The sequence below is a fragment of the Lepus europaeus genome, chromosome 19, assembly GCF_033115175.1.
Source record: "Lepus europaeus isolate LE1 chromosome 19, mLepTim1.pri, whole genome shotgun sequence".
Taxonomy (NCBI): domain Eukaryota; kingdom Metazoa; phylum Chordata; class Mammalia; order Lagomorpha; family Leporidae; genus Lepus; species Lepus europaeus.
This window is the reverse complement of record NC_084845.1, coordinates 54,785,470-54,907,365: the sequence shown is the minus strand read 5'-3', so window position 1 is coordinate 54,907,365 and position 121,896 is coordinate 54,785,470. Positions and strand designations below refer to the sequence as shown.

Here is a 121,896-nt window from a genome sequence, read left to right as displayed (position 1 = left end):
TAAAAAATGGGTTTCTATTTAACCATAACAGCACCAACTTGTGCTTGAAAAGAAGAGTCTGCTGGCCGGCGCCGCGACTCACTAGGCTAATCCTCCGCCTTGCGGCGCCGGCACACCGGGTTCTAGTCCTGGTAGGGGCACCGATCCTGTCCCGGTTGCCTCTCTTCCAGGCCAGCTCTCTGCTGTGGCCAGGGAGTGCAGTGGAGGATGGCCCAAGTCCTTGGGCCCTGCACCCCATGGGAGACCAGGAGAAGCACCTGGCTCCTGCCATCGGATCAGCGCGGTGCGCCGGCCGCAGCGCGCCTACCGCGGCGGCCATTGGAGGGTGAACCAACGGCAAAAGGAAGACCTTTCTCTCTGTCTCTCTCTCACTGTCCACTCAGCCTGTCAAAAAAAAAAAAAGAAGAGTCTGCTGAGTTTTATTGGGGGGGTGGGGCGGGTGTTCCACTATGTATCTCTGCCACATGTTCCACATCCATGCTTCTCTCCAGTCAGAGGTTATTTGAGATGACGGCCGCCTGCTCTGGCCCTCAGGAGAATGGGATCATCTTTCTCACCCATTCTGTGAATGGTCCTGCAGTTAGCGCAGGTTTTAACTCAGTCGTTACCTTGCCAACACTAGACATGTTCACCTGATGGACACGTGTCCTTGGTGCCAATGATGTGGCTGCTGCTGGAACAGTCCACGAGCTCGTGGGCGTCCTGTTTGTCGAGGCCGCACCTGCGTCTTCCACGCACGGGGGCAGAGGAGTCTGTTTTCAAGAGGAGAACATACAGTGTGAGGGCAAAGCTTCCCCACCCAGCATTTCTCTTTGTGGTTACAAGTTCTAGCAGCCAGAGAGCACACAGCAACCAGATGGGCCCGGCAGCATTAGGGGTGGGCTCCCTGATCACCACCCCTCAAAGTGTTTGTGGTGGAAAATGAATACAAAGTGGAAAAGGATCAAAATTGTCCCTCCCAACAGCAAGTATGGCCTCGCTGGAGGTGGGGGTGGGTGACCACGAGTTCCTCTCGTGTCTCCAGAGGCCTCCTTAACTGAGCACCCCTCCTCTCAGGAGGGATACCGAGCGCCGTTTCTTTTAGCTCCCACCTCTACCTTTCTGTCCCTTGACTTCCTCGCCCTGTCCCTCTCCACACTGTCCTCTTGGTCCATCATCCTCTCTGTCCCTTTCCCACCAATCCCAGCGCTTTACTTCCCACTCCTGGAATCCCAATCTCTGGGATTCGGAGGCGTTAGCTGCTGGTAAGGAACTTGGGACATGCAGGTCCCCACTGAGTTCCTACCAACTCCTGCAAGGTGGAGGGGAGCCCGTGGAGTCCTGCAGCCCCCGCTTAGCCAGGCTGCCCAAGCAAAGGCCGTTCTTGTCCCAGAGAAAGTTCCCTGCACTGCAGTCTTCTCAGCAGGCTCACCACCATCCCGCTGGGTCCTTGAATCAATGGAGCCCCACCTCCAACCCCTCTCCAGAGTCTGATCCCTGGATCTCCACCCTTCTATTCCCTAGGGTTGTCCATTGTTGCTACTGTTCATTTATGTCTGAACTAATTCTGTGAAGTCTGTATTTTTTGTCATGAGGCCACTGGAATCTCTGTTCACTTAGCCGGTGGCAGCTAACGATTAGACAGAGATTTTCTTAAATGCCTAGGACCACTGAGTCTCCCGGTCTTTGCCAAAGGGCAAGGGACTCCAGTGTAGGTGGAGGGCACACCTTTACTACCCAGCAAAGTAGTTTATAACTCTGCCTTGGGCCTGCCTCACTTCCTAATTGCACAGAGTCTCACGTTCAGCCAGTAGTAAGATCTTGGGGCCTTTCTGGATCTTTCCTGAGTACATGCACAGCCCTGGGCATGCCACACAGCCCAACAAATGTGAATAGCTTTCTGGGTTCCCAGGGATATGTTGGAGTTTTTCACTGCATCTTATGGGCATCTTATGCACAGACGTACCCAGTGCCTTAGATAGCCATGATGTTAAACAATTGTCCTGATCAATTTCAACAGGCACCACTGGGGGAAAGGGTGTTTGCACCGGGCAAGCACCAAGACAAGCCAAATAAAGACAAATTTTGTGAGTAGAGTCTCACAGGAAACCACCATATGATCAAATACTCATTAATGACAATTCTCTGGGAATGGGACTTTGAAGTGCCAACTCTCTTCTGCCCTTTCTCGTGGTTGCCAGGCTGTGGGTTCCCAAGGCTACAGAGGCACTGAGAAGGAAATGTGAACAGGGCCATGTTCAAATGCCATAAAGATCATTGTCGTTACTGAAACGCAGTTTAGAAATGTTCCTGAGATTGCTGCAAGACTGACTGAATTCCAGAATTCTAAAGGTGATTCTTGGGGCCAGCGCTGTGGCACAGTAGGTTAATACTCCGCCTGCAGCGCCGGCATCCCATATGGGCGCCGGTTCTAGTTCCGGCTGCTCCACTTCCGATCCAGCTCTCTACTACAGCCTGGGAAAGCAGTAGAAGATGGCCCAAGCCCTTGGGCCCCTGCACCCACGTGGGAGACCCAGAAGAAGCTCCTGGCTCCTGGCTTTGGATCAGCGTGGCTCCGGCCATTGCGGCCATTTGGGGAGTGAACCAATGGAAGAAAGACCTCTCTCTGTCTCTCCCTCTCACTGTCTGTAACTCTACCTCTCAAATAAATAAATAAAATATTTTTTTTAAAAAAGGTGATTCTGAGAGTTTCTACCAATATTTTTGTTGCTTTTTATGAAGCAGATAATTGTGGAGGTCCTTACTCTGCCATCCTCACTGATGTCACTCACATTTCTCTCTTCCTAAGGTTCTGTCTTCTGGTTCACCCCTACTCCCAGGCTGAGCCCTTCAAAGTGTCCTAGTTGACAGCCTGGGGTGTACCTGGGGTGTTCCTCTTAGGAATGGATGGGAAGGAGGGGAGGGGGTGTCTTAAACTCCCCATGTCCTTGAGAATGCTGAAAACGTCTCGCATCTGATTCTTCTCTGCTGATCTGTCAGGCCTCAGCTTACCCCGTAGGCCAGAATCATCAGCTACTCCTTTAAAAGGAGGCACTCATAACATTAGATTCACCTAAATGAGCTCCCCCTCTCTTGCATCCTGGCTCCTCAGTTCCTAGCTGCCTTGGCAGTTCTCCAACGCCTTCTCTCTCTCTCAGGATTTTTTTTTTTTTTTTCATCTCTTCTAGTTATTTCTAGTAGGAAACATCATTTACTAAAGCTATTCTGTCTTTGCCAGAAATGAAAGTGTCATATCTATGGCAGGGATCATTTTTCTCTAGTTCAACATCTTCCTGAGGGTGTCTTGAATCCTAACTCTGTATTTGCATTTATTTCTATTTCTATTTATTTAATTTTATTTGAAAGGCCAAGAGATAGGGACAGAGAAATCTTCTATGCTCTGGTTCATTCCCTAAATGCCTGCAACAGTCAGGGTTGTACCAGGCTGAAGTCAAGAGCCTGGAACTTAACTTGGGTCTCCCATGTGAGTGGCAGAGATTGAAGTATTTTAGCCATAGCAAGCTGCCTCCCAGGGTGTACATTAGCAGGAAGTGGAAATGGAGGAACCAGAACTCAAACCAAGCACTCTGACATGGGATGCAGGTGTCCTAAGAGGAATCAGCCATTTCGCCAAACTCTGACTCCTAATTCTGTACTTTTAAAGACTAACATAAATAACATTGTTGCTTTATAATCACTTAGATTTATCCATATTTGCTACTTCCTTTGGGCTCTATCCTTGCTTATGTTTTTGGCCATTTGGGATAATTTTCCTTTTATATGAAACACAGTCTTTAGTTGTAAGGTCTGCTCATGATGAAATTCATTTGTACTTGCATAAAAGGGACTTACTATGTGCTTACTCCTCAAAGACTTCTTTTATGTCTAGCTGGGCAGATATTTTCTTTGGTGGAATGAATTCATTCCTCATTCACATGGCTTCCACTGTTGCTAGTGAGAGGTCAGCCTTTATTTCTTTGAAGGCATTTTTGTTTTACAATGGCTTTTAAAATTTTTATCTGCCTTTTTCTATTATTTTATCCTGATGTATCTAGTTATAGATTTTTTTGTTTGGCTCCTTGAATATGTATATTGGCATGTCTTCCATCAATTCTGGAACACTCCCAGCCATTAACTTTTTAAGAATTTCACATAGCTTTTTATTTTCCTTTTGGAAATTATTAAATTTATGTTGGACTTCTTACCTAGGGGTTTTAACGTGTTTTGGCCTGTCATCTATATTTTCCAACAAACTAGTGTCTGTTCACTAGCTTCTAGATAATTTCTTCTCATCCATATTCTAATTTATTAACTCTCTTCTTTCATGTCTAGTTTGCTGTTAAACACATAATTGGGGTTTTTTAAAAGCTACTTTAAAAATATTGTATTTGGTTATCTTTTCAAATATGCAATCTTTTTTATGATTCCCGGTTTTTGTAGATATTTTTGTGCTTGTCTTTAACTTTTAAATATACTACAAATTGCTATTTTATACTTTCTCTAATGATTCCACTATCTGAAGTGAGCACTTTTTTGTCTGTTATTTCTGCATCATATTGTTTCCTTGTATTTCTGGTTATGTCTGAGAGTGTGCTTGGAGTTTTCTCAAAAAAATAAAACATGGGGCCAGCGCTGTGGCATACTGGGCTAAGCCTCCATCTGCAGTGCTGGCATCCCATATGGATACTGGTCCAAATTCTGGCTGCTCCTCTTCGATCTAGCTCTCTGCTATGGTCTGGGAGAGCAGTATAATAAGCTGGCTCAAGTCCTTGGGCCCCTGAACCCATGTGCGAAGAAGCTCCTGGCTTCAGATCAGCCCAGCTCCGGCTGTTGCAGCCATTTGCGGAGTGAGCCAGTGGATGGAAGACCTTTCTGTCTCTCCCTCTCTCTCTGTAACTCTGCCTTACAAATAAATAAAATCTTAGGAAAAACAACACTTTACTATGTGATTTTTTTTCCTAAGGATAGTTTTGTCTCTGTGGAGCAGGGGGGCACACCACCACTAGGACAATGTTAACAGCGCTCTCTACACCTCCTGGTGACCTCCGTTTGGAAGCCATATCTAAGCCAGGGATCATTTTTCTAGTTCAACATTTTCCCGAGGGCGTCTTATCCCGGACCTCATTTCAAACATGAGGTTATCAAGTCCACCACCGTCACGGCCAGGCTGGACAGGTGTTGCTCTCATCAGCAAAATGCAGCTTCAAGTGCTGGGATTGGGAAGTGTCCCCTGCTTCTCTGAGGTGGATCCCTAATTCTTCACGCTCGTTAGCTCTTTGATGCCTTTAGAATGCTTCTCTTAACATTTCACTCCGCCGGTGTCATTTTCTGTGGAAAACTCGGTCCCCGTGACCTAGCCCGCCATTATTCCTTCCCGCCAGCCTGCACAGAACCCTGCCCGTCCCCAGGAAAGGAGAAAGAGGACCCACCACTATTTCAGGGGCCTAGAAACTTAGACTTCCTCAGGAAAAGCCACTTTTTCAAAGCGGAAGCCTGGCCACCTAGAGTTTCTCCGCTTACCTAGCCAATTTCATACGGTTCAATGTATCCGCATTTTTCCCGGGAGGTCACGTGTTAACATAACAGAGGGCAAAGCGCGGGAGAAGCAGGGAAGTATCTGGCCCGGGTGTCCTAGCCCCGACCGCGAGCGGCCACGGGAGCAGGGTGACAGGGTCCCGAGGACAAGGAATTCGGCAGAGGCCACGGGACCACATTCGCTCCCACCGCGCCCAGCGAACACACTCCGCAACGCACAAGCCGTCTCTACCGGAGCCGAGTGCGAGGCGGAAGACGCCGTACACGGAAGCGGAAGTGCGCCGACGCCGCCGCCGCCGCCGCCGCCGCCGCCGAGGCTTTCGGGTAGTGTAGTCTGCAGCCACGCCACGTGTCCAGGCGCTGCGGAGACTCTTCCCCGCGCTGTGGGATCGCACCTGGCGGAAATACGCGTCCTACCCACCACTCACAGATGTCAGGGGACGCCAGTGGTGCTCCTTTGGACAGCTTTTTTTTTTTTTTTTTTAATATATATATATTTTGACAGGCAGAGTGGACAGTGAGAGAGTGAGAGAGAGAGAAAGGTCTTCCTTTTGCCATTGGTTCACCCTCCAATGGCCGCTGAGGCCGGCGCATCTCGCTGATCCGAAGCCAGGAGCCAGGTGCTTCTCCTGGTCTCCCATGCGGGTGCAGGGCCCAAGGACTTGGGCCATCCTCCACTGCCTTCCCGGGCCACAGCAGAGAGCTGGCCTGGAAGAGGGCAACCGGGATAGAATCTGGTGCCCCAACCGGGACTAGAACCCAGTATGCCGGCGCCGCAAGGCGGAAGATTAGCCTGTTAAGCCACGGCGCCGGCCCTTGTTTTCTTTTTTCTTTTCTTTTTTTTTGGACAGGCAGAGTGGACAGTGAGAGAGAGAGAGACAGAAAGGTCTTCCTTTTGCCATTGGTTCACCCTCCAATGGCCGCTGCTGATGCGAAGCCAGGAGCTTCTTCTGGTCTCCCATGCGGGTGCAGGGCCCAAGCACCTGGGCCATCCTCCACTGCCCTCCCGGGCCATAGCAGAGAGCTGGCCTGGAAAAGGGTCAACCGGGACAGAATCTGGCGCCCTAACAGGGACTAGAACCCAGTGTGTCGGCGCCACAGGCAGAGGATTAGCCTATTGAGCCGCGGTGCCTGTGGCCCCACGGCTTCGTATGGTTAGCCCTAAATCGGTGGTGTCACCATTGGAAGCCCTTCTCACTCCACTATGCCATCAAATCTTCCTTTAGGACACCTTAAGCCGGGCAGAAATGATTTTGAATATTTTCAGTTATTAAAACCTAGCCCAGGGGCCAGCGATGTGGCATAGTGGGTAAAGCCGCCGCCTGCAGTGCCGGCATCCCATATGGGCACGAGTTCGAGACCCGGCTGCTCCACTTCCGATCCAGCTCTCTGCTATGGCCTGGGAAAGCAGTGGAAGATGGCCCAAATCCTTGGGCCCCTGCACCCACGTGGGAGACCTGGAAGAAGCTCCTGGTTCCTGGCTTCAATTGGCACAGCTCCAGCTGTTGGGGCTACTTGGAGAGTGAACCATCGGACAGAAGACCTCTCTCTCTCTGCCTCTCCTCTCTCCATGTAACTTCAAATAAAATAAATAATTCTTTAAAAAAAAAAAAGAAAAAAAACCTAGCCCAGCCATTTAAAAATGCCTAATTCCTACCATATTCTTAGATCCACAATTGCCTGCCTATGCCCTCCTACACCCTCTACTCCCTGCCCTTGCCATGTTTTGGGTGAGGTTGAAAACCGAAAGTCGGTATTGAAGGTGAGGCCAGGAGAAACACCTGGCTTCTGGCTTCAGATCAGTGCGGTGCGCCAGCCGCAGCGGCCATTGGGGGGTGAACCAACGAAAGGAAGACCTTTCTCTCTGTCTCTCTCTCTCTCACTGTCCACTCTGCCTGTCAAAAAAAAGAAGGCTCTGGTGCCCATCTGGCTGCCTTAGTCCTGTCAGCTTGAGAGCGTGGCCTCCCCCACGGTACCCCTGCATTCAGCTTGACCCCTGCCCCGTGATTCCCAGCAGGGCAGCCGGCCTTTTCCTGAGGACCCACACAGTCCTCGCCTTTAACTCCTCTCCTGGCGTTAGCCCTTAGTTTGGTGGACAACCAGTGGGACACAGCCCCGATGGCTCTTGACCGCCTGACTTCCTCCCTCCCAGGCCCAGGGTAGACGTACACCAGCCCAGTTTTCCAGCACAGATTGAGCTTCCAATCTAGTTAGCTCCTTCATCCCTAGAGGTCCCACTTGGACAATCAATTATATGGATACTCTGTGCAGGAGCCACTGAAATTCTGTATTATGCTCTCTGGCAACAAAGAGAGCAGAGGGAGCGGACCTGTCCTCCCTCTCCCCACCCCGGCACAACACAAATGCCAGCCCTTAAGAGAGCTTCACACTCTGCCTCCAGGGACTTCTCACCACCTTCCACACGCACATGCACACACTTCTGGGTCGCAGTCACGTTTTCCTGGAACTCCAGGTGGCAGCCCTAGAAGTGGGCCTCCGCGTGTGCTGGAGATGAAGATGCCAAGCTCCTGTGTTTTCAGATGCCCCAGCCTCTCCAGTCGCTCTCAATCTCCCTGATCTGTCAGGGGAGGGGTAGAGGCCTTGCAGCACGAGGTCCCCCTCCTCTGGATAAAACCTTATTCTACAGGGCTATAGGATGAAGTGGTGGTGCACATGTGTTATAGTGAGTCCTGTGGCACAATGTACCAGTCCTTTGTGACTCCCTTTAGAATGCAGAACATGCAATTTTGTTTTCATTTTTAGGGTTTTATCAGCAACTCCAAACCAATAGAAATGCCTCTGTCAAAATCCTGGGACAACTCTTAACTTTGGAAATTGAACATTAAAATCCAAAGGCAATCACTACAAATCCTGATGATACTTGTTCACAGCACACTAAACTATCATTTATATTTCATGTTCTAATTTCTTGGTTCCTTTATCCATTAAAATATGTTAAAACAAAATTAAAAAGTGGGGCAGGCGTTTGGCCTAGCAGTTAAAACACTGGGTGTATCAGTTCCCAGACTGGGCTCTCCTCTTGATTCCAACCTCCTGCTAATGTGCACCTTGGGAGGCAGTGGTGATGGCAGGCCTGGATTGAATTCCTGGCTTCTGGCTTCAGCCCTAAACCAGGTCATTTGCAGGCATTTGGGGAGTGAACCAGTGCATGGGAGCTCTCTCTCTGTCTCTTGCTTTCTGTCTCTTGAATAAATAAGTAAGTAAATCAATAAAAATTTTAAAGTGTTTTTTCCAAAATTATAGGAGTTTCACTAAAATTTGTTAGCAAAAATTAGTAATCTCCTTCCACCAACTCCTGCAAATAGTCGCTTATATTCTTTATCTACAGGAGGCCCTCTCCATCTTTGTATTTATTGTTGAAATTTATTTGAGAGGCAGAGAGTCAGAGAGAGCACTCCCATCTGCTGGTTCACTCTCCAAATGCCTGCAGTGACCGGGACAGGGGGAACAAAGTCGGGAGCCAGGAACTCACTCCAGATTTCCACGTGGGTTGCAGGAACTCAACTACTTGAACCATCACCACTGCCTCCCAGGGTTTGCATTAGCAGGAAGCTGAAAGCAGGAGTTAGAGCTGAGAGTGGAGCCCAGGCACTCCAACAGAGGATACATTTGCATCTTAACAGTTGGGTCAAATGCTTGCCCCCCCCTCCTGCTCCCCACATATTAACTGGTCCTTCAAAAGCACTTCTGAGGAGTGGGAATGCGTTACTTGATCCTAACAGTGCCAAGACCCTCCCTTCCTTCTTGAGCATGGATCATCTTCTTTAAAAAACAGGAATAACCATTATTCCTTCTCCTAATCATTCAGGTATGCTGGCTACACAGCTCAGCTGGCCTTAGGCCCAGAAGGAAACCAAACAGGTGACTTTGTGAGAAAAGGGGTCAGACAAGAGCAAGAAGAATGATTTTAATTGTTAAGAGTAAACATTCAGGGCCAGCACCGCAGCTCACTTGGCTAATCCTCCGCCTGCGGCGCTGGCACACCGGGTTCTAGTCCCGGTTGGGGCGCCAGATTCTGTCCCGGTTGCTCCTCTTCCAATCCAGCTCTCTGCTGTGGCCCAGGAAGGCAGTGGAGGATGGCCCAAGTGCTTGGGCCCTGCACCCACATGGGAGACCAGGAGGAATCACCTGGCTCCTGGCTTCGGATTGTCGCAGTGCACCAGCCATAGCAGCCGTTTGAGGGGTGAACCAAGAAGGAAGACCTTTCTCTCTGTCTCTCTCTCTCTCTCACTGTCTAACTGCCTGGCAAAAAAATAAATAAATAAAAATAAATTTTAAAAAAAAAGAGTAAACAGAGAGGCCAACACCTATGTGACACCTTCTTTTAGCTAATGTTAATGTTTTGCCATATTTACTTTTTTATCTTTATTCATTTTTAAACACAGACCTGTGTGGGAAGAGATGTGGGTGATTGGAAGAGCTCTCCAGACTCCACCTTTTGTCAACCATGGGGGCAGGGATGGGATCCCTTAGGCTGTTTTGCAGAATTGGCAGAACTTTGTGCTTTTACTTTTTAAAATATTTATTTATTTATTTATTTGAAAGGCAGAGCAACAGAGACCTTCCATCTGCTGGTTCACTTCCCAGATGGCTATAACAGCCGGGGCTGGGCCAGGCTGAGGTCAGGAGCCAGGAACCCCATTTGGGTCTCCCGCTTGGGCAGGTACTCACTTGCTGCCTTTCTGAGTCTCCATTGACAGGGAACTGGAATCAGTAGCAGAGCCAAGACCCCAACAAAGGCACTCCGAAATGGGATACAGGCATCCCACGTGGTAACCTATGCCAAATACCACTATGCCAAACGCCTGCCCTCAAATTTTTTTACTCCATTTTCCGAGAACTTTGAGAAGCTCCCTCTGTCTCCTTGTATGCCTTCTTCTATAACTTTATCTTCCACTGTTTTCAATATATTAGCCTTCTGAACACTTGTAAATCCAGCACCATCATTCATTAAATATTTGAGTATTTCCTGTGTGGAGAACACAGCACTGAGCAAAAGATACAAAGTCAGGGCCCTCAGTTGTCAATCATGTGTGCTTTTCTGTATGTTATTCTCAAAAGTAATCCCTCCCCAAATCCCTACCCCGGAGCTCACATCCTAGAGAAGGTAAAATATCCAGAATGTCAGATATCTGTAGGTGTTAAGGACAAAATACAGCTGGGAAGGGAGCTGGGGCACACAGTGAAGGGGTCTGCTGCTTTGATTGGGTAGTAAGGAAGGGCTCTTTGGTAAGAAATAGTTGGGCAAAGATCTGAAGGGGAAGGGGTTAGGGCCAATGTAGAGGTGCTGACGTGGGGCTGGCTGTGTGTGTTTAGTTAACTGCAGGAGCCGGTGGGCCTGGAGCAGAATGGTAAAAAGGGAAGTGGTGAGTCACACAGGCAATACCAGGAGGCAAGTGGTGCCGCTCTGTTGGAGGCTCTTACTTTAGCTTTTGTTAGGTGAAATGGAGAGCCATTACAGGGCTTAGAACAGATGCACGACATCACCTTATGCTTTTACAGTGTCACGCTGGCTGCTGAACTGTGACCACAGAGAGGGAAGATTGGAAGCAAGGAAATCAGTTAGGAAGCTACTGCAAAAATCTGGGCCAGAGGTGTGGTGATGTGGACTAGGATGGTACCAGCAGAGGCCAAATGGAATGGTCACCCTCTTCCATGCTGGAAGTTAGCAGACAGGACTGACTGCAGCTTGGATTCAGTGTGCGAAAGAAAGCAATCACCAGTGGTTGCCCATTTTGGAGCCACTGGAAGCACGGGGTCCCTTTTATCACAGAGAAGACCTAGGGAAGAACATGTTTATGATGGATCTGGGAGGTCCATGAGTTACCTTAGGACACAGTAAACCTGAGACATGCTAGATTTCCAAGTGGAGACTTCAAGTAGGCATTTGTTTATATGATTATGGTATCCTGAACTAGAGACAAAAATGTTGAAGTTGTCAACAAATCGAGCCACGAGATAGGATGAGAGCCCAAACAGGATGACTATTTGCAAAGGAGAGAGCAGCCGGTGCCACGGCTCAATAGGCTAATCCTCTGCGGCGCCGGCACCCCTGGTTCTAGTCCTGGTCGGGGCACCAGATTCTGTCCTGATTGCTCCTCTTCCAGTCCAGCTCTCTGCTGTGGCCTGGGAAGGCAGTGGAGGATGGCCCAAGTGCTTGGGCCCTGCACCCGTATGGGAGATATGGGAGACCAGGAGAAGCACCTGGCTCCTGACTTCGGATCAGCGCAGTGTGTCGGCCACAGTGGCCACTGGGGGGGTGAACCAATGGAAAAGGAAGACCTTTCTCTCTGTCTCTCTCTCTCTCACTCTCCACTCTGCCTGTCAAAAAAAGAGAGAGAGAGAGAGAGCAAGGGATTCAATCACTGCTCTCGGGGAACTTCCATGTCTGGAGTAAGGGAACACTATTTGGGAGAAGTAGCTGTCCAGTGTTGTGGCACAGTGGTTAAGCCACAGCTTGAAATGCCAGCGTCCTGGGGCTGGCGCCATGGCTCACTACGTAAATCCTCCACCTGCGGTGCCGGCATCCCATATGGGTGCTGGGTTCTAGTCCTGGTTGCTCCTCTTCCAGTCCAGCTCTCTGCTGTGGCCCGGGAGGGCAGTGGAGGATGACCCAAGTGCTTGGGTCCCTGCACCCACATGGAAGACCAGGAAGAAGCACCTGGCTCCTGGCTTCAGATCAGCACAGCACTGGCTGTGGTGGCCATTTGGGGAGTGAATGAATGAATGAATAGAAATGCCAGCTTCCTGTATCCGAGAAGTCTCAGCTTCCTAATAGATATGCCTGTGAAGGCAGCAGATGATGGCCCAAGTACTTGGGTCCCTGTCACCCATGCGGGAGACCCAGATGGAGTTCCAGGCTCCTGGCTTCTGCCTGTCAACTCCAGTTTCTGCAGCCATTTGGGAAGTGAACCAGCAGATGGAAGATTTCGCGCGCTCTCTCTCTCTCTCTCTGTGTGTGTGTGTATGTGTATCTAACTCTTCCTTTCAAATAAATTTTAAAAATAAAGTGTTCAGAAATCTAGATCAGTGTAGCCTAGAAGCCAAGTGAAAAATATGTGTCGAGGGCGAGTAAGTGATCAGCTGTATCAGACAATGTTGAAAAGATCAGGGTCAGGGGCTAAAAATGGGTCACTGGGTTAAGCTGCATGGAGTCAATCACTGGTCTTTGATAAGCAGAAACAAAGACTTGAGTGGAGTGATCGTAAAGCGATGGAAGAAGAGAGTTAAAGACCTCTACCAAAGAACCCTGCTTTATTAAGGACATCAGAATAGGGAGTGGTGGGTAGCCGGAGGGGATGTAGGATATGTCCATGTAAGATGAGAAAAATCACTTGCTATTATGCCAGTGGGAAAGAGTCAATAGATAAAAGAAGATTCAGTAACTAGGACAACTGTAGGATATGGTTTAAGGTTGGGATCTACTCCACCAGAGGAAGGGTTGATGTTAGGTAAGAGAACAGTGTCAACCAGAACAAGAAGAGTGCAAGGACCAGATGCACACAGAGGAATTCTTTTCTTCTTGCTTTTCTTTTTCTCAGTTAACTAGGGAACAAGGTCATCGACTGAGGGAGGAATAAGACTTCTTATTACTTCTGAGAAGTAAGATTTAAAATAGCATCCCAGGAGAGTGGGGCAAGGATGAGGAAAACAAATGCTGGAGAGAGCAGACAGGAAATTCAAGGACTAACCAACTTGGTTCTGTTCTTCTCTAGCTGTATTTAGCTGCATGGGTACAGGAGTGGAATTGGTAGAGCTCTTTTAAATGCCCCCCTCCCCCATACTTTAGTTTCTTCATTTAAATAAGACTACTCCACAACTTACTAGCCTATTCACTTTACTGACATTTCTATTGTGTCTGCAATTTTACTTTTTTGTTGTTGTTGTTGTTCTTTTGGACAGTGAGAGTTAGACAGTTAGACAGTGAGAGAGAGAGAGAGAGAGAGAGATCTTCCTTTCGTTGGTTCACCCCCCAAGTGGCCGCCACGGCCGGTGCGCCGCGCCGCGCCGATCTGAAGCCAGGAGCCAGGTGCTTCTCCTGGTCTCCCATACAGGTGCAGGGCCCAAAGACTTGGGCTATCCTCCACTGCCTTCCCAGGCCACATCAGAGAGCTGGACTGGAAGAGAGCAACCGGGACAGAATCCGGTGCCCCAACTGGGACTAGAACCTGGGGTACTGGCACCGCAGGCGGAGGATTAGCCTAATGAGCCTCGGTGCTGGCTGCAATTTTACTCTTTCAAACACTGTTCCAATGAACATCTTCGTGCATGTCTCTGTGCTTACACAGAATTCCTTGTCTAGGATATTTATCTACAAGTGGAATGAATGAGAGTCATATCTCATTCATATGGGTCATGAGATATGCTTATCTTCAATTTTAGTGGGTATTACCAAGTTACTCTCAAAAATGATTCTACCAACTTACCTTCTCAACAGTAGTATATAGAAGTTCTCATTTTCTTCCTTACAGATTTCTAAATTTTATAAGATTCTGATTTCAAGACTGACCAACACTTTATGAGCCAGTTTGTCTCTCAACAAAACTCCACTTGGGGTCAGCGTTGTGGCACAGCAGGTTAAGCTGCCACCTGGGATGCCCACATCTAATACTGGAGTGCCTGGGATGAAGCCCCACCTCTGCTTCCTACCCAGTGTCCTATTCATGCACACCCTGTGAGGTAATGGCTCAAGCACTTGGGTCCCTGCCAAGATGGAATTCTGCGCTCTTGGTGTTGGCCTGGTCCAGCTCCAGCTGTTGCAGACACTTGAGGGGTAAACCAGCAGATGAAGAGCTCTCTTTCTCTGCTGCTGTGCCCTTCAAATTAATAAAAATAAAATAAACTTTCAAGAACTCCACTCCATTATTCACTTAATAAGACTATATTATATGTGCCTAGTATGCTGATAAGCTGGGAAATCAAAAGAGGTAAAACCATAGAAGTGGATTCTGAGTCCCTGGCACTCTAGTGTAGGATCAAGTCAAATAATCACAATCAGAAACTGTGGTAACATGAAGGGTATTAGCAATAATCTATGAAAACTTACAAGAGGGAGACAAACTTGAAGTAGGAGTCATCAAGACCTTTCCTTACGTGACATTTGCACTTGAACAGATGAGTAGGAATTAACCAGATTAGTATGTGTAACAGTCCGCTGCAGCTGTAAAGAACCAAGCATTACTACCACTGATGTACCTAACAAGCAAAAAGTATCTGCTTCGCATCTAGTGCTGGATGCTCTGGCAGATGGAATGCCTGTCCTCGAGTCCTTTCCCAGACTGGATTCCCCTGGATCCCTTCTGCAATTCTGAGACCATCACTGCTGCCCTATTGTATCAGGCTTATTCTTATTCTTGTATGGTCCTCACACCACTATACTACCCCAAACATGCTTGTCTCATAATCCCATATTGGACATTTTATCTCATTCTGGACACCTTAAGAAAAAATTCAATAGAAACAAATAATGGGGTGCAGAAAAAGATAAAGATGCTCAATGTCATTATAAGTTAAAAACCAAAACTAAACCAAATAGTATCTCAATAAGAGAACTTGTTAAAGAGAGAAAGAGACCATCTAATAACATGGAAAACATGATAGGATGGGTTGTTAAAAAAGTATAATGTTAGATTTAATCTGTAGTGTGGCCAAATGTTAACTGATACATTAAGGTAGGAGATTGTGAGTTCAGGAGATTTCTGGAAATTGTCAGAAAAAAATGTCATGGTTTTTCACCTTCTCTATTCAGACTCCAACTTAATCTGTCATCCACACACCCTCAAATGACACTGAGTTACTTGCAGCTCCTTGGAGATAACAGAGCTCTGGAGACATCAGCTAAAATATTAAGAGCTATGCCTTTAAAGTCAGACAACCCCAGGTTCAAAACCTGAATCTGCCTTGGGCAAGTAAAAGTTACATCTTTAGGTCCCTCCCCTGCACTATCAAACAAGGATATAATACAAACATTATGTTTCTATAATCCAAGCAACAGAAACACAAAAAAAATCAGCTTAAGCAAAAAGGATGAATCACTGGGCTGGTAATGACTGATACGTGCTTCAGAAACTGAGCCAGGTTCCAGGACCACAGGGAATAGAAACGAGAACACTACATCAGCCTTATCCTCTCCTACTACAGGAAGCCACTGATTTCTGGCAAGAAATCCAGCTCCTGGAAGCTCTAGGCCTTTATTTCTCTAGTCAAGTTAGCCTTAAATAAGGCCAAGTTTCACTGCCATTTCTACTTTGAAAAAATTCTGGCAAAGGACCCTAACTGGCCTAACGAGGTCACATGCCTGCCCTTAAAACTGTCCCTGGGTCTCAGGGTTAGCCTGACTCACATTCCTGTGGTCAGGACAGTAGGGATTATTACAAGAGGTGGAAAAGCTCGGCAAGGACAAGAACCAGTGCACCACCTTAATCAGCTATAAAGAGTAAATCGAATGCCAGATGTGAAACATGTAGGACAACGTCTTTCGAGCAATAAGCACTCAGTAAATGGTAGCTATTAACTCAGACCTGTGAAAAATAGAATTTAGCAGCTAATTCACCCTTTTAAAAATATGCACCTATTTACTTACTTAGAGGGAAGTGGAGAGAGAGAATCTTTCATTTGCTGGTCACCCCTAAAATGGCCACAACAGCCAGATCTGGGTTAGGCCAAAGACAGGAAGTCCATCCTGGTCTCCTACATGGTTGGCAGGGGTCCAAGTCCTTGGGCCATCTTCCACTGTCTTCACAGGTGCATTAGCAGGAAGCTGGATGGGAAGCAGAGCAGTGGGGCTCTAACTGGCACTCTGATACGGGATGCCAGCATTGCAAGCAGTGGCTTAATCTGCTGCACCACAATGCCAGCTCCAGTCCCTCCTTCCTGATGCACCATTCTCTAATCTTTACCATGTTCTAAAAATTGAAAAAGACAAACTGATTACCACTGGACAGAGATGCCTTTATTGGAAGAATACAATGCTACAAGGATGCATTTCACTTTGCCCTGAAAGGCTGGGTATTCCTAAGTGCATGGTGTGAGGCGCTGGGCTTAGGAGAGTCCTGTTCAATTAGCCACATACATCCTAGGCTTCCTCCTTGTCAATGAAGGTGCGCTGAGATTCACAGTGGTGCTGGACCTAGGCCAGGCACCACAAACAAACCACTGGTATTCTTCAGGTGTTCTGGAACTAAGTTTTTTATAAATTTCCGTAACAAGGTCACCACTTGGTTACAATTCATGCCATTCCTGCAAATAGTCCACATTAGAGGTCCCCAATCAGCAGCACTGTCAGGATTCCTAGGGGAGGGTCTGAGTAGACTCACCCACTGGTAAACCACGTATCAGCCAACACAAGCATGGTCCTGGCATTGTACGTGCTAAGCACTGAGCATCATCAAGGTTTTTTTGGATAATTTCTTGAAAGAACATCTTGGCTTGCAAGTGATAGAATACAGGGCTACACAGCATATTTCAGCCCCCATGCACATTTTCCTCTGCAAAGAATGAAAATACTTGGGAGCCACTTTATGCTATACAGGACAAGAGAAGGGTGATGGATCCTGCCACCTGGCACACCACCCATGTCACTCTTCACTGAGAATCATAATTAGGTCTAAGGAATTTTGCCTCTGAGAGGGGTAAACACCTCTTTAGTGAACAGGTTAACACTCACAGTTGTTTCCAAGTCTGCCTGTAATGTTGGTGTCAATGAACCAACAAAGTTTCTAGAAATTCATTTAGACTATCTATGCGATGGGAGGCATTAGGAGACATTGAGAATTGGAGTGGTGGGGCCGGTGTTACGGCATAGTGTGTAAAGTCACTGCCAGCGACAGACATTCCATATGGGCTCTGGGTCAAGTTGAGTCCCAGCTGCTTCACTTCTGATACAGCTCCCTGCTAATGTGCCTAGGTGCCTAGGAAAGCAATGAAAGACGACCCAAGTGGGAGACCCAGGTGGAGTTCCAGGTGCCTGGCTTCAGCTTGGCCCAGCCCTGAACGTTGCAGCCATTAGGGAGTGAACCAGAGGATGGAACATCTGTCTCCATCTCTCTAATTGTGCTTTTCAAGCAAAATAAAAAGAACTGGAGTGGGCCACTGAAGCTTACCTAGATCATGCTTTAATCATAGGAAAGAATCATAGAAATAAAATAAGCTGGTTTTTTTTTTTTAAAGATTTATTTGAAAGGTGGAGTTACAGAAACAGAGAGAGGCAGTCTTTGATCTGCTGATTCACTCCCCAAATGGCTGCAATGCCAGGACTGGGCCAGGATGAAGCCAGGAGCCAGGAGCTTGGATGCAGGGGCCCAAGCACTTGGGCCATCTTCTGCTACTTTCCCAGGCACATTAGCATGGTGCTGGATCAGAAGTGGAGCAGCTGGTACTGGAACCAGCACCCACATGGGATGCCGGTCCTGCAGGCAGTGGCTTAACCCACCACATCACAGTGCTGCCAACAAGCTAGTATTTTTATGGTGAAATATTTGCGCACAAAATGAGTCAATACATGTTGTTTCTCTAAATGGAGTCAGATAATATATGGCAAAAAGTAGCTGGATTTTTATGTCTGTGTAACAAAACTGATTTGGGGAACATTCTCCTCTTAGTTTTTTCCTACTGATCTGATATATAAAGCTTAGGTCAGTGCGTTTTCAGAGGAGTGCCCTAAAAAGCACAAGAGGACTTAGTAGTTCTATGAAACTGACATGTTAGCTCTATGTAAACTTCTAACTGGGAAAAGGAAAAATAGTCACCAGAAGCTCAACTATCAAAAGCTGCCATTGATGTTCTGGTTTGTAATCTTCCAACAAGTTGATTTAAATAGGCCTGTGGCAAAGCTGCATACATCTTGCTTCTTATGCTTTTAGGAATTTCTAAGTGCTCAACTCAAGGGTGCTTATTAAATGCTTGGGTATCTGATTCATTTAAAAATTTATTTTAAAGACTTCTAAATTCCAAAAAACCCTTCTGTCACAATGCCATGGGGACAAAGATCCAGGAGACCTGCATTCTCCAATCCACTTAGCTCTTATGGGCTGTCCCATACTGTGCAAACCACTTCAAATCTTTGGCTTTGTCTCTTTATCTGTACAATGAAGTGGTTATGCTACTTAAACTAATTCTTTGAATGGCAAATTTCTGCAGGTGGAGTTGGTTTCCACAGTGGATTTACTTTAAGAGTTGTAGTTGTCAAGCAATTTTTAAAAATGACTTTTGGTCATTACTGGAGGAGTTTTATTTTTTAAAAAAGACTGTAAACAGGGTTACACATCAAGTGGTTGAAACTTGGTGATCTCATATATATATATATATATACATACATATATATATGTATGTATATATATATACATTCAAAAGCTTTATAAAATCCAATATATAGGCATATCATCTTCAACTGGCTATAATGCTGTCTGTAGTCAGTGTTACAGCTGCTTGTAATCAAATATGCATGTGGCTTTTATTAAAAAGACATCTGTCTAGTGGCACACAGTTTTCTCCACACACAATATACAAGTTTTCATCACACACAAGTCATTAGATTCTCAAACCCTCTCCAGTAAGAATGCTGTGGCCCTGAACCAGAACAGCATTTTAGCTAAAGCTTTCTACACATTCCTTAGTTTCAGGGTTCCTAGAGTTTATTTCGTGCATGAATTCTCTGGTGTTTGGTGAGAGCTGAGCTTCGACTGAAATTCTTCCCACATTCCTTACAAGCATAGGGTTTTTCTCCAGTATGAATTCGCTGATGATCATGCAGGTTGGTTTTCTTTCGAAAGGCGCGCCCACATTCGTTACATTCATAGGGTTTCTCTCCAGTATGAGTTCTCTCGTGCTGAATAAGGGATGAACTTTGACTGAAAGCTTTCCCGCAGTCAATACATTCATAGGGTTTCTCGCCAGTATGGGTTCTCTCATGCTGAGTAAGCGATGAGCGTCGACTGAAGGCTTCTCCACACTCATTACATTCATACGGTTTTTCTCCAGTATGAATTCTGTGATGCTCTATGAAACTGGTACTCCTTTTGAACGCCTTCCCACATACATTACACTGATAGGGTTTCTCTCCGGGATGAGAAATAGTTTGACTAAAGGCCTGCTCACAGTCATAGGGGTTCTCTCCAGTATGGATCCTCTGATGGTCAGTGAAGTCTGTAATGTGACTGAAGTCTTCCCCACAGTCGTTACAATGGTAGGATTTCACTTCAGTCACAGTACTTTCCTCCTGAGTAAGAGAGGAGGTGTGCTTGAAATCTATGCTGTAGCTATTGCTTTGGTAAGGTTTGCCTCTCTTATGAATCCTCATATGCTTATAAAGGGATGGGCTCTGACCAAAAGCCCGCCCACATATGCTACATTCAAAAGGTTTCTCTCCAGTATGAGTCCTCTCGTGTTGGACTAGGGAAGAACACCGACTAAAGGCTTTCCCACATTCCTTACACTGGAAGGGTTTCTCTCCACTGTGTGTGACCTCGTGTTGAGTGAGGGATGTGCCATGCCTGAAGGACCTCCCACACAGATTACATCGATAGGGCTTCTCACCGGTGTGAATTCTCTGGTGTTGAACAAGGGACGAACTGCGCTGGAAGGCTTTGCCGCAGAGACTACACTGGTAGGGTTTCTCTCCAGTATGAGCATTCTCATGCTGCCCAAGGGATGAGCTGTGCCTGAAGGCCTTTCCACACACATTGCATTCAAAGGGTTTCTCCCCAGTGTGAATTCTCTGATGCTCCGTCAGTTGTGTCTTCCACAGGAAGGTTTTCCCACAGTCAGTACACTCATGATGTTTCTTTCCAGGATAAATTCCCTGATCTGTACCAGTAGGGTAAGCACCCTCTCCTTTATGTGTTTTCTCATGTTTGGTAAGTGATGATCGATGAATAAAGGCTTTCCTACATTTATTACACTTATATGGTTTCTTCTTTGCAAGGGCATTGTTTTGATTAAGTAAGTCTGAATTATGTCCCAAATTGTTTCCAAGCGTCTCACATTCACTAGGCCTTATTCTTGAAGGAATGTTTAGTTGTGTAAGCAGGTCTTTATTCAACCTAGAATCTTCACTGAATTTATTTTGCTCAAAACTTTTCTCTGGTGTGATTATTTTCTTCTGGGCAGATGCCTCTGGCCCCAGATGTCTCTTCCAGTTTTCCTGGTGCCTTTCTAACTGGCTACTAACATCACAGGTGTCTTCTAAAGTGGCACCGGAGAGACCTTCTGTGCTACGGGACACTTCAGCTATGCCCTTATGAAGACTTGATGATTTGGCTTCACTCCTGGTCTTCCAGTCTGAAAGAAATTCAAAGTGAAAAGATCTCCTGTTCCCTCCTGTTGAGACAAACTGCTAGAGAAGGATGATGAAATGAAAAAGATATAAATTACCCATGACTGTTTTGAAATTAGTCCCATAGCATGGGGAGAAGAGCTAAAATGGAGGAAAGGAAAGCAATGAAGATTGCCAACCCAGAGTGTGTGCTAAGTCCAGAGAATGAAGGAAGTCCACCCAGGAGGGCTAATTTGCGTATAAAGACATATGTGAGCATGAGGGTGTTAGCAATGCAAATGGAATAGCATTATAGTCCATCTTGTAATATTTCATCTGCTTTCCATGCCTCTGGTCCATTTCATAACCCACCACAAAATCTACCTTCCTAATAAACCCATTTCATAATTTCTATTTCATTTGTATTTATTTGAAGTGCAGAGAGACAGAGAAACATCTTCTATCTGCTGGCTTATTCCCCAAATGCCTGTGATGCTTGGGCTGGACCAACACAATGTTAGGAGCCCAGAACTCAATCCAGGTCTTCTACCTGGGTGGCAGGAATGCAAGTACTTGAGGAACCATCCGCTGCCTCCCAAGGCATGCCACCAGCAGGAAGCTGAAATCAGAAATAGGAAGCCAGGACTTGAATGCAGGCACTCTAATACAGTGATGTGGGTGTCCCAAGCAGCATCTTAACCACTATACCAAACACCCATCCCAAGGCAGATCATCTTTCCCCTTAGCATTTGGCTGTGATTTTAGTCTATCTGAACTCTGATTCTATTTTAATCACCTTTACATACTGACCCAAAGGATTTATTTCAATCTGCCTAATAAATGGATCGCTAAGTCCCTGTTTTTATCTCAGAATATATCAATAACATAGAATTAATTAACTTATAGGTTTTAAGAAGGGTAACATTTAAATACTAAGGACAGAGAACTTCTTGGAGTGATGGAAATGTTCCATATCAATAGGAATTTGGGTTACAAATTGGGCTTCAAAGTGAATACACTTCTTAAAACCCAACTGTATCGGCCGGCGCCGTGGCTTAACAGGCTAATCCTCCGCCTTGCGGTGCCGGCACACCGGGTTCTAGTCCCGGTTGGGGTGCCGGATACTATCCCGGTTGCCCCTCTTCCAGGCCAGCTCTCTGCTATGGCCCGGGAAGGCAGTGGAGGATGGCCCAAGTGCTTGGGCCCTGCACCCGCATGGGAGACCAGGAGAAGCACCTGGCTCCTGGCTTCGGATCAGCGAGATGCACCGGCCGCAGCGGCCATTGGAGGGTGAACCAACGGCAAAAAGGAAGACCTTTCTCTCTGTCTCTCTCTCACTATCCACTCTGCCTGTCAAAATAAAAAAAAAATTAAAAAAAAAAAACCCAACTGTATCGTACAATTAAGAGTTGTACATTTTACTATGACATTTTCTCTTTTTTTGCTTTTTCAATTCATTTATTCAGAAGGTAACAAAATCAATTCTGAAAATAGTTCGCTTAACAAATAGCATGTATACTGTGCAAACAGAACCGATGAGCTCAATAAAAGCAGGAAATCTATAAATTGCTACAAACCACAGCTTGTTATGGATGTTACAGAAAATTTCTTTAGAAAATTCAAGTTACTTTTTTTTTGACATTTTCTTAAAAAGAATCATAAATAAATATTGAACACCAATGAATGACATGCATGCCGAGTATGAAAAGTATTCACACTTGCAACTTACTTGGAAATGCATCAAAAAGTGTCAGAAGGTGGGCATTTCATTAAGCCACTAAGCTGCTTGTTAGGATACCCATGTCCCATATTTCATGCCCACCTCCAGCTTCCTGCTAGTGTAGATCCTAGGAGGCAGCAGCAATGGCTCAAGTAGCCAGATTCCTGCAACCCACATGGAAGACCAGGATTTAGTTCCCAGCTCCCACTAGCCTTCCCCAAACCCCTGCCACTGTGAACATATGGGGAGTAAAGCAGTGGTCAGCAGCGTTCTCTTTCAAATGAATAAATAAATAAAAAGACAGATATCTTACTTTTTTACTTAAAGCAACATAGATGTATAGATATGTGATAAAGCAAATATAATGAAATCTGAATAAATGTGGTAATCTTAATAGTGGATATGTGGCATTCACTGTGTAAGCTTTTCAATTTTTCTATATATTTGAAAATTTTCAAAATAACATGTTGGGAAAGGAAAAGAAAACAACTAAGGGGCCCTAAACCCCAAATTCCTTACCTTGCAACAAAAATCAGTTCTAATCTAAAGGCAGAGAATGCTTTGTATTTTTTTTAGAATCCTTCCCAGTGGGACATTCAAGAAATATTTGTTGAATGAATGAGGAAATTCTCTCCCCAGCCACATTCCCTAACAATCAATCAAGGTATTTCTGTCTGCCTTCTATATTCTCTGCAACACACAAAGAATGTATAGGAAGATAATAACAGGCTCTTCCTCTAGGAGCTTGAAATCTAGGAATAGAATCCAATATTTTGACAAGCAAAAAAAATGAAGAACTACTGGATGGCACAATATTAAATCTGAGTTTGTATAGTGGAGATGATATAAAATGCTATTTGAAATCAGGGAAGGACCCAATAAAAGCACATTTGTATTAGTTTCACAAGTTAATAGACCTTGACCTAAACAAAGCGATGCTCTGGATGGGCAGAACATACTTCTATTACCAATTAAGGGAAAGTATATGTTACTTACAGGGAATGTTAGAAGAAGTTCAGCCTAAAGGGAATTTGTTTCAGCAGGAATAGAAAGATAACAGTGGAAGGTGTGAGAGGAAACCTTTCAATAAGGGGAGTTTCTATTTTCCATAATGAGGTTCAGGGAGTATTAGCAAGGTCTTGTTAAGAGGTAGGTAGGTGACTTACGAAGTTACAGCATTAAAATACAACATGGCCCATCAAAATATTATACAATGGAATATCATTCTACAATGAAAAGGAATAAGATACTAACACAGGCTACAATAGGAATGAACCTTGAAAAGGTAATGCAATTGAAAGAAAACAGTCATGTTATATGGTTTTTTTCATACATAATGTGCAGAACACACATCCATAGTGACAGACAGCTGACTGAAGGTTGACAGCTGGCAGAGGCTGACAGGCATGGGGTTTAAGAAGTGCCTGTTAATGGGCACGGCCTTTTCTTGTACAGATTAAAATGTTCTTAAATTAAATAGTGGTGGTGTTTCCACGATTCTGTGAATACAGGAAAAACCAGACTTGGACACTTTCATAGGGTAAATCTTATGGTACATGATTTATAAAACAAAAATGGTGTAACTTTAAAAATCCAATATGTATTATAAAAAGACATAAGGAGTACTTCCAGCTGGGAATCACAGCCTCGGGCCTCATCTAGGATGTCCCCAGCAGAAGTTAAAAGGCAAAAAACATCAGACACTCCTTAAGGAGGAAAAGAACCTGGGTTGAAAGAAAAAAAGATTAAACTGATTATGGACTCTGGCCTGAGGGGTTAGAAACTCAATGCTTTTTAATAGGTCCAGGTAGTAATGGGAGACCAGTAAGGTGGCTCAATGTGCTGGCTGAGAATTAGAGCGAGTGTTTCTAATTTTATGTGCCCTTGGCACCCATTTTTAAACATAAGCTTAACTTCTCATTGCAGATGCACGGCTCAGTCTCCTCAAATAGCTGCAGCTGGTGGCCAGAGATGACAACCTTAGAGGGCTCTCTCCAGCCTACGAGACTGGGCTTCCTGCTTTCCCACAGCTCCCATCTAACGGGCCATTCCAACATTTGCCCTTAAGATGACCATTTCTCAGTCACAGCAGGACCTCCTGGAACTACTGCTTTAAACCCACCAATTAAAACCCCCTGCATAAAATATGTTCAGATAATGCTCTGGACCCAATAAAAGCACTGGCCCATGGGTCTCCCCACAACCCCACCACCTCTGTCTGCACTTACTCCCTGACCTCCACGTGTGTCTTCTAGGCATGTAATACACCTAGAGTCTGGAAGTACTAAAATATCTCCTGAACTGTCCCACTGTGGTACTGTCATTGAAGTCCTGTCTACAATATGACCTCTGGCAGGGAGGTGCATACCAAGGGATCCCTTGTTGATGCTATTGTGCCTGGGCCTCTGCTGGCTACCAGAAACAGCAGGTACCAGCTGAGCTGATACTGAAGCTCAAGGAGTTACATTCGAAACAAGAATTTAAAAATGATGAATTCAGAGTTTACATATTCTATATGAACTTCATGAGACTTCTAAGTGGAGAGATCTTATGAGAAGAAAAAAAAAAAAAAAAAAAAAGTGACCAGGGTACAAATAAGGGAGATGGGAGATTCCTGAGTCTACAACACAGACCAACAGGCTGCATCTATCAGAAGGCAGGCATCCTTGTAGGGGGGGAACAGAGAGAAGGGGGAGGAGGCTGGAGGGCAGGTTCCTTCAGGAAGATTCACTTACTGGAGAAAGCAAGAAAAGCCAAAGACCTAAAGCCAGGAAGCACTCAACAAGTCAGAACACCAGGCGAGGATGAGCCTATAGGAGGTGGAGGCAGTGAGTCAAACCTGCACAGGGGGCAGGTGTTGGCTCAGTGGTTAAAGAGCCATGGGGGACGTGTGCCTCTCATACTGGAGTTTGAGTCCCGGCTCCATTTCTGATTCCAGCTTCCTGGAATGTACATTCTGGGAAGCAGCAGATGAGGCTCAAGTCCTTGGCTCCCAGCCCCTGACGTGGGAGATGGGTTGAATTCCCACTTTCCTGGCTTGGAGCTGGGTGCCCTGGCTGTGTGAGCATTTGGAGACTAAACCAGTGGATCAAAGATTCTCTCTCTCTCTCTCTCTCTGCCTTTCATATAACATGAAAAATTTGTTAAAAACCTAACAGACATAAGCTGGAAGGAGGATGGTGCTGCTCCCTAGACAGAGGTTTAAAGAGTGTGGTCAGGGAAAGGAAATTCAAGGCAGGTTATAAAGGGAGGAAGACTCAAGGCTGTGGGTATTTCCTGTACGTCTAGGGCACAAGACAGTGAAAGAAACTATACACAACAAGGAGGAGACACAGAGTTTAACTCCTATCTGAATGAGTGAGAAAAGGGCCTTTAAATAATGAAGAGTCTAAGGATACCAGAGGAGAAAATAACCCAGCAAGGAGGGCTACAGAATAGGCAGAGATGGTATTCTAAATGCAGGACAAGGGCTACTTTCAGAAAAGAAAAAGAGGTACCCTCTTCTCTAAGACCTGCTGACAGCAAGAGCACTCTACTGAAGAACAGACACACAGAGGTGTCCCCAGGAACATGGCTTCAGCTCTCCATGCAGGTCTAAGAGCTCTCAAGTCAGGGACTCCAAGGTACTTCCCCCTCCCTCAGCTGTGCCATTACCTGCATTGATTCCTCCCTGCCTGATTCTCACTCATTTACCTGCACAGAAGGTTCTCTGGATTTCTCCCTCTGATATCCACGGCTCTTCTCCTTGTTCCAACTTGAAGATCACCTCTGGCTTGGAAACTTGATATCCTGCTCATGGGTGAACACACAAGATGTGGTTGTTTGTGCAGGTAGACAGAGTACCCTCCTATAAGTCACTACTAGCCATTGATCCTCAGGAACTCCGAAGGAAAGGGTGCAGCTTGAGGTATCATGGAACCAGCTCCCTTTCTCCAGTTCTGCAATTGCACAGGCTCAATTCCTATAAAGCTAGATCCCAAAGAGATGACCAAACTCTGACTCCTGAACCCACTTAGTTACCCAAGCTATGAGCGTAACTGTAGCAGCAGAGAAAGGAGGGACCCGCCAACAGACACGACTCTGAAAGAAGTGGTGCTTACCAAGAGCTACCAGGTGGCTATAGTTCTCCAGCATCACATCCTTGTACAACGTTCTCTGCGCAGAGTCCACGTGGTGCCATTCCTCCCTGGTGAAGTCCACGGCCACATCTCTGAATGTTACTGATTCCTGTGGACCACATTCCTGCTCAACAAGGGATCGACCCCATCAATGTTCCCAGGGCAATACTATGAACATACTGTGAGATGTATCAGAAGTGGTGACCACACATGTGCTGTCCTGTGGTGGGGCGGGACACACATGGGGTTTTATGCACTAGCCACTTACCTAATGTTGTAGAGGATCTGGTGTGGCCAGCAGGAAAGTCATGAGGGGGTAATCTGTCCCGCAAACATGCATACCCACTTAGATATCCTCCCGACGCCGTGCAAAGCCAAGCCTTTTATATAATCAGCAACCAGTTCCTTGCTGCCCTTCCACTTCCTTTGTATGAAGTACAGTGTGGAGTAAAAAGGGAGGGCTCATCTTCACCCTCATAACTAATTCCACTTTACTCCCCAGAAGAAATCACTCTTCATAGTTTAGTGTACACACTTGGAGTCCCTTGTCTATGTTTTACACACACACAAATTGTTTTATAAAACACCATACATATTGCTTTACAACTTGTTTCTACATTTAACTAAGTATCTTAGAGATCTTTCCATAAAGACTTATATAATTTTATTTCTTCTTGGTTTGAACTGCTTTACAGTACTCCATAGTACAGTTGTATTATGAGGGACCCACTCCATAAAACCAAGAGAACCCTTCTGGACTAAGAATAAAATTCAGGAGCCGGCGTTGTGGCACAGTGGGTTAAGCCTCTGCTTGAGATGTTGACACCCATATCAGAGTGCTAATTCAAGTCCCAGCTGCTTTGCTTCTGATCCAGCTCCCTGCTAATGCAACTTGGGAAGGCAGCAGAAGATGGTCCAAGTACTTGGGCCCCTGCCACCCAAGTAGCAGACTGGGAGGGAATTCCTGGCTCCAGGCTTCAGCCTGGCCCAGACCTGGCTGTTGTGGCCATTTGGGGAGTGAACTAGAGGACAGAAGATCTCTCTCTCTCTCTCATGCTCACTCTCCCTGTTTATCTGCCTTTCAAATCAATGAGTAAATAAATCCTTAAAAAAATAAAATTCCAACTCCCTCATCACTCACTAGGCTGTAGCCACACTGATTTTGCTGTTTCTTGACTATATCAAGCTATGTGATATGTATAAAATATAAAGCAATTTTGGAATATTAGTATCAAAAAGAATTAAAACACATCATTAGCAATTTAAAAAGTGATTACATGTAGAAATAATACCCTAGATATGGCAGGTTAAATTATATATTATTAAACTTAATTTCCCTTGTTTCTTTTTAGATAGTGGCTACTGGAACACTTAATATTACAATGTAGCTATATTTCTTTTGGGCAGCACTATTCCAGATTATTATAGATCCCTACTTCAGGCCATTCTCCTTGGGCTACTGAATCACCTTTCTATCAAATTTGTCTCCTGCCACACATACCATGTCTCTGCCACGAGGACTCTTTGCCCCAACAACATTATTCTATTTTGTGTCTTCCTCCCTTCATGCAACCTATTGAGTACGATCTTTCTTTCTTTTAAGATTTATTTATTTGAAAGGCAGAGTAACAGACAGGAGAGACAGAGAGAGAGAAAGGCTCCTCCATCCACAGGTTCCCTCCACAAATGGCTACCAACAGTTGGGGCTGAGCCAGACCAAATCAGAACCCAGGACCCCATCTGGGTAGCAGGAGCACAAGTACTTGGGTCATCACCTGTTTTTTTTTTTTTTTTTTTTTTTTTTTGACAGAGTGGACAGTGAGAGAGAGACAGAGAGAAAGGTCTTCCTTTTTGCCGTTGGTTCACCCTACAATGGCCACCGCGGCCGGCGCATCGCGCTGATCCAAAGTCAGGAGCCAGGTGCTTCTCCTGGTCTCCCATGGGGTGCAGGGCCCAAGCACTTGGGCCATCCTCCACTGCCTTCCCGGGCCATAGCAGAGAGCTGGCCTGGAAGAGGCACAACCGGGACAGAATCCGGTGCCCCAACTGGGACTAGAACCCGGTGTGCCGGCGCCGCAAGGTGGAGGATTAGCCTGTTGAGCCACGGCACCGGCCCCACCTGTTGTTTTCTCAGGTATATTAGCAGGGAGCTGGATTGGAAATGGAACAGCTAAAACTCGAAACAGCACCCCGTTTTGGGATGCCAGCATTGCCAGATGTGGCTTACTCTGATGCACCTCCACACCAGCACCATGACTCAATGTTTTCCCTCAGCTCTATGTGAAAAAAAGCCTCACTGTCATTCTAGAACAAGCAAAGCGGTCCTTTCCCCATCCTCCCTTGGCATTTCATCCACATCTCTACTGCAGAACTGCAGCCATCTGTCCACAAATAAGTGTGCAGAGATGGTCAAGAATGACCTGGGCAACTGTTCTCACCTGCCCATGCACAGAGGGCTGTCAGGCATCTTTTAAAAGCTCTTCAGGTAGTTCACAATGAAAGAACAACAGCAAAGATTTATTTAAAATTTTTATTTACTTATTCTTTATTTATTGAGATGCAGAGAGAGGGAGAGAGAGAAATCTCCTATCCACTGGTTCACTCTCCAAATGCCCATAGCTGTCGGGCCTGGGCCAGGCTGAAGCCAAAGCTGAAACTGGGAACTCAATCCAGGTTTCTACTATGGGTGGCAGGAACCCAAGTACTTGAACCTCGCTTGCTGTCCCCCTCTTCAGGATGCACATTAGCAGGATCCACATTAGTGGAACTGGGAGCAGAGACAGGATCAAACCCAGGTTCCGATATGGGAAGCGAGCATCCCAAGCAGTGTCTTAACCACGGCACTAAACGCCTGCCTCCAACAGAGAAGACTTACAAAACACGCAGCACAGACCAGGCACGGGGCTTAGTTGTTCATGTGCTCCCTCTTCCTGATCGCCTCACTGCCGCTTTAGCACTGCCCCACAGGAAGCGGGTACCACGTGCAGCTGGCCCTGGCGGGGGGCCCTAGATGAGAGCCACTCCTGGCAAGGAGCAGGGGCTCAGAGATGTCTCCCGAGTGAGGCAGTGGAACAGTTCTGACTGGGGGAAAGTGAGGAGCTGCCTTGAGGCTAAAAAATCATGGGGGTTAGTGAATGAACTTCCTAGACCATAAAAAGCAGGGGCAAGCAGAAAAATGATGATACTGTCGCCAAACCGAAAAGTTGGTTCCTCTCAAATGTCAGCCACATGGAAAAACCTCTGATATATATAGTTAAAGAAAAATTTTTAAAATGAATTTAAAGATGGAAGGAGAAACAAAATAGTAAAATGACACTAACAGTACATTAGGGAGTCGGAAAATCTTAATGAAGAATGGGTGTTCTAAATTATCAATGTTGACATAAAAACCTTAATAATTGAGGTGTACACAGAGAAAATTGTTCCCAAATCATCCTCTCTATAAAAATCCTAGGCCAAAGTGTTTTATGTGTAAATCCTTTCAAAAGACTGAGAAAGATGAAAAGTAACCTGAATGTTTCCGTAAGTTAAGGAGATGCTTGATACCAAAGCCTGTCAAAGAGATCTCGTTCTCTGCTGGCTACTTCAGTTAAGAAGAGAGATGCAGGGGCAGGTGTTTGGCCTAATGGTTAAGACACCGGTTAGGATGCTCTGTCCCATAATGGAGTACCTGGGTTCAATCCTCAACTCCAGCTCTTGACTACAGCTTCCTGGGAGGCAGTGGTGAAGGCTCAAGTAGTTGGTTTCCAACTTTGGCATCCTTCCTCTCTGGGTATTTGGGGACAGATAAGTGAATACGTTCTCTGTGTGTCTCTCTGCCTTTCAAAAAAAAAAAAAAAAAATTACAGATGTAAAGTCTCTTCAATTGCACAAGTATTCTTAAAATAATTACCTGGGATAACCAAGTGGGACTTTATCCCAATATTATTCATAATAGTAAAACAAAATTTGGGGACAGCATGGCAGCACAGTGGGTAAAGTCCCCGCCTACAACACCAGTATCAATATGGGCACCAGTTTGAGTGCTGGCTGCTCCACTCCCAATCCAGCTCTCTGCTAATATACCTGGGAAAGCAGCAGATGACCAAATGCTTGGGCCCCTGCACTCACTTGGGATACCAGGATGAAGCTCCTGGCTTTGGACTGGTTCAGCCCTGGCTGTTGTAGCCATTTGGGGGAATGAACTAACGTTTTTCTTTCTTTTTTTTTTTTTTAAAGATTTATTTTATTTATTTGAAAGACAGAATTACAGAGAAAGGTAGAGACAGAGAGAGAGGTCTTCCATCCGATGGTTCACCTCCCAGAGGCGCCCAAGGACTCAGGCCATCTTCCACTACTATCCCAGGCCATCGCAGAGAGCTGGATCGGAAGAGAAGCAGCCGGAACTAGATCGGCACTCACATGGGATGCTGGGGCTTCAGGCCAGAGCATTAACCCGCTGTGCCACGGCGCAGGCCCCCAACTTTTTTTCTTAAAATATTGGGATGTCCCATATCAAAGTGCCTGGGTTGAATCCCAGTTACTCGGCTTCCAACCCAGCTTCCTGCCAATGTGCACCCTGGGAGGCAGCAGGTGATGGATCCCTGCCGCCCACACAGGAGACCCAGCTGAAGTTCTGGGCTCCTGGCTTCGGCCTGGCCCAGACCTGGTGTAGCAGACATTAGGGAATGAACCAGTGGATGGAAGATCTCTCTTTTTGTCTGTCACTCTGCCTTTAAATAAATAAAAATAAATACGTTAAAAAATTCATAAGAAAGAAAAACCCTCATAAAAATCATATGCAATTTAAAATAGGTTATAACTGAAAATGTTTGAGGGGAAAACATGCATAGGGAGAAAAGAAGGAAATTCATCAAACCACATACAGAAATGCTAAAGAAGAGGCATCCTAAATATCTTTTTTTCTATTAAAAGGTCTATAATATTAAGATTTATATGCATACTATAAATATCTATATTTATATAATATATAAATCTCAACAACAAAAAATCAAACCCAATCCAAAAATGGGCATAACATTTCTCCAAAGAAGATACATATCCAAATGGCTTATAAGCATATGAAAGAACTATCACACCACTGACCACTAAAGAAATACAAATCAAAACTACAAGGAGACACCACTTCACACCTACCAGGTTGGCTACTATAGAACAACAGGGGCAGGTGTTGTGGCTCAGTGGGTTAAGCGCCACCTGGATGTCCACATTTCCTGTAAGAGTACCCTTTGGAGTCCCAGCACCTCCACTTCTGTCTCCAGCTTCCTGCTAAATGCAGGCTCTGTGGGCAGCAAGGATGGCTGGTGGTTGGGTCCCTGCTACCTACACGGGAGGACTGTACTGAGTTGCCAGCTCCTGTCTTCATCCTCCATCAGCCCACTGTGAGAGTGAACCCGAGGATGGCAGCTGTCTCGCCAAAAAAAACCAAAAAACAAAAAACAAAGAATACCTGTGGCCTATGTTGTGGCGTAGTGGCAGGTTAAGCCGCTGCTGTGATGCAGGCATCCCGTATGAGTGCCAACTGGAGTCCTGGCTGCTCTACTTCTAATCCAGCTCCCTGTGAAAACGCCTAGGAAGGCATTGGAAGATGGTTCAAATACCTGGGCCCCAGCCACCTCCGTGGGAGACCCTCAGTGGAGTTCCAGGCTCCTGGCTTCAGCCTGATCCAGCCCTAGCCATTGTGTCCATTTGGGAGTGAACCAGTGGATGGATCTTTCTGTATCTGTCTCTCCCTCTCTCCTTGTAACTCTGCCTCTCAAATAAGTAAATATATTTTTTAATGGTTACCTTCTTAGGTATGGACGTCTGGCCCACAGAGACTTAAAAATGAAACCAAAAACTACACCCCTACTACAAAATGTCTCCTCCTTACTCAAGCCCCTTACCTGTCCCTCCCCCCTTTTTCTCCCTCTTGAGGTAGTTACCTTCCAGGATACTACATAATTTACTGATCACTGTGCCTCCCCTCCCTAGAATGGAAGCTCCAGGAGGGCAGAGTCCTGGACAGATTTTTGTTCACTGAAGTATCACAACTGCCTAGACAAGCGCCCGACACACCACAGGCTGAATAAGGGAACGAAAGAACGAACGAGTTACAAGGCCAAAAAGGAGTCCAAACTCCTTTTTGTTCTCGCCTACTCATTTCCCGTAGCCCACAGGTGTCTCCCAGGGCAATGCTCCATGAGCAAGGCCCTCATCTTGCTTCCCAACTCCTCTGACCCACGGTCGATCAGCTCTGCTCCCAGCCACCGCGTCCTCACTCTGCTCAGCCTCTGCCCTGTTCAAAGGGGACATCTCTGACTCCACCCTGCAGGGAGAACTCCTCTCCCTTCTTCGAACTCAAGCAGCCCAGGATATCCCTTCTGCAGGGAGCAGAGCTCACTGTCCAGACGAGCAGTCACATGACTCACTCACTCACCCTTGCATTTCCAGAGGTCCGTGCTCAGAGCAGGGGAATTACTGACAAAGAGGGATTTCTGCCTAAGATGTCCGATTGCGGGGTTATTGCGAGTTAGATAATCCAAGAGCGCCATCAGGTCATTCCATTAGACTAAATCAGACTGCCTAGGGCACATAGCCTTAAGAGTGAAGTTTAAGGTAGCCTCTAAAACTCTCCACTCAGAATACATACTTTCTGCACTCACAAGGCAACTCCCCCTTCAGAGAGGCCCTGGTCACCCTAATTCTCCCTCCCGAGGAGGAAACTCTTTGCAAAGGTGAAAACGACTTGCTCTGGCTCTCCTCAGACCAAGTAACTCTCTTGGCCTAGTAGTGTGACTTGTCTTACTCCTCAGGGCTCTCCCCACAGAAAAGAAACCAGAAGTAAAAATATACCTAAAGGCACTATATATTGTGTTTTTTATTTACTGTAAAGTGTTGTAGTTTTGCTTGAGAGACAGGGACAGAGATCTCCTGCACACTGGATCACTCTCCAAATTTCCACATCAGCAGGGGCAGGACCAGGAGCTGGGAACTTAACTCTAGGTCTTTCCCATGGGCGGTAGGGACTCAACTACTTGAGCCATTACCTGCTGCCTTCTGGAGTACCCATCAGTAGGAAGCCAGAGTCAGAAGAGGAGCTGAGACTCAAACCCAGGCAGGCACTCCACCACGGGACACAGGGGTCCCAGGCCATAAAACTCTTGTAAAGGACATTACTAGTTGTTTTTAATAAACATTTTTATTTACGTATTGTATTTGAAAGGCAAAGGGACAAGAAACAGAGAGAGAGATCTCCTATTTGCTGCTGCAAAGACCTACAAAGGCCTGGGCTGGGCCAGGCGGAAACCAGGACCCTGGGACTGACTGTCAGGGGCTCCCACGTGGTGGCAGGGACTCAAGTTCTTAAGCCACCACCTGCTGCCTTCTAGCATCTGCAAGAGCAGCAGCTGGATCCCAGACATGGGACGCCGGCATTTCCAGGGGCCTCCTAACAGCGGGGCCAGGCAGCCACCCTAAAAGCTGCTTTTCAAGGACATTGCTAGTCGGTATCTTTATCTGGACGGATCTGACTGTCTCACACATTGCCATCTGGATCCTTACATGTTCACCGACAGACTCCGTAAATCCACGGATAACCCCGAGTGAGGATGCTCCTAGAAAATGCGCCCTGTGCCACAAGAATAAATGAGCTCCCAAATCAGTTTCATTCACATTAATTAAGGTGAAGGCCGAACTTCCGGGGGCTGCGCAAGAGCATACCTTCATCAAGGCAGAAAAAGACAAGAAAAATTCGGGGCAAGTCAGTCTGATTTTGTCTTTTGCTTTCTTTCTGACACACACAAAAAAAGCCCATTTCCACCAGCCTCTTCCTAGGCGGATTCCGACGGGCCTTCTTTGGCTAAAGTTTCTCTGTGGCCCCTGGGTCAGCCGCTGGGTTCCTCTCCCCTCACTTTGCCCTCCCCAGCTGTCTGTCCGTCACCTCACCCTCTCCACGGATGGACAAGAGTTCCAAGAACTGGCGTGGCACTCAGCACTCTCAACACTGCCGGACATTCCCCAACATCACCAGACCGCACGGCCCTGGCCCCTCTAGCCCACAGGGCGGCCCCCGCGTTGGGAATCCCGCTCTCTCCAGCCCTGGGCGCCCCGGGGTTTCCCGTGGCTTCGAGGCTCCAAGTCGCCAGGCGGAGAACACTAACAGTGCCCAGCCATGCCCGGGGGGCCTCGCTGGAGGGGACGCCCCCGGAGGTCGGGGACGCGCTGCTCACCTGGGGCGCGGCCGTCGGCGGCCTCGGGGCCATTCCTGCCTCGCTAGGGCCCGCTGCCCGACCGGAGCTGGGGAGAGAGAACGGGGGGTGCTCACCGGCTGCGGCCGCCGCCCGGTGCCACCCCGCCCCGCCGCCGGCCCTCAGCCGCTTCAGCCCGAGCGCGGCCGGCGGCGGAGCGTGGGCCCCGCCCGGGCCCGCCGCGCCTCCCTCCCCAGCTGCAAGGCCCGGCCGCCTCCAGGACACCTCACAGCAGCCACGCCCAGCCTCACCCGCTACACGGTGGCCGATGGCCTGCGGGCACCCCCCCACCTCCCGAACCCGTGAGAAGTGCCGCCCCCACCCGCGCACTCGGAATCACCGCCTCCGGGGGCCTCCGAGTCGTGCAACCTCAGGCCACCCTGAGCCGCTGGCCGGTTCCTCCCGAGGCCTGCAGCAGGCTCGGTTCTCTCCAATTCTGTTCTGCGGATGGGCTTGCCCAGAGCGGCCTCAGCCGCACCAGGGCCGGACAATGGCTGCAGCGGCGGGACAGAGCCGGAAGTGCGCCTGCGCACGCGGAGGCTCGCGCCCGCAACCCCGGGACGGTGGCGGACGCGCGAACTACACTTCCCAGACGCCCCCGCGCGCGGGTCCCCACCGAGGCGGCCCCGAGGGGCTCTGCGGTGGGGCCCGCGGTGAGGGCGTAGCTGGCGAGCGGCGCGGCTGTCAATCACTGGGCTCGGTCCGTGAGCCACCGCCATCTTGCTAGTGGGGGTCAGACCGCTGTGGCTTGGGCGGGAGGGGTCTCGGCGTAGGCGCCTGTGGACGAAGTAGACAGAGCGTAAACGCAGCCACCAGATGACTTCAGGTTCTGCCGTCAGCTGTTAAGAATGGGACAGGATGGGGAGTGAGGCAGCGTCAGGGCTTGGGCATTCCCGCATCCTTGTGAGAGGCGATTCTCAGGGCCTGTCTGCACACCGGCTCCCCATACTACACCTACTACGATTAAGAAACTTGACGAACTATTTAATGATACCGCAGAAGAGAAAAAAATTTCCGGGAGGTCCCGCACGAGTGCCGCCCAGACTGTGCCGCAACCATGTTGGACCATGACTTAGTATCGCATTGCTTAGGGTGTTGTGCGTGGAGTAAGCCACAGATGATGGCAAATTTCAGCACAAAGGTGGTGACCTTTAAGGGGTCGTGGTGCAGTGGGTTAAGCCACTGTTCGAGATAACCGCATCCCAAGTCAGTTCCTGGGTTTGAGTCCCAGCTCCTTAGCTCCTGATTCCAGCTTTCATTGCTGCCGCAATAAGTGGCTGCATGGAAAGTGCTCGCAGTTTACCCCCGGGGGGGAGGGTTGTGCAGTTCACAACAGATAAGACGCTGTGGCATTAACCAGTGAGAGGAGCTGAGGAGACTGAGAGGGGCTCAAATGGCCCCAGAACTCCGAAGTCGGGCACCCCTGAGTCTCCTCTAAGGAATTCACACGTGCACTTCCGTGTTGTTTAGAATATTTAAAAAATCATTTAAAATGCATTCATGAGCTGGAAAATTGGTAAGGACTACGGAAGTAGCACCTTGACAGTAGGGACTCCATTTTGGAGAACCTGAGACTCCATTCTGGGACGGTGCCCCCCCACACCGTGAGACTCTGGTCTGAAACTATGATCTAAAACAGTTAAACAATAGCAGTCCACTACATCACACTTGGCAGAGCATAGAAACCCCAGCATGATCGCTCAAGCTTGGAAGTGGATAGGCTACACCTGGATTAATGATAAAAATGTAATTTGTCTATGTCCTACGTATGATTAAAACCAATACCTGGATTAATGTCAAGATAATAATTGGAATTGTTAAGATTGTAACTGGTATTGTCAACATTATAATTGATACTAGTTTCGCATAGGTTTTAGGTCAGCTTGACCCCAGTAACCATGTATTCCCCCTGATCCTAGCAACCATGTATTCCCCTCCCGATATTGTGGTTTTTGCCTTTATAAACCCTGTTGCTTTGGGCTTCAGGGCCGAGAGTTCTTTAGGGCATGTGCCCACTCTCCACCGCCGACAATAAAGGACCATCACATTTTATAGATGTGTGGAGCTCCTTTGTTTGCACTCGCTCAGGTACAACACTACACAGAGGGCAAAAAACGAAACAAAACTGATGACAGAGTAATAGGCAGAACGTTGAAAGCCTGCCTTCCCCTGGAAGTTACCTGCCAAGGGACACTGCCCTGAGCTTTGTTTCTGGTGCTCCTTAAGCACCAGACAGGTAACAAAGCCCACATCCCATCTGAAGTAGGGTATCTTTTTTTTTTTTTTTGACAGGCAGAGTGGACAGTAGAGGGAGACAGAGAGAAAGGTCTTCCTTTTTGCCGTTGTTTCACCCTCCAATGGCCCCCGCGGTAGGCGCGCTGCGGCCGGCGCACCGCGCCATTCCGATGGCAGGAGCCAGGTGCTTAACCTGGTCTCCCATGGGGTGCAGGGCCCAAGAACTTGGGCCATCCTCCACTGCACTCCCTGGCCACAGCAGAGAGCTGGCCTGGAAGAGGGGCAACCGGCCCCGACCGGGACTAGAACCCGGTGTGCCGGCGCCGCAAGGCGGATGATTAGCCTGTTAAGCCACGGCCGCGCCGGCCTGAAGTAGGGTATCTAATGGAGAAAATCCCCAAGCTCCAGTAAAAATCGGGACTCCAAGGGTGAAACCCTCCACTGGAGACTGCCGTCTTAAACCTTGGCTATGGGAGTCAGCGCTGTGGTGTAGCAGGTAAAGCCGCTGCCTGCAGTGCCAGCATCCCATACGGGCGCCAGTTCGAGTTCTGGCTGCTCCACTTCTGATCCAGCTCTCTGCTATGGCCTGGGGAAGCAATAGAGGATGGCCTAAGCTCTTGGGCCCCTGCACTTGCATGGGAGACCCAGAAGAAGCTCCTGGCTCCTGGCTTCAGATCGGCACAGCTCCAGCCATTGCAGCCATCTGGGGAGTGAACCAGCGGATGGAAGACCTCTCTCTCTCTCTCTCTCTCTAACTCTTTTTTTTCCTGACTTTCAAATAAGTAAATAAATCTTTTAAAAAAGTAATAAAATACACAGAATTAACAGTAGATTAGACATACCTGAAAAGAAAATCAGTGACCAGAATGTAGATCTGAGGAAATAATCCACAAACAAATGATGGGAGGAAAAAAATGAAGGAGAAAGTGTCCAGATGGGGCTGGCATTGTGGCATAGCACGGAAAGTCGCTGCCAATGATGCCGGAATCCCATATGGGTGCTGGTTCATGTCCCACCTGCTCTGCTTCCGATCCAGCTCCCAGCTAACGGCCTGGGAAAGCAGTGGAGGATGGCCCAGGTGTTTGGGCCCCTGCCACCTACATGGAAGGACCCAGATCAAGCAAATGGTTTCCAGCTTTGACCTGGCCTGGCCCCTGCTGTTGTGGCCATTTGGAAAGTGAACCCAGTGGATAGATCTCTCTGTGTGTGTCTCTTTCTCTCTGTAACTCTTTCAAATAAGTAAATAGATCTTAAACAAAAAATAAAAGTATGGGACTGATATTGTGGCCTAGCAAGTAAAGCCAGCACCTGTGACACCAGCGTCCCATGTGGGCACGGGTTCGTGTCCTGGCTGTTCCACTTCCAATCCAGCTCCCTGCTAATGTGCCTGGGAAAAGCAGTGGAAGATGGCCTGAGTGCTTGGGCCCCTGTCACCCTCATGGGAGACCCGGAAGAAGCTCCTGGCTTTAGTCGAACCTAGCCCCAGCCGTTGCAGCCATCTGGAGAGTAAACCAGCAGATGGAAGATCTCACTTCTCCCTCTCTCTCGGTCTCTGTGTAACTCTGACTTTCAAATAAAAAAAATAAAAAATAAAATAAATAAAAAAAACCAGTCTCAGCCATAACATACCTAATCTGGGTTCTAGAAGAAGAAATAGAGAAAATTGAGACAATATTTGAAAAGATAAAGGCTGAGAATTTCTAGAATTGATGAAAGATACGAATGTACAGATTCTGGAATGCCAGCAGTCCAAACATGATGAATGAAAATAAATTTACACTGACACACAGCACAGGGACCCTGAAGAACACTAACGATCTTTTTTTAAAAAGTGTTTATTTATTTGAAAGAAAGAGTGACAGAGAAAAAGAGGGCTGGGCCAGGCTGAAGCGAGGAGCCTGGAATTTCACCCCAGTCTCCCATGTGAGTGACAGGGGTCCAGGTACTTGGGCCATCCTCTGCTGCTTTCCCAGGTGTGTTAGCATGGAGCAGGTTCAGAAGTGCAGCAGCTGGGACTCGAACTGGTGCTTCAATACGGGATGCCAGCGAAACAGGTGGTGGCTTACCCAGCTGTGCCACAATGCCAGCCCCTCAAAGATCTTAAAAAGTAACTAGAGAGAAAAGACAGATTAGCTTTGGAGGAGTGGAAATTAGAAGATAGCAACAATGGAAGCCAGAGACACTCAGAAGAATATCTTCAAGAAAGAATTGGGGGCCGCTGCCTGCCAGGTAGGTATCCTATCTCCGGGTGCCTGTTCAGGTCTTGGCTACTCTGCTTCCTGCCTGCCAGACTTAATCGTCTTCTGTCCCAGCTGAGAGTGATCTCCCTGGAGCCTGTTCCTCCCTTGGCTCTCAGTGCTGCCCTTTCTGCAGCTCCTAGCATTTTCTACATTCCACCCTTGCCCCCACACACCAGCTCTTTCTTTTTTTCTTTTTAACAGCTCTTTTGGGATATCATTTATCTATCATGGGGCTCACAATTGAAAGCGTACAATTCAGCAAAAAAAAAAAAAAATCACTATAACATTTTCATCATCCCAAGAAAACTGTGCCCCATAATAGCCACTCTCTAATCTCACCCCTGCCACCCCTCAGTCCTAGGCAACTTGCTGTGTTTTCTGTGCATCCAGATTAGCCTATTCTGGACATTCCTCTAAATGGGATCACGCAATATAGGATCTCTTTTTGTAACTCACTTCTTTCATGCACCATAGTGCTTTTGAGGTTCGTCCATGTTGTAGCACATGTAAGTGTTCCATTTTTATTGCTGGTAAATATGGATAGACTGTTCATTCATCAGTTGGTGGGCATTTGGGATATGTACACTTTGGCTTTTAATGCATTCATAATAACAACACTGCTAGGAATAGTTGTGTGAGCACTTTTATGGGAACATGTTTTCATCTCCCTTGGGGCGATACTGAGACGTGGGATCACTGGACATTTGGTAGCCTCATGTTTGACATTTTAAGGAATTGCAAGTCTGTTTTCCAAGGGGGCTGCATTATTTCGCATTCCCAGCAGCAATGTGTGAGGATTCCGATTTACATCCTTGCCAGCATTTCTTCTTGTCTAACCATTCTAGTTGTATGTGGCTAATTTTACATTATATGGATTTTACTTTAAAAAAAAAAAAGCCTAAATGTTGACAAAATTTTGACGCCAGGAAAGCATTTTTCACATTGAAGACAATGAACAACAGTAGCAGAAATCCACAGGGCACAGGAGGTGTTGGATAAGGACTAACCGATGCCTAACAGTTTTTAGAGAGTGGCAGGAAGCAGGCTCTGAGCCATGCGGAAGCTGATGTGGGCCTGGGCCCCCTTTTCCTACCTCTCAGCAGACATGTCTTCTTGAACACTCCTCTCGGGCACCCCCTCCCACTCCTGCTCCACCTGCTCTGTCCTTTATTTTGATGAATGACATCTCTATACACAATAGCAGTTTGGATATAATAACTATTTCGTAAAATTCTTTATTTATTTGGGAGCCAGAGTGACAGAAAGAAGGAGAAACAGAGAGATCTTCCATCTGCTGGTTTACCCCCCAAATGCCTACAGCCCCTGGGGCTGGGTCCAGACAAAGCCGGGAGGCAGGAGCTCCACCTGGGTCTCCACGTGGGAGGCAGGAGCTCCACCTGGGTCTCCACATGGGAGGCAGGAGCTCAGGTACTTTGGCCAGCATCTGCTGCCTCCCAGGTACATTAGCAGAAAGGGGGACTGGGGGCATAGGCAGAACTCAATCCATGCACTGATATAGGATGCAGGTACCCCAAGTGGTGGCTTAACCCATTGCACAACTCCTGCCCCAGTAATCCTGTTTACACACCCTGAAGAATATTGCCTGGCAATGTTTTCAATGCCTCCACCCAGAGGGCATCTCAACCATAAACTCTCAGACCTGGGCTATGCTTTGTTTTGATGGGTCAGCAGGAATGATGGCTTCCCAAAGAGGTCCATGTCCAAATTCCCAGGACCTGTGAATATATTTCCTTACACGGGAAAAGGAACTATGGGTGTGATTAAATTAATGATTTTAAGATGGGGAGGTTAAGTTTGGATTATCCAGGTGGATAAATCTAATCCCGAAGATACACAAAGGTGGAGAACCTTCTCAGCCGTGACTAAGGAGCCGTGACCACGGAGAGGCAGCATTGATGGCTCTGAAGACAGAGGAAGGGGGCCGGAGCCAAGGAATGCTGGTGGTTTCCAGAAGTTGAAAAAAGCGAAGAAACAGATTCTCCCCTAGAGCTTCCAGAAAGAGCCTTGTCCATATCTGGATATTAGCCTCTGAGTTTACCCAGAAACACTTGCGTATCTGTTTGAATTATAGTCACTGTGAGCCAAAAACATGATATAGTCTTAATAAACAGCTGCAAGTCCACTCCGGAGCCTTCGGGCAAACCCCAGGCCATCGCTTTGTCTGGGTCTTCCAGGGCCCAGCTCTCCGGACCGCTGGCCTCGAGCGCCACCTTCCGGCCGCTGAGACCCACTACTGCTCTAAAGTCCCACAAAGCAAGAGTGCGTTTCTTTCTATCTGACGGTTGCTACCTGCTGGAGCCAGGCTCGGCATTTTTACATATATTATTACATCAATCGAATTTAGCGATCTATGAAGTCCATCTTCTCCTCTCCATTTCAGAGAATTTCAGAAACTTCGCAAGGCCATTCAGCTACCCGGTGCCAGAGGAGTGATCCAAGTGGTGTGTGTCAGGCATGTCGCTGTTGGGTCCTGAGGGCTCTCACCCTCTCCAGGGCCCCTTCCGTTTGGCCTTGATCCTGTAGACTCTCATGTCCCTCTGTAGACCTTCCCCCCATCTCCCCAACCCCCAGGCTTCAGGAGAGGACGCGGCAGGCGCTGACACCAGTATGATGCCCAGCAGACACGCTGGGGCCTTGAGCGGTGCCAGCAAACTATTCCCTTATTTCCGGTTTTCACTGTTACCCATCATCTATACCGTAATGGGCAGCTTTCTTTTTTTGCCCCTTCTGCACAGTAACAGCACCTCCTTCCTTTGAGGGAAGGTCGGCTCTCTCCTCTCTGAGGTTTCGGTGAAGCAACCAATCACTGCCTTCCGTATGACCCAAAGCAGGCCAATCAGATCCTTCTCTGGGTGTTTTATGTGCATGCTGGCAGAAGGAAACTTTCCCCCTGGATTGTAGCAACCCATGCAGCAGGCAGGACCCCAGACTGCAGATTGGGAGCCGGAGGAGAGGTAGAGATGGAGGGTGGAAGAGGGACAGGACGGGGGGGAGGGAAGGGAACGGTGGGGTGAGAGGAAGTAGGGGAGAGAATCTTGCCTGAGCCAGCCCTGAGTTAGCTGCCATATGTGCCGCTCTAGCCCTGCTGTTTCTTTGTTTAAATGCATCCGCCGGTAATTTCCTCCTTTTTTTTTTTTTTTAATACCAGTTTAAAATGAGTTTTCTGACTCTTGCAACCACATTCCTGGATAATTACACGGGATTTACACTACCTACTCCCATACTCAAAAGCTCCAAGACAGAATAAAGCTGACTCATGGGTATACATTTAATGTAAGTTTTTTTTAGTTAATTATAGATTTACAGTAAATACTACAAGGCGGCCGGTGCTGTGGCATAGCAGGTAAAGCCGCTGCCTATGGCACCAGCATCCTATATGAGCACTGGTTCGAGGCCCGGCTGCTCCTCTTCTGATCCAACACTCTGCTACGGCCCGGGAAAGCAGTAGAAAGATGGCTCAAGTCCTTGGGCTCCTGCACCCACATGGAAGACCCAGAAGAAGCTCCTGGCTCCTGGCTTCAGATCAGCCCAGCTTTGGCCATTGCAGCCATTTGGAGAGTGAACCAGCGGATGAAAGACATTCTTTCTCTCTCTCACACTCTCTGCCTTTCAAATAAATAAATATTTTTTTAAAATAATAAATACTACAAGTAGTACAGAAACGTCTCATGTACTCATCACCCAGTTTCCCCCGGTGGGGGGGGGTGCTATCCTACCTAACTCTAGTGCAATATCAAAACCTAGAAACTGTTGTTGCTAAAACATACTCCACTCTTCTACAGACCTCACACATACTCTTTTTTGGGTATGTCTTTATGTATATTCCTCTGGCCTCTTATCACACGTACACATTCATGCAACCCCATTACACTGAAGATGCAGACGTCCTAATCCCACAAAGAAGCGGCCTTGTGCTTCCCTTGTGTGGTGAGACCCGCCCTGCCTCCCTCTCCAGCCCACAGCAATCACTGATCTAGTCCCCATCTCCACACTTCTGCCACTTCTAGACTGTTCCATAAATGAAATCACACAATATGTGAGTTTTTCAGATTGGATTTTTTTTTTCATCAAGAAAAAGTCCATCTAATACAGTCCACCTAGTCACCGTGTGTATTGAGTCGATTCCTTTGTATCATTCTGCTGTGTGGATGGAAAACCGTTCCACAGCTTGGCATTAGTTCAGTCTAGTGAAAATTCCTCACTCAGATATACTGGGGGGACGGATAACGGAAAAGACCAGAGCCTCGGTCTCCTAGACACACACAGAGATCCGTGAGCACTTGGGTCTTGTCACAGATCCTGATGAGGTCTGCCCTCGGTTGGTCTCCGGACCCTCTCTGCCCATGCCAGCCACTCCGTCTCCACCGGCCCCCATCAACAAGCACCTACACAGCCCGAGACTTCTGCGCCCCTCGTTGCCTTACGAAGCCTCCTGGGCCATGCAGAAGGGTCCCCTCAACTCTTGCTCCATCTCGGTCAGGAGCCGGGTGCCGTCACCTCAGAGGTAATGGAGTCCCTGCAGGCAACAGGCTCGGGGGGCAGAGCCCCCACTCGGTTCTAGCTCAGCCCCCTGGCTCTGCCAGAGAGGCCCTACTTGTGTCAGTCTCTCACCTCCTTGCTTCTCAGCTCTCCTCGTTGTCAGCCGCAGGCATGGGCTGGTCTGATTTAGCCAGGCATCTCCATGAGGGCCTGGAGTCAGGAAAAATGTCTGCCAAGGAAGGCTTTCCCCAGGTACCTCTGTGCGTCCGGGGTCGAGGATGCTCAGTAGCCCGGGGGTGTGGCTGGTCGTCTGGGGGACTGATGTCTCCAGGCCCTCCAAAACACAAACGTCCAAACAAAGGGCTTTGATTAGAAACCAGAAAGTGGACAAAGCAAGTCAGGGACAGGGTGGAAAAGGAGGGTAGATAAAAACTGAGGAAGCCCAAATAAGGATGTTCTTGCATGTTGTTAAAATTTTAAATTTATTGGCCGGCGCCGCAGCTCACTAGGCTAATCATCCGCCTTGCGGCGCCGGCACACCGGGTTCTAGTCCCGGTCGGGGCACCGATCCTGTCCCGGTTGCCCCTCTTCCAGGCCAGCTCTCTGCTGTGGCCAGGGAGTGCAGTGGAGGATGGCCCAAGTCCTTGGGCCCTGCACCCCATGGGAGACCAGGATAAGTACCTGGGTCCTGCCATCGGATCAGCGCGGTGCGCCGGCCGCAGCGTGCCTACTGCGGCGGCCATTGGAGGGTGAACCAACGGCAAAAGGAAGACCTTTCTCTCTGTCTCTCTCTCACTGTCCACTCCGCCTGTCAAAAAAAAAATTTTTTTTTTAAATTTATTTTCATTTTATTAGAAAGGCAGAGAGATCTGCCATCCACTGGTTCATTCCCCAGATGTCTGCTACAACCAGGGCTGGGCCAGGCTGAAGCCAGGAGCCTGGAACCCCAGCTGTGTCTCCCATGTGGATGGTAGGGACCCAAGTACTTGAGCCGTCGCCTGCTGCCTTTCAGGGTTCATCAGCAGGCAAGTGGGTTTAAAGCGAAAGAGCCTGCACTGTAACCAGGCCCTGCGACACAGGACGCAGGTGTCCCAGGTGAAGTCTATCTGAACTGCACACCATACACCTGCCATGCTTGTGTCTGAGTTTTAAAATAAACGTACGAGATAAATGATTTGCAAATATTCCAGTCGAGGTTGTTTTGTTCATGACTAACATCATTGAACATTCCCACCAGACACATGAACCCAAGGGCCCCGGGCTAGTCTGTCCTGAGGCTGAGTGTGCCGGGGGGCCAGTTACAGAGACTTCCGATCTCAACCCCAGAAGTCTTAGCACTGGTGTGCCCTTCAGATGTGTGCTGAGTTCCCTGGGCTGAGTTTATGAAATGAAGGCTTTGCTTTCTTATAAGGAGCAATGACTTTTGAGATCCACTTCATTGTACAGATGAAATGGAAGCCCAGGGAAGGCAGACCCTAGCTGGAGGAGAAAGGCACGGAAGAAGTCTGCATGTGATCAGCCGAAAGACATGCCTCAGTTACACCACGGCAGGTGGAAGCTGGTGCTTCAACAATGGTAATTTAAATGTGGAACCCACTGCTAGATTGGGCTTTCATAATTGGCATCGCTGCTTTCTCTTCAGTTCCATTTCTAGGTCTGCTCTTTGGCCTTCAATAAGTGTGTTTCTCTCTCTGGGTTTCTTTTCTTTTCTTGTTTTTTTAAAGCTATTGGGGGGGGGGGCAGCGGCACTGTGGTGTAGTGGGTAAAGGCTCTGCTTGCAGCACCGGCATCCCATTTGAGTGCCAGTTCGAGTCCCGGTTGCTCCACTTCTGAACCAGCTCCCTGCTAATACTCCTGGGAGAGCAGTGGAGGATGGCCCAAGTCTTTGGGGACCTGCATCCACATGGGAGACCTGGAAGAAGCTCTTGGCTCTTGGCTCCTGGCTTCAGATTGGCACAGCTCCTGCCCTTTTGCAACCATTTGGGGAGTGAACCAGCAGATGGAAGACCTCTCTCTCTCTCTCTCTGCCTCTGCCTCTCTGTAACTCTGCCTTTCAAGTAAATAAACAAATCTTTAAAACAAAGTTTTTTTTTTTAAATTTAAAATGCAGAGTTACATTGGGAGTTAGAGAGAGAGAGAGAGAGAGAGAGAGAGAGAGAGAGAATCTTCTATCCACTGGTTCACTGCTCAAATGGTGGCAACAGCTGGGCAGGGCCAGGCTGAAGCCAGAAACCAGGAGCTTCTTCCAGGTCATCCATTTGAGTGCAGGGGCCCAAGCACTTGGGCTACCTTCTGCTGCTTTCCCAGGCCATTAGCAGGGAGCTGGATCAGAAGTGGAGCAGCTGGGACTTGAACTGGCACCCCTATGGGATGCCAGCATCTCAGGTGGCAGCTTTACCTGCTATGCTACAAGGCTGGCCTCCTCTCTGGGTTTCTTCCTTCCCTGTATAATGAAGGAGCTGGTTTGGTTGATTCAAAACCCATTAAAAAAAAAATTTGAGAGGGACCGGCACTGTGGCATAATGGGTAAAGCCACTGCCTGCAGTACCAGCATCCCATATGGGCGCCGGTTCGAGTCCTGGCTGCTCCACTTCCAATCCAGCTCTCTGCTATGGCCTGGGAAAGTAGTAGTAGCTTGGGCCCCTGCATCCACGTGGGAGACCCAGAAGAAGCTCCTGGCTCCTGGCTCCTGGCTTCGGATCAGCACAGCTCTGGCCGTATGGCCAACTAGGGAGTAAACCAGTGGATGGAAGACCTTTCTCTCTCTGCCTCTCCTTTCTCTGTGTAACTCTGACTTTCAAATAAATAATATTTTAAAAAAACAAATAAATAAAACATTTGCAAGGCGGAGAGACAGAATTCCTACGGACTGGTTCACTCATCAGATACCCACGATAGTACCAGGAGCCGGGATCTCACAGAGGTCTCCCATATGGGTGTCAGGGACCCAAGTTCTTGAGCCATTACGTATTGCCTGCCACCTTGCTCATCAGAGAGAAGCTGAATCAGAAGCCGAGGAGCTGGGATTCAAACCAGGCACTGGCATACGGGATGCGATGGTCCCAGCAGGTGGCTTAACCACTACTAGGCCTAACGTTCGTCCTCCAAACCCCGTTTGATTTTCCTCCCACAACTGCTAAACCGGAGAAAACCATCTGTACCTGGGCCTTTATCTGGACTCGCTGCCTGTGTGGAGCTGAGCCGGGACCTTGCAGCCTCGGGGACACCTGCTGGGCGGGGCTAAGGAAAACGCAGCGTCAGCTTCGTGGTTACCATAGCGACCTGCGGCTGCTCTAGCCTCTGTTTCCCCCTAGCGGACATCTAGGGAACTTGCAGCTTTGTCTTTCCCAGCTCCGTCCAGAGAGGCGACTTGCTTACTGGGCACGGCCCGTGTACTGCCGGTCCCTGTCATGAACCCCGGCTTCTCCCTCCTCCCTCTTTCCCCGCCCAACCTCTCCAGCATCCCAGCTTCTCCGCCTGGGCCAGGCTTCTCTGGCTTTGTTGCTCAGACCCAATAGCCCTGACTACCCCACTCCTTCCAGCCAGGGTTCTGGGGACCAAAGAGGAGCTGTCATCCAGGTCACCTCGAGTCCCTCTAGAGAGTTCAAAGATCCGATGTGACGTTAGCGGAAGCACCCTTCCCTCAGCCGGATCTCCCCGCCCCGTTCTCTCCTTCCCCATCCACAACCCGGAGGGTCCTTGTTCCTGCTTGTCTAGTGGACAGGACAGCCTGACTCCAGGGAACCCCCGCTGTGTGCCGGGGGAGGAGCATGGCAGCCTGGGGTGGGGGGAGCAGGCATGTGAGGAGCCGGCCCACCCGGAGCTCGGAGCTCGGGCGGGCGGGGAAGTTCGGTGCCATGGAGTTTGCAGGGAGCACCGCCCACGGGAAGGAGGGCCCATCCCAGCCTGAGCTGGGCAGGAAGTCTTCCTGGAGGAAGTGAGGTCTGACTTGGCCTTGAAGGACGAGTAGGCCACCGGGCTGGAGTAGAGCTTCCAGGGCTGGTTGACCTTAGGTGGCTTGGGGAGGTCTTCTCCTAGGTCCCCCTTCCTGGACACTGTCCACTGACCTTTGCGTCACCTCCTGACCTTTGCCCCTTCTCACCCTGTGCCTATGGCAGCCCCGTGAGCGAAGCCAGCATCTGCTTGTCTCGTGTGGTTTCTTACCTTGCCACACGCAGTTCCTTCTGCTTGGCCCGTTCTTCACTCTCCTGTCCACCTGCTAAACTTAGCCATCCATCAAGACCCAGCTTGATGTTCACCCATTTATGGCGCCTTCCTAGATCCACTCTTCTGTTTTAGGATTTTATTTATTTGAAAGGCAGAGTGACAGAGATAGAAAGAGTCTTCTATCCACTGTTTAACTCCCCAAATGGCCGTGACGGTCAGAGCTAGGCCCGACCAAAGCCAAGAGTCTGGAACTCTATCTGGGTATCCACGTGGGTAGCAGGTCTCCAGTTACTTAGATCATCTTCCGCTGCCTTCCCAGGCGCATCAGCAGGGAGCTGGATCAGAAGCAGAGCAGGCGGCCCAGAACCACCCTTTCAATCATGCATTCATTCCGCGAACTCCTGTTAGGCCAACCAGTGTTAAGCCCAAGAGGCGGCCCCTACCCTGCAACTTCCTGTTCACCTGCCTGCCTCCCTAGCTGGCAGGCACCACCGTGGGCTGGGGCAGTTGAGCTGTGTCTTCTCTTAATCCCCAGGCTTGGACATTCACACTGTGAATGAATGGATGCAGGAAGAAAGGAGGAGAAGCCCAGGGTCTTTTTGTAAAGCAACAAACAAGAACCGTCCCAGTCAACGGGGCTGGCACTGTCCAGCTCCCAGCTCCATCCCTGACCCTGTCCCAAAAGTATTAGGCCATGTGTTATTAAACTAAAGTGAATTGAAACTGGCTTGAAATAACCACAGACTCCCCACCCTCCTGAGCCTGCAATGACCAGATTACATCTCCTGCAGGCACAGAAGTCTGACATTTCACTGCAAAGTCATTTTCTTCTCATTTCCTTATGTTGCTAAAATATTCTATTTCTCTTCGCTTCCCTTTTGTGTCCCCATTAGTCACGTTTAGTTAAATTTATCTGCTGCCATTTAATCATCTGACATGGGCTCGCTGGTGTGGACGTTCCTAGCGTCTGCCTGGCTTTCTCAGACCATCTGTCTCTTCCTGGGTGGCTCTAGAGCAGGATCCAGGCCCCTCCCCCGGTGACGGGGGTTCTGGGCTTTCTCCCCAAGACAACGCTGGCTGCAGGGCCTGCCCTCCTCCCCTACACCCATTCTGCATCCTTCCAGCCTCCTCTCTCCTACTTCCTGGGGCGTGGTTTTTGTTCTGCCTCCAGACCTGGCCCTTGTGGGGTCACCCTGGGCATGGGGATCCCAGGATTCTTCCTACTGGGGATTCAAGGAGTAACGGTCAAGATCTCCAACGGGGCAGCCAAGGTGGGAGTTGCTGGCCTGCTTGGGCCATTGCCATGCGTACTACGTGCCCAGAGCTGGCTGGCCTCTCCTGGCCTCCCAACCTCATATCATCATGATGGGGAGCATTCTTCTCCCTGGAGACCTTGGCAAAGTCTAGCAAGGTGTACTGTGGTAGGGGGTGGAGCCCTAACTCTGCCTCTCATGAACTCTCATGAGGGACTTGAGTCTGCACTCGGGACTGTTCAGAGCTGGGATGCTCGTCCCTCACCTGAGGCCTAGGGAATGGAGCTGCTGGCAGAACTCTTGGAAAGCTCAGGGACACAGTGAACCCGGATGACTCATGCCAGAGGAATCTCAGTGGCAGGAGACAGGCTGCAATGGCAGAAGCAGGTACAGCAGGGAGGGGCACTGCGTTGGGATCGGCCTGCCTGCCCAGAGGTGGTGAGGACAAAGCAGGAGTGAAGGTTTCCAGGGAACGAGAGGTGGCCACTGATGTGACAGAGCCGGCCTGGAGTCGTCTTAGAACCTGTCGGAGAAAACCTACTAGAGGAGTGGAAAAACTCAGCGGAAGAAACTGTAAGTCCCTGGGTAAAGAAGGGATCATAAAAGGATTCAGCTTATATTTCAACAAGGTGCAAGGCTTCAGTAGCTGCTAGGGACTGAATGGTTAGGACACCCCAAATGTATCTGTTGAAACCTAATTGCCAATGTGACAGTCTAGGAGGCAGGTGCTCAAGTACTTGAGCCATCTGCTGCCTTCCCAGGGGCATTAGCAGGGAGCTGGACATGGAGCAGAGCCGGGACTCGAACCAGCCCTCTGATACAGAACGCTGATGATGCGAGCAGTGGCTTAACCTGCTCTGCCACATCACAGGCTCTCAGTCTCCCATGCTCAATGCCAGTTACTCCAAGAGGGCAACGTGCCCCAAGCGACCCAGCCTCCTCCCTACCTTGTTTCCTTGCCACAGACTGCGGGCTGCGGCCTTGTGGCTGTGGCAGCAGCTGGGAGGGAATGAAGCCCCCCCCCGGGGGGGGTCCAGCCCAGGCACATGCACCTGGCAGCTGGGGGGAGGGGATGTCACTGGGAACTCAGGGTAGCTGATGTCGGGCTGGTTCTGAAGGCGGGCCCTTGTGTTTCACCTTTTACTGAGACTTCACAGGTACTTTTTAAATATTTGTGTGAAAGACAGAGGCAGACAGATCTCCCTTCTCCTGGTTCACTCCCCAAAAGCCAGCAACAGTCAGGTCTGGACCATGCGGAAGCCAGGAGTCTAGAACTCAATCCTGGTCTTCCATGTGGGTGGCCAAGTCCTTGAGCCATCACCAGCTGCCCTCCAGGGTGTGCATTAGCAGGAAGCTGGGTCAGATGTGGAGCCAAAACTGGAACCCAGGCACTCCAAGCTAACCTCTGTGCCACCTGTCTGCCCCTACAGGTGGAGGAGGCCACGCTGGGGGTGGCAGAAGCTCCTCTTTCTTTTTTGACAGAGAAGGGATTTCAGCAGGTGATGGGAGAGTCCAGGGCTGTGGAGGGAGAGCCTCCGTGAGACAGCATGTGCCTGGCATCTAATTCTGTTGGACTTGTTTTCATGGCGAGGAATAAAGAGCCCAGGCTGTGGAGGTGACAGCTCGCTCGCTGCCTCCTGTGCCGGCTCTTTCCTCCCCAGCCCCGGAGAGACGGGAGGAGGTACACGTCCAAGAACTCACATCAGGCACATACAGCGTGGGAGATCGCTTTTGATTATTTTTGAAAAGCTCCAGGAAAATCTCTTCCCCAAAGTTGCCACCATCAGGCAAGAGGGTGATTTATTAAGCATGAGTTGGACTGGGCCAGCTCTCCTGGTTGGCTAAAATTGGCCTGAAAAATAAAGTAATTTGTGGTTGTCAGATCCTAAATGAAATGATTCAAATACTACTGTGGCTGATTAAAGGACTTGATTCAATTTCCTCTTGACCACACGCTCTTGCTCTTCGTGGAGGGCAGGAGAGCTACTGCTTCTGGAAGGAACGCAATGCTCGGAGATCACTAATCTAATCTAGTGGTTGGTGTTGATTAAATACGGCTTCCCCTCCCCCTTCCAAAAGAAAGGCGAGACTACAGAGGCAGGAGGAAGCGGCTTACCATTTAGCTAACGGAATGGTCGGTATGGTGCTCTCTGGCTGGGCTTTGAGTAGCAGCCTCCCCAGGGAACCGGGCTGGGTGCCTGAGAAAATTTTTAGGACCTTGAAAGATCTCTGGTGACAATAATGAAGGTCCACAGTGAAAGGTAAGCAGAGCAGACAGCCTGACCGAGTGCCTGCATCACCATGGCACCTGCTGAAGAAGGAACAGCCACGTTCTGGCCTCATTAGTGTCGTCTCTTCTTGGCCCGGCTGATTAGACCACGCGGGCACCAGGACCCACGGCAGCCAATCCAGACAGAGCTGATGTGTCCTGGCGAAAAAGAGATGCACGGGCTTGGGAACACGAATGCAGAACCCCGGCAACGAGGCGGTCGGCAGGAGGTCGGCAGCTGGTGTGGGTGCGGCAAAGAGGAAAGGAGAGGCTGGGAGATGCAGGTCAGCAGATGTTCAGCGGAAACAGGAGCCGGGAGACGGGGAAGGCTATTGAGAGAGGAGGGGGGTGAAGGGGCTGCTGGGAGGAAGATGAGAGCAAGCTCAGAGAGAGACCTTGTGCCTCTGGGAGGGCAGTGGAGTGACCTGCTGGCCCCTGGATGGCCCTCTCAGCTGCCTTCTGTTCCAACTTCCCCCCAGTCTGTGCTCAGGTTGAAAACAAGTTCACCCCTGCTTAAGGTGGTCTAAGCAGGACTCAGAGGGAGCCTAGGGGGAAACAAATCTCAACAGAAGTTTGTCAGTATTAAACCACCGGAGCTGGAGGTTGCTTCCAGAGAGTGATGTACCTACATTCAAAGGGAAGTGGTGGACAGGAATGGACAGGTGGACAGGTGTGGACAGCCTGGACACGAATGGCCTTGTGGCCAAAGAGGAGGGCAGCAGACAATAAAAAGAATGGGTTCACCTCTCTGCAGGAAAGGAGGCCACGAGGCTCCAGCCCAAGCCTGGCCCTGCCACCCCAGGCCAGCCCACCAGGATCTGAAGGGAAGCTTGCTTCAAATTCTGGGTGCCTGCAAGATCTAGTGACATAGCACCATCCTGGGCCTGGGAAGGGTGCACCTGTGAGGGCTCCACGATCCTGCCTGGCCCACGGGTGTGTGCAGAAGACACTCCTCCGGCGGGTGCCGTGGCTCAATAGGCTAATCCTCCACCTGCGGCGCCAGCACCCCGGGTTCTAGTCCCGGTCGGGGCGTCAGTCCTGTTCCGGTTGCTCCTCTTCCAGTCTAGCTCTCTGCTGTGGCCTGGGAGTGCAGTGGAGGATGGCCCAAGTCCTTGGGCCCTGCACCCCATGGGAGACCAGGAGAAGCACCTGGCTCCTGCCTTCGGATCAGCGCGGTGTGCCGGCCGTAGCCCGCCGGCCGCAGCCCACCAGCCGCAGTAGCCATTGGAGGGTGAACCAACGGCAAAGGAAGACCTTTCTCCCTGTCTCTCTCTCTCACTGTCCACTCTGCCTGTCAAAAAAAAAAAAAAAAAAAAAAAAAAAAAAAAAAAAAAAAAAAAAGAAGGCACTCCTCCAGGAGCCCCTCCATTTCTTGAATGAGTGTTGACACTGGGTCTCCAGGAGTGAGGAAGGCCATTGACTCTGGTGCCAAACAGCTGAGTCAGATCTTGCCCCTGTCACTTACTGTGTGGTCTTGAGCAAGGCGCCAGTCGCACTGTGCCACGGCTTCCTCCTCCGTAGCATGGGAAACCTGCCCCTCCCTAGTGGCTTTGCAGAGACATCTAAAGGAGCTGATGCATGTACGAGCTTGGAATGCACCCTGTCTGTGTAAACGTCAGCTTGAGGCTTAATTAGGCATTTGTGTTTGGTTTCAAACGTTTCTGCTCCTGTGCGCGCGCACGTGCACGGAGGATATTTCTCCAGCTGACCCGCAGGAAGTTCAAAGGAGCGCCCTCCTCCGCCAGCGCGGCGCGTCCGCGGCCCGCACGGCCTCCAGGGGGCGCCCGAGGCCCGCGCTGCCCCACAAGGCGACCGCGGGTGCAGGCACCAAGGAACTCGGGATCCACCGGGTCCAGCTGGGTTTGTCTCCCTAGTCCTGAATCCTCCGTGTCCCCTACCCAAGGACGGTGATCTGGAGAGGGTCCTGGCTGGGGGCGGCTGGACGTGTACACGGAGCGCAGCGCCCCCGGGGTTCCCCACTCTGGCCCACCTTTGTAGGAGACCTCTGACTTCCAAAGAGATGTTGGATCGTTTGTCACTGAAACACGCCGCCCACCGCGCCCGCCACACACCTGCGGGCAGCCAGTGGGCTGCTTCCCCCAGGGTCCCGGGGGACGCCCCCTGACAGCTGCCCGCACCTGGGGTGAGAAACGAAGTTCTCATTTTGCACTTTAACTGGTCTTCATGGTGTCTCACCGGGGACCGAGGCTGTGTCCAGGGATCGGGGAGCAGGAAGCGACCGGGCCGGGACTTCCACCGGGCAGCAGCTCCTGCTGGGCAGAGAGGCCCTCGAAGGCAGCACCATAGGGGAGAGATGGAGGCAGTGGGGCCGTAGGGTGCCCGGCAGAAGTGAAGGGACAGCAAGTCCGCTGGGCTGCCTGCCAGAGGCCTCCATGGGGGCAGAGGGTACAGGAGACACGGGGAGCTGCCCAGTGTGGCAGAGGTGTCACTCCAGGGGCCTAGACTACACAGGGTCAGGCCTGGACACGGGGGCCTGGCTGTGGCAGGAAATGGAGAGGCAGGAAGCTTGTGATGGGGACAATGAGATGGGTTCTTCGGGCCATCAAAGAAGGAGGTACCTTTCTCTGAAGGGAGGAAAGAACTTCCACTTTGACTATGGCCTTGTCTAAATAAGGTCGGAGTTTGTGAACTCAAGAGGCTTCTATAGCCTTGGCCGCTCGTGACAAGAGCCTCTGGTGATTACTGACGTCATAAATAAGAGTGCCAATTGTTAAATCAACAACAGGAGTTACTGTGCACTTACTCCCCATGTAGGACCTCCATCCTTAATGTATTGTACTATGCGAATTAATGGTAAAATTCTTCTTCAAACAGTACTTTATACTTTGTGTCTGTGTGGGTGCAAACTGTTGAAATCTTTACTTAGTATATACTAAGTTGATCTTCTGTATATAAACATAATTAAAAATGAATCTAATGAAGAATGGGATGGGAGAGGGAGTAGGAGATGGGATGGTTTGCGGGTGGGAGGGTGGCTATGGGGGGAAAATCTGCTATAATCCAAAAGTTGTACTTTTGAAGTTTATATTTATTAAATAAGAGTTTTTGAGAGAGAGAGAGAGAGAGAAAGAGAGAGAGAGAGAGAGAGAGAGAGAGAGATGGGTTCTTCACCCCAGAGTCACAGTTACACAAGGCAAAGGCAGGTCTTGGATACCAGAAAGGCCAATGGCTGGTGAGGGGGGATCAGTACATAGAAGCCTTTAAAAGTGGTAGTGGGGGGTGGGGGTCGAGGTGGGGGTGTTCAAAGACCCAGGAGCAGTAGTCTCCAGGGATGGGAGGAGGGGGACCGGAGGCTGTGGCCAGCAGGAGCCAGCTTCAGGACAGGGGATGGGAGAGAGGTGGAGGACCTGTCTATGGCAGATTTCCCAGGACAAGAGGGTGGCAAATGAGGAGACAAGGTGTGACCCAGGGTGGGAGGCTGGCCAGGCCCCAGGGCATCCCATGGGCCACTGGGCAGGGCCAGAGCAGCAGTGCCTCCCCAGGTGCCCTAGACCCCAGCCTCTGCATGGGAGGACTCATGATCCCTGGAGCCCCCACACCAAGACAGTGCTCAGGGGGAGCCACTCACTGGCTCTCACTGCCCACAGAGTATCTGCACGTGAGAACACATCCAGAGGAGCGAGTGTGGCAGGACCCACCGTGTGGCATGTCAGCCCCCTTCAAGAGCATTTTATCACCACGGAGGCACAGGTGGGCTGTTGGGTGGTAACTGCTTTCCTAACCCATCGAGAAAAGGCGTCACCACCCCACCACAATGAACTGAAGTGGTCACGTTCCCCTTTTCTGATGGAAAGCTATTTAGAAATATTAGCAACTGACATTGCTTCCAGGTGGTGATTGTTTTTTTTTTTCTCTCCACTGAAACTTTTTTCTTTTGAATCCCACAAAGATATTCTGAATGCACCAGGAGGGAAGAATGAAAAGATGTTTGTGTTTCCAGATCTGCAGCCAACCACTGCTCAAATAACACCCTCCATGCGGAACCTGGGAGTTTAATATCCTCAAGTATTTATAATTACGCAGAAATAGTCCCCAGAAATGTTCAGCTTATGCACAGCTGGAGAATTATCAGAATCTAACGTTCACAACCTACTTGGAGACGCCCCTATGCCACTTGGGGCAGACGGGATATGGGTATCTGAGGGCAGATTCCATAGGGGACAAAAATGGCACAAAGAGCTCCCAGCTTGCTGTGTCTCTGGCACATTGCAGCCCCCTCCCCTGTGAGGAACAAGTTCCCTTCCTCTTCCCCAGAGCATGGAAAGTCCAGATGCCCCAGATACCCAGCCCCATGGTCAGCGGGCAGGAAGAATCAGTGTGTAGTACAGACACACACAAGAGGAGGGCTCAGTCACTCCCAACAAATCCTTGAGTGACCCATGCATGATGTTCCATATTAAAGAGTCCCTCCAGGGTGTCCCATGGGTCCCAGATGCTTCTCCCAAAAGGCCAGTGTGGTCAGACGTGCTGTGCTCTCCACCCCTGGCCGCCTTTAGGAGGCTCTGGGCGCGCCCCCTGCTAAAACACTCTCCCTTCCTGTCGCCTCTCTCACTGCTCCCTCCGCTCCGCGCATATTTCCAAAAGAATATCAAGAAAACGATTTTTCCTGCATAATTAGCCACCTCCTCCCCACCCACCTACACACATGTTTCCTGCTTCCAAGTGGCAGCTGCTCTGAATTCTGTTAAGTGGACTGCACTCTGCCTTTACTGGGTGGATGGAGTTAAATGGGAACTTTCAAGTTGAGGCTAGGGGCAAGGACCCTGGGCACCACCCCTGCTCTCTCAGACCTACTGCCCCTCTGTCCACCTTGAGGTCCCCTTCCTATTGCCCCTTGGCCAAGGGTACAAGGTTGTTGGTTCCTGGATATGGCACCAGCCGGCTGCCTGGTCCTCCTTCCCCTGACCCCAGGCTGCCTTAGGCCTGACCCTGCAGCCTGGAAGGAAATTTCCCTTTAGTGAGGTCAGCTGCATGCTCTCAGCTGCAGCGTGCCAAGCACCCAACCCAAGGCAGCACAAACAACGTGGACGGCGGTTAGCTCATGTAACAGATGAGTCCAGCCAAGGTCAGGCAGGGCTCTGAGTTCACTGCCCTGGAATTCTCTTCCCCTGCCTCGGGCCATGGCTTCATCTCCAGTCTGGCCATACTCAACACAACACAGGTGTCAAGGGCTTCAAACCCAGGTCTCCACCCTGGCCATCGGAAAGAGCCAGGAGGCCTTTCTCTAAATGGCTTCCACTGAAGCTCAAGAAACCATCTCCCCAGGGTCCACCCAAAAATCCCGGCCAGACCTGACTGCACCTGCTCCCCCCCTGAGCCAGTCGCCGTGGTCACGTGGAGGGGATGTGCTGATGGACATGAGTCTCTCAGGGTCTGACCCTACAGAGGGAGGGAGGGAAGTCACTGGGCTGCAAGTGGACACTGCACCAAGGGAAGCAGGAATGGATGCCAGAAGACCCTTACATAGCAGGAGGCGCCATTTCTCTGAGAAGTTGGAATTGAATCTCCTCATCTTCTAAGAAGCGAACATCACCTCTCTGTGTCCATCTCAAAACAGAGGCCATTCCAAGAGCCTGTCTTGTGCATTTGTGTCCTCAGCACCTAGATCGGGGCTGGCCAGCCAGATGCTCACCTGTATATGAGCAGAAGGAAGGAATCAGATGGAGGGAGAAGCAGGCCAGGCAGTTTGGCCACAGGTGGCAGTGATGGGGCTCTGGGTGATCTGGCAGACTGACTGCTTGGGCTCATGGAGCCGGCTGGACGATGGGGCCAGGCCCCAGAGTGACACTGCTCTCTTCCACAGGCTTCTGAGGTTGCCGGGAGAGCTTTTACCAACAGAACTGCAGGTACCTGTCACACAATTGTTTCACTACACAGGACTTCAGGGATAATTCATTAAACTTCTGGAAGTACTTGTGGGACATCTATTTATTGCCAGGCCTGGGAATGAGACCATACAGCCCCGAGCAAGTGGACAGGGCATAGCTAATCCCCGGCTTGCAGAGGCACACCTAAGGGATTCGGGTCCCAACAAAGTCACAACAAACATAATGGGAACCCTTCCCCGGAGGTGGGAGAGTCCCTACTGGCCCTTGTCAGCACTGCCAGCCTGTCTCAGCAGCCGGGATGAGTCCCCAGGTACTCTCACATACCTGCATGGTACACTGTACGCATTTCTTTTATGAACATGAGATTTATGACACTTCACTGTGAACTTGCATGTTTTCACCTTAGATACCAGGGCTTAGAGGAAAAAGCTCCTTCTTCTTAAGAGGAAGTTGAGGGGGTGGCGCTGTGGTCCAGCAGGTTAAGCTGCCACTGTGACACAGTACAAGTCCTGGCTGCTCCATTTCTGATCCAGCTCCCTGCTAATGCACCTGGGAAGGCAGCACAAGATGGCCCAAGTCCTTAGGGCTCTGCCACACATGTGGGAGACCAGAATGGAGTTCCTGGCTTCCGGCTTTGATCTGGCCTAGCCCTGGCTTTTGTGGCCACTGGGGGAGTGAACCAGCAGAGCAATTTCTTTCTCTCTGTGTCTTCCACTCTGTCTGTCATTCTGCCTTTCAAACAAATAAATAAATCTTTTTTAAAAGTTGCTACCTTGGGTACAATGTTCTTCTCCTATGAGGACTCTTCTTAGAGGAGTAAATTTTCTTCACTAAAAGAAAAATCTGAGGGGCTGGCATTGTGGTGTAGTGGGTTAAGCCACCGCCTGCAGCACCGGCATCCCATATGGGTGCTGGCTCAAGTCCTGGCTGCTCTACTTCCGATCCAGCCCCCTGATAATGTGCCTGGAAAAGCAGCAGAGGATGGTGCAAGCACTTGTGCCCTTGCACCCACGTGGGAAACCTGGATGCAACTCTTGACTCCTAGCTTCAGCCTGGCCCAGCCCTGGTCATTGCAGCCATTGGGGAGTGAACCAGCAGATGGAAGACCTCTCTCTGTCTCTCCTCTCTCCGTAACTCTGCCTTTCAAATAAATACAATAAATATTTTTTTAAAAAAGAAAAAGGAAACAAATCTGCTCCTCCAATTTTTTGAAAAGGAGTCTTAATATTCTGCTCAATTCCAGAAGCACAGCCCCTGCCAGCACTGGCTGGGTTTAGCACCCTGTCCAAGGGAACCCTGCACCCCGGGAATGTCCTGGACATTCCGGGGGTCTCACCTGTGCCAGACACATCCGCTGGCTTCTCTGCTCACTGCTGGTGGTGACCCTGAGACACCTGCTCCTCCACGCTCTGCTGGCCTCCCTGGCTGCCCAGAGGCCCCTTTCTGGCTTCTGGAAAGGTTTCTCTTTCCTTGGGGGCCAAGAGATAGGTCTGAACAGAGGCTCCTGGGCAGATGTCAGGCCTTGTAAAAGTCTTTGCTCCATAAACAGCTGGCCTGTGGGCACTGCCTGGACTCACTGGCTCCTCCCAGCCAACAGCAGCAGCGAGGTGGGGTCTCTCTTTCCCACCCCCTGCTCCCTCCTGCCTCAGCGTGGGCAGCACCGTGCCCCCACTGGAATCATCCAAACTTCTGTCTTGCTATGCCTGGATCCGAGGGGTTTTCTGGGATGTGAGACTTCCTGGGCTAAAACCAAATCAGTTGGACACCATTTCCCACATCTCAGAATCCAGAAATCTCTCACACACCCCCAGAGAGAAAAGTCTCTCCCCTCTCTAGGAGCCTCATTTCTGGCCCACAGGTCAATCACCTCTGGGACAATTACCTATGGGACCTTATCTTTAACAGCAACTGCCCCTCAAGCATCAAATTGTCAGAGAGGGGTCCCCTCCCCCAGTCTGGGAGCTCAGCTATGGATGTCCCCCTCCTTCTTTAGAGCTAGAATGAAACAGCTCTGCTTGTTAACGGGGCCTCCTGCAGGCACGAGAGGGGATGTATTCAGAGGCCAGTGACAAGGACAAAGCAGGACTGTTCAGACCACCACGCGTGTTTCCAACGCTGTCTCAGAGCACACAGCAAGAAGTTGACAAACCAGGATTCTCGCTCCAAGGATTTACAAACTCCAGACCTTGGGTGGGCGTCCCAGTTATTTCCTTTCGAGACACTTGGCTTGAATTGAAGGTTGAACGGTGGAGTGGGTCCTGAAAGAAGGGCCAAAGTCTAGAATGTGGGCCGGCACTATGGCATAGTGGGCTGAGCCTTTGCCTGTGGCACTGGCATCCCAAGCACCCATGAAGGAGACCCAGAAGAGGTTCCTTGCTCCTGGCTCCTGGCTTTGGATTGGTTCAGCTCTGGCCATTGAGGCCATTTGTGGAGTGAACCAGTGGATGGAAGACCTCTCTCTCTCTGTCTCTCCTTCTTTCTCTATAACTGTACTTATCAAATAAATAAATAAAATCTTTAAAAACATATAGAGAGTCTAGAATGCACCTGCCCTCCAGACAGAGCAGGGAGAGCCTTTGCTGGGAATAACTTCCCTTTCTATGTGGCAATTCATCCCCAGGGCCAATTCCTAGCATTACGAAAACACAGGACATCTGTGGCTCCCCACACTTAGATCAAGATTTCCTACAACCCAAAGTGGTCCCAGCTATAGGTAAAATGTCACCATTGAGGTTCAAATGACATTTTCCAACTCTGGCTCCCCCCTGGGCATGCTGTGTTCCTAGAGCCCATGACACTCATTGGCACTCCCACATGTGCACATGGTGCCTACTGCCTTCCAATGTGGGGGCGCAGCGGGGGGCGGTGCCTGAATCAATCTCATGGGCTTTGGTGGGAAGAATCCTCAGTGACTCTCAAGTTCATCCTTTTAGTTGATGGTAAAAAGGTTGAGGGCTTGGCCGGCATCACGGCTCACTAGGCTAATCCTCCACCTGCACCACCGGTACTTGGGTTCTAGTTCTGGTTGGGGCGCCAATTCTGTCCCGGTTGCTCCTCTTCCAGTCCAGCTCTCTGCTGTGGCCCGGGAAGGCAGTGGAGGATGGCCCAAGTGCTTGGGTCCTGTACCCACATGGGAGATCAGGAGGGAGCGCCTGGCTCCTGGCTTTGGATCGACACAACATGCCACTACCGGCCATTTGAGGGGTGAACAAACGGAAGGAAGACTTTTCTCTCTCTCTCTCTCTCTCTCTCTCTCTCTCTCTCTCATTGTCTAACTCTGCCTGTAAAAAAAAAAAAAAAAAAAAGGTTGAGGCCTGGGGAAGCTAAAGGGTTGCCCAGGGAGCCACTGAGTCAGGATGGGGACAGAGGGATAAATTGAGCCCTGGATACCTGATCCTAGGGGCAACATTTCTAGCAGATCAATTAATTAGGGAAAGAACTGATAGGGCAAGCACCATGGCCTCATAGTCAGTAAATAGTGGAAGCAGCCTTATCACCCAGGAAATCCACCTTCAGGGCCTGTTGGTTCAACTAGCAAGTTATAACCCGGCCTTTCCTAAAAGAGGAGGGACCTGGCAAAATTTGTCTGGTAAGGGATGTATTTGAGAAAGCTTTTTTTTTTTTTTTTTAATGCTATAAAGAGAGTGTAAGGGGCTCATTAAATAAATAGTTATTTGGAAGGAAGAGAGAAAGAGAGAGATCTTCCATTCTCTGTTTCCTGCCCCCAAATGCCCACAGCAGCCAGGGCTAAGCCAAGCAGAAGCCAGGAACCTTCACCTGCTGCTCCTCAGGCTGTGCATAGGCAGGAATGCTGGGTCAGAAGCAGAGAAGGAAGGTGAACTCAGGCACTCTGACATGGGAGGCGGGAGTCCCATGTGGGGCTCGTCAGATTGTTTCAAGGGACAGGACCCCAAACAGGCTGATGAGAAGCTGGTAGTGGGGCACAAAGACCCACATGCTGGGATCATTCCCCTTTTACTCTGAGACTGGAAAAGTGCTCAACGTCGAGGTCAGGACTCGCTACTACCCCAGGAAGACATACGGAGGAGGCGGCTGGGCACTGCTGGACTGGGTCCTGGGGAGTTGTGAAATCCCCTTCCCTGGAAGTGTTTGCAGAGGGGAGGATCCCCCATTTGGCTGCCTTGAGTTTGACCTTCACAACGCTCTTGGAATGTGACCCCTGGAGGACCCCAAATGGGGAGGAGGAAGCAGCTTCCTCCTCTGCCTGTTTTCTCAGCAACTAGCAGGGGCCTTCACGATTTCAATGAGAAGGAAGCATTGTCCTGATACCAGGGGACTTCAAATGGTTCTTAGAAAAATGAAATTAAAAAATAACATAACGTGAGTATTTGCGGTAGTGGTTAACTTGCTGCTTGGGATGTCTGCATGCCATATTAGAGTGCCTAGGTTTAAATCCCAGCTCTGTTCCTGGTTCCAGCTTCATGCTAATGCACACCCTGGAAGGTAGCAGGTGATGATGGCTCAAGTGGTTGGGTCTCTGCCACCCAGGTGGAAGACCTGGTTGAGATCCTGGTTCCCGGCTTTGTCCAGCTGTTGCAGGCAATGGGGAATGAACTGGTAGACAGGAGATCCCTCTCCATCTCTGTGTCTTTAAATCAATAAAATACACAAAAATTTTAAAAATACATAATGCAAATTTCCCATGAACTTCTAGAAGCTCCCTTGTATGAGCTAACATTCACTGGGTGCTTACAATTTGGGACACTGTGCCAAGTACTTCATGTGAAAGAACGGATTCATTTTTCACATTAGCCCTAGGAAGTAGATGCTATTATCATCCCACTTTTACTCTAAAGGTCTTGCCGAGGTTACACAACTATTGGAATTGGCCCTGGGATTTGAACCCAGCCACCCCTCTATCAAACAATGGGCTGCTTGCATTTTCAACCATTTCCATCTCCATGGCCCCATTGACTGACTACTCCAGCTCCTCCTACTGGATGCCTAGGGGCACTCTGACTGTGGATCCCCTCTGGGGACATCATGGTCATCAGCATGGTGACAGAGGTCATTACCCTTGCATCAAGGATGGACAGTGGCTGGGAGCAGAGGAGCATGAGGCCTCCTGACACCCTACTTTTGGGGCCTCCCGGGATGGACCCAGAGAAGACAATATTAAGAGGACCACAGTCACTCAGTCCTGAGGGAAGCAGGGAGCTTCACCTGAGGAGGAGAAGGAGAAGGGAATCCTGGCCCTGGAAACGAAGGGCTTCCAGTCCACCTAGGTGAACCCCCAGTCCTTCCTGCCCACTTGGCTGGTGGAGCTGCTATGCCACATAGCATCCAGAGAAGCATCCCACGGGCGCAGAGCTCTTCTCCAGTCCCCAGTAGTCCTCTGAGAGCCAGACAAGCACATCCAGGGCTACCATTCATAGGTATGTAGATTGTTCACTGAGCAAATGTGTGTGGCCAAGGGGACTCATGGGGCTGGCACCTGCCTGTGCTCTGCTCACAAGCCATGACTCCTGGTAGGAGGTTACATTCACTTGGAGTACGGATACCCTCTCCTCACTTGCACAAAAGCACAGGATGGGCCAGTGGAAGACTTGCTTTCATCTGTATGCCTCCTTGACAGCTCTGCTTGACATCTGAAAAGCATCTAAGCCTTTGCATGGTCAAAACCACTAGATTTCTGCCTACTCAACCTGCTCTATGCCATATGTCCCCTGACAATTGTCATTTCTCTTCCCTAACCGCCTCATCACTCAAGCCAAAACACTGGGTTCATTTTCAGCACAACCTGGCAGTAAGTCTATCAGTAGGTCAGCTCCCTTGTCCTCCACAGCTCCCATGGCAGGAAAAAACCACTGTCATCTTTGGCCTGGACTGGTGCAGTAGCCAACTATCATATCCCTCCTCTGTGTCAAACTGTCCAGAGTTCTCCACATTGTCAAATGCAAACACCCAGACTTCTCTCTGTGGCTTATGGATGCCTGCAGGGGGTGGGGCGAGGGAGCTCCACATCTGTTGCCAAACCCCAACAGCTGGGAGCTGGCTGAGTCATCATAAAAGCAGCTAGCCTGGGGCCAGCGCTGTGATGTAGCAGGTAAGCTGCCACCTGTAGTGCCGGCATTCCATATGGGCACCAGTTCGAGACCCAGCTGCTCCACTTCTGATCCAGCTCTTTACTATGGCCTGGGAATGCAGTGGAAGATGGTCCAAATGCTTGGGCCCCTGCACCCATGTAGGAGACCCGGGGGAAGCTCCTGATCCTGGCTTCGGATGGGCACAGCTCTGGCTGTTGCGGCCAATTGGGGAGTGAACCAGTGGATGGAAGACCTCTCTCTCTCTCTCTCTCTCTCTCTCTCTGCCTTTCCTCTCTCTGTGTAACTTGGACTTTCAAATAAATAAATAAATATATTTTTAAAAAAGGCAGCTAATCCAAGAGAGCTTCCTCTCAAGTGAGGTGACAGGGATGGAAAGATGCTGGCCATGTAAGGAGGAGCCTATGCCAGACAACTGAATTTGACAGTCCCTACAGGAGTGGGGGATGAGGGTCCCTCTGAGGAAGCCCATGGAAGTGCCCAGGGGAGAAAGGCCCAGAAGTCGTGCATCTGATCTAGAAAAAGCCTGAATGTCAGATCCCAAGTCCAGTGTCAAAGAAGCCCTTCTCAGCCCCCTTCTCTTCCTGCCCCTCTCCCCGACCCTGGTGCATCCCTGCAGAGATGGCCATACTCAGCCAGTAAATGGAGAATGAGCTGCAGCAAGCAAGTGAGAGAGGCCACCCCAGGCCAAGAGGAGAAGAGCAATCAGGTCTGAAAGTGGGGGGCTAGGCTGAGCCCTCCCGCAAGAAGGGACAGCAGTTAATGCAGTCACAATGGGTCACCAGGTTATGACCATAGATCTTCCTGCACATATGTCCATTTTAGGAGGTGGCCTGGCACCTCTCATTGTGGAGCCAGGCCTGTCTTATTTTAAACTGGACAGTACAACAGGCTCCATGTCTCTGTGGTCTGTGGTCTGTGCACGTGGCAAGGCTGTGGCAGGCAAGACACCGGTGGGACTAACTGTCAGCCTTCATCTGACCTCCCATGAGTCAGCCAGCTGGCAGGGGTGCCCATTCTCCACCCAAAGATCTGAATTGGCTGGGTGGGCTGGCCAGAGCAGATGGGAGGGGTTGGCTGGATAAGCCAAGGTCATGTCCAGGAGTCACGGCTGGGTCAAGGTCACTCAGCCCTGGTCAGTTACCCAGGTCTCAGGAAGGGGAGTGGAGCATCTTTGGAGGCAGGAAATCTGGGGATGGGGTGTAAGGAGGGGAAGGCAGAGAAGGAACAGGTAGGGGGAATGGGAGATGTGGGTGGGAGTGGTTATACTGGGGCCAGACCACCTGGGTTCAGGACCAGCCTGGCTGGATATTTATGAACAAGTTACCAAACCTCTCTACTCCTCCATCTAGTCATTTGTAAAATGAGGATGAGGACCAGGCCTTTGGCACGGCAGTTAAGCTGCCACTTGGGATGTCTGCATCCCATATTGGAGTGCTTCGACTTGAGCCTTAGCTGCACTTCTGATTCTAGCTTCCTGCAAATGAGCACCCCAGGAGGCAGCAGATGATAGCTCAAGTCCCAAATGAGACTCATTGAGCTCCTGGCTCCTGGCTGTGTCTTGCCCCAGCCATGACTGGGGAAGGAATCAGAGGACAGGAGAGCTCTCTGACTTTCAAATAAATAATTTTTCATTAACTTAAAAATATAAAGTTGGGGGGCTGGCACGGTGGCACAGCGGGTTAATGCCCTGGCATGAAGCACCAGCATCCCATATGGGTGCAGGTTCTAGTCCTGGCTGCTCCTGTTCTGATCCAGCTCTCTGCTATGGCCTGAGAAAGCAGTAGAGGATGGCCCAAGTCCTTGGGCCCCAGCACTTACATGGGAGACCCGGAAGAAACTCCTGGCTCCTGGCTTTGGATCATGAAGCTCCAGCACTGCAGCCATCTAGGGAGTGAACCAGTGGATGGAAGACCTCTCTCTCTCTGCCTTTCCTTCTCTGTGTAACTCTTTCAAATCAATCAATCTATATATACATATATATATATATGTACATATATATATATATATATATATATATGAAGTGGGGGCAATAGCACTAACTTGTACTGAGGATCACTGAGTTTAGTATAAAACATCTAGAAGCTGCCTACACTTCGCAGTCCCTGTGGCCCAGCCCTGGGCTGATCCTGCTCTGTCCTTCTGTGAATAGGTGATGAGTCAGTTGGTGCCCTGGAACCCCACCTCAGAGGCAGGCAGAGTCGCAGCACTGGGGACTGGGCAGGCAGTGAGGCAGGGGCAGGGAGCTCTTGCAGCCACACCTGGCGCCCTTCACAGGAAGAACTGCTCTGGCTACCTGAAAACATGTCTGTCTGAGACCCAGCACCTGTGACCCATTGGCCCATGCTGAGAGATTTGGATCCTGATCCTTGCAGCCTCACTACCCAGCTGGGCTTCCTTCTTGGGCATGATGGTTCTCTACTTCAAAGGCCACTTGAGGATGGGCAGTAGAATTAAGTTGGGGACCTCACATGGGACCTGGTGTGCTTAGCCCCTCCCATAGGCTTCTACAACTCATCAGGGTAACAAAAGGGACCCTAGGACCCATATAACACATCCTGCCAGTTTTACTTCCTTAATTCTCATTTGTTCATGCCCTCTTTGCCAACCTCCCACCTTTGCTCTCTTTCAGGCCTCTCAGACCTGTTCTCGTACCTCCAGTTCAATCTCTAGACTTACAACTAGAATGAACCTTAGAGCTCATGATCATGGCACTCCCTGCCGACAACCACCTATGGCTCCCCATTGCCTTCAGGGTAAGGTCGTTTCTGGATCTGGCCCATAGGACCATTGTGATCCATCCCTGCCAGCCAGGTACCACCACTTCCTAATATCCCCGAATATATCCTATGCAAGAGCGGCACAGTGTGACTTGTTCCCTGGAAGTGAACCACACTCTTCTATCTCCAAACTTTCTCACATCCCATGTGTAGAATGAGCTGGACTTTGTCCCCTCTGCCCACTGGAAAAACTAGCAGTCAGTCTCCACAGCTCCCCAGCCATCATCAACATCATTAAGACTCTCTGCTCTTGGGGCCAGCATTGTGGCACAGCAGACTAAGCTACAACCTACAATGCCAGCATCCTATTTTGGAGCATCGCCTCAAGTCCTAGCTGCTCCACTTTCAATCCAGCTACCTGCTAATGCACCTGGGAAGGAAGTGAAAGATGGCCCAACTAGTGGGGTCCCTGCCACCCATTTGGGAGACCTGGATGGAGTTCCTGGCTCCTGGCTTTGGCTTGGCATAGCCCTGACCATCGTGGCCATTTGGGGTGTTAACCAGCAAATGGAAGTTATTCATTTTCTCTCTCTGTGTGTCTCTCTCTCCTTTTAAATACATACATACATACATACAAACATGGCTAGGAGGTTGGAGTGGGCCTCTCCTGGGATCCCCTGACCCAAAGACCAGCAGATACTGCTGACCAGGAAAGGAGGTGAGAGAGAGATGTGAGGACGGGGGCCTTGGGCACCAGGGGTGAACCAAACTGGGCCCTGGCCTCTCTTACACTGGCAGCTAAGCGGTCCTCCACCCTCTGCAAGTGGACTGTGCCTTGATCCTCTGGACCCTGAGCCAGCTCATCATTCCCATTTTGAAGACCAGGCTGGTGAGGCCTGGAGAGGTAGCATCTGTGCCAGGGCACCAAGGGAGCTGATGGCAAAGACACGATTCAGGCTCCCATCTGTTCCTGCAAAAGGGGGCACCCCAGGAGTACCCCACACCCATGCCCAGGAACAGCCCTTTCTATTCTGATGCTCCTGGGCAGTACAGATGTGCCATCTAGGCAGGGACACGCAGCTGCTGTCTGCCGGGAGCCATCCCTCGCCACACACCCGGGAATTCCCCTTTCATTTGATTTTCCCCTGAGCCACATGAAGAAAACATAATAAGAGAACTTCCAAATTAGAGATGGGCTGCAGTGGCAGAGAACTTGAACTAGGAATAGAAGAAAGCTGGCTGCCTCCCTGCTGCCCCTGGGATGGTCTGACCGTGCAGAGGCCCTCCTGGGATGTAGCCTCACAGCCCCCTATTGTGGGCCCTGGGAGGCAGCGGGGTGGGGACTAAGGTGTTGGAGGGGCAGTTCTTAGTGGTGCTCACAGCAGTTGAGCATGGCATACCAACATTGCAGGGGGAGTACCAGCATCCATCTAGTATGGACAGTTCTTCCTCTGCTGGGCTGGGGGAAGAGGCCTGGCCACTCTCGCGGGACTCATTCTTAGATGTGGATGACAGGCAGCTGTTCAGGGAGATTTAGAAGCAGTCGATTCAGCACCATTGTCAGCTGACCTTCCTTGGGCGTTTACTGGACGCCAGGCCCATGCTAAGCACTTGCCCTTATTTTGCAGATGGTGCAGAGAGATTAAGCAGCCTACTGAGGGTCACACAGCAGGAAAGCGGTAGACACAGAGTCTGAACCCAGGAAGCTGTCTCCAGTGCTTGTGGGTCTGACCACAATACTACCCTGCCTCCCTGTGGGAGGTCGCTGGCAGGGAGCCGTCAGGCTCTGGCCTCAGCCCCATCTGGTTTGACAGGCCCTGCTTAAGGAAAGACCTAATAATAGTTGGCTGTGATAGAGGATGACAGGCAGCTGGGAGGGAGAGGAGGGGAGGGACGGCCGATATGGATGACAAGGTTCGTGATCTTCAGAGCTGCCTGGCAGGAGTGACCAGTGTCCATCCACGAAGATGCAGCTTACCCAGAGGAACCGTGGAGGGCCGGGTTAGTCCCCAGAAACAGACCCAGCATGGGGAAGGCTGTGTTGCATCTTAGCACTGCATCCTCTCAGCACCACGCTCAGCAAGCACCCCTGCAGGGCTTGGTTACAGAAGTCCACATGCAAGAGGCTGGCCCAGGGTCACAGGCTCCAGGGTCATCAGGCATTGGAGACTATGAGTTCCCTGGGTTGTGGACACCCAGGGCCATGTGTCTCCTGGGCTGCAGATCATCAAAGTCATGGGCCCCCAGGACCCCTAAGCTGAAGGGTCCCCGGGGTTTCCATCCCAGAGCTCTGAGTGTCAAGACCACAGATCCTGGATCCTGGCCTGTGCATGTTTCTGTCTCCTCCCTCCCTGGTTAGAGAACCACCCAGTGATTACAAGTGGGTTTGTGGCCACAGCTGCAGGGGAGGGTATTACGTGGCCCAGCACAAGCAGGGGCTCTGGGGAGAGAGTGAGGTGCTCCTGCATGTGAGCCCATGGGGTGATATGCTCTGAGACTCCATGCCTGGGTGACCAAAGCCAGAACAAAGGAGGGGGAGAGGCTGTGCCACTTGGCCTTGGGACAACCCAGGGCCCTTCTCGGGAGAGTTCCTGGACAGCAGCAGGAAGGAGCTAACAGGCAGGAAATCCCTGAGCTAAGGCAAAATGGGATGGTGCGATAGCTGCAGGTTGCCCTGGGCAGAGGGACAGAATGAGTGCCGCAGGCAGGGTCCCACAGGGCCTGGCTGTGCTGAATCCTAGTAGGCACATACAACGCCCAAAGGACTGGCCATCTGGGAAGCTGTCCGCCACCCTCACTCGGAGTCTTCTCTAGGCCTGAAGGAACAGTCACTGAGAGAGGGCCCTGGCCACACCAGGCACCCAGGGCAGCCACCCTGGAGCTCTGGGCCATCCAGACCACTCAGGCCTAGGAATGGCCTGGGAAGCAGGACAGGGCCCAGACAGACAGCTTCAGCCTGGCCTGGACTCCCAGGCACTTCAGGGAGCTAAATGAATGATAAGAAGGCTGGCTTCCTGCTCTCGTGTACCTGCTTGGTGCTGCTAAGGCCAGCATGGCACACATTTGCAGAACCTTTGATTTCACAATCACCAAGGGCCTTGAGAGTATTAATTAATGCTCAAAACCCCTGGAGCCCAGAGACGATTCTCATTAACCTCGTTCTGCAGCGCCTACGACTCCCTGTGCCACGTGGTGGTTTTGGAGCTCCTGATGCCTCCACAACACTCATGACGGTGCCAGGTTCAGAGCAGACAGACCGCTGGCTCCTGTCAGGTGGCCGACACAGACAGGATTTCCCCTTTTTGACTTCTTGAAACCAATTTTACTGAGATACAGGTCACATATAACACATCTCAGCCCCTGAAAGCCTTCCACTCATGGCGTTCAGTGTGGTCCCAGGGTTGTGCGTCCATCTCTAAAATCGATTTCAGGACATTGCTTTCCCCAGAAAGAAAGCCTACACCCCTAGCCATTTTCCTGGCATCCTCCTCAGCCCCAGGCAGCCACTGATGTACTTTCTGTCTCTAGAGATTTGCCTGTTCTGACTTGTTTTTATTTATTTTTATTGTGGCAAAATATAGATAACTTTTAAAACTTACCATTGTAACCAACTTCTTTATTTGAAAGGCAGAGTAACAAAGAGAGATCTCTCATCTACTGGCTCATTCCCAAATGTCCACAACAACCTGGGTTGGGCCAGACCAAAGCCAGCAGCCAAGAACTCATCCAGGTCTCCCGCGTGGGTGACAGGGACCCGAGCACCTCGGCCATCATTCACTGCCTTCCCAGCACGTCAGAGGGAAGTGACTTGGAAGCAGGGTAGCCAGGACTCGAACCAGGACCTCCAACCCGGGAGGCGGACGTTGCAGTCGGTGGTGAGTTAGCCCCTTTTGCCACAACACTCTCACCCTTAACTGGTGTCTCATCACTAAGAGGAACTCTTGTCCCTTGGCTTGCTTTTATTTTTATTTTCTTTACTTAAAAAAAATTGTATTGGCTGGCGCTGTGGCTTAACAGGCTAATCCTCCGCCTTGCGGTGCCGGCACACCGGGTTCTAGTCCCGGTTAGGGCACCGGATTCTATCCCGGTTGCCCCTCTTCCAGGCCAGCTCTCTGCTATGACCCGGGAAGGCAGTGGAGGATGGCCCAAGTGCTTGGGCCCTGCACCCGCAAGGGAGACCAGGAGAAGCACCTGGCTCCTGGCTTCGGATCAGCACGATGCGCTGGCCACAGCGGCCATTGGAGGGTGAACCAACGGCAAAAAAGAAGACCTTTCTCTCTATCTCTCTCCCTCACTATCCACTCTGCCTGTCAAAAAAAAAAAAAAATTGTATTTACTTAGAAAGCATTTGCAGTGTCAACAAAACAGCTGCAAGTCAGAGTAGCATCCAGGTAATAGAACAATTATTTCAGATATGTTGCATCAGAGACAACTGAAGATGAAAAAACTACCACCTCTCTACAATGAATCCATGCTGTGCACCAACAACCTGCTTTAAATTTCCACGCCAACTTACAACCCCCATACTGCACCAGGCAAGGCTAATGGCTATTGAAAATACCACCAGGATAAGGCTGTCTAAAGATCCATTTGGTAGTACATTAACTAAGCAGAAAAAGACACTGTTACAGTTTAAAAACAAATCTTACACAGCCTTACAGTTCAATTTTTTTTTTTTTGAAAAGCAGTATGTTGTGTACGGGCGGGGTGGGGGGGGGGGGTAAATGCTTTCTAGACAAGAAAAAAAAAAAAAAACCTCACTAGAACCAACTCATTCACCTTCTTCTGCGTCTTCCTCATCTTCCTTCCTTTTCTGGCTCTTTCCATCCTCGACAGCTCGTTTGCCACATCAGGTTTTCCGGAAGCTCGGCATGCGGCAATGTCCTTTCCGTGGTTTTCCTTCAGCTTAGCAGCCCTCTCTCCCCAGGCTGCTTGGCCTCTGTGGCAGTGTTGCTCCACGTCGCTCCCAGTTTCTTTGCAACATCGCCAGTGGAAAGGCCAGGATGTTCTCCTTTGATTTTTGGGAGATACTCAGAACAAGAAAAAGACCAAAACAGAAATAAAGGAAGGAAGGAAGGGGGGGAGGAAGAAAGTCAGAGACTGAAGGAGGCCTCTTAGGTGTCTTGGGATCCTTGAACTTCTTCTTCTTCTTCTTCTTTTTTTTTTTTTTGGTCTCCCCTTTACGAAGGAGCTAGGTTTCTATTTCTCTCTCATAATGAGCCTTGTGTGCCTTGGCCGTGTCTTCACATTTTCCCTTCTCTTTAGCACACATGGCCTTCCCCCTCTCTGGGCACTTCTTAGGAAACTCTGAGAAGCTGACAGAAGTATCTGGGTGCTCCTTCTTGTGCTCCTCATGGCAAGCTTGCACAAGGAATGCGTATGGTGACATTTGGCCTCTGCTTCTTAGGGTCTCCTTTGCCCATGTTTAGTTATTTCTCCTCAGCAAGGCACAGTCACCCCCAGTGCCCCTCCAGCTCTCACTTGCCACAGCGCTGTCTCTGTGGAGCTCAATGTACTGAAATGGCTGGATGGCTTTGAAAGCACAAAATACTTCAACCCAAAGTACAGAAAATGTTATGTAACACACTCCCTCCGTATAACTCATGCACCTCAGGTTTAACAAGTGCTAACATTTTGCATTCTTTGTTTTCTTTTTCACTAACAGTCCTCCTCAAAACTAATCCACTTCTGAAGTTAGTGTGTCTCCTTCTTGTTCATGTTTTTTCTTTTTAAAAAAAAGATTTTATTTATTTATTTGAGAGGTAGAGTTACAGACAGTGAGAGGGAGAGACAGAGAGAAAGGTTTTCTTTCCGTTGGTTCACTCCCCAAACGGCCGCAACAGCCAGAGCTATGCCAATCCGAAGCCAGGAGCCAAGAGCTTCTTCCTGGTCTCCCATGCGAGTGCAGGACACAGCAGAGAGCTGCATTGGAAGAGGGGCAACTGGGACTAGAACCGGCACCCATATGGGATGCCAGTGCCGCAGGTGGAGGATTAACCTACTGTGCCATGGTGCCAGCCTGTTCATGTTTTTTAGGTTTTTGAGTTTGCATCTATTACAATATATGGCACTGTTCTATGTTTTTAACACACTAAACGGTGTCCTCTCCATCCATCTTGTCACTTGTTCTCTACTCCGTTCATATTTTTGAGATGTCGGGGTTGACACCCTCAGTTCTGGTTTGTTCTTTGTTCCATAGGACAATGATTCCGGATGCATGCCCCACACCATGAGTTCATCTTGAGATTTCTCACATGAGTTCTCACTAGGGAAGCCAAGGCCACTTCCATCTCAGGTGGGCAGACACAGACATCCTCGTGAACAGGGGAGGAGCCCCCGAGCAAATGTGCCTAGGCCCTGCTTCCCCACCATGGCCAGGCTCTGTGAACAGAGCCTTGAGGGGCATGGCTACCTGGCCACATCCTGCTCAAATCGTGTGGGGACAATGCCTCAGTGAGGAGGCAAATCCCTCCCAAGTGACCCTTCTTGGCTCCATCACTTTAGCCACACTTTCTAGAGTTTGGACTCTCAAGAGGCTCCAAGCCAGGAAGCCTGACCCCATGGGAATGTACCCACAGGGAACTTCATATTCATCCACAGCCACTGAGGGTTGGCTCTGGCTGCTCTTCCTATGGGGTTTTCCATGTGACACAGCAGCCTGAAGCTCTTAGGGGAGATTTAATGGACATCATACCTGGTATAGGCACTCGAATGCCTGCTGAGGGAGCAATCAAATGACTGAATGGATGAGAAAACACACTCCAAGTCCCTGGGACGGGTGTGTCTTTTATGGTCAGGTTTATTGAAGTTTTACGTGCACACAGTAAAATCCACCTATTGTGGGGTATAGTTCTATGACCTTTTTAAATTTGAGAGGCAGACACACATACACACACAGAGCAACACAGAGACAGAGTTCTCATCCACTGGTTCACTCCCCAACAACAGCCAAGGCCAGGCTGGGTCAAAGCCAGAAGCTGGAAACTCAATCCAGGATTCCCACATGGGTAACAGGGCCCCAGTTACCTGAGCCGTCACCACTGCCTCCCATGGAGTGTATTAGCAGGAAGCTGGCATCAAAAGCCACAGTGAGGCAGCAAACCCAGGCACTCCTATATAGAATGTGGGTATTAATTACTGTCTCAACTACTAGAATAAACCCAGTTTTATGAGTTTTGATAAATGCATACAGCCACGTAATCATCACCACAATCAACATATAAAGTACTTCTACCAGCCCCCCACAATTCCCTTGTACCCCTTTGAAGTCAACCTCACCATCACTGCCCACAGGCTCCTGCAACCACTGATCTGTTTTGCTTTTTCAGAAATGCAAATGGAATTGTAAGTATGGAACTTGTTGAGTCTGGCTTCTTTCGTGTAACATAGCACATTTGAGATCCATCCCACATTGTTACTCATATCAATATAGTCCATTCCTTTTTATGGCTGTATGGTATAATATGTATCATAGTTTTTTGTTCGCTCACCAGTTGAAGGACATTTGGATTATTTTCAGTTTGGGGTGATTATGAATAAAGCTTCTATAAGTGGTTGTGTATAAGATTTTGTGTGAACCTAAATTTTCATTTCTCCTGGGGAAATATCTAGCAATAAGATTGCTGGGTTTGGCTGGCGCCGTGGCTCAACAGGCTAATCCTCGCCTTGCGGCGCCGGCACACCGGGTTCTAGTCCTGGTTGGGGCGCCGGATTCTATCCTGGTTGCCCCTCTGCTATGGCCCGGGAAGGCAGTGGAGGATGGCCCAAGTGCTTGGGCCCTGCACCCGCATGGGAGACCAGGAGAAGCACCTGGCTCCAAGCTTTGGATCAGCGCGATGCGCTGGCCACAGTGGCCATTGGAGGGTGAACCAACAGCAAAAGGAAGACCTTTCTCTCTGTCTCTCTCTCTCACTATCCACTTTGTCTGTCAAAAAAAAAAAAAAAAAAAAAGATTGCTGGGTTGTATGGCAAGTACATGCTTAACTTTAGACAATGCCAAGTGCTGGCCAAAGTGGCTGTGCCATTTTCTCCAGCATGTCTCAGAGTTCCAGTTGCTTTGTGTCCTGATCAGCACGTGATGTTGTCAAATTTTTTCTTTTAGCCATTCTAATAGCCATGTGGTGGCACTTCTCTGTGGCTCTAGTTTGCATTTCCTTAATGACTAATAATGCTGAACTAGCTCTGTCACCAGCTAATCCTGTGGTCACTGACCCAGGTCTAGATGCTGGTCCCACAGGCACTGGGAGAACCCAGGCCCCCATGAAGCCTGTGTGGGAGTGGAGGGCAGGTAGCAGGCACAGGGTTGTGCCAGGCTCAACATGAATGGTGCTTGTTGCCCCCCCTCCTGAATTTCTCACCTGTGATAGGTGGGCTGGCTGAGTGGTGACTAAGGCTGTGACACTTGCTGCTGAGAATATCTCCAGCTACTCCTAGTGGCCCCTCTTGGGGCACTGATGCCCTCAAGGTACTGAGTGGGGGTGGGATTAAATGATGGGTGGGGCTGCCCATGTCAAATGCTCCATGGTTGCCTCCCACAAACTGATCCAAGCCTGTTGGGAAAGAGGTACTGCCTCATTTTAGCAGGTGGAGCCACACAAACTGGGGTGCTTGCCTTTGCACCCACAATAGGCCTTCCAATGACTCCCAATCATATCCGGTCACCCTGCCTCATTTCCTGATTCCTGATGCCATGAGTCCCAGGGGAGGCCACAGCCTTTACCCCATCCTTCAGAGAGGCCAGAACCCCAGGTCTCTGCCACTGAGCACAGCCCTGACTAATACCCTGGAGAAGCACCAGCCTGACCCTGCCAGCTAGTCTAGGGCCAGGTCTACCATTGCTGTGCCCAGTCCCCAGATACACTGGTCAGACAGGCCTGGCTCTCCACCGACTGTTCCTGTCTGACTGTCTCCACTGCCAGCTCCACATCACCCCCTCAACCTGCCCTCGCTGGAGACCAACAACATGTGCCACAGAGCCAGGCAGAGCTAGGGACAGGCGTCCGCATGGCTGGTCCAGGAGAGAAGGCTGCCTGCAGGATGTGGAGGGACTAAGATGGGCCAGGGGTAGGCAGGAAAAATTTGGAAGAGGAAGGAAGGGATGGTTAAGGGGCAGGATCAGGGGCACCAAGAGGGAATAGGCACGAGGAGAGAAGACGGGGGCAGTGTCTGCTTGTATCTGAAGCATCAGAGGTTTGAGTCTGGAAGTTCTCAGTGGTCACCAAGAAGGTCAGGGTCAGGGGCTCATCCAGCCTGCTCATTTCCCCCCTCACAGATGTGCTAGGGCCTCAGGTCATCCCTCATCCCTTGCAGGCTGGCAGTGGCCCCTGGGTGCTGAGGGCCCATCTGTCTGGCTGCGTTCTCTTCCTCTCTTGCTCACTGGGCAAGCAGCCAGAGGCATCTCCACATGGGACCTAGGCAGGTATGGAGGGCACAGAGAAAGGATTAGAGGCACCTGTGTGTGTGTGTGTGTGGTGGGCACCTGTGTTAGGTCAAGGCCACACTTCCCTGGGCTGTGTACCCTACATCTGTAGCTTCCAGGTGGTGCCAGTAGCCCAGGGGGAGTGCTTGCTGCACAAATACAGCACCTAGATCACAGCCTCACTCCCGGGGCATGCCCCACCCAGATCTACATTCCTCCTCCCTCCCCTGAGGCTGGGTGGCAGCTGCCCGGGGGAAACTTCCTGGCAGGGCTGCATGAGATGGAAGGGTCACCCTCTGGCTGCACCTGAGTTGCTGGCAGGAATTCATGTCCTGAGTCCAGGGGTGAATGCCTGGCTGGACCATCTGGCCTGTGCCCAAGCACCTCCTCACTAGGCCTCTTCCTGGTGCCTCAGGCTGACACCACCACTCAGTACCTGGCTCGGGTCTTTACCAGCAAAGCCTCAGCCCCAGCCTGAGAATGACAGCTACAGCCATGGCTCCCATTCTGCCAGGCACTGCCTGGCACTTCACAACCTTATCTCCTGCACTGGGTCGGGACCCAGCCCCCGCCCCCCACTCTGGCTTTGGCCTCCTCACCTGTGTTGTCTGAGTCCAAATTCCTACACGTGGACAACTGTCCCCCAACCCTGGGGGTGCTACCAACTGCTGCAGAAGCCTGGCTTACAGGAGAGCCTCGTTCCCCAGCCAGGCCTGCCCAGACAGGCTCTCCTCTCTCCATAATAATAGGAAAAGGAAGACCCTATTGATGGTGCCACAGGGCAGGCAATAGGCCAAGGTGGTGGCAGTGACAGAACCAAAGACCACTGCCAACCCAGAAGGCCAAAGCACTGAGGTCCCTAGGAGTCCATGGGGCCCATGCAGATGAGGCTGCCATTTCTTCCTACCCCTCAAGGTCTCTGATTCATCCTCTGTGAACTAAAGGAGTGAGTGGACACCTCTAAGTACCCTCCTGGCTCTGAAACCCCAGGTGACTTAAAAGGCAGCTCACTGTAGCCAAGAGCCAGTGACCAAATAACCTCATTGATCATAATGCATCAAACCCTCCCAGGTGGTCTGATTTAGACCCCCTTAGATCTCAGGCTGAGATGCACTCATTGTAAACACGTGGTGCCAACTGGCTGACTAGCTGAAACCTTAGCCAGAGAGGCAGGAGGGAGCAGCTGCTGCTCTGCTGCCTTCTTTCCCACCACCACCACTCCCAGTGCAGAGGACCTGTGCCTAGCATCTGGATTGGGACACAAACAGGGATTCGCAGCCCCCTGGGATCAGAGCCAGAGTCGGCCCAGTGAGGTGAAGGGATTCCCTCTCATGATTGGGGGAGACACAAGGGCTTGGAACCCAGGCCTCCGGACTCTTCCCCCACCCTCCATGCATCCCCAGGGCCCCACCCTCTACACTAACACACCCAGCAGCCCATGCTCCCCGCCCTACCCCACACACTACTTTGAAAGGAAACTGGTTTTGGTGAATGCCATTCGGAGGCCATCTGGGGATGGCCCTCTGATGGGTCCTTCTACTGATGGGCTGGCCTGCACTGCCCTCACTGTACATAACTAAGAAAAGGTCACACAATGCAGAGGCTCCTGATTACAGCTGAGACTCAGTTAGTTCCTCCTTGACAAGGATCGGGTTGAAACCTCGAGCCTCCCCCACCAGCCTCTGGTTTCCCTGCCCCTCTCCTCCTGCCCCAGAGGATGGGGTATCCAAGGTAAACCAAGGCCACTTCTTATCAGCAGTTCAAAGTCATGGCCCCAGGGAACCCTTCACTGCCTTGAGGAATCTGGGGCAGGAAGGGATCAAGCACCTACCTCTGGTGGATGACAACGAGACTCAGGGAGTCAAGGGCTGAGGACTATCAGAAGTTAGTCTGTGGCTTCCTGCTGGATCTGGGGTGGGGGTGGGGGTGCGGGGACATCTGAGGTCCCCCCTTCACCTCAGGAGGGATGGCCGCTCAGGCAGGGAGTGGCTGGGTGGGGAGATGCATGTGTTGGCCCAACAGCCACCTCCACAGGCTGCTTTCAGGCTTTGCTCCTGAGACCCAGCAGCCATCCTTTTCCCTCCGTGACCTGCTCATCTACACATCACGAATGCACTCAGTGTCTGGCAGGTGCCAGTGAGAGCAGTATTAGAACCATGAGAAGCAAGAGCTGACCACCCCCTCCCCCTGCCCTGCCTTGTCCTCCCTCCCACCACCATGGCCCTGCTCAGACCCCACGACCGCCCTCCTGCCCACTGTCCCAGACAAGAACTGGTCACTGTCTATGGAGAAACCATCAATGCCCCTCCTGTTAAATTCTCTTGAAATCCCATGGCAGGGACAGGAAGGAAGGGGCTGCTCACAACTGCACCCCAACCTGCCTGAGTTAACGCTAACTCTGAGGAGGCACTGGTGAAGGCTGATGCATGAATTAGTGAGTGAATGAATGATAGCACACCCCAGGCTCTAGAAGGACTCACACCTTGCACATTGTGTGTCACACCAGAGATCCTGAGTCACAAATCAGAATGGCCAGGCCACAGCAGTGGTCACTAGTGACCCTGACATTGAGATTGGCCTCTAGTCCTGATTCTGTCCACAGCTTTCCTGTGTGGAAATCAGCATTCTTCCATCTGGGAAGACCCTCAGGGCTCTGGGGCCCTGGACTCGGGAGCTGCTTCCCTGGAGCAGGGCTCTGAGCCAGGGACCGTGGCTGCTCCTACAGTATGTGGGAGCCCTGACATCAGCTCAGAGAATTTATGTGTGCAAAAACTAACTTCTGCAATCTGGGACCATGGACTCTGTAGGTCCAGAGGGATTCTCACAAGTGCTGAGCTGGAAAGTCCCCACATCTCATCACCCCTCCTGGTCCTGCTCAATTCCTGAAGCCCCTGGGGCAGCCCACGTGCCAAAAGCCTCCTGAGAGAAGGTGACACCAACATCACTTTGGGAAGGCACACAGGACAGTCCAGCTCTTTGGCTAGGGCCTGGGAGTGCAGGTGTTGGGCTTCAGCTGTAGTCACTAGCTGAGCCAATCTAACGGAGACTCAGTACGAAGATTCCCATAGCTTGCAGCCAGCTGAGGAAGGCTCTTCCAGTGCTGGTGGGAATGTGAGACACAATGGGTACTTTGGCAAACAGCTCGGCACGTTCTTAAAAAGTAAAACACTTGGGGTCGGCACTGTGGTGCATCAGGTTGCCAGCATCCCATATGAGCACTGGTTCAAGTTTCGGCTGCTCCACTTCTGATCCAACTCTCTGCTAATGTACCTGGAAAAGCAGCAGAAGATGGTCCCTTGCCACCTACGTGGGAGACCCAGATGGAGCTCCTGGCTCCTGGCCATGCCTGGGCCATTGTGGTCATTTGGAGAGTGAACCAGTAGATGGAAGAGTGCTCTCTCTCTCTCTCTCTCTCTCACTTTGCCTTTCAAATAAATAAATAATCTTTTTTTAAAAAGTAAAACATACTATGTCTCTCTGTGTCTGTATTTCTACCTTTCAAATAATTTTTTTAGTGGCAGTGGGCTTTTAATCTAACAGTTAAAACACCCCATCCCACATCTAAGTGTCTATATTTGATTTCCATATTTAGCTCTTCACTCCAGGCTTCCCCAGTGTAGACCTTGTGAGGCAGCAGGTTGTGGCCCAGGTAATTGGGTTCCTACTACTCACATGGGAGACCTGGATTAATTTCCCAATTCCTGGCTCTAGCCCTGGCTCAGCCTTGGCCATTGTAGGAGCCATTGAACTGGATTTCTCTCTCTCTCTCTCCCTCTCCCTCTCGCTCTCCCTCTCCCTCTGTCTCTTAAATCAATAAACTAGAAACATGTATTTTAAGTGAAAAGTGAGTGTATCTATCACATGGCCATTCCTAAATATTTATTTACCCAAGGGAAAGAGAAGCAAGTATTCATACAGACACTTATACACAAACACCTAGAGCAACTTTATCTGTAACAGCCCCAAACTGGAAGCAACCCAGATATCCATCAACATGTGAAGAGAGAAGCAAATTGTACAATAACCCATACAATGGAATACTACTCAGCAAAGAGACAGAATGAACTATCAGTCTACACAACAGCATGGAGGAACCTCAAAATAATTATGTTGAATGAAAGAACAAAAATAGTTCATACCAAATGAATCCACTTATTTAAAATTCAGAAAATGCAAACTCATCTGTAGACACGGAGCAGCAGATGGGAGGTTGCCTGGAGACAGCAGACTGGAGGGAGGGAGCACAAAGGGAAGGAAGAAACATTTAGGGTGCAGGATATGTTCCTGCTCTTGACTGAGGTGGTTGCACAGGTGTATACATGTTACAGTGTGTCAGATTATACACTTCACATGTGTGTAGCTTGTGTCCCGTATCACAACTATACTTCAATAAAACTTCTTCTTCTTTTTTTTTTTTTTAAAGAAAAGGGGTTAGCATTGTGGCGGGTAAAGCTGCCGCCTGCAGTGCCGGCATCCCATATGGGCGCCAGTTCCTATATGGGCACCAGTCCCGGCTGCTCCTCTTCCCATCCAGCTCTCTTCTGTGGCTGGGAAAGCAGTAGAAGATGGCCCAACTCCTTGGGCCCCTGCACCTGTGTGAGAGACCCGGAAGAAGCTCCTGGCTCCTAGCTTCGGATTGGCACAACTTTGGCTGTTGTGGCCATTTGGGGAGTGAACCAGCGGACGGAAGACCTCTCTCTCTCTCTCTCTCTCTCTCTCTCTCTCTCTGCCTCTGCTTCTCTGTAACTTTGCCTTTCAAATAAATAAATAAATCTTTTAAAAAAAGAAAAAAGAAAGAAAAGAAAAAGGAATGGTCATTGGGTGCAGTGATTAAGACACTGCTTGGGACTCCTGTTTCCCATATCAGAGTGCCTGGGCTTCTGTCCTGGCTCAGTTTATTTGTTTGTTTGTTTCTTTCTTTCTTTTAATATGACTCTGGCTATCATTTTTAAAAGATTATTTACTTATTTAAGAGGTAGAGTTGCAGACAGAGAGAAAGGTCTTCCATCTGCTGGTTCATTCTCCAAATGGCTGCAATGGTTAGAGCTGAGGCTATCCAAAGGAAGAGGAGCAGCTGGGACTCAAACCAGTGCCCATATGGGAGGCCAGCGCTGCAGGTAGAGGCTTAGCCTACTACGCCTCAGTGCCAGCCCCCTGAACCTCAGTTTCTGATTCCAGTTTCCTGATAACACATACCCTGGGAGACAGCAGGTAATGGCTCAAGTGCTTGAGTCCCTGCCACCCACATGGGAGACCTGGATAGGGTTCTGGATTCCTGGCTTTGGCCTGGCCCATACCTGACTGTTGTAGGAATTTGAGGAGAAAATAAGTAGACGAAATATCTTCTCTGTGTATCCCTCAAAATACAATGAAAATAGATTTTATTTTTTTAATTTAATTTAATTTTTTTTTTGACAGGCAGAGTGGACAGTGATAGAGAGAGACAGAGAGAAAGGTCTTCCTTTTGCCGTTGGTTCACCCTACAATGGCCGCCGCGGCCGGCGCACTGCGGCCAGTGCACCGCGCTGATCAGAAGCCAGGAGCCAGGTGCTTCTCCTGGTCTCCCATGGGGTGCAGGGCCCAAGGACTTGGGCCATCCTCCACTGCACTCCCGGGCCACAGCAGAGAGCTGGCTTGGAAGAGGGGCAACCGGGACAGAATCTGGTGCCCTGACCGGGACTAGAACCCGGGGTGCTGGTGCTGCAAGGCGGAGAATTAGCCTATTGAGCCATGGCGCCGGCCTGAAAATAGATTTTAAAAGTTTAAAAAGAAAAATAATGGATGGAGTTTCCCTGGACCCTTACTGCAGTCTCCTGGTACTGCCCTCAGGCTATGGGAGCCCTGAACTTGGTCTCCAAGGCCTTAAAGCAGCCTGGCTCCCCTCCCCATCCTCTTCTCTTGATTCTCTCTGGTGTCGCAGGCAATACATTAGCTGTGGTTCCCTGAATGTGCCAAGCTATTTCACACCTCCATGATTCTGGGCATGAAGGTCTCTCTACCCACTGGCCCTACCCAGGTATCCTCCTCTGGGGAAACCTCCCTCCCCCCCAACCCTGGCAGGTCACCACAAATGGTTCCTTCGTCTGTGCTCCACAGTCCTGCTGCACAATTAGATGTTAGTAGATTTCTTGAGGCAAAGGACAGTGTCTTGTGCACATTTATTTTGGCAGTGCAAGGCACACAGCATCCAGCAGGCTTTACTCAGCGGAATGCAAGTCCCCAAGATGATGGGGTAAGCCAGCATGGGGTGGGGAGCCAGAGGTTCAAAGGCATGGGAGCAGGGGGTGAAGAGCCAGGAAGGACAAAAGGCCCAGCCTCCAGGGAGAGTGAAGCTATCTTCCTGGGAAAATGGAAGGCCGTGCTCATCCCTGGCCAGGGGTCAGCTGGTACTCAGGGGCCTAGGTGGGGTGTGCCCCATTCTCTTACAGGGCAACACACAGAGGAGCCTTCTCCTTGGCAGAGAAGAGCTGGCTCTGCCTCCTCCCCAGAGAAGAGAGAGGGCTGAGGCCTCCACCCCAAGTTCATTGGGAGGTTCCAAAGTCTGTTTACTCATCTGCAACCCCATGCCTGCAGGAAAACAGAGAAAGAGACTGACTTGGAGGGTTGGGGTGGGATGGGAGGCAGGCTCTGATACCACTGGTGACCTCCCAGGCAGTCCTGTCTCCTCCTCCACAGATTCAAGGGTCCTGATCCGGTCTCTGGACTGATGACTGCACTGAGGGCGACCCCTTCCTGTTCACCTTCAGCCTTAGGGGAGCTGGTCTTTCTGAGGTGAGCTGGGTCATGCAGGTGGATGAGAACTCCCGCCCTGCCTGGGTCATTAGAGAACAGTGCAGGAACCAAGTGCAGGAGGCCCAGGAGGGAAACAGTCTTTGGTGATGAAAACTAGGAGGATAAATAGCTGGAAATAATGTCCCACAAGCTTCGATGTGCCAGAGGCCCAAAGTTCCTACACTATGACAGCACACTGGGGGTAGGGGTAGGGGGCAGCCAGAGTCAGAGGCACTGTTTGGAGGGGACAGGCCCGGGCCCAAAGCAGAAATGCCTAGAAAGATGGCAAAACTGTTTCTCAATACCATAGTCAGATGGTAATTTATGCAACATTTCTTTTCTTTTTCTTTTTATCTTTCTTTCTTTCTTTCTTTCTTTCTTTCTTTCTTTCTTTCTTTTTTTTTGACAGGCAGAGTTAGAGAGAGAGACAGAGAGAAAGGTCTTCCTTCCATTGGTTTACCCCCCAAATGGCCGCTACGCTGCGAAAATCCAAAGCCAGGAGCCAAGTGCTTCCTCCTGGTCTCCCACGCGGGTGCAGGGCCCAAGCACTTGGACCATCCACTGTCTTCCCGGGCCACAGCAGAGAGCTGGACTGGAAGAGAAGCAACCAGGACAGAATCCGGTGCCCCAACTGGGACTAGAACTTGGGGTACCGGTGCCGCAGGTGGAGGATTAGCCTAGTGAGCCGTGGCACTGGCCTCACCATTTATTTTCAAAGCCAAGTGACACCATGGGGAGTGCTCACCTGGTTTATCCCTGTGCAGGACAGGCCATGACCTCATTAGTCTAGGATTCCATCCCAGCTGGGTTAGTAACAGGATTTCCACCCAAGGGGTCCTCAAAGTTCACTTCTCCTAGCAGGTACCCCAGGGCACCCCTCTTGGGGATAAGCTCTCTACTGTACGCAGCTTTAAAATTTATTAAGGTGTAGCCAGCATTGTGGTGCAGCAGGTTAAGCCACCACCCTGTGATGCTAGCATCCTGCATGAGAGTGCCAGTTTGATTCCTGGATGCTCTGCTTCTGACCCAGCTCCCTGCTAATGCTCCTGGGAAGGCAGCAGAAGATGACCCTGCCAACCACATGGGAGACTTGGATAGAGTTCTAGGTTCCTGGCTTCAGCCTGGCCCAGCCCGGGCCATTGCAGCCATTTAGGGAGTGAACCATCAGATAGAAGATCTCTTTTACGTTGTAATCTGCCTTTTAAATAACTAAATCTTTAAAAAAAATAAGTAAAATAAAATTTCTCAAGGTGGCAGCCCCAAGTAAGATCCTTGAAATTCATTTTTAAGTGTACAGATTGAGCTTGGGAGAGCTGCTAGGACTCTCAGCTTCTCAGCATCTTTCATGGTAGAGGCTCTGCAATTCAGTCCCTTACTTGCATTTCATGGGGGTAGGGTACCTGCTGCCTGTGGGGTCCTGGACTAGGTGCCCTGGGGCAGACTGATGAATACCCTACCAGACAGAGGCTTGAGCCAGCACTCAACATTCATTCATTGCCAAGTCCTGCAGAGCCAGGCCCAACCAAAGGCCCCATGGATGTGGAGGGTGGGGCTGAGGAGTCTCTGTGTATGTGTGGGGGTGTATCTCAACGCTGCTCTCAGGAAGTTCACAGCCCAATGGGGGCACTGAGAAGCAAACACAATTCAGGGTGCTCTTGTGAATGATCAAAGAATGTTCCAGAACAGGTGTACCAGAAGAAGGCAGGAATAGCACACGTTTTATCTTATTCTCATTCATATCTGACTCTCTGGTAGATTTTGATGAGCTGATCTCTCCACTAGGAACATCAGGGTCAGGGCAGGCTTTGTGGGGAGGGGCCTTGAATAGTCTCTTAAGTGATCAACAGAGGTGTACAGGCAGACAGAGCAAGGAAGGGCAGTCCAGGCCAAAGCAACCACATCAGAAAACATCTTAGGATGTAAGATACAAAGTCCAAATTTGCTATGGAAGTTCAAAGAGTTCCAGAGAAATTCCAGGTTTGAAAACAAGAGGTAGTGATGTTTGCCTCTCGATACTGGAGTATGTGCCTCCAAGTCTGGAGCTCTCCTAGTTCTCCTCTCTCTGCCTCATAGGGAATTTCTTTGAGACAGTTCCTGTTAAAAGCCCTTGGTAATACTTCCCTGCAAAGACACACTGACTCCCTGCTGGATAATTAGGAGGTAGCTGAACCTTCTGAGAGTGGTTGCAATCTCCAAAGGATGCAACTGCAACAATCTAGGGATTGGGGACCTTTAATTGATAATGTTTTATCCATCTTCAAATTGCATTTTTCATTTAGTAAGGGTGTACCCCCCCTTTTTAAAACTGGTTGAGTTTGTTTTTAAAAACTACCTGTGGGGGCTGGTGCTATGGTGTAGCAGGTAAAGCCACTGCCTGCAGTGCCGGCATCCCATATGGGTGCTGGTTCAAGTCCAGGCTGCTCCACTTCCAATCCAGTTCTCTGCTATGGCCTAGGAAAGCTGTGGAAGATGGCCCAAGTCCTTGGGCCCCTGCACCTGCATGGGAAGACCCAGAGGAAGCTCCTGGCTCCTGGTTTCAGATAGGCACAGCTCCAGCCGTGGCAGCCAATTGGGTAGTGAACCAGTGGATGGAAGACCTCTCTCTGTCTGCCTCTCCTCTCTCTATGTAATTCTGACTTTCAAATAAATAAATAAATCTTTTTTTTTAAAGCTATCTGTGGGGGCCAACGTTATGGCACAGCCTGGGATACCAGCCTCCCATACTGAAGCACTGGTTTGAGTTCCAGCTGTTCTACTTCTGATGTAGCTTCAAATGATTGAGTCCCTGCCACCCACATGGGAGACCCAGATGGAGTTCCCGGCTCCTGGCTCCAATCTGGCCCAGCTCCACTTATTGCAGCTGTTTGGACAGTGAACCAGTGGATAGATCTCTTTCTGTCTCTCTCCCTTTCTGTCATCCTGTCTTTCAAATAAAAATAAATTACTGTTTTAAAAAGTGGTTTGTGTTATGCACATACACCAGTAACACAGCAAAGGTGCTACATCTGCTTACAAAGTGGTTTCATTGTATAATGTATTCTGTAATGATTTAGCATCAGAGGACTTTTCGTTCTTCTGGGCCTTGGCTGCTTCTTGACCTATACAATGGTTTCCAACCTGCTCCCCACCCCACCTCACTCTAAAAATGGGAAGGGTCTCTCTGGGCTAGGACCCTGCTATGCATACCATTAGAATGGACATACCCAGCCTTTCTGCCAGACCTCACCTTCCAGGGACTGGTGTAAAGGCCACGGGGACAGAAATGACAGAGGTAGTGCTCAGGGAAGGACAGGAGCCTCTCTTATCAACATCCAAAGGAGCTGCAGTGACAGGGACAGTGGTGCTGTGTGACCCTGAGGTTTGGGAACTCTGAGAGGAGAACAGTACCCGCAGAAAGCAGTGTCTGTGCGTTTGGAGACTCATTCAAACCCTTTGGTGTCGGGGGAAGCTATAGAGGCCCAAGCAGGTTGGGGGTGGCTATGTGGGGGGATGGAGAGGTCAGGCCAGAACTGACTCTGGGAAAAGCTTGCACTGTCCCAGGGAACTCCCTCCTTTCCTCAGTTTCCACGGCCCAGAGGCTCATTTCTGGCCTCCTCACTTAGCAAGCTGCTTCCTCTGGGAATGGATGCTCAGAGCTGCCTTCTAGATCCAAGGGGAAAGAGTTTGTCCAGAGTCTCAGCTCCCAGCCCAGGCCTTCCCCAGTCATTCACTGTTAAACTAGCCTCCCAAGCCTGATGGTAGCACTTCCCAGGATGCTTCCAAAGCCATGGGTTCCCTAGGGGCCCCGTGTGATCCTCAGCATTGGGTCTGGTGGTCAAGCATCTCCCTGTCCTGGCACCTGGCTGGGTTGCTTGGTTTGGCTAAAGGACCCCATCTCTGGGGTCGAATTTTTAGCTGATATAACAGGGATTAAAGGAGGACGAACTCTGGCTTTGGCTCTCAAATCCCAGCTGTGGCTGTAGCCTGGACCTTGAGTTTCACAATAGAGGGTTGTCTTTGTCCAAAGAACACAACCCCACCAGGAACTAAGAAGGAAGTGAACTGTGTGCCTAAACACTGCTAGGCCCTTGACCTTTGTTTCCTCATTTAATGTGCCCAACCACCCTGTGGGGTAGGTGAGGCTGAGGTCCAGAGAGGGAAAATGACCCACTCAAGGTCACACAGCATGAGATGTGCCTACAACTGTCTTAGGGAGTGTAGTTGCTGAAAATGACCACATTTAAAAAAAAAAAAAACTGCATGAAACAAGAAAAATACCTTCTTAAAAGCATCAAATAACTGGCAAGAGAGAACAGAATAAAGCAAAAGTCTAAGGCGAGGGAAGGACCTAGATAAGCAAGAAGCACTGGAGTCACACGGGCAGAGTTACAGAAACAGAGGGAGCAATAGAGAGCTTCTCTCTTCTGGTTCACTCCCCAGATGGCTACCACAGCCTGGGCTGGGCCGGGCAGAAACCAGGAGCCAGGAACTCTCTCAGGGTCTCCCACGTGGGTAAGTTCCAATTAATAGAGGAGAAAAGTCACAATAATAATATAAAATTTAACCCAAAAGGAAAATAAACAGGAACAAGGTGAGAAAAATAGCACAAAACAGAACAGTGAATTCAGGATCATGCAGTGTGTATGTGATGGAGCTAAGCCTTGTTCCCTGCCCCATGTGGCTTTAGAATGTCCTTTCTCAAGTACTCCAACAATCTCCTGACACAGCCCCAGCACTACTGTCTACTGCAGCTGTCTGAGCACCATGTGGCTTCCACTCCACCCCTTCCTCTGCCTCCCCCCTCAATGCTGGCTCCTTGAGGCTAGAGACTCAGCTTACAGAAGGGGCTTATCAGTGGGGATGAGTTGAGAACCAGGCAAAGCCTTTTTAGATGTCTTTACTTCTGCCAGTTAGCTGGGTCCTGCCCAGCCCTGTCTGGAAGTTTGATACGTGTTAGAACTGCTGAACTCTTCATCTCTACCCCAGTTTTGCCAGTGAAAGTTCAAAATGTTTAAGCCATGACCTGGGCCATTGCCTCCCACCTCTTCTTCCTGATGCCAGCTGGCTCTTCTAATCCATTGTTAAGCCTGCTCCAGTGCTGCTGTTCTATGACCCTCACTTCTGAAAGCCATCATATGCTGAGTGCTTACTGTATGCAGGCACCTACTGTGCATATCACAAGCAACAACTCCACTGACTCCTCACAGCTGCCCTGTGAGTTGGTGCTAACACCATCCAAGTTTTACAGATAAGGAAACTGAGGCTTTGAGAAACGGGCTAACTTGCCCAAGATTGCCCAGCTGTGAAACAACAAAACTAGGTCTACTTGTCTGACTCTGAGGTCACTCCCATAAAGCAATCAGGATGTCTTCATTGAAATGCATTTCAAGGATGTCTGTAAACTGGTCCTAAGTGACTGTCTCAGCCTCATCTTCCACGTGTTCCCCTGCACCAACAGAATGCTGGCTGTTCACTTAGTCCACCCTTCATGAGCCTCTAACTGCCTGCTCTGCTCACACACATCCCCCCTCCCACTTCCTTCCTCACCTCTATCCTTCTAGATACCTTCTCTCTGGGAGATAGTGCCTTCCTTTAGTGATAGCCAGAGACCGGGACCACACTTAAGAGTGTTCCCGTCATCTTCTCTGTTGGCAATGAGAGCAAAGATGATGTTTGGTTCTGATTTCAGCCTGGCAGCCATACCCCGCAAAGCACATGGTGTGCAGGTTTTTTAGATTCTTCAAATCCAGTCCACACAGACATGAAGCTTCACAGAACAGGTCCATCTGCAAGCAGAAGAGCTTGGAGAATGGGGCACATACTCTTGCAACCAGGCACATGGGGTGTGGGGTGTAATTATCTGAGCCACATGCCTGCCCTCCCTCAGTGTGAAGCAATAGACACGCCTCTGTGGGCAGGGGCACTCCTGGATGGCAGAAGGGCTGACTCTGCTCAGGACCTCTTTTGCATGGACGCTCTTATTTCTCTTGCCTTCAAAGAGAAATGCCGGCCTTGATCTGCCACTCACTATAAACTGCAGCTTGCAAGCCTCCCACCTTCCTGCCAAACTAGGACCTAGACAAATGCAATGGAAGTAATCTGTGTGGATCTGGGCGCATGGATGGTGCCAGGTGCTACTGAGATGGGATGGAATGAGGAAGGGCCAGATATGTCATGCCTGGGAGAAGCCTAAAGTCCAGGTAGGGAGGATAGGACACATGGGAAAGTAATGCAGAGGAAAATGGAAAGAGGCCTCATTACCAGTTTCAGGTAACAGGGGAAGAGATTCTGCAAGGCTGAGCCTCAGAAACAGGCTTAGCTTTGGTGAGGGTGGCCAGGCTTGGGGGTGCCACTTCCTAGTGGACCTGTCCAGCTGACAGAAGCTGGGACCCAGGCTGGTTCTTGGTCCTCCAAGAGAAGCATCACTGGTGCATACAATGTTGAGGGATGAGGAGAACGGTATGTACCAGGTAAAGGTGTACAACCAGGGGTAGATGTCCTGAGTGACCAGCCTGGCTGGGTGGATAGAGGCCAAGGAACAGGCCAGGGAAAGGGTTGGAAACTGGGAAGGCTGAGGAATTTGAGTCTTTTTTGAAACATCTATTTGAGAGGCAGAGAGAGAGCGAGAGAGCGAGCGAGCAAGCACTGGAAAATCAATCCAGGTTTCCATGTGAGTGGCAAGAACTCCTAGGGTCAGCATTAGCAGGAAGCTAAAGTCAGGAGCCAGAACTGAAATCAGCCACTCCTATATGGGACCAATGTCTTTTTTTTTTTTTAAAGATTCATTTTTATGTATTTGAAAGAGTTACAGAGAGAGAGGTAGACACACACATACACTCACACACACACACACACAGAGAGAGAGAGAGAGAGGTATTCCATCTGCTGGTTCACTCTCCAAATGGCTGCAATCATCAGTGCTGAGCTGATCTGAAGCCAGGAGCCAGGAGCTTCTTCCAGGTCTCCCACATGAGGGCAGGGGCCCAAGGAACTGGGCCATCCTCCAATGTTTTCCCAGGCACATTAGCAGGGAGCTGGATTGGAAGTGGAGCAGCTGGGACTCATATGGGGTGCCAGTGCTGCAGGCCAGGGTTTTAAACCACTGTGACACAGGGCCGGCCCTGGGACCAATGTCTTAACCACTGGGTTAAATGCGCTCTCCAAAACTTGAATCTTAAAGGAGGCAATTAGACAGCATAGAGGGCCTGCTGCAGGAGACCTGGAGGAGGGTCCCTCAGGCAGCCTCTCCCTTCATCCCTCCAGAGTCTCAGCACTTCAGCACTGGGAACTGACACTTGAACCCTACAGGAGCACTTCCTTTCCTGACCCAACCAAAAAAAAAAAGTAAAAATAAAGTCTGGATTCATTTGAAAAGGGGAAAGCAGCCTCCCCCAAATCCAAATCCAGTTCTTTGATTTGTATCCAAGACCTTCAATGTACACTTTGAAGTCCTCCTCCATTAAAGCCACTTGTCTTTGAAGCCATACAAGAACGTGGGGTTGCAATTGGTCCTGGTGGCAGGAAAATTCCACCTGCAACTTGTAGTACTGACAGGGTGGGAACAGCTGGCCTGGCAGGAGGAGGTCTGGAGCTTGACAGCCAGGTGTCAGGCAGTGTGGCCCAAGGGTTAAGGCACTCTCTAGAGTCAGGCTCTCTGGGATGAGCCAGTTGGGTGACCTCAAGCAGGTCACTGAATCTTGTGAAACTTCCATTTTCTCATTCCTGAAATGAAGATGACAGCACCTGCCCTCATTCTGGAAGCCTGGCCACCTTCCGTGCAGGCAGGTGTCTGCATGTGCCAGCAAGGGTGTTGGGTGAGTAGACTTCTGGCTGGGGAGTTCCGGTGGGGAGCTCCACACCCTTTGGCAGTCATTTGGCAGATAGATGCCTGGGAAGGCAAACAGTCACCAGAAATAAACAGTCATCAAGAGTAGAATGGCCTCAGAGGGACAGTGCCTGGTCTTTGCTGCAGAGTTCAATGCCAGATGGTTCTCCAGGGCATCCAGAGCGGGCATAAGGGGGCAGCTCTGTCCCCACCCAGTGCTTGTATGTACATCAGGGCCTGGAACACATGCTAGCTTCATGAAGACCTGGAGACAAAGGCATGGTAGGGAGAGGGCAGAATACTAACCCAAGGCACTAGGAATCTTAAAAAAGAGTGCCAGAACCTACACTCTTACCTCATACCATATATAAAATTTAACTTGAAATGGATTGTATAAGAACTAAAACTATAAAATGACTACAAGAAAACATAGGAGAAATTCTTTGTGGCCTTGAATTTGGCAAAGATTCCCTAAACAGTACATAAAAAGGAGAAGATACAAAAGATATATTTTGATCTAAAAATTGGTTTCTCTATATTTTTTTATTTTATTTTTTATTTTTTATTTTTTATTTTTGACAGGCAGAGTGGATAGTGAGAGAGAGAGAGACAGAGAGAAAGGTCTTCCTTTTGCCGTTGGTTCACCCTCCAATGGCCGCCGTGGTAGCGCGCTGCGGCCGGCGCACCACGCTGTTCCGATGGCAGGAGCCAGGTGCTTCTCCTGGTCTCCCATGGGGTGCAGGGCCCAAGCACTTGGGCCATCCTCCACTGCACTCCCTGGCCATAGCAGAGAGCTGGCCTGGAAGAGGGGCAACCGGGACAGGATCGGTGCCCCGACCGGGACTAGAACCTGGTGTGCCGGCGCCGCAAGGCGGAGGATTAGCCTGTTGAGCCACGGCGCCGGCCGGTTTCGATATTTTGATCAATGTATTAATCTAAAAATCTTCTAAATATTTGATATATTTTGATATACTGATCAATACATTAATCTAAAAATCCTCATCAAGGAATAAAACTTTTGTACTTCAGGGGCTTTTTGGCAGAGAAGTTAAGCTGCCACTTGGGACGCCTGCACCCATATTGGAGTGCCAGGGTTAGAGTCTCAACTCTGCTTTCAACTCCAGCTTCCTCTGCTGGTTCCCACCCTGGGAGGCAGAAGGTGATGGCTCAAGTACTTGGGTCCCCATGACCCATGTAAGAGACCAAAATTAAATTCTGAGTTCCTATCTTCAGCTTAGCCCTGTTCTGGCTACTGTGGGCATCTGGGGAGTAAGCCAGCAGATGGAAGATCTCTGTCCCTCTGCCTTTCAAATAAAAAATGAAAATCAATAAATTTTTTAAACTTTTGTACTTCAAAATACAATGCAACAAAAATAAAAAGGTAAGTCACAGCCTGAGAGGAAATATTTGCAAGTATTTGAAATACAAGGAATCTTCAAATTGTTCAGTGAAAATATGTATTATAAAAAAGTATGCATGGATTTCAAAAACTTTTTGCATCAACATAAACTTTTCTTTTAATTCCATTTTTCTACAAACTTTCCCAAAATTCCCTCATGTATATGTATGTATGTATATATATATATATAGTAAATAAATATATTCATTCTTGAATTATATATACAAAAATACAAGCCTCTGTTGCATTTATAATTTGTTAATATTTATACAAAATATCTTATAATTGAATTATAGAAGATAAACAACCCAACTTAAAAAATGAAAAAGATTTATTTATTTATTTTGAAGGAGAGTGACAGAGAAAGAGGGAGAAGTAGAAATCTTCTATTGGCTAGTTCATTCCCCAAATGGCCAAAGAAGCCAGGGCTGGGCTCAGCCTAAGCCAGAAGCCTAACTCAGAATTCCATCTGAATCTCCTACCTGGATGGCAGGGGCCCAAGCACTTGAGCCATCTTCCACTGCTTCCCGAGGTGCATTAGCAGGGAACTGGATCAAAAGCAGGGAGGCTGGCATTGTGGCTTAGTGGGTAAAACCACAGTCCACAGGGGCATTGCCCCAAGTCCTGGCTGCTCCACTTCTGATCCAGCTCCTGGATGTCTGGGAAAGCAACATAGGATGGCTCAAGTGCTTGGGCCCCTGGATCTATGGGGGAGACCCAGATGCAGCTCCTGGCTCCTGGTTTCAGCCTGGCCTAGCCTTGGCTGATGCAACCACTGGGGGAGTAAACCAGCGGTCAGATCTCTCTCTGTAACTCTGCCTTTCAAATAAAATAAACATTAGGAAGGAAGGAAGGAAGGAAGGGAGGGAGGGAGGGAGGGTAGGAAATAAATGGGGGAGGGGAAGCAGAGCAATCAAGACTCAAACTGACACACCAATATGGGATGCTAGCATCACAGGTAGCAGCTTAATGCACTGTGCCACAATGCCAGACCCTGAAGAAACATGTTACCAACAAGATATAAGGATGGCAAGTAAGCACATGAAAAGATGCTCAAATAATTAATCATTAGGGAAATGCAGATTAAAACCACAGTGAGATACTAGTATACACCCACTAGAATGGCTACAATTTTAAAAACTCCCTATACCAAGCGTTGACAAGAACATGGAGCACCTGCAACTCTCATAAATTGCTGGAGAGGATATGAAATGATTCAACCACTTTGAAGAAGAGTTTGGCAATTTATCTAAAAGTTAATTATATACCTACCATATGAGCCAGTCATCCCACTTTTAGGTACTTACTCAAGAGAAATAAAAACACATATTCCAAGGTTGGTGCTGCAGCTGGCGCTGTGGTACAGTGGGTTAAAGCCCTGACCTGCAGCGCCAGCATCCCATATGGGTGCCAGTTAAAGCCCCAGTTGCTCCACTTCCAATCCAGTTCCCTGCTAATGTGTGTGGGAAAGCAGCAGAGGATGGCTCAAGTCCTTGGACCCCCGCACCCACGTAGGAGACTCAGAAGAAGCTCCTGGCTCCTGGCTTCAGGTTGGCTCAACTCCAGCCATTGAGGCCATTTGGGAAGTGAACCAGTGGATGGAAGATCTCTCTCTGTGTCTCTACTTCTTCCTGTAACTCTTTAAAATAAATAAAATAAATCTTTAAAAAAACATATATTCCACAAAAACATTTGTACATGAATATCTGTAGTGGCTTTATTTGTAATAGCTCTAAAATTAGAAGTAAGTCAGGCCGGCGCCACGGCTCAATAGGCTAATCCTCCACCTGTGGCGCCAGCACACCCGGTTCTAGTCCCGGTCAGGGCGCCGGATTCTGTCCCGGTTGCCCCTCTTCCAGGCCAGCTCTCTGCTGTGGCCCTGGAGTGCAGTGGAGGATGGCCCAAGTACTTGGGCCCTGCACCCCATGGGAGACCAGGAGAAGCACTTGGCTCCTGGCTTTGGATCAGCACGGTGTGCCAGCTGCAGCACGCCAGCCGCGGCGGCCATTGGAGGGTGAACCAACGGCAAAAGGAAGACCTTTCTCTCTGTCTCTCTCTCTCACTGTCCACTCTGCCTGTCCAAAAAAAAAAAAAAAGAAGTAACTCAAAGGTCCATCAACAATCAATGGATAAACAAATGGTAGTGGGGGCTGGCGCTGTGATGTAGCGGTTAAAGCCGTCACCTGCAGTACCGGCCAGTTTGAGACCCAGCTTCTCAACATCCAATCCAGCTCTCTGCTCTACTGAAAGCAGAAGAAGATGGCTCAAGACCTTGGGCTTCTGGCTCCTGGCTTCAGATCGGCGCAGCTCTGGCCATTGTAGCCAGCTAGAGAGTGAACCAGTATATGGAAGACCTCTTGGCTGGCGCAGTGGCTCAATAGGCTAATCCTCCACCTGCAGTGCCGGCACACCGGGTTCTAGTCCCGGTCAGGGCGCCGGATTCTGTCCCGGTTGCCCCTCTTCCAGGCCAGCTCTCTGCTGTGGCCCAGGAGTGCAGAGGAGGATGGCCCAAGTGCTTGGGCCCTGCACCCCAAGGGAGACCAGGAGAAGCACCTAGCTCCTGGCTTCTGATCAGCGCGGTGTGCCGGCCGCGGTGGCCATTGGAGAGTGAACCAATGGCAAAGGAAGACCCTTCTCTCTGTCTTTCTCTCTCACTGTCCACTCTGCCTGCCAAAAAAAAAAAAAAAAAAAAAGTCTCTCTGCTTTTCCTTCTTTCTCTGTGTAACTCTGACTTTAAAATAAATAAATAAATCTTCTAAAAAAAGGTAGTCTATCCATATGATGAAATACTACTCATCAATAAAGATTACATAATCTGTTTATACAAACACTGACACAGATGATCCTTAAAATAATGTTGAGTGAAGGAAGACAGACAAAATTAGTGTATATACTGTATGATTCCACACCTACACAGTTTTAAACAGTGCAAACTAAACTATAGTGACTGCCAGCAGGTCAGTGATTGGCTGGGAGTGGGGCAGGAAGAGAGGATTTCAAATGGGCACAAGGCAACAAGTTATTGATGTGGTCATTGTCTTGATTATGCTGATGGTTCCACAGGGGTGGACATGCATCAAAACCCATCAGATTGTAGGCTTTACGATCTGCCATTTACTGTATAACTATCGTTCAAAAAAGGGAGCAGCAGGGGAGGTAGCAGTTCTTGGCCCCTTGGTGAAGACAGGCTACTCCTCAGCAATCCTGGTTGAGTGTGGGAGTGGACTGTGTCTACAGAATCTGCAGATTCAGTCCTCTCTGCCACCCAGGGGTTCTTTTCCAACTCAACTGCCCTCAACTTGTGCCAGGTTCCTTGAGAGCAGACTATGCCCTCTGTATCACATCTCCCCTGTTGAGAAAGAGGATGATTCTCTCGCCCAACGAGGAAGAGGCAGAAGTAGAAGGGCTGGTCTGTTACTGGGACCAGTGGTGATCACATCTAGACCTGCAGGAGTCCACCCAGTCATGGGGCAACACTACCACCAGCATTCCAGCCTTCTCTGTGAAATGTGCGGTGACACATCCCAGGGAGAGTCCCAGCCTCACTGTGTAAGTGGATACAGCCAAGGGGAGATGCTGAGCCACACTCAGCTCCTGAAGGAATGGCACCAGCAGCCTCACCTTTCAGGTCAGGGCTGTCAGACAAGATGATCCTTATGTAATCTACAGTGATCGTGACATTCTGGAGCCAGGAAGCCAATCCTCCATGCCTGCTGATCTCAGATGCCAACCTTTACCACACTGACCTGATTGACATCTGGATGGTTCTGTGGTCAGATTGTTGCTCTGGTTGAAGCACTCAGAGGACAATGGCCTTGCCAAACCAAATCTGCAGTTCTCTCACTTCCAGAAGCCAGGTCAGCAATCCTGCATGGCCACCAAGTCTTGACTATAGGAAGCCAAACACTAGACTCTACATGAAGGAGGTAATTGCTGTTGCATTCAATACCATGGTGGTAGTTCTCATAGATATTGTAAGCCAAAGTATGGACTAGGCTAAGAATGTCACTGTTCTTGTCTCCAGTTCTACCAACATCTTTGATCTGCCCTCAGTCACTGTGGGTTTCTCTCTATAGCATTTGCCTTACTAAAGGAAAGCTTTGGTAAAATGGACAAACTCATTGGGTTTATTACTCCCATGACAAAGGAATTTGTCATCTGATGGATAAGTGTCCTGGGTGTTCCTTTAAATCACACATACTCCTGTGAGCATACACAAAATAATCTCATATGCAGAAACTACCTGCTGGTGGACTTTCAGGTATGCCTGGCAAGCAACAGGACTCTTCTCATGGGAACCATCCTTCCTTGTAGGGCCTTCTGTGGCTCCATTGCCTCCAGATGTCCACCTTGGCTTTGAGAAGAGCCAGGCTACACTGCATGGGGAGCAATCCTTACACCTGAGGAAGCACTGCATTAAATAATTTTTTATAATATTATAGACCAAGAAAGAGACCTCAGGAAAAAGAGAAAAACTTTTTCATGTCTGGTGGAAAAGCAGCCCTACGTTTGCATTTTTACTGTGGAGTAGGCACTCAAGAGAGAAAGTTCTGAACCTGAAGTTGGAAGAGCCTGACTGTGGAGCATGGAGACCTCGCCTCATGTGATCAAGCAGGAGGACCGAGGGCCCAGGAAAGGGGTTTCTGCATAGCCATGTGGGGTGCACCCACAGCACCCAGGAGCCCGAGAGCAAAGAAGAGGAAGTCAGGGCTGCTGGCCTGAGGAAGGCAGGGTTTGTACATCTTCCTTTCATTCAGAATGATGGGGACCCAGGTGCACACTGCTAAAACCTGTGTGAGGCAATTTGGCCTTACCTGTTCCAGTTCATGACGCACACAGACCCTGGAGCAACCCCCTGCAGGTGTACAAGGAGACACACATGAGAGCATTTCAGCAGCACTGTGGGAAACAACCCCCAAGTGGGGAATGCGTCTTAGCAGCAGAATGGATATGGTCACACAGTTGTCACTTGGTGTCCCTGAGGATCGGTTCAGGACCTGCAGATACCAAGATCTGCAGATGCTCAAGTCCTAATATATGGTATAGTATTTGCACAGAACCTCTGCATATATTTAAATCATCTCTAGATTATTTATAATACTTAATACCATGTAAATAGTTGTTCTACTGTATTGTGTAGCAAATAATGACAAGAAAAAAAAAGTCTGAATTTGCTCAGTACAGATGAGATTTAAAAAAATTTCAATCTATGGTTGGCTGAATCTGCAGATGGGAAACCAGGGATATGGAAGGCTGGCTGTATTTCCCTACAGTACTGTAGAGTAGCGACAAATGAATCAGAGCTACATGAGTCATTTTGGGAGATTCTGGCATATCACATGGAACAATCCTGTGGGCACATAGTCTTGACGAGCCACAGCAGAGAAGAACCTGAGGGTTACCCACAATTACCCCCTTACATCCAATCCCTCTATCAAGAGTTCAACACCTGAATTTCCACTGTTAGAAAGCTATTCCTTGGGTTGTGAATTTGCCACAGTGGTTGAGACGTCCTGATTCCAGCTTCCTGTAATGTGCATCTTGGAAAACAGCAAAGATGATTCCAATAGTTGGATCCCTGCCACCATGTTCCCTCTCTCTGTCTCTGTCTCTACCTCTATATATGTCTCTCTCTCTTTCTCTCTCTCTCTCTCTCTCTCTCTCTCTCTCTCTCTCTCTCTCATTCTCTCTGCAGCCTTCAGTCACAGTCAAACCTCCTCTGACTAAAAAACTTATGGAAGGAACCAAATGGGCAGGAAGGCCAAGCAGCAGGGCCAAGGACAAAACTTGGGGCATATGAATATTGAAGGTTTGGTTAGATGAAGAACAGTCAGAAGAAGCATCTGGAAAGCAGCAGGAAACAAGAAATACCCACATCACCACCAAGGTTTTACAGAGGAATTACAAAAACGAGTCAGCCATCAGGAGGCAGGCCAATTCAGGGAAGACTTGAAAGATACCACTTAATAATCTGCAGCTAAGAGGTTGATGGTGACCTTAGGGGCAGTTTTGGTAGACTGCTGGGCATGGAATCCAGCCTTCATGGGAAGTAAAAGCAGTTGAGAACACAGAGACACAAAATGTGGGCTCTTCTCAAGAGATCTGTTGTGAAGGGCAGGATGGAGCTCCAAGGAAAGAGGGAGAAGGCAAGATTTTCTGCATTGGGAAATAATTACACATTTAGGGTAAAAGAAAGAAACTAGATACAAGCATAGGGTTACAGAACAAGAGAAAGTGAAGGAATTTGTTAAAGTGGATTCTGGAAAAGGTGAGTGGGTGGGAAGGGGCACTTAGGAGAGTTATTCTTAGGAATGCCATTGGGATCCTGAGAGAAGCAAAGAAGGAAAGAGCTGAGAACCTAATGTGCTTCACTCTCCCCAGGGGGAAGAGTCAGGGTATACGAGACAGACAGGGGTGGAGTGGACAACTGGAGGTGAGCTGGACAAGCAGGAGACAGACACCTACGGAATTAGAGTCCAGCCGCGTGGGAACCAAAGGGCTGACAAAGAGCTGTGGAGTTGGAAACTCTGCCTCTCTCTATGGCTGCTCATTTTCTTTTGTCCCAGGCGAGCCTGACAGCTCTCAGAGCCTGAAGCCCCTCAGGGAAGATGGAAAGCAAGATTATGTGTGGCTGGGGCCAGCAGGGAAGGTGCAGCTGGACAGGGGGCATATGGCCATGAAGAGCTCTGGTCAGACTGGCAGAAACCCTGGGAGCAGCAGACAAGAGACTTTTCATGTTGCTGCTGCTGCTGTTAAAGGAGACAACAGTCTGCTATAACTTTGGGGATGGAGCTGTAGCACTGGCATCCCATGTGGGCACCAGTTTGAGTCCTGGCTGCTCCATTTCCAATCCAGCTCCGTGCTGACAACCTGGGAAAGCCGTGGAAGATGGCCCAAGTGATTGGGCCCCTGCTCCCACATGGGAAACCCAGAAGATGCTCCTGGTTCCTCGCTTTGGATCAGCCCAGCTCCAGCTGTCATGGCCATATGCGGAGTGAACCAGTGGATGGAAGAGATGGAAGATCTCTTTCTCTCTCTCTCTCTCTCTCTCTCTCTGTCTCTCTGTCTCTGTCTCTGTCTCTTCCTCTCTCTGTAACTCTGCCTCTCAAATAAATAAATATTTGTTTTTTTTTTTAAAAAGTCTGCTGTAACTTAAACAACAGTGAGTGCAGAAAAGCCATTTCAATGGTTGCAGTGTATATTTTCAACATTACAATAACAAGCTGCACCCCACCTTTTTCTGAGTCACCAGGGCCATGCCTCCTATGAGCACGTGATCTTGCACCTGCCCCACAAACCCAGAGGTAACAATGGGATGAGAATTCTTGTCTTTCCTTCCCACCCTTACCCTGTGTAGGTGACTGGTGCTGTAGATGCTAAAGAAAAAAGGTTTGTAAGTTTCCAAAGTGTGGTATTTTGATCAACCTGAAGACCTGTTGAAGAAATTGACTGGACTAAAAAACACATTGTCCTGTCACTGGTGTGCTATACTTTTATAACCCTGTGAAACCTCTCTGAGAAATTGTCAGGTTTTTTTTGTTTTGTTTTGTTGTTTTTTTTTTTTTTTTCAGAATTTAGGGATAGAGTCAGTCTCTCTCTCTCTCTCTCTCTCTTTCTCTGTGTGTGTATGTGTGTATATATGTGTGTATGTGTGTGTTGGCACTGTTAAACCCATAAAACATCAGTTACTTAAATACATAATAAGACTGGGCCCTAGCTCTCTTTGTTTCTTATTAGAAAAGCAATGTGAAAATTAGAAAAGCATGACAGAAAAATTAAACACACAGATTAACAGAACTGAAGGATGCATGTACCCTCTCCCAAAGCAAGCCATTGTTAGTTAACACCCAGGAGTTCAGCTTCCAGCTCCTCCAAGCCTAGACAGAGTGAGCTCATACTGTGTTGACTTTTTGCAACCACTTATAATCATTGTAAGGAATCTAGCTCTCTAAATCTCAAGTCCCCTGTCCCCAGCATGTACCTGCCAGCTCTGTGCCCTGGGGAAGCAGTAATTGAGAGAGCTGTGCCACCATCCTAAGGAAAGGAATGACATCATGGGCTCTCCTTGTAAGGAGAAGTGGCTGGGATGTCCTCAATGAATAATCATGTCAACAATTGTGAATAGGGGCCAGCACTGTGGCATAATGGGTTAAAACCCCAGCCTGCGGGGCTGGCATCACACATAGGTGCCAGTTCGAGTCTCAGCTACTCCACTTCAATCCAGCTCCGTGTTAATGCATCTGGGAAAGCAGCTGATGGCCCAAGTCCTTGGTTCCCTGCACCCACATCAGAGAACCAGAAGAAGTTTCTGGCTCCTGGCTTCAGATCGGCTCAGCACTCCATCCAGGTCTTCCACGTGAGTAGCAGGGAGACCATCTTCCTCCTGGGCCTTCTGCCTCTGCTTTCCCAGGTGCATTAGCAAGGAGCTAGATCAGAAATGGAGCATCCAGGGCTCGAACCAGCAGTTCAATATGGAATGCCTACCATCACAGGCAGTGGCTTAATCTGCTGAGGTACAACACCAGCTGCCAACGCTGGAGCTTTGTAATTTGTGCTCTGGAGTGTTCCACAAAGCCATGGATGGTCTCTCAACTGGGAACACTCCAATGCTTGTCTGAGTAGAGTGAAGGAAATTTGAACTTGAGCCATCGACAGACTAGGAACAAGGCTAAAAGAGTAAATGAGTGAGGGGCCCAGCATAGTGGGTAAAGCTGCTGCCTGCGGTGCCGGCATCTCATATGCGCCAGTTTGAGTCCCGGTCACTCCACTTCTGATCCAGCTCTCTGCTGTGGCCTGGGAAAACAGTAGAAGATGGCCCAAGTCCTTGGGCCCCTGCACCCGCGTTGGAGACCTGGAGGAAGCTCCTGGCTCCTGGCTTCGGATCGGCGCATCTCTAGCCATTGCAGCCAACTGGGGAGTGAACCAGTGGATGGAAGACCTCTCTCTCTCTCTCTATGTAACTCTGACTTTCAAATAAATAAATAAATCTTTTTTAAAAAAAGGAGCAAATGAGTGAAACATGCAAAATCAGCAAAAGAACTGAAGGACGTGTGTATTCCCTCCCAGATCTGTAACAATTGTCAAGAATGATTTTTATTCTTTTTATTTTAAAGAAAAGTTCGTTATTTATATGAAAGGAAGAGTGACAGAAACAGAAAAGACAGAGACAGAAAAAGTGATCTTCAAACCATTGGTTCATTTGCCAAATAGCCACAATGGCCCAGGCTGGGCCAGGCCAAAGCTAGAAGCTTAGAATTTCATCCAGGTCTCCCACGTGGTTGGTAGGGACCCAAGCACTTGGGCCTTCTTCCACTGCTTTTCCTGGTGCATTAGCAGGGAGCAGTATCAGAGGTGGAGCAGCCAGGACTCAGACTGGTGCTCTCATAAATGATGTCAGTGTCTAGGAGGCAGCTCAATCCACTGTACCACAATGCCTGGCTGCTCCACTTCCAATCCAGCTCCCTACTAATGAACTGCTAAGAATTTGAAAAACTCTGAAGACAGAGCGCCTCAGAGGTTTTTAAAAATTTATTTATTTATTTATTTATTTGAAAGAGTTACAGAGAGAGAGGGAGAGGCAGAAATCTTCCATCTGCTGATTCACTTTCTTTCTTTTTGTTTTTTTTTTTGAGATTTTTATTTATTTGAAAGTTAGAGTTACAGAGAGGCAGAGACAGAGACAGAGAGACAGAGAGGTCTTCCATTGCTGGTTCACTCCCCAAATGGCCACAATGGCTAGAGCTGAGCTGATCTAAAGCTAGGAGCCAGGAGCTTCTTTCATGTCTCCCAAATGATTGCAGAGGCCAAGGACTTGGGCCATCTTCTACTGCTTTCCCAGGCCATAGCAGAGAGCTGGATTAGAAGTGGAGCAGCCAGAACTTGAACCAGCACCCTTATGGGAAGCCAGCACTGCTGGTGGCAGCTTTACCTGCTAGTCACAACACCGGCCCCTGCTGGTTCATGTTCATATGATCACAACAGCCAGTGCTGGACAAGGTCAAAGCAGGAGCCAGGAGCTTTTTTGAGGTCTCCCACATGGGTAGCAGGGGCTCGAGCACTTGGGCCATCTTCCACTGCTTTCACAGGCACATTAGGAGGGGGCTGGAGTGGAAGTAGAGCAGCTGGGACATGAACTGGCACCCATATGGGATGTGGATGGTGCAGGCAGTAGCTTTATCTGTTAGGCCCCAATGCCGGCCCTGCTTTGGAGATTTTGGTGAGGTCCCTCAAGGGAATCTGATCCATACTTGGAACTGGTGGGAATGAGAATGGCATAGCCTCCACCTCTATCTATTTCTTACTCTGAGAGGGGGATGAAGAAATCCATCACCCAAAGGACCCATGGAGAAGGGGGCTCAGTGAGCACTGAGCAGATGAGGGGGTAGCATGGAAGGGAGAGAGGCTATAACTTCACAGAACATGGATGGGCACATCAATGGTAACAGAAAGAGTAAGGAAGACAACTTTGAAGTTCTACTTCTCAGGATGGGTGCTAAACTCTGTACTCTTCGTGTACTCGTCCAGCAGGTGGAAGTATGTGTGTCCTAGGAACTCAAGATACACAGCTAGGTTGGAGTTGGACTGACCCCACCATCCAGGCAGGGGGAGGCCAAGGTCCCCAGTGACCAGGCTAGTTACCTGACTTGAAAGGCTCAGGACAGGCAAGGAAGTCTCAACCCCAGTCTCAGCTCATGGGAAGCTCCCGCCCCTGGCTTTGGCTTCAGGCTCTGTGCAAGCAATCTCCTGCCTGAGGCGAGGAGGAGCAGCTTCTTCTAATCCCTTCCCACTCTTGTCCCCCAAAATTCATTCCTCTTATTCCACTTGCTTGGCCCACTTAGGAATGGGGGAATGTGCTTGTTCCAAACACTCAGAGGTACCATCTTCCAGTGCCCATAGTCAAATCCTCTGATCCCTGCCTTCTTAGTCTTCAATAGAGAAAGACAGATGTGGGGGATTTCTTTCCAGCCCTCAGGACACAGTAGTGGACCATGGCCTCATGCAGTCTCCAGAAAAATTATATAAATGGCTCCAGGGGGCTGTATGGTGTATCCAGAGAAGCAGAACCTAAGACAAACCAGGAGCTTCCTCTTGCTTCTGCCCCATTCCAGACCTTGAGAAAGTGTCCCAATTTATCTGATTCTCTAATTTCTTGCTTAATAAATAAGCATCCTTACAGGTTACAAGGATGAAACTGAAGCTATGTAGGTAAAACACCTGGCACCGCCCTTGACATATAGATAGTGCCTGGTGAATATTAGTTTCTTTACCTCCCAGCCCAGTGGGCTCATCACACCTTTTCACATCCATCAGAGCCTGAGCAAGAGCATTCTGGAGATGGGGATGACCAATGTTCACCCAACCGACCGATGTTTTCACAAAGTGCCTTGGTGTGTAGCACCTAGAACACCAATTCCACTTAAAGATTAAAAAAAAAACCAGAACATTATTTTAGTATCAAGACAAGTATTATGAAGAAGAATGCAAAAGTTATATTAACTTTAAAAGAAAATATGAGGGCATTTGACAGCAGTTAAGCCAATACTTGGCACACCCATATCCCATATTAGAGTGCCTGGGTTTGAGTTTTGGATGCATTCTGAAGTCCAGCTTCCTGCTAATGCGAACCTTGGTAGGCAGCAGGTGACAGCTCAAGTACTTGGGTGTCTTGTCACCCATGTGGGAGACTCATATTGACTTCCAGGTTTCAGCTTGGCCCAGCCCTAGCTGTTATGGGCATTTGGTAAGTAAACTAATAGAAAGATCTCTCTCTCTCTCTCTCTCTCTCTCTCTCTCTCTCTCTCTCTCTCTCTCCCTTTCAAATGAATACATACCTATATAAACACATATTTAACTGTTTAAATAATAAAAGAAATATTAAATACCATTAGAAAATATGAGTCGCTTGGCCCACGCCACAGACTTCTCAGGAATCTCACACAGGACAGTTCTGAAGAAGCAAAGATGTCCAAAAGATATGACCTCAGGTTTGAATCACACATATCCCCACCTTTTCCTGCAGTGAGTCATGAACCAGAAGTGCCATGGGACTCCCTCAGAAATCAGGGTGGAAGAGAACTGGTCCAGAGGACAGCCCACCACTTGAGCTCATCATGCTCAGAGTCCCCAGCCACTGGCCTGCACAGGCTGCGTCTATCTGACTTGTGAGTCATCTGGGGCAGAATCTTCCAAGACTCTCTCCACTTCAATTCTCAGGAAAAGGCATTTTCATTTCCAGGAAAACTCTATGAAATTTTCTGTAGGTCAAATACAGGCTGTTCAGCCAGGTCAAAGTTGTTGTCCTGGCTCACACCTCATTCCAGCCTCCTGCCACTTCTGGGTCACCCTCCATAGTCAGATTCTGGGATGTGAACTGGAGGTGACCCCATCCCTTTATCTCTGCTGCCTGTGTCCTGCTGGACTCAGACCTGTGGGCTCCTCTAGCTCAGGTAGACCTGAACTGAGGACCAAGTCTCCCAAGTTCACTTTCTCATCAGAAAAATGTAGCTCCTTCCCCAGAATCAGTCAGCACATTAGCAAATTTCAATATTGTCACAAACAGAAAAATGGAGCAGTGACTATCTCTAAGTGGTGGGAATATAAGTAATTTCTCTTTTCACCATTTTGCTTACCTTTATTTTCTCAGTCTCAACAATGAGCATGTATTATTTGTGTACCAACAAAAAAAGTAAGGACAAACATTAGTCTCACTTTGCTGCTTCCTGATGATTTTAAATTCTGAATTCAAGTTCAAAATTCAAAACAGAAAATCACAGACTATTTTTCCACAGGATGGGAGAATGGAGTGCCAGTAATTCCTACACATGGCCTTTTGTTAAGAGGAAGGTCTTTCATACCTAGAGTCACATGATCAAATGAGATTGATGTGGAAGCACAGTTACACAACATGCTTTACATTTCCTTAAGGTTATCTTCTTAGGAACCAAAATCATGAGAAAAAAAATAGAGAAACTGCCAGTAAGGTTCCAGGAAAACCAAATTCAAAGTCATGGTCTAGGGAGATCACATTATTCCCCCAACTTAGTAACCTGAAGAAGTACCACCTTAAATTAACAACAAGAGACACCATGCACTAACTCCTTATGCAGGACCTCTGTCCTCAATGAGTTGTATTATCAGAGTTAACTGTAAAACTAATCTCAAACAGTTTTGTGTGTATGTGTGTGTGTGCAAATTGTTGAAATCTTTACTTAGTATAAAGTTGGTCTTCTGTGTACAAAGTTAATTGAAAATGAATCTTAATGGAGAATGGGACTGGGAGGAGGAGAGGGAGGAGGGAGGAGGAGTAGGAGGGTGGGTGTGGTGGTAAAAATAACTATATTCTTAAAGTTGTACTTATGAAATTTGTATTCCTTAAATAATAAATTCATTCATTCATTAAAAAAAAAGAAAAAAGAAAAAGTAGCACTGAGGTAGAACGTACTATTAATTAATTTAACAAGTATCTGAATACTTATTATTTTCCGGCATCACTTTAGGTATAGGGGAGACAGCAGTAAACAAAGGTAGCATGGTCTGAAGGCAACGGCCAGCCAGTTACTGGCTGTGTGCCTGTGGGCTAGTCCTGTAACCTCTCTGGGCCTCAGTCTTCTTGTGTGTAAAATGGAAATGATCGGCCGGCGCCGCAGCTCAATAGGCTAATTCTCCGCCTGCAGCGCCAGCACACCAGGTTCTAGTCCTGGTCGGGGCGCCGGATTCTGTCCCGGTTGCTCCTCTTCCTGTCCAGCTCTCTGCTGTGGCCCGGGAGTGCAGTGGAGGATGGTTCAAGTGCTTGGGCACCTGCACCTGCTTGGGAGACCAGGAGGAAACACCTGGCTCCTGGCTTCGGATCAGCGCAGTGCCGGCCGTAGCAGCCATTTGGGGAGTGAACCAATGGAAGGAAGACCTTTCTCTCTGTCTCTCTCTCTCTCACTGTCTATATCTCTACCTGTAAATTTAAAAAAAAAAATGGAAATGATCATTGTATGGTTCACAGCATTGTCGTGAAGATGAAATTAGAGAAGCATATGAAGTGCTAGGGTTCTGCCTGACCAGAGTAACTCAGATCCGGACAGGCTATCCAGATCAGATAAAGTTTTGCCATTTATGGTTTTATTTGGTATCAAAAAACAATACCGTAGGGGCCAGCACTGTTGCATAGCAGGTAAAGCTACCACCAGCAGTGCCAGTATCCCATATAGGTGCCGGTTCGAGTTCTGGCTGCTCCACTTCCAATCCAGTTCTCTGCTATGGCCTGGGAAAGCAGTAGAAGATGGCCCAAGTGCTTGGGCCTCTGCACCCACGTGGGAGACCCAGAAGCTCCTGGCTTCTGGCTTTGGATCTGCACACCTCTGGCTGTTGTGGTCATCTAGGGAGTGAACTGGCAGATGGATGATCTCTCTCTCTCTCTCTCTCTCTCTCTCTCTCTCTCTCTCTCTCTGCCTCTCTGTAACTCTTTCAAATAAGTAAACAAATCTTTAAAACTACATAGCATATATAATCATATTGACAAGAGAATTAAAATCTGTAGTTGCAATCTTATGACAAAAATCAGTGACAATGGCAAGGACGGAATCTATAGTTCCCTGAGAAGATTGCTTGCTAAGTGATGTTACTATAGTTGCCATATGACTGTGGCCCCACCCCAGTATATGATCTCTGGCTGATTTGGATACATGCACTGTGACCCTGGGCCTGCCTGAAGGTATACCAAGATACTGGGCAATGGCAGGTGGACACCAGGCTTCTGTGAACACTCAGATCAGGGAATGCCTAAGGCGGGAGACTTCCTGCCAAACACACACCACAGTGGAGCTGACCTGGAGGTGATCTGGGCTTCAAGACAGAAAGACCCCAGAGAGGCTGTGCTTATCATCCCAGAGCTACCAAGAGCCCAGTGCTCTCCTGACCAGAGCAGCAGTGCCAGCCTCAACCTCAGGCTGCTGGAACAAGATGGTGACCCAGGAGGCAGGGCTCTGGACATAACAGCTGGACTGGGCTGGCGAGCCGGGGCAGAGCACAATGGGATGAAAGGCAGTGTCAGAAATTTTAGTTGAACTGGATCATGGGTGCAATTCCTTCCACCTCTAGGATGATATAATAAACCTCTTCTGTGTGCTAAACATTGGGCACACCTGCAACATAGGAAACCAGCTCTCTAGAGCCTACTGAGCACCTACCAAACTAACCAATGACAGAAAAAAGGAACAAAAAAACTCAACCTTACTAGACATGAGTTGCCTGCAAAGATAAAGAGAAGTATTTTATACCCTGTATGAGCAAACTGGGGGTAATGCCAACATCAGAGAGGCTGTGATAAACCTGGAACAATCATGCTGGTGATGGGATAAAGTAGGTACCACTCTTTTTGAAAGCAATAACCATTTGGGAGTTTACCTTAAAGAATAACTTGTAGGTATTCATCACATATTTCTAATAAGAGACAAAAATTCTTAAATAGGAGGAGGTTAGGTAGACTATGAAACATGATAGACTATTAAGCATTCATATGTACGATGCTTATAAAGAATGGTTGTCACCTGAGGCCAAGGCGTGCATCCTGGTCACCACTGTTGTCCCAGCAAGGCCTGCAACACAGAAACAGCTCATTAAATACTTGCTAAATCAATGAGTAAATGAACAAATGAAATCAAGTGAGGGGAAAATGCTTGTTACAGATTATATAAAAAAAGAACTAAAAATCACAACTAAGCTATGATATCCAGAATATGAAACATCTTATATATGCACGTATCAAAGATGTAGACTGCAATGTAAATAAATCAAAAACAGATATTTGGGCACAGTATGAGGAGTGATGCGTTGTTCTTACTCACTCGATGTGTTCTACTGAGTACCATTATGTATCAGGTACTGAAAGTACAGCAATGAGCAAAACAGATGAAGCTTCTAGTCTAATGAACAGCTTATCCTAGTGTGTAACTGGGAGGGTGGGAGCAGAGAAGAGATAAACAATAAAAACATACAGTAAGAGAATGTATCCATCAGAAGGTGTTAAGTGCTGTCACAAAAATAAAGCACCGGAGCTGGTGCTGTGGCATAGTGGGTTAAAGCCCTGGCCTGAAGCGCCAGCATCCCATATGGGCACAGGTTCTAGTCCTGGCTGCTCCTCTTCCGATCCAGCTCTCTGCTATGGCCTGTGAAAGCAGTAGAAGATGGCCCAAGTCCTTGGGCCCCTGCACCCACATGGGAGACCTGGAAGAAGCTCCTGGCTCCCGGCTTCGGATAGGCGCAGCTCCAGCTGTTGTGGCCATCTGGGGAGTGAACCAGTGGATGGAAGATCTCTCTCTCTCTCTCTCTCTCTCTCTCTCTCTCTCTCTGTCTTTCAAATAAATAAAATAAATCTTGAAAAAAAAATAATAAGGCAGCAAGGGGGAATGGAGGGTACCAGGAGATGAAAGGACACCATTTTATGTGAGATGGCCATGAGTTTATCTAGGGAAGGCTTCCAAGTAGAGAATAGCAAGTGCAAAGGCCCTGTGCTTAGTGCAATCAAAGAACAGATTGGAAGTCTGTGTACTGGAGCAGAGGGGCTTAGGGGATGAGGCAGAGAGGCTGTAGGAGTCAGGGTATGTGGTACCGTCAGACTTTGTGAGGACATCAGGGTTTGTCAAGCTCTCCATGACAATGAGAAGTGACTTGGAGTTTGAGCAGAGGTATGACACAATCTGACACTCTCCTCTTATAAGAATATTTGGAGGCAGATATTTGGCACAGCCATTAAGATGCCTGCATCCCACGTAGGAGTGCCAGGGTTTGAGTTCCAGCTCTGTTTCTGATCCCAGCTTCCTGCTAATGCACACCCTTGGAGGCAGCAGGCAATGGCTCAAGAACTTGGGTCTCCACCATTTACATGGGAGCCCTGGATTGAGTTCCAGGCTCCTGGTTTTGCCCTGACCCAGATCTGGCTGCTGTAGGCTGTTGAAGACTGATCCAGCAAATGGGAGATCTCTGTCTGTCTCTGTCTCTCTGTCTTTCAAATGAAATGAAAATAAATAAAAAATTCTTAAAATAATTGGTTTTTAAAACAGAACTTTATGAAAGTTTAAGATGAGAAATTTTAAGCAATGAACATATTATTGTAACATTCATAAACTGATTGCTTTCTGAGCACCCTACTTTAAGAAAAGAACAGATTACAAAGATTTTCAAGACTAAAAAGACATACAAGGGTACTCCAAAAACTTCATGAAAAAATGGAATTAAGAGATGAGTTTATTTTGGTGGCCAAAAAAGCTTAAAATCTATGCATAAATTTTTTCATAATATACATTTTTCATGAACTTTTTGAAGATCTCTCATTTGTAGGAATTTCCAAATTTCTGTGCACCAAAATGATCTTTTAATTCCATTTTCCATGAACTATTTGAAGTGTCCTTGCATCAACTATGTAAAAATGTTTTTGGGGCCAGCACTATGGCAAAGTGGGTTAATGCCCTGGCCTGAAGCACCAGCATCCCATATGGATGCTGGTTTGAGTCCCAGCTGCTCTACTTCCAATCTAGCTCTCTGCTATGGCCTGGGAAAGCAGTGGAAGATGGTCCAAGTCCTTATGCCCCTGCATCCACATGGGAGACCCAAAAGAAGCTCCTGGCTCCTGGCTTCGGATCAGTGCAGCTCCAGCCATCGTGGTCATCTGGGGAGTGAACCAGCAGACGACAAAAGACCTCTCTCTCTGCCTCTCCTTCCCTCTCTGTGTAACTCTTTCAAATAAATAAATCTTTAAAAATAAAATAAAAATGTTTTCAAACTATATGCTAGAGATCATTTTTCTCAATTTACATTTAGGCTCATGTTTCATATCCTATAGCAAGTCCAGTAAGTGTAAACTGCACTGCTGTTGAAGAAATACTAAAGTTGGCTGCTTATTTGAGTAGTCTTAAGTATCCCACCTACAACATGTCTGCAGTGTCACTCACAATCCCATTGCGGATAGGAGATCCTTGTAGGAAGTCTGAGTGTGCTGGCAAGATTATTTGAAAAACTAATAAAATCCTTGTAATCCCTTTCAAGGATACAGAGAGGAAAATGGCTGCATTTCAAATTCATGGCATTTCAAAGGCATGAATTAAGCTCAAAGCTCTACATGTAGGGGAAAAAATATCAACACGAGTTCTCTAATTTATGTTCTAAACTGAGAAAACAAATCGTTGCTAAGAAATGAAATTTGCAAAAAATATTCAAATTTGTTTCTCAAACACATTTTCTAGTTGATATGCACATACTAAAATCTACAAACTATACCAAAATATAAATTTCAGGAATCACTACCTTTGAACTTGGTTGTTCCAGTTTCACTGTGAAATCTGGAGTGGCTTTCTGGTTTGGTTAATTTTATTTCTAGGCATCCTGCCTTTTAGGTGTGTATACAATTGATCATGTGTGATGAAGTTGACACAATACTACAGTGAAAACGTCTAGAAGGCTCCTTGCTTCCCTTCCTCCTCACTCAACACACTTCAGGCAAGAGGGCTTCCAATTACTGTCCCCAGAATCTTTGTTTCTGTGCCATTCATGACAGAGGGCTCTGTACTCTGACCAAGCATCGTCTTGCTTTCCACTCGCTGTACACTTCAGCACAGAGCTACAAGAGTTCTCTTCTTCAAAGCAGCCTGGGACACTTGCCAATAAACCATCCAGTGGACTTGCCTTTCAATCCCACGTCCACCCTGCCCCGGCTGCTGCCCCGAGCTCCTCCACCTCTGAGTAGCAGTGTTGCCCTCTCTTCCCTCCTCTTCGCTGCTCACCACATCTGTCCTCTCATTGGTCCCGTCTGTCCTCTCACTGCTCCCATCTGTCCATTACTTCCTGGCTTCCCCTTCCTCTCCATGGACCATAACTTCCACATCTCTTGTCAGTATCTCCAAATCCCTTGTCCAGCAAAGTTCAGCCCTCACCAGAAGACATCTCCGTGCCTATCTCAGGGATGATAGAGAAAACTCACACCCTCACAGATTAGTGTCCTCACAAAGCCATGGTCCCCAACCTCCACAAGCCCTCATTACTGCTCTACAGCCTCTCTGGTTTGCTATTAGCTTTCTTTCTTTTTTCCTTGGCAGCCATCCTTTTAATTTTTTTAAAATTTATTTTAAAGAGCCAGCGCCGTGGCTTAACAGGCTAATCCTCCGCCTTGCGGCGCCGGCACACCGGGTTCTAGTCCCGGTTGGGGCACCGGATTCTGTCCCGGTTGCCCCTCTTCCAGGCCAGCTCTCTGCTGTGGCCAGGGAGTGCAGTGGAGGATGGCCCAAGTCCTTGGGCCCTGCACCCCATGGGAGACCAGGAGAAGCACCTGGCTCCTGCCATTGGATCAGCGCGGTGCGCCGGCCGCAGCGCACCAACCGCGGCAGCCATTGGAGGGTGAACCAACGGCAAAGGAAGACCTTTCTCTCTGTCTCTCTCTCTCACTGTCCACTCTGCCTGTCAAAAAAAAAATTTATTTTAAAGGCAGAGAGAAAGAGAAGCTAGAGAGACAGAAACAGAGAGAGAGACAGAGGCATCTCCAATATTGTTTTACTCCTCAAATGCCTGCAAAGCCAGGAGCTGGGAGCTTAGTCTGGGCCTCTCCCCCCCAGCCCCCCGTGGGTGGCAGATACTCAAGTACTAGAGCCATCACCTGCTGCCTCCCAGGGTGTGCATTAGCAAGAAGCGGGGATCAGGAGCAGAACCAGACCTGAAACTCAGGCACTCCAATATGGGATACGGGTGCCCCATTGTGCCAAACACCCAGCCCAAGCAGCCATCTTCAACCTTTTCTTCTTTCTTCAAATTTCCCACCCCTAATTTCCTGAGCTCAGCTACTTGTCTAACTTCCAATTCCTCACTCCTTCCTCCCCTCCCCATCTTAGATGAAAAGTGGGTCCTCCTCCTGCTCACCCTGAACCCCACCACTACCCACACTCTTCCTGATTTCCCTCCAGCTTTCAATCCCTCTCTCCTTTCACTGCTATGGGCTTCCTGCTATGGGCTTCTCTCTCTCTCAGCCTTTTTTTTTAATGTCCTATGCACTCCCAATTAGAAACAAATTGTTCCCCAACCCTCTATCTCTCTGGCTTTCTTTCTCCTCCCCTTTAAAGCTGATCCACTCCCAAAAGTTGTCTCCCATTCAGACTTCTGCTCCTGTGCCTCTATCTCAACCTACTCATTCCAAGGTCACCAATGACCTCTTTGTTGCTAAATGTGTTTTGGTTTTTTTTCCAGACCTTGGCATATCTGACATTTCTGTATCATTTGGCTTCTGTTAAAGATTGTTCTCTGATGTTCCTCCCTCTGACTATTCTCATCTTTCCTCCTGGGCTCCTCTTCCTCCACTTATCCCTTCAACATTGGTATTTCTCAAAAGATTGTGGTCTCCTCCTTGACCCTCTCTACTGAAGAATTTCATGCATCCCCAAGGCTTCAATTATAATGTAGATGGTGATAATTTATGACTCTAGAACAGTTCTTCCTGATCAGCTCCAAACCACCTTAGCAGGTGCTACACACCTGGATATAGCATACTCAATTCAAACTCACCTCCTCTTCCTGTCCAAATCTGTAGCTCTGCTATTCTGCATGGAGGAGAGAGAACCACCATTCATCCTCCTCTTTGACCCATGCAGAATCCTGGGCCTCACCGTGGACTGACCCCTCCCCTCAGCTCAGCACTCAGCGTCCTCTGAATACCTGCCTCCCTCATGCAGCTCAGCTCCCCATCCACTCCCCGTGCACTGCAGTAACCACAGCAGCAGCTTCCCCACCCAGCCTCATCTCCTGGTCATCCCCACCCGGCCCTGGACCTTTTCAAAGTACACATCACCATAAGAACGCTCAGTACCCTTAGAAACAGGTTATCTGAGAACTCTTCTTCCTCCTGAAGAAGGCAGGAGACTAGCACAATGTTCTCCTGGAATTCTTCACAACCCTTGCTCCTAAGCATCTAGAATGCCCTTCTCTTAAGGTTCTGTGCCCTAAAACCACCTCTTAAAAATGACAAATGTGGGCCGGCACCGCGGCTCAATAGGCTAATCCTCTGCCTTGCAGCGCCGGCACACCAGGTTCTAGTCCCGGTTGGGGCACCAGATTCTGTCCCGGTTGCCCCTCTTCCAGGCCAGCTCTCTGCTGTGGCCCGGGAGTGCAGCAGAGGATGGCCCAAGTGCTTGGGCCCTGCACCCCATGGGAGACCAGGATAAGCACCTGGCTCCTGCCATCGGATCAGCGCGGTGCGCCCGCCGCAGCGCGCCTACCGCAGCGGCCATTGGAGGGTGAACCAACGGCAAAAGGAAGACCTTTCTCTCTGTCTCTCTCTCTCACTGTCCACTCTGCCTGTCAAAAATAAAAATAAAAAATAAAAATAAAAAGTTAAAAAAAATGACAAATGTGTTCAGCATTTTTTATGACTTGAGTACTTTGTCTCATCTAATCCTTCCTATTCTTTTGTACATATTTCCATTTCGGTGATGAGAAAACTGAGGGCAGAAGAGTTCAAGAATGGCCTGACCAGTTACACAAGTACTAGGACAGGGAATGGGGACTGGAATGCAGATTAGCCAGGACATTGCTTCCTGCTGTTCACTCACAGTCAAACCAATACCTGATAACCATCACGTAAAATGCAGGTACAGACTAACTTTGCTAAATGCTTAATATTTATGAAGGGGCCGGCATTATGGTGCAGCATGTTACGCTGCCACCTGTGACACTGGCAGCCCATATCAGAGCACCAGCTCAAGTCCCAGCTGCTACATTTCTGATCCACCTCCTTACTAAGGTGCCTAGGAAACCAGCAGATCATTGGGCCCTGCCATCCACATGGAGACCCAGATGGAGCTCCAGGCTCCTGACTTTGGCATGAACTAGCCCTAGCTGTTGTGGCCATTTGGAGAGTAAACCAGTAAATGGAAGATCTCTCTTTCTCACTCTCTGTCACTCTGCCTTTCAAGTAAATAAATAAATCATTTTTAAAAAATATTTTCATTCTTTAAAGATTTATTTATTTGAAAGGCAGAGTGACTGACAGGCAGAGGCAGAGGCAGAGGCAGAGAGAGAGAGAGAGAGAGAGAGAGAAAGATCTTCCATCCAATGGTTCACTCTCCAAATGGGGTAACAGTTAGAGCCAGGCCAATCTGAAACCAGGAGCCAGGAGCTTTCTCTGGGTCTCCCATGTGGGTGCAGGGGCCCAAGGACTTGGACCATCCTCTGCTGCTTTCCCAGGCACACTAGCAGAGACCTAGATTGGAAGTGGAGCAACCAGGACTAGAATAGGTACCCATATGGGATGCTGACACTGCACGCAGTGGCTTTACACACTATACCACAGTGCTGGCCCCCAAATAAACAAATCTTTAAAAAAAAAAAAACTTATGAAGTACTTTACATAGGCATCTCATTTATCCTTTACAACTCTGTCAAATAAGCGAACTTCAGGTTCAAGAGAGTAGTTTGTTCAAGATCACACAGCTGGTAAATGGGCCTGGACTTCCCCACCTCCACTCTTTTGAACTGCGCCCCACCACCACGAAGCAGCATTTCACAAGAGGAGACAGACCCAGGCCAGGGTCACACATCTAATCAGAGGCAAAGTCAGGATTAGAACCCAGGCTTCCTGACTCCGCCTGGGCAGATGCCATTTTAGCCTCTGTGTGTGGAGAGAATCCTGGACCTTTTCCTGTTTCTAACACTTTTCTGAAAACTAGCACTGCTTCCAAAGGGCTAAACTGGCCTCCACGAGGTGGGCTTTTCTGGTAGCCCTCCACTGATGCCCACTTCATGGCAGGGGCCTGCCGCTGCCTGCTCTTCCAGTCTCTGCTCACTGCACCCACAGAACTGGGCACCCTGCTTCAGCATGCAGCCCATTTCCCCTGCCTCCTTACAGCTTTCTCACCATCAGTAACCAGGCCCCATCTCTCTCCCCAGCTCCCACTGCCTTCCCTCACAGTCCAGCCAGGATCAAAGTCCCTCTGCCTTGCCTCTTGGAAGTCCTGCCAGTTTTTTTCCTCAATGCCATTCATTTAACTCATTCCTTCCTCCTGGCCTCCTTCCCGGGGTTTTCCCCAGCTCAGTGATGGCAGGGTTGCTTCCTCTCAGACCTTGCCTCTTTGGTTTGAAATTGGCTCAAGGTAATAGTCCTCCTGGTTACTTCCTTTTTGACCAGGAATTCGTTATTCCCACGGATGAAGGCATTCTCCCCACAATGCCTCAGCTGACAGACACCAAAAACTTCCAAAGGGGGAGGGGTGATGAATGAAGAAGAGCCAACACCAGTGAGGAAAGATGCTACCTAGCAAAGCGGAACATCAGTACTGGGGTCGTGTGGTGCAGAACAGAGGGCTGGAAGAGGGGAAGGAAGCTCAGGCTGTCTCTACTTGGTAACTGACAGTGGCGGGCCTGTCCCAGAAAGTTAGGGCATTTAGGCACGGAAGGAAGTAGGGCTGACAGCTAGAAACAGAGGAGCATAAAGAACTGATGGCATTGAGGGGAGAATGGACAGTAAGACTGGACATGGATCCATTGATCCCTAGCATCACAGGGTTGGAGGAGTCCTCGAAGCATTCAGGCGAAATCCCACCCCACTGTGGGAATGACAGACATTTCTCCAAGAGGGTGGCATCCCTGTAGGTGAAGTTCTCCCGCCGTGATCAATACCCAAGCTTAGGAAATCGGGATTTGGGAGGTGTATGTGAGTGAGGTTTTCAACTAACTTCAGCTTCAAGTCAACCAACATCTAGATCTCCACCTCTACTGAGTACCTGCTGCGTGCACAGGCCCTGGGCTATTAAGTGTGAGTCATGCAGACATGGCCCCTACTGTGGATCCCATAGTCTAATAGGGACGATAGGGGGTGGAGCGGGGCAGGGTGGGGGTAGAAGGTGCTGCCCTGACACAGGGCAGGCATTTAAAACATCTTCACAAAACAGGCAGCGTCTTGGTCAGGGCCCGAAGGGTGCTGAGGAGTCAGCTGAGGGCAGGATGGAGGGGCCCAAGGGAGTGAGAGAGGACCGGTGGGTCAGGCTCCCCGATTTCCACGAAGGTGGTCCAGATCTTGCAGGGCCTTACCCGCCACGCTGAGGAGTGCGGTCTGAACTCCCGAGGCAACGAACGGGAAGCCGGTGACGGGTTTTAAGCAAGAGAAGCGCCCTCTGGCGGTGTTGGTGGAGACGCTGTGGTAGCCAGCGATGGTGAGGAAGCCAGAACCTAGGACGCCGAAGGCCTTGGCGGCCCAAGGGATATGCTCCTCTATCATATGGTGCGACAAAAAACGCAAAGGTAAGGTTCAGAATGCACAGGGAAGGCCCTCTCCATCCTCCTTCACCTTTGCTGGGCAGGAACCAAAGAGACTCGCCATGGGTTTGCCTTATCACCTCAAGGCGTGGGTCAGGGGACGGTTCGTTGCCCCTCTTCCCAGATAGGAAAACTGAGGCCTAGGGTCCAGAGATGCGAATAGAAGAGGAAAAAAGAATTGCAAACGGCCTCCCAAGAGACTGCCCGAGGTCACGCACGACTCTTCGAGGGGCCCGCGGCCTGCCCCATTTCTCCGCCAGCCATCCCCAACCGGCCGTCTTTGCTATGGAAACAGCCCTCCCGCCCTGCTCCGCGCCCCCTCTTCGCCAATGCACCCTGGGAAATGCAGTCCATCTCTGCTTGCCTGCCCGCGGCACGAGCCCACTCTGCGTCCTCAAAAGACTACAAATTCCAGAAGGCCTTGCGAAAATTCCGGCCGTCTCTGGGGGATGTGGTCTTGATGGAGAGACCCGGGATCCCGCGGGCGGGGCCAGAGGGCGAAGGGATGGTGCCCCCCAATGGGCAGCCTCCTGGGCGGGACCCGGGTCGTCATTGGCTGCGGCGGCGCGGGGGAGGCGGGGTCAGCGGAATGAGGCGCGGAGCTGTTCGCCTTTCCAGGTGCTGAGTCCGAGGGAGGCTCCAGACACGCGAGCCGCGGTCGCCGCCGCCGCAGCTGCCGCGAGAGTCGACGCCGGGAAGCCGGGGCCGTGAGGAATCGGGAGGAGCTGGGTGCGCTGACAGGCGCTGACCGCCCTCCTGCCCGCCTCCTGAGGTTGGTGCTGTGAAGACTCGCTTTTGTCTTATTGGGGCGGGGATGAGCTGAGGCGTGAGGGGGCCTGGGGAGTTGGTGGGACGTGTCCTCGCCGCTCTCGAGACCACCCGTCCTGGAGAGCCGCTGGCCTCCCGTGGGCCTCCCGTAGCCAGGGGCTTGAGGTCGGAACAGCTTGGTGTTTGACGATGCAGAGGGTTCTGGGGAGTGAGGGAGGAGGGCCGGGTCGCCCCCACCCCTCCCCGGAGAGCGTTGGACGCTTGGAGCCTTCTCCGCCCTCCCCCCCTGTGACTGAAGTCGCCGCTTCTTGGATTTTTGAGGGTGGGAGGGGGTGTTCTGGGGTGGGGACCTTCGCCTTCACACCTGGCTGCCCGGGGCTACAAAGGAGTCTGATGTGATGGATGAGACCGCTGGATTTCTGAGTAGGGCCGTCGGGGGGTGGAAGACCCTTCCCCCTTCCACCCAGCCAGCCAGTAGCCCAGGGTTTGGTGAAGAAGCGGGTTGAGAGTGCTAAGGAGACCAGGGACTCTTCCCCTTCCCCACTGGGACCTTCCTAGGTTATTTGTGGGGAAGGAGTGAAATGCAAGAAGGAAAGGCTAGGAGACCCCTCCCCACGCTGTTCAGAGTCGCTCATAAAGGAAAGCATTCACTGATGCTTGGGGCCCCTGCGCCTAAGGTCAGAGTGGTCTGGGTGTGAGAGGTGGGGTGGGAGAAAGTAACAGGGGCTTGGACCCCTCCCCACCTGTCCCCTCGGGCCTTACCTGCAGGCCCTCTCTACCCGGATCCAGGCCCCGGACTGTATGAGTGGAGACGACCCTCCCTGCTCCGCCACGCCCCGAGGACCCGGGCTCCTGAGCCGCAGCGGGGAGCCAGTCCCAGATGGGCACGTGCGGGGCGGGACGGGGCGGGTCCCCACCACCTACGAACCCGGGAGCTCCAGGCGGACGCCCCCCGCGCGGGCTGCTGCGGTCGTCACGCCCCAGATCAGGCCGCGAGGTACTGCGTCCCGGGGCGCAGCGGCAGCTGACGGGCGCGGGGCTTTCGCGCTGGGCGCAGGCATCCGCGGGAAGACAAAGCGGCGGGCGCCGCACTGGCGGGCGTGCGCTGCGGGCTGGGCGAGGGGCGCGGCCGGGGAGGGGGGTGTTCGGGCGCGGCGCGGGTGGCTTCGGCGGAAACGTGCCAGGAGCCGGGCGGGAGACAAAGCGCGCTCGCTCCTCGCGGGCCCGCGCGAGCTGGGATGGAAAATCCCGGAGGAGGAGGCAGCGGCAGCGTGGCAGACACTGCGCTTCGCACCCTTGCCTTTCCCCGCACCCCCAGCCCACTGCCGGTGCGGTCCCCAGGTCGCTGCGTGCATGGTGGTGATCAGGGTCCCTTACGGGGGCGTTCAGGACTTTTAACCAGGAGGACAGGGACACGCAGGGGCTCTGTATTGTAGGAGGGTGGCCAGGGTCCAGAGGAGCATCCGGACTGGAAGCCCTCCCCACCCCAAGCCCCATCAAACATGTTAGATCAGACTTGGTGCTGGAGCATGTGTGTGTGTTAGTGTGAATGTTTGGAGATCCGTGTGGGTCACAGTGCGAGTGAGAATGTGTGTGACTGAGTGTGCCCGTGTGTGCTCCAGTGATGATGTGTGTGTCATCGTACGCTTGTGCACTTTGCTGTGTGTGGAGGAAGAAGCCCACTTGCTACTGGGCTTGGATGCTCTTGGGAACGAGGTAGTCACTCCTTCAACTCTCAAGCTATAGTCATGACCCAGGGTAGGAGCGGGTGCCCTCAGGGTGGAGACCCCTGCATGCTGCCTTGGGCCTAGCCTGCGTGTGTGAGTGTGGCCCAAGCAGGACTTCACAAGGAGCTGGAGCCCTCTTCAGCCCTTTGCAAAGCCTCTGGGGTCTCACGTCTGAGCAGAATCCTCACCAGTGCCATACTCTTCCCATCCACAGAAATCTTAACCTCCTGTAATTGCTGCCCTGGGAACCAGAATTTTCCCAATTCCACGCCCACTGCCAAATGAGGGGCCCATCAACAGAGTCGCTAATAATATGGGTGCAAGACTGTGGCAAGGCAACTTTGTCCTCCGTGTCTGGAAGGACCATGGGGGCTGGGATTGCTTGTTGGTCACAGGTGGCATCTCACAAATATCATGTGCACTTACAGAGAGGACGTGAGGGTGACAGGGGTTCCACTGTGGGGTGATACCTCTAGAGGCTGAATGCAGTCCTCCCAGACCACCCCCAGCAAGTGACCCCAGTTTTACAGCACTTTTATGGCAAATGCACTTTGAGATAATCACCACAGAACTCTTCTTCCCATTGGATGAGGGGCTAGACTGTGGCCAGCAAAGCCACAGAAAGAGCATGTTCCAGTCAGTGGAGCCAGCAGCCTCCTGGTCCCATCCTAACAGGCAGCCACGGCCAGTGTTAACAGCGACCTCTGCTGGGTGGAAGTTAAACCAAGGCACAGTCTGACAACTAATACCCCCTGGGTGTAGAGGCTCAGAGTGGGCATTGGCATTGTTAGGTGAAACCACAAACCTCTCAGTTTCAAAGTGCGCTGTCTACCAGCAGAGTCCTGAGTTTATGTGGTTGACTGTAGGCCTTCCAGCTGGTTCCAGCAGTGGAACTGCTGCTGTCCTCACCCCATGTTTAAAGAGGGCCTGGTAATCCTCCGCCTTGCGGCGCCGGCACACCGGGTTCTAGTCCCGGTCGGGGCACCGGATTCTGTCCCGGTTGCCCCTCTTCCAGGCCAGCTCTCTGCTGTGGCCCGGGAAGGCAGTGGAGGATGGCCCAAGTGCTTGTGCCCTGCAACCCGTGGGAGACCAGGAGAAGCACCTGGCTCCTGGCTTCGGATCAGCGCAGTGCGCCGGCCACAGCGCACCAGCCATGGCGGCCATTGAAGGGTGAACCAACGGCAAAGGAAGACCTTTCTCTCTCTCTCTCTCTCTCTCTCTCACTGTCCACTCTGCCTGTCTAAATAAATAAATAATTTTTTTAAAAAAATTAAAAATTAAAAAGGGCCTGGAGGCCTTTGTTCAACCAGTTGAGGGTGGGCATCAAATCTGTTTATAAGACCAATGTGTAGAAAACGTTTATGCAGCTCAGGGGGGTTTAGGCATCTTTTTGGTCTCTCCTTCTCCCCCTACTACTCCCTGCCTCCCTCCTCTGTTCTACTTTTATCCTCTTCCTCATTATTAAATTAGCCAATAATATATTTTTTCCAAGACAAGGCTTCTTTTCCTCAATGATAATGTGGCCCAGAAAATGCAGACACCTGGAGGCTATTACTAAATGCAAAAGACTGGCTTTTCCAGGCCTAACAATAGGTGTGGGAGAAGTGAATGAGACATGTTCAGTGCTTACTGCCCACCTGGTGACATGTGTCTTTTTTCCTGGAGTTACTGTGCAGGGATTTCATGCAGTCACAAAGTCTTTAGAGCTCCTCAAAGGAAGGAGGTATTTAAATACCTGGGATTGTTCTAACTTTGGCATCCATGTGATTTGCATTGAACTACGTGACTCAGTATCATAAAGTAAAAATAGGACTTAATTTCTTCCTCGCCTGTTTGGAAAGTGACTGCATATAGTGTGTTGTGTTCTGCATTGGAGAGTGAAAAGCTAAATTACCTCATAAACTGAAGCACCTGCTTATCCTGATTAGCGAGTGGTGCTTAACATCACCTACAGGCAATAACATTATTTTATGTTTCTTTTAATTCATACCTGAATCTTTGTCTTGTAAAATGTTTCCTCCTGCTCATACATTATTACTTTCACTTGAGGTTAATCAAGAATGTTTAATCCTGGTACTGAAGCCAAACAAATTAAATACCAGCAGATACAGGAAGATGTGGGTGGTGTTTCTGTTCCTTTTGGGCTCAAAAAAAAAATTCTTGGAGTTCACTGCAAAGAAGAAAAGGGCCCTAGGGTTTGGTACATCTTAAGGGTGGAGTTACAGCTCTCTGAGGAGAGGCTCCTTAGAAATTTCTACGAGGGCTGATCATGTTGAAGAATCTGACTGTGTGCGCAAGGGGCAGCAGGCATGCTGGGAGTGAGACTGCGTGCAGCCCCTGGGATTCCTAAATTCCCACAATAATGCAGCTTTTCTGGGAAAATTCCAACAAGTCCCCCTGCCCCAGCTCTCCTGCTTCCACAGGCAGTCAGCAGAGTGGCTGGGGAAGGAGCTGTCCAGGGTTCTGGAGCCCACTTGATGGAAAGGGAGGCATTAGGGTGATGAAGCATAAGCAAGTGCTGAGGGCACAGCCTCTGAGGATTTCCCCCAGAGCTGGTCACAGGACAGAATGGAAAGAAACAGAGCTGTAGAGGCTTTTACTGCCTCCCTTCAAATGAACGCATCGGCAATCCCTATTTAAAGAATTACAAGCTAATAATAAGAAGAGGAAACATCTTCTGAGTCAGGCTCTTCACGTGTAAGAACGTATTTAATCCTCACAGTCTTATGAGTAGGTGGTATTCTTCCCACTTTGAAGATGAGGAAATGAAGCTCGAGAGGAAAGGGGCTTTCCCAAGGTCGCAAGGCAGGGACAGTTTCGATTCCATCCTGGATCTCTGAAACTCCAGAACCGCCTTTACCACCATTGCTGTCCTCCTATTGCCACTACAGAAGCAAAAGTGAAGTCTTAGCCTCTCCTGTATAAGATTCTAACCAAATTTTAAAGAAATGGGATTGGAGACCAACTAGGATTCAAACACAAATCACAAATATTCTGCTCAAATTCAGCAGGTTTACACTTATCCTGGCAACAGGCTTGTGACCTGAACTCGAATATCAAAAGAAGTGAAAAAGGGCAGTGTGATGACTCTCATGAGCAGTGGCCCAGGGTTTTCTTTCCAGAGTGGAAAAATTTCACAGGAAGCTAAGCCTGGATGGCATCAGTGTTCTTTTTCCCTCTTTTAAGAAAGGAAGGGAAAAAAATAAAAACTCGTGAGGAGTCTATCATGATTTGACAGAGTGCATACACAGGGCTCATCTTTGTTGTCTAGCATCCTGTTCCAAAGCTAAGGACTCTTGGGTATTATTAAGAGACTACTCCCACCTATTCCCACCTCAGATTTTCGCAGCAAAGCCTCTAACACCTAAATAGAAGTTTTCACTGTTGTGGCCTCAGCCATCTCAGGGAAGCCTCACATCCCTGTGCTTGTGCCATCACAGCCACTGCTGCACCTTCTCAGGAGGCTGCAAGACGCCAGGAAGTAGGCAGGTCTGGGGCTTGGAGGATTGTGTGTCCTCTGGTCCTCCTAGGGTGGCAGCTCCAACTGTCCCAATCTTGTCACACCTGCAAGGGCTCATGCCTGAGGA

General features: G+C 49.4%; 1 protein-coding gene and 1 pseudogene across 9 annotated transcripts; both read right to left on the bottom strand.

The window, feature by feature from the left end:
* Positions 1-476: 476 nt before the first annotated feature.
* ZFP90 (ZFP90 zinc finger protein) lies at positions 477-35,354 on the bottom strand. 9 transcript variants are annotated; one of them, XM_062177918.1, is made up of 7 exons: positions 35,192-35,354; positions 34,834-34,900; positions 32,073-32,192; positions 30,294-30,442; positions 26,606-26,732; positions 26,199-26,294; positions 16,473-20,811 (listed from the first exon to the last, which is right to left on the bottom strand). In XM_062177918.1, the coding sequence occupies exons 5-7, from the start codon at positions 26,637-26,639 to the stop codon at positions 19,160-19,162; spliced, it is 1,782 nt and encodes a 593-aa protein (XP_062033902.1). In that variant the 5' UTR covers positions 26,640-26,732; positions 30,294-30,442; positions 32,073-32,192; positions 34,834-34,900; positions 35,192-35,354; the 3' UTR covers positions 16,473-19,159. The 9 variants fall into 9 exon arrangements, with proteins under 9 accessions (XP_062033908.1, XP_062033902.1, XP_062033905.1 ...); XM_062177921.1 differs by having other exon boundaries at positions 30,294-30,438; XM_062177920.1 differs by lacking the exon at positions 30,294-30,442.
* A 230-nt stretch (positions 35,355-35,584) lies between these two features.
* Positions 35,585-71,572, bottom strand: LOC133747731 (high mobility group protein B1-like; annotated as a pseudogene).
* Between the last annotated feature and the right edge of the window lie 50,324 nt (positions 71,573-121,896).

Bases quoted from the DNA above. Each gene is read 5' to 3' on its own strand.
- ZFP90 (XM_062177916.1), bottom strand. From the start codon at position 34,866: ATGGCCCCGAGGCCGCCGACGGCCGCGCCCCAG. The intron at 26,733-34,833 runs GTGAGCAGCGCG...TGTGGTCCACAG, and splicing joins CGCCGACGGCCGCGCCCCAG to GAATCAGTAACATTCAGAGA. The intron at 20,812-26,198 runs GTAAATGAGTGA...AATTTCTTTCAG, and splicing joins CCAGAGAACCTTCTGTGCAG to ACTGGAAGACCAGGAGTGAA.